The 122,460-nt window shown below is 33.4% G+C and overlaps 10 protein-coding genes, 1 long non-coding RNA gene and 2 pseudogenes across 21 annotated transcripts; 10 read left to right on the top strand and 3 right to left on the bottom strand.

Annotated features, from left to right (window-relative positions):
• Positions 1–3,190: 3,190 nt before the first annotated feature.
• LOC126659873 (uncharacterized) lies at positions 3,191–9,881 on the top strand. Its single transcript, XM_050353194.2, has 2 exons — positions 3,191–3,281; positions 3,678–9,881. Exon 2 carries the CDS (start codon positions 4,276–4,278, stop codon positions 9,661–9,663), a length of 5,388 nt encoding a protein of 1,795 aa, XP_050209151.1. The 5' UTR covers positions 3,191–3,281; positions 3,678–4,275; the 3' UTR covers positions 9,664–9,881.
• A 2,465-nt stretch (positions 9,882–12,346) lies between these two features.
• LOC126659874 (disease resistance protein RPV1-like) lies at positions 12,347–17,988 on the top strand. Its single transcript, XM_050353195.2, has 4 exons — positions 12,347–14,995; positions 15,124–15,468; positions 15,552–16,757; positions 16,868–17,988. The coding sequence occupies exons 1-4, from the start codon at positions 13,997–13,999 to the stop codon at positions 17,591–17,593; spliced, it is 3,276 nt and encodes a 1,091-aa protein (XP_050209152.1). The 5' UTR covers positions 12,347–13,996; the 3' UTR covers positions 17,594–17,988.
• A 6,408-nt stretch (positions 17,989–24,396) lies between these two features.
• LOC126660672 (MADS-box protein JOINTLESS-like) lies at positions 24,397–42,324 on the top strand. 9 transcript variants are annotated; one of them, XR_007635408.2, is made up of 10 exons: positions 24,398–24,585; positions 25,222–25,447; positions 38,803–38,881; positions 39,113–39,174; positions 39,268–39,403; positions 39,776–39,817; positions 40,749–40,790; positions 41,188–41,315; positions 41,411–41,482; positions 42,127–42,324. XR_007635408.2 is itself a non-coding variant. In XM_050354273.2 (10 exons), the coding sequence occupies exons 2-9, from the start codon at positions 25,266–25,268 to the stop codon at positions 41,427–41,429; spliced, it is 690 nt and encodes a 229-aa protein (XP_050210230.1). In that variant the 5' UTR covers positions 24,398–24,585; positions 25,222–25,265; the 3' UTR covers positions 41,430–41,466; positions 42,127–42,324. The 9 variants fall into 9 exon arrangements, 5 of the variants coding, with proteins under 5 accessions (XP_050210230.1, XP_050210232.1, XP_050210233.1 ...); XR_007635409.2 differs by having other exon boundaries at positions 41,981–42,324; XM_050354273.2 differs by having other exon boundaries at positions 41,411–41,466.
• Positions 29,143–30,841, bottom strand: LOC126660673 (uncharacterized). The gene is made up of 2 exons (XR_007635410.2): positions 30,585–30,841; positions 29,143–29,427 (listed from the first exon to the last, which is right to left on the bottom strand). It is a non-coding gene; the product is annotated as an uncharacterized LOC126660673 (long non-coding RNA).
• A 2,006-nt stretch (positions 42,325–44,330) lies between the features above and the next one.
• On the top strand, positions 44,331–48,688 carry LOC126660671 (guanosine nucleotide diphosphate dissociation inhibitor At5g09550). Its single transcript, XM_050354272.2, has 13 exons — positions 44,331–44,541; positions 45,145–45,207; positions 45,422–45,505; positions 45,698–45,805; positions 46,074–46,246; positions 46,339–46,450; positions 46,620–46,700; positions 46,803–46,865; positions 46,976–47,077; positions 47,166–47,290; positions 47,855–48,065; positions 48,147–48,221; positions 48,450–48,688. Exons 1-13 carry the CDS (start codon positions 44,455–44,457, stop codon positions 48,504–48,506), a joined length of 1,341 nt encoding a protein of 446 aa, XP_050210229.1. The 5' UTR covers positions 44,331–44,454; the 3' UTR covers positions 48,507–48,688.
• A 749-nt stretch (positions 48,689–49,437) lies between these two features.
• Positions 49,438–60,004, top strand: LOC126660723 (probable ubiquitin-like-specific protease 2A). Of its 2 annotated transcripts, none has more exons than XM_050354372.2 (17): positions 49,438–49,758; positions 50,328–50,414; positions 50,522–50,697; positions 50,913–51,003; positions 51,106–51,155; positions 51,719–51,916; positions 51,997–52,045; positions 52,436–52,544; positions 52,835–52,909; positions 53,216–53,347; positions 53,836–54,036; positions 54,137–54,192; positions 54,281–54,374; positions 55,436–55,526; positions 56,676–56,795; positions 58,379–58,798; positions 59,276–60,004. In XM_050354372.2, the coding sequence occupies exons 1-17, from the start codon at positions 49,560–49,562 to the stop codon at positions 59,756–59,758; spliced, it is 2,631 nt and encodes an 876-aa protein (XP_050210329.1). In that variant the 5' UTR covers positions 49,438–49,559; the 3' UTR covers positions 59,759–60,004. The 2 variants fall into 2 exon arrangements, with proteins under 2 accessions (XP_050210329.1, XP_050210330.1); XM_050354373.2 differs by having other exon boundaries at positions 49,669–49,758; positions 50,334–50,414.
• Positions 60,005–63,812: 3,808 nt separating this feature from the next.
• On the top strand, positions 63,813–66,479 carry LOC126659744 (uncharacterized). The gene is made up of 4 exons (XM_050353080.2): positions 63,813–63,971; positions 64,968–65,139; positions 65,637–65,753; positions 66,009–66,479. Exons 1-4 carry the CDS (start codon positions 63,862–63,864, stop codon positions 66,180–66,182), a joined length of 573 nt encoding a protein of 190 aa, XP_050209037.1. The 5' UTR covers positions 63,813–63,861; the 3' UTR covers positions 66,183–66,479.
• A 75-nt stretch (positions 66,480–66,554) lies between these two features.
• On the bottom strand, positions 66,555–69,402 carry LOC126659601 (uncharacterized protein At4g38062-like; annotated as a pseudogene).
• Positions 69,403–75,648: 6,246 nt separating this feature from the next.
• Positions 75,649–77,307, bottom strand: LOC126659613 (gallate 1-beta-glucosyltransferase 84A24-like). Its single transcript, XM_050352916.2, has one exon. It carries the CDS (start codon positions 77,238–77,240, stop codon positions 75,792–75,794), a length of 1,449 nt encoding a protein of 482 aa, XP_050208873.1. The 5' UTR covers positions 77,241–77,307; the 3' UTR covers positions 75,649–75,791.
• A 3,648-nt stretch (positions 77,308–80,955) lies between these two features.
• Positions 80,956–81,525, top strand: LOC126662329 (auxin-responsive protein SAUR68-like). Its single transcript, XM_050356276.2, has one exon. It carries the CDS (start codon positions 81,040–81,042, stop codon positions 81,466–81,468), a length of 429 nt encoding a protein of 142 aa, XP_050212233.1. The 5' UTR covers positions 80,956–81,039; the 3' UTR covers positions 81,469–81,525.
• A 5,567-nt stretch (positions 81,526–87,092) lies between these two features.
• LOC126661462 (NAC transcription factor 32-like) lies at positions 87,093–88,452 on the top strand. Its single transcript, XM_050355316.2, has 3 exons — positions 87,093–87,320; positions 87,411–87,703; positions 87,851–88,452. Exons 1-3 carry the CDS (start codon positions 87,131–87,133, stop codon positions 88,382–88,384), a joined length of 1,017 nt encoding a protein of 338 aa, XP_050211273.1. The 5' UTR covers positions 87,093–87,130; the 3' UTR covers positions 88,385–88,452.
• Positions 88,453–110,139: 21,687 nt separating this feature from the next.
• LOC126661485 (beta-ureidopropionase-like) lies at positions 110,140–112,405 on the top strand (annotated as a pseudogene).
• A 1,612-nt stretch (positions 112,406–114,017) lies between these two features.
• LOC126660639 (protein EXECUTER 1, chloroplastic) lies at positions 114,018–121,301 on the top strand. 2 transcript variants are annotated; one of them, XM_050354218.2, is made up of 13 exons: positions 114,018–114,541; positions 115,691–115,807; positions 115,907–115,972; positions 116,755–116,861; positions 117,141–117,222; positions 117,663–118,385; positions 118,485–118,608; positions 119,441–119,610; positions 119,964–120,038; positions 120,146–120,238; positions 120,368–120,512; positions 120,767–120,879; positions 121,022–121,301. In XM_050354218.2, the coding sequence occupies exons 1-11, from the start codon at positions 114,173–114,175 to the stop codon at positions 120,458–120,460; spliced, it is 2,019 nt and encodes a 672-aa protein (XP_050210175.1). In that variant the 5' UTR covers positions 114,018–114,172; the 3' UTR covers positions 120,461–120,512; positions 120,767–120,879; positions 121,022–121,301. The 2 variants fall into 2 exon arrangements, with proteins under 2 accessions (XP_050210175.1, XP_050210172.1); XM_050354215.2 differs by having other exon boundaries at positions 120,767–121,301.
• Positions 121,302–122,460: the final 1,159 nt, after the last annotated feature.

The raw sequence follows: 122,460 nt of genomic DNA, 5'->3' as shown, positions 1-122,460 counted from the left end.
GTTTTTACTTCTCTCTTACTGTCATACTATGCGATAAATATAGTACCGCCTAGTTATTGGACTCATTTCAGGCTTCACAATGAATCTGTCAAGCGTTGTGATTAATATGCATTTGTACTTTGGTAAGTTACTGCTTCGTGCGCTGTTGTTGCTACTGCTTTTCTTGATGCTGCATATTTAAGTCTATTTTTATATAGTACAACTGTATATACTAGAAAACACGGATAGTATGATGGAAAGAAATATTTTTCTTTCTATTTCTTTCTACCATACTATCGGATCTCATAGAATACTGCTAGTTATAGTCTGCTCATTTCATCTAAGACTCAAAATAGGAATCCTTTTCATTTGTTTTCTTCAATCATTGATATTGATAAGAACCTACTGTCAAGTTTCCTTCAAATTAATCACTTTGACTGACCGTTTTTACGTAAACTATAAGTAAAAGGGCAGTAGGAACTAGAATGAACAGGGCAGTCGCAATAAACGCAAGAATATGTTGAACACGGTATTTGCATTCTAAAAGCTTAATATCTTCAAGTGTAAAGGCATGTACTTCAAGTTCGGAGTTCCTGTTCCTCAAGGATATTTTATGATATAGGCTCCAGTCACTTTAAAATGTCATAGGAGCTCTTATATGCTATAACATTTGTGTAATGAATCTGAATCCTTAACTGAAGTTGCAAAATTACTTGTATTATTTAGGTATCACTTTTGTCTTTTAGCATGAGATATATATGTCAAGGGAGTGTATAAGTTAAACAACAGACAACATTCTGAGACATGTGCTAGTTAACTTATTTATTCTCACTTTCACTCATTATCTGACTCGTTATTGAGTTTGTGTTGCCAATGTCTTATATGTGTAAGGCTATAATTGAAAAAATAGTCATACTTGATAACATTTAATTCAGTTGACATCCCTTTCTTTGGACCTTCAACATGATCTTAGATGTGTGCTTTTCCTCACGGATTATTTTTACGTTCTAGATGTCTTTCAATATTGTAGGAATTTTTCATTGTTGACAATGACATGTTCATTTCTTTAAATGCATGGTTGAGCCTTTTGTCTTCCTTTGTTATATGGTAATATGTATCTTGGTTGTTGGATGATTATTAATTTTTTACGTCGTTTTGTTATCTCCCCCGTAGACTACATACACTGGCTTTCACGTCAATGTTCACATATTCGTCTTCCTTTGATCTCCTTATCCAATGTCCATGATTTTACTGCTACATGTGACAGAATTATAAAATATCAGGAGCAACCGGTACTGGTATCAGAATGCTTAAACAAGAGCTGGACTTCACGGGTTATTTCTCTTCCCTATCTCAGTTCCTTTTTCTATTACAGTCAAAAGCATCCAGCAAGAACTTGTTTTAATAGGGGTGAAAAAACGAAAGACTGCTATTTCTAGGGTACCGAAGGATGACATAGAAGTGCAACATATTGATCTTTTGTTGCAATCTCTGTGATTAAATATAGGTTCCAAAACTACGTAGTTTTGGACCTTTCTGTACAAAAGAAGAAAACATCATGTTTACCAATGGAAAGGATTGAGAAGTTGATTTTTATTTTAGGAGCAGGTTTTTGATTGTGAAAAATGGAGAAGCAGCATAAGGGTGATTCCGAATCATGTGGTTTCTTGCCAATTTTTATTGGGCAAAACAAAATACATGGGAGTTCCTGCATTAGTATATTTTTTGAATCATTGCACCTTTAATATAAAGTGTTTTCAGTGTCGAAAGTGTTATCACGGTCGAGCCAGATTGAAAAAGTCAGATTGTAAAACTTACTTTCAATGTAATTAAAAGTATAGTGAATCATTCTAAAAAAATTAATGTAAAAATTATGCTATATTTCATCAATGGCGTGTGGAGTATTTTGGTGATGAAGAGACTTAATATATAAAAACTAACATTATGCTATATTGATTTTTTTTTTACTAATTTTAATGGCTTTCCTGTTTCTATACCTAGACAATTACCTACATTGGCTCTCAACAATTCTGAAGTCCATACTTGGCTCTTTTTCTCTCACATTCCGCTCCAATTCTTCCTGTGTAACTAGAAATGGAAGCCTAAATGTACTTCCAACGGTTAAAATCCGTAATTTCAACACGTTAATTTTTCGTGAATCGGGACATAAACTTCAAATGTGTAATTGTCTGATTCAAATTCCATTTTCACATAGTCAAAAAGAAATTCATCATTTGACAAAAAAGAAAGAAAGAATTCATCATCTTTGTACATCCCAACACCTTCCGTTTCACTATTCTTGAATCTGGCATCCGTTGTAAAATGATAGAACCTAAACAGAAATAATCACTCAAGCAAGGGAATTAGGGAATAAAAAATTAAGGAATCAAAAAATAAGGTTGCTTGTATTGAATAGGACTTAAGTAGCAAGTGGGCAAATTAGTCATGAATCTGCATATTATTGGCGATTATCTCTGTTTTGACAATTTGTCCCCTAAACTTGTAAAATATTTGTTCTTCAATTGACAATTTGTCCCATCAAATTTTAAGCTAATTTTTTAAAATGGGGCTAATTGTCCATAATTAGCGAATTCATCAATAATTTATCCACGAAGTTAATTTATACTGTCATCGAGGCAAATTACCGAACATGTTGCAAACAATTAGATTGGATGTTATCTTTTCCTAAAAAAAAAAAAAAAAATAGAAACAAAATCTAATTTTTTTCTTTTCAATTTCTTGATATAGTTGATCCAACAGCTAAATATTCTTCTAATTTTGCATTAGTTTGCTGAAATTGATCTCATAAGCTGCTTTGATTTTACATATACTATGGCTTCTACTTCCTCTGTAATTATGCATCAATGGAAATATGACGTTTTCATCAGTTTTCGAGGCGCAGATATTCGCGATGGTTTTTTCAGTCATCTCTTCGATGCTTTATGCAGAAATCAAATTATTACCTTCAAAGATGAAAATCTTGACAGAGGAGAAAATATCTCAGATAATCTGTTGCAAATAATTGAAGAATCGTATGTTTCGGTTGTTATTTTTTCAGAAAATTATGCATATTCGCCATGGTGTTTGGATGAATTAGTGAAGATAATGGAATGCAATAAAGTGATATTGCCGGTGTTCTACCGAATAGATCCTACCAATGTGCAAGAGTTGAGCGGAAGGTATGGCGACGCGCTTATCAAGCATAGAGAAGAGTTCAAGGAGGAGTTGGATAAAGTGGAGAGCTGGAGCCATGCTTTGAAGGAAACTGCAGGAATGGCAGGATTGGTTTCAAACAACATTAAGTAAGTTCTTCTTTTTTCGTCTCTTAATTCGATTTATCACTTCCTTGCCTAAAATTTATGAAACCAAGCCTTCAATTTGTTATGATTTGCAGTTCATTCTTATTTCGGAACTTTATTTCTTTAATATGTTAAGGTGGAGGTTCATCAATGAATGCAATGCAATTTATTTCTGTATTATAGACTATAATTCATTTCTCAGTTATGCAAGGGTATATTGCATTTGGATCAATTTATATAAAATTAGTGAATTTATCTCTTCAACTTATCTCTAATCCACATCTTAAGAGATATTATTACGAAAGAAAAAGAAAATGATATCACAAATTTTTGATATATTAGCTTAGTTTTTCTAAGCAAGTTCTTAATTGCTAGTATTTGCTTTTTCTTTGTTATTAGGCCTGAGTCAAAACTAATTGAAGAAATTGTCAATCATGTTTTCGAGACGTTAAGTCGGGTATTTTCTGATACCGACCTAATAATATTCGAACTCCAAGCATCGCCTAACGAATGCTATGCTCGCCCAACGGGTCTCCAAATCTCCCATCGCCCATGTCTGTCTCGGGCGGACTCATCCAGGTCTGCCATCTAGGCGACCTCATCCACTCTGTTCCCTGACACCCACTACCCGGGATAATCGGGAACGTGCCTTCACCATTATCAATAATCGTGGGGCAAACCCACGATTTACCAGATAACCACCGCCTTAAACTCATTATAAAAGGAAGCCACCGAATGCTGAGAAGGGTAAGCAAAATCAGACTCAAATACTCTTACATTCACTTACCTACCAAAAAACCCTCTCTGACTTAAGCATCGGAGTGGCTTTCAGGCTGAGCAAGCCTGAAGTCCTTTGAGCTTATATTTGTTACTTGTGCAGGAAAAACAGTACGGGCGACCCTTTAAAGATCGACCTGTATCATTTGGTGCGGTGAGGGTGGAACTTATTAGTTTCGTCGTTCCTTTTAGATACTTTTCAGAATTTGCTTTTTCAAGAATGGATCCCCCACGAGATAATACTCTACCAGCTACCAACCGAGAAGACAGGGAAACAGAACCACCGGCCCTAAATCTGTTTCCCCCAACCAGCGAAGAAGGAGAAACCAGCGACCCCCTGGCGATAAGACAGACGATACCTCCGATAGCCGTAGCACCTGATGAAGAGCCAATCAACAACCAAGCAATGTTCAAGGCTTTCCTAGAAATCACCAGTCTACTCAAAGACATCAAACAGAGTATCTCGTTAAAATCGCCAGAGCAGGGATCAGCGAAATCACCAGTACAGAAGTCAACGTCAACCATGGACAAGGGAAAAGAACCGATGCGAGAGGAAGATGCCCCTGAAAATTCCGCAAGGAAACAAAATGCCCCCATCGTAATTCCAGACGAAGAACGTTGGATGGATGAACAACACACCCTCAAAGGCGGAGAAGAGCATCTGGAGGAAAAAGTTCGCCAAGTCATGAGCAGGCTTGGAATAAGATGTGAAGACGTGGACATCTCTCTTCGAAGTGACTCACCACTCGCAGATTTCATCATCTCTCACGAATTCCCTACAAAGTTCAGATACCCCCCAAATTTGGAGTCATACGATGGAACAGGCTGTCCCAAGAGCCATATTCACAAATTCCAAGCGGTGATCAATGTTCAGACAAACTTGGATCACGTACTATGCAAACTTTTTCCTACTACCTTAAAAGGTCTGGCGCAGGAATGGTACCAGAGTTTAAAGCCAGGATCAGTGCTGACATTCAAACAATTCTCAGGACTTTTCCAGGCTAGATTCGTAGCATGCATCCCTCAAAAGAAACTGTCCACAGATCTGCTGGCCATCATGCAATGGGAAGGAGAGACACTCAGGAAGTATGTAGAAAGATTCAATAAGGAGGCGATGCAGATAGAAGACCTGAGCCAGGAGATCGCCTACACAGCATTACTCAATGGAACTACCAACTCCGACCTACGAAAGGAATTGTTGGCTAAATCACCAAAATCATTTACCACACTGATGACCATCGCACATACACAGATCAGAGTGGATGATGGCCAAAGAGAGATAGAGAATCGCCTCGGACGGGTAGAAGAACGAACGTTTGCAGGAAGAAGAAATGGGGACAGATCGCCCATAGGAAAGAGGTTCGGAGAAAAAGGCAACGACCATTTCAGAAATAAAAGGAAAAAAGACGAAGATAGGCGATATACGCCCCTGAACACAACCAGAACCAACGTACTGTTTTGGGTAAAAGACAGCCGAGAGAAGGTCAGATGGCCAAGGAAGATGAACGCTGCATCAGCCAGCAAAAGAGACAATAGCAAATACTGTGAATTTCACAGAGACAACGGCCACACCACAGATGAATGCTGGCACCTGAAGGAGGAGATAGAGAAGCTGATAGAAAGGGGATCCCTTTCCCAGTTCGTAAAAAGGGACACCGAAGCCAGAGAGACGGAATCAGAAAGAAAGAAAGAGCGGAAAGAAGAAATCGCCAGAAGACCCAGACCAGAGCCAGCAGGCGTGGTTAACGTAATAATGGGCGGATCGACCGGAGGAGACAGCAATACTACAAGGAAGAAAGCTGCAAGAACAGTCTACTCGGTTAGCCCAGGTGCACCGAATGCTAAGAAATTCAGAAGCGTATCTTTTTCGGAGGTCGATAGTCGTGGCTTATCAGTCCCCCATGAGGACGCCCTAGTTGTCAAGGGGCGACTCAACAATTTCGAGGTATCTCGAATGCTCGTAGACACGGGAAGTTCGGTAAACATGATCACGATGGAGGTGTTCGGCAGAATTGGACTCAAGAAAGAAAATTTGACACATGTCTCTACTCCACTAGTGGGACTAGGAGGCAAATCTGTACAGGTGGAAGGATCACTGGAGATAAACATCCAACTGGGGGATGGAGAGATCTACAAAGAGATCCGAGCAGAATTCATCGTGGTCAATATGGATTTCGCATACAACGCAATTCTCGGAAGGCCACTCTTGCACGATACGTGCGCATCCATTTGCATGAGGTACCTACTGATGAAAATCCCAACCAGAGAAGGCGATGCCGAAGTCAGAGGATGCCAAAAGTCAGCCAGAGAAGCATACTTTACAGCTCTCAGGAAAGTACATATAACCTTGCCAGTACTAACAATGGAACCTCCAGAGAAGAAGGAAAGGGCGGAGCATTATGGGCGAACTGAGAAAATCGAATTATCCCCAGGAAAGGAGATAGAAGTGGGAGATGAGCTAGAAAAAGAAATCAAACGATCTCTGACCGAAAACCTCAGATCGCTTGGAGACTCCTTTGCCTGGACAACAGACGAATTGATCGGAGTAGACCCGGACGTCATATGTCATCGGTTAAACATAGCGACCGACGCGAAGGCAGTGATACAAAAGAAGAGAAGGCACTCGCCCGAAAAACAACTCGCCATCGCAGAAGAGGTCGCCCGGTTAAAAGCAGCAAACGTGATCAAAGACGCCTATTACCCCAAGTGGGTAGCAAATGTGGTGATGGTAAAAAAGTCCAATGGCACTTACCGAATGTGCGTGGACTTCACAGATCTGAATAAAGCATGTCCCAAAGATAGTTTCCCACTCCCACACATTGATCAGTTAGTAGACTCCACAGCAGGTCACGCCCTCTATACATTCCTAGATGCCAAGGCGGGATATCACCAGATACCCATGGCACCTGAAGATCAGGAGAAAACGGCCTTCATAACGGACCAGGGATTATTTTGTTACAAGATGATGCCCTTCGGTCTGAAGAACGCAGGAGCCACATATCAGCGGCTGGTGAACTCAATATTCAGAGATCAGATAGGAAAACACATGGAAGTTTATGTGGATGACATGATTATCAAGAGCATCCGAGCTGAAGACCACCCAACAGATGTGAAGATAGTCCTGGAGACGCTAAAGAGATACCAGCTAAAACTCAATCCGGAAAAGTGCGTATTCGGAGTACCGGCAGGCAAGTTCCTGGGATACATGGTCTCTCAGAGGGGTATCGAGGCCAACCCAGATAAAATCGAAGCGGTCTTAAAAATGACACCGCCACGGAGCATACATGAAGTCCAGAAGCTCAACGGCCGGATCACGGCTCTAGGTCGGTTCATGTCCTGCTCGGCAAAACGATGCCTGCCTTTCTTCAAAACCCTGAAACAGATCAAGAACTTCACATGGACCGCAGAATGCCAGCAGGCGTTTGAAGAGTTGAAAAGCTTCCTATCCTCGCCCCCACTGTTGGCGAGACCGGATCCGGGCGACGTGTTATATTTATACATCTCTTGCTCTGACGAAACAATAGCAGGAGTATTGGTGTCGGAAAAAGGAGGCGAACAATACCCGATCTACTACATTAGCAAAGTACTCAGAGATGCGGAGCTGAGATACCCGAAGTTGGAGAAGCTGGCGCTGTGCGTATACACCGCCACCATCAAGCTCCGACATTACTTCGAAGGGCACCAAATCATTGTACGGACCGACCAACCATTACGAAAAATCCTCCAGAAGGCAGAGACAAGTGGACGCATAGCAGAATGGGCCGTCAAAATAGGAAGTCTGGGCGTTATCTATGAAGCTCGGAAAGCACTGAAAGCTCAAGCACTAGCCGACTTCTTCGCTGAATTAACATTCAAAGAACCCATGGAGGACAAAACGACTCCCTGGGAGATGCACGTCGATGGAGCAGTTTGCGGAGAAGGAGCAGGCATCGGAGTCGTGCTCAAAGGACCAGGAAGAATCCAAATGGAATACTCAGCAAGACTCGAATTTCCAGCTTCCAACAATGTTGCGGAATATGAGGCGCTGATAACAGGGTTGCAATTATGCGAAGAGCTTAACATCTCCGAAGTCCAGATCTACAGTGATTCACAACTGGTTGTGAACCAAGTCTCGGGGAACTTCGAAGTAAAAGAAGCTACGTTGAAGAAGTACGCCAAGCAGGCCAAAACCTTCTTTGCCGATAATGGGCGATCCTGGTCGCTACAGCAAATACCCAGAGCAATGAATGGAAGATCAGACGAATTGGCAAAGTGGGCAGCAACAAAGAATTACGACTCAATGAGAAACATTCCTCATGAAATCAAACGACAGCCTAACTTTCAAGAAGAAATTGAGGAAGGCGAAGTACTGATGGTAGAAGGGGAAGAAAACTGGATGTCCCCCCTCACAGCATACCTGGCTAATGGAATACTCCCCGAGGATAAGAAGGAAGCCAAAAGGATAGTGATACTCTCATCAAAGTTCGGAATATACAACGGCCAGCTGTACAAACGGTCATTCACCCATCCCTGGCTAAGATGTGTGAACAAAGAAGAAGGAGAGTACATCATGAAAGAATTACATGAGGGGACCTGCGGAGCACATGACGGAGCATCAACACTGGTCAGGAAAGCACTGCTACAAGGCTATTATTGGCCCACGATGAAAGAACAAGCTACAACCCTAGTAAGGGGATGCTGGCCGTGCCAGCAACATGCCTTGGTACCAAGAAAGCAAGCTTCAGAAATGAAACCCATCGGCAGTGCATGGCCGTTCGCCCAGTGGGGTATGGACATCCTGGGACCTCTCCCTTTGGCCACAGGACAACGGAAGTTCCTGGTAGTGGCAATCGACCACTTCACCAAGTGGATAGAGGCAGAACCACTGGCAAAAATCACCCAACAACGCATAACTAACTTTTTCTTTAGATCTATCTTGTGCAGGTTTGGAATACCGAAGGTGCTGATCACAGACAACGGAAAGCAGTTCGACTCAGCAAAGTTTAGAAAGTTTTGTGCCGAGTATCAGATCGACCTAAGGTTCACTTCGGTTTACCATCCACAATCGAATGGGCAAACCGAAGTGGCCAACAGAATCCTACTGGCCGGACTAAAAAGAAGACTAGACGAGTGCAAAGGAAGATGGGTAGAAGAACTCTACAGCGTCCTATGGAACTACCGTACCACCCCTAGAGAATCAACGGGCGAAACTCCATTCGCCCTAGCCTATGGAACGGAGGCTGTAATTCCTGTAGAGATCGGCGCACCCACGCCAAGGACAGAAGACAACCAGCTAAACCTAGAAGAAAACGAAGAAGAGCTCAGGAACAATCTGGATCTCCTGGTTGAAAAAATCAACAGATCAGACATCAGGATGGAAGCCTACAGACAAAAGATGGCCAAACATTTCAACAGCCATGTAAAGAAAAGAAAATTCAAACTAGGCGACCTAGTCATGCGAAAAACCGAAGTCAAAAAAGGAGAAGCAGGAAGTGGAAAACTGCAGCCAAACTGGGAAGGACCTTACACCATCAGCGAGGTCATTAAAGAAGGAACATTTAAACTCACCAACTCCATGGGAAGAATCATACCAAGGACATGGAACGCCAACAACTTGAGAAAAATTTAGTCACAATGGGTCGCCATCAGACATGATTAGTTATTCCTTAAGAAGTAGCATAATTAGTCAAGCGGTGTTTAGTTTCAATATTGTATTTCAATTCCTCCAAGTGATGTTTAATCACAGCATTGTGCTTCAATTTCTACAAGTGATATTTCATCACATTATTGTATTTGAATTTATGCAAGTATTTTAATTTACCCTTGCTCGGACAAGGAATTTCCACAGATATCGTCTCTTTACCATAGTTACTGATTACTTAAAATATTTCCAAAGAGGAGAACTGACGAGTTCATTCCCAAAAAAGGAAAATACACAGTCAAAATATATATATCGCTTAAAATAAAGAGAACATAGAAGCTAACTGTCTCAAAAATAAAGAAGGCAAAAAAGATATATATTAAAAAGAGGGCAAATGCCCCACAAAAATTACAAAGGAAAGTAAAGTTCCTAACAAAAGAAAAGATACAAATGTACAAAGTACATAACAAAAAAAAAAAAGGGAAAATTCTTCCTATACAAAAACTAAAAAGAGGAATCTAAAGCTTGATGATCTCTGGCTCAACCTTCTCCGGGGCAGCCTCTTTGTTCCCCTCCAAAATATTTGGGACAGATAGCCCCTCCTGCGAATCCCGCCTGGCTGAAGAAGAAGCATCGACACGAATGTTGCCAGAACGGGTGGGAGAAGGGACATCGGCAAGACTAAGAGGATCGGACCCTGGAAGGATAGACTCCAGATCAGAAGGCCGATCCAATAAGTCCAGAGCAGCAAAAGGCCGCTCCGAAGATATAAGCAAGCCGAAGTCCTTCTCCTCAGGACTACCTCCCAAACCAGGAACAAGAGGCTTCTCGCCAGCCTTGGCAGGTTCCTGGACCCCTTGGGCAGACTGTTCGGCAACCTCAGCAGCACCTCCACCATTTTCAGACTTGATGGAGACGAACAAGTCTTGGGGAGAATCTGGCTCACTCTCACTGTTAACCCCCTCGGGAAAGCCATATAAAAATTCAACGTCCCCATCAGGATGACGCTCCAAGTAGGTACCCACGATGGCTTCAGTGAAGTCAGTCAGATCATTGGCTAGCTGGGCGGTGTTACGGCGACGCCTCTCCTTCTCACGAATCAGCCTGCCCCGCTTCAAATAAAGCCTCTTCTCAGCAACTGAGACTTTATCGTTAAGGGCCGTGACGGTGGTGTCGAACTCCTTCTTGAGATCGTCATAATCAGTACTTTTCAACACCACCTCTGCCGCCAGATTTTTATTTTCCTTCTTAAGGCGGGCGACCTCCTCAGACAGCACACGCTGCTGCTTCACAGCACTCTCCCTCTCTCTGGATAATCTATCCACATCAGCACGAAGAGAGTCCAGCTTCTGAGTGCACCCGCCATGTTCGCTGCGAAGGGAGTCATACTTTCCCTTCAGCAGCTTGTACTCCGTCTTTAACTTCACCTGCATCTCATCGTCGTTAAGACGGTTGGAGCGGTATTGACGGATGGCATAGGCAACCTAAACATAAAATAAAACTGAGTTAGAAAATAACCATAACAGGAAGAAAAAGGCAAAATGATAAAGTTAGAAAATAATCACCTTTGCCAGGTTGGAAAAACAATCGTCCATCAGTACGTTGTCCGGCCTTTTCAAATAATAGTCAACGTCCGAAGGGCAGCAGGAACCCCGGAAGATGTCGTGGGCAACAGCGGGACAACGCACAGTAGCATCGGCCCCATACTTTTGAAGGAGCAGGTCGACCTGAGTCACCATCACATCCCTCTTAGGCCTTTTCATAGAGGGTCCCTCCCCCTCAGTATCTTCGCCCCCTGAAGAAGGAGCTCGCCTTTTGCTGCCGGTCGAAGCAGCCGGGGCAGTTTGGGGAGCAGAAGGAAGGGATCTGGCATGCTTCTCCTTCGCAGGAACCTCCATCTTATCCTTCCCCTTACCGGTGTAAGAGGGAACAGCAGGAGGAGGAGGGCTGGTGACAGGTTCCTTTATCTGGAAGCCTGGCAGCACCACCCTAGGAGTAGGGGCAGACTCATCACCCTTCTGAGAAGAAGGGGGTTTGCTTCCGGTCGTAGAAGGAACATCGCCCCCTTTCTTGGCAGGCGCCTTCTTAGCCTCAGAAGTCGGCTTGGGAATAGCTTGGGGAAGGGCCTCCCTCTCTCGAGCCTCCCGGCGAGCTTTCCTGTCCTCCATGACCTTCTGCTGAAGCTCCTTGAAGTTCGGCACTGAAAAATCAAAGTAAACAAGATTCAGAAAACGCTTCACAAAAATTAAAGGAAATAAAAGCTTCATGGTACAAACAAGGTACCAGAAGGACTAAGAGGCATAGAAGAAATATTAAGAGGGGAAGAAAGAAGTGGTTCGCCCATGTCAGGGAACTCGTCTCCATTATCAGGCGATGTATCCCTCCTATCCTCACTCTTCTTCCTCTTCCCCCTTTTTCCACCCTGCACTCTCTTATTTCTCTTGGAGGCAACACTTTGGTCCCAGCCAAAGTAGGAATCTATCAGATTCACTACGTGCACCTTAGCGCCACCTCGAAGCAGACGCAACGTCTCTTTATCAACCTCGCTCAGGTTCGCCTTTTCCAGCTTTAGGGGCCCTTCCACAAAAACATTCGGAATGGAACCCCAACCCCCTTCCTTCTTGGCGATGACAAAGGAACCCTTCCACCGCTTCAAAGAATTGGGAAGGCCAGTGAAGGGAGATCTTCCGGTTTGCAAGTAGAAGAACTCATCGCTTTTCTTCCTCCCCAAAGAATAGATCGCCCTAACGATCTCGTAGCCCACCTGTCTCTTCAGTTGGAGCCCACGAATAAAAACTCCTGTCAAGTGACGGTGGGCGTTAGGATGGAGTTGACCTAGGGGGATCTTAAAATTATCGAACACTTCTTGGGTGAAGAGATCGAGTGGTAGCCTTAAACCCGCCTCCAAATCTTCAACAAAGAGCAACTGTTCATCATCCTTCAAGACCTGGCTAACAGCCGAACCCTCAGATGGAATCCGAAGGCCAATGAAGGGAGGAATTTCGTACCTCGACCTAATCCATACAAGGGCCTCTTGACCCAGATCGATGGTCCACTCAGACAAGGGTTTTTTATTACTAGAAGATGTCCCAGAGGAGATTTTACGTCTTTTAAAAACAAAATCCTCCTCGTCTCCTTCGTCATCACCCAGTTCACCATCTCCGCCCTCATCTCCACCAACGTCCTCAAGGGGAGCCTCGCCCTCTGGCCCTCTGTCATCAACACCCTCCTCACTATCAGGGATCACCTTCTGAGACAACCCTTCCTCGTCAGATGACAACTCAACGAGGGTGGCAAGAGGAGCAGGGTAAGTAGGGTCACTGGCAGAACTCTCAGAAGAAGAGGAAGAAGAAGGGGAAGACACTGAAATCCTTAATGTAGACATCCTAAAAATATACTATCTGAAGGCAAACAAGAAGAAGGAAGCAAGAAGACAAACAAAAATAGCTAAGCCACTTACTGATTAAAAGAGAAAGTCTGGTGCTATGTAACTCGAAGAAAACCTGGCTGGAGAAATACGTCAACAGAAATACAGAATCAGAGAGAAAAATTAACAGAGAATCAGAGAGAAAAATTAAGAGTAAAAAACTTTTAATTAAAGAATATGTACCTCTTTTATACACTCGAATGCCTGACAGCAGGAAACTCCTCGAAATAATCAATGGAAAACCAAAAGTCGCGTTCTTTTATAGTCAAAAAACGCTTCAGATTCGTAACCGTTGAAGGAAACGTTTGAAATTCAAATTGTTTCGAAAATTTCGGAAATTCGAATTTTGAAAATTGGCGCTTCAAGTCTTTGACTTAGCAAGATTATAAGGGGGGGACATCTGATACCGACCTAATAATATTCGAACTCCAAGCATCGCCTAACGAATGCTATGCTCGCCCAACGGGTCTCCAAATCTCCCATCGCCCATGTCTGTCTCGGGCGGACTCATCCAGGTCTGCCATCTAGGCGACCTCATCCACTCTGTTCCCTGACACCCACTACCCGGGATAATCGGGAACGTGCCTTCACCATTATCAATAATCGTGGGGCAAACCCACGATTTACCAGATAACCACCGCCTTAAACTCATTATAAAAGGAAGCCACCGAATGCTGAGAAGGGTAAGCAAAATCAGACTCAAATACTCTTACATTCACTTACCTACCAAAAAACCCTCTCTGACTTAAGCATCGGAGTGGCTTTCAGGCTGAGCAAGCCTGAAGTCCTTTGAGCTTATATTTGTTACTTGTGCAGGAAAAACAGTACGGGCGACCCTTTAAAGATCGACCTGTATCATTTTCTAATGATCCCTATGATGATGGTTTGGTAGGAATGGAGCCACGTATCAAGGATATTGAATCTTTATTGCACTTACAAGCTAGAGATGTGCGCTTCATAGGAATTTGGGGGATGGGCGGTATAGGTAAAACAACTCTTGCTGGCAAAGTATATGATCGATTCTCTTCCCAATTTGAAGGTCAATGCTTTATTTCAAATGTTAGGGAAAAATTAGAGAAGTACACATTAGATGGTTTACAACATGAAATCCTTTTCAAAGTATTTGGGAAGCAAAACTCAAATGTTGGCATGCCAGTCATGTTATCCTCTTCCATTAGGAATTGGTTCATGAGGAAAAAGGTTCTCATTGTTTTGGATGATGTGAGTGATTTGGGTGCATTAGGGTTTTTGATAGGAGATAGTGCCATTTATGCTCCAGGGAGTAGAATTGTTTTGACTAGTAGAGATAAACAAATTCTCAAAAATAGGTGTGCTTACATATACGAAGTTAAGGAGTTAAATAATTATGAGACTCTTCAACTCTTTAGCCTGCATGCCTTTAAACAACAAGCTCCTACTGAAGCACTCATAAATGTGGCAAAAAGGGCAATGAAGTACACACAGGGTGTCCCATTAGCTCTTCAAGTTCTGGGTTCCAGTTTATACAGTAAGAATGTAGTAGAATGGGAAGATCAATTGAAAAAATTAGAGAGTAGCTCTGAAAAGAAAATTCAAGAAATTATGAAAATTAGCTATGACGGATTGGATGAGAACGAAAAGGAAATATTTCTCGACATTGCATGTTTCCTTAAGTCGGAGGATAAAGATCAAGTGGAACGGGTATTGGACAGCTTGGGTCGTTTTGCAAGGATTGGAATCAGTTCTCTTCTTGACAAGTGTCTCATCTACATTTCAGACAATACGTTAGAAATGCATGATTTGATACAGCAAATGGGCACAGATATCATTCGCAAGGAGTGCATTAAAAATCCTGGAAAGCGGAGTAGGTTGTGGGTTCCTAAAGAAATCATCTACGTATTGACAAAAGATTTGGTAAGAATCACCTTTTTTACCATCGTTTTTCTTGTTAAACTTAAACTGCTATAATACTATTCTTGCTTTTACAGGTGCTTCATTTCATAAAGATAATTTTTCATTTATTATTTGGTTTTGTTTATTAGGGGACAATTTCAGTTGAAAGCATAACCCTAGACATGTCAAAAGTTCGAGATATTGAACTAAGTTCCAATGCATTTGAGAGAATGAGCAAACTTAAATTTCTAAAATTCTACAGCCCTGATTATGAACAAGACATTTCTTTTACTCGACCAAACAAAATCTATGATTCGTGTAAAAAAATTAATATATCACTCTCAGAAGAGCTCAATTTTTTACCAGATGATCTAACATACTTGCATTGGCATAAATATCCTTCAAAATCTTTGCCCTTGAACTTTTTCCCAGACAATCTTGTTCACCTTCATTTGATGCATAGCCATATTCGACAACTCTGCAACAAAAATAAGGTACAATTTAATTAGTATATTTTTGTGTAGTTGGTTTTGTCTTGTATTCTTCTTGATCTCCCATTTCTCATATATGCATGCAGTGTCTCGTAAATTTGAGATTTATGAATCTCAGCTATTCCGTGGATCTAGTGAAAATGCCAGACTTGTCTGAATTACCAAAACTTGAAGTTTTACATTTGAGAGGCTGTGCTAGTTTGGTGCAGATTTCCTCATCTATCCAATCTGACATAAAGCTTTCACATATCGATCTTGGATATTGCAAGAGGCTTGGCAGTATCCCAAGCTTCCTTCATTTGAAAAATCTTAATTTTCTTTCTCTTGAAGGTTGCTCAAATATCACCGACTTTCCAAAAGTTTCTAGGAATATAAGACATTTTTTCTTAAACAGAACTTCAATAGAACGAGTTTCCTCCTTAATTGGGCGACACACTTCACTCACTGAATTGTCTCTAAGAAAATGTACAAGGATCAAACTTCTTCCGGATAGTATTAGTGAGTTGAGATGTCTTAAAGATCTTAATCTTAATGGATGCTCAGAACTGGCAAGTCTTCCAGATAACATTGGCAAGTTGAAGCGTCTCGAACGTCTTACGCTTAACGAATGCTCAAAACTTATGTATCTTCCAGATGATATTTGCAATTTAAAGTCTCTTAAACATCTTGTTATAGCAAAGTGTCAACGTCTCAAAGAATTACCAGAGAACTTGGGGGCTTTAGATTCTCTTGAGAGGCTTTTTACAACCAAAAGTGGTGTAAAAAGGATACCATCCTCCATCAATGACTTGAGCAAACTTGGTATATTACATTGCGATGGATGTGAAGGATTGATACTGCCTCCTTTCACAGGTTTGACTTGTCTAAATCTATTATCTCTGGAGGATTGTGGCATGACAGAAATTCCAAACAGTATTTCCTCCTTAGTTTCATTGAGGAAATTGAATTTAGGTGGAAATAATTTGGAGATGCTGCCTGCCGGCTTCAAAGATCTTCTGAAGTTACAGGATCTAAATTTAAGGAACTGTAAGAGGCTCAAACATTTATCTGATCTTCCATCAGCTCTAGAAAAGTTATTTGTAACCAACTGCACATTGTTAGAGTTACTGCTATCACATCTCACAAAAGGACATATGGATTCCTTGTGGTTGATTGATACTCGTAATTGTGCTAATTTGGATCAGAATGTGTGCGGAAAGATTGCGGAAAATATGCTTCTGAGGCTGGAAAGTATCTCGCCACAGCTGAAACTCTATAATTTGTTACAAGAACGCCAAAGCTATACTTTTCAGGTTTCTCTCTCTCTCTCTCTCTCTTATACTCTCTGTCCCTATTGAGTTACAAAGCATGATACTTTTTTTGTTATAGGATATCGTTCAACATGACACATTTCTTGTTACAGGAAATGGTTCCACAGAATCCACACAATGTTAAAGTCTATACATTTAGAACCGGGCTGCGGGTTGTTGGAGGTGAAATTCCACCAAAACTAATGTATCAGAATAACAACGGATCATCTTTGCTATTGTCATTGAGGCCGGGTCCGCATGACTTTATGGTTCTTGCCTTTTGTGCTGTTGTTGCATTCAAAGATACATCGTTCAAAGATTGTGATTCTCTCAATGCAATATTTATCCGATGTAAATGTAGATTCATGGCCGAGTCCGGTCATACCCTCTGTTTTGAAATAACAGAGCAGGATGCTTGTTTTACAACAGACCGGGATGCTTGTTTTTCAACATTTTGTCATGACGAGATGGATGACATTGACGAGGTGTTTGGATTAGAACAACCAGCTACGAGTGACGAGATGTTTGGATCAGAACACACTCGCTTGTTCTATTCAACAGTCCATTTCATCTACTCCAAATACAGTTTCAGTGAGGCCTCTTTTGAATTTGACCCTGTATTCTACCTTGAAGGCCTAGAACAGTTAAGCTCTAGTGTGGTGGTAAACAAGTGTGGAGTTCATATATTATTTGATGACAATAAAATTGTCCCCCTTACAAATGAAGATAGTGATACGCTACCTGAGTTACCTTCCGCATGGAGTGAGTTCTACTGCATGGGACGATATAATATCCAAATCAAAGAGGATGACGAAAAGGAAGGACAAGAAAATTACTGAGTTTTAGAATGGCCATTGCCATCACCTGCGATCTTGCTTACCATTTGGTTCAATTTTTGAAGCTCCTTTCTGCAGTTGCACGCCATGAGTTTGAGAGAAGATAGGGAAACTAATTTCATCGTTTGTGTAGAATGTTGCAATCATAAAGTAATGGCAACAAAAAATTTCATATTGATCTAGATTCAGGATTGCTGGAAATTATTTTTATGTTCTACTAAATAGGACAATCAACATTTAATTTATTCATAATAGGTAGTTGATCAGCCAGGTTAATACTTTAGCTTGTAATTTGTATACATGTTAGTTAGAATATTTGATGAAGTGTTACTATTGTTGCATGTACATTCATTAGTACTAGTGGTTTATTTATTGACCTTCAAATGCTTTTTTTTTTCTGTCTTGTGAATTTTAGTTCTGTTCTTTTAGCTCTTCATGCACCTCCTGAGGTTCATAGGGCTTAAACTTTTATTATGAACATGTTCTTTTAAGGCTTAATTCCTTAAAAAAAACCCACCTTGTATTTTTTTTCGTCTATACCCTGACCTTGTAAAAACACCATTTGTATCCAATTTTGAGTTTTTATGTTTCATCTCTACCCAAAAGCATTAAATTGTATTCTTTTCATTTGAAAAAGAATTTAAAACAATCCTTTATTTTTAACTTATATACTATTTAGATATTAATGTTATTAATAGTACAAAAATACCATTTTCTTCAAAAAATTAAAAATAATTTTAATTTTTTTTATTTTTTTTTTAAATATTTCCGAATTTTTCTTAAATTTTTAATTTTTTTTAATTTTTTTTAAAAATGTTTCCGACAAAAAAATTTAAAATAATAATAATTTTTTTTATTTTATAAAATTAAAAAAATTAATTAATTATTTGGATGTATTTGATTATTTTTTAAGATTAAGGATTTATTTGTATTTTTAAAAATAGAAAAAAGTATGTTTTAAACTCTTTTCCAAATGAAAAGAGTACAATTTAATGCTTTTGGGTAGAGATGAAACATAAAAATTTAAAATTGGGTACAAATGGTGTTTTTACAAGGTCAGGGTATAAACGAAGAAAAAGTGGAAGGTGGAGGTTTTTTTAAGAAATTAAGCCTTCTTTTAATGTCAATACCATGAATATATTTAACAAGTTGTAGAAATAATAGTTTCTTTTATTTTTATTGTTGTATTTGTTTTGCCAATATTTTCTCTCGTTTATTAGGGTAGATTGAAAAAAAAAATGCTGGTTTTTTTATGTGAAAAGTAGAAAATTTGAACTTAAACTTTAGAAAATATTGATAGAGGCGCTTATCTTTATATACTTACTGAAACCATAAGGTTTAATGGTTCAAACATTTTCAACTTAATTTGGCAATTACACATAAATCTATTCAATTTTGCACAATCAATTTGATTATGACAATTTTTAAATTTTTAAATTTCAACTTTTAGTTGAAATTATATATTAATCCTTTAGTTAGCAAAATTAATTTTTTGGAACTGAAGAATATTGCTCCTAGTCCAAACACTATTAGAATAAATAGTACAATTCAATTCTAAAAATTCTAGCTATCAATAGTTGGGGAATGGCTCCCCTCAAGTTCATAATCCCCTCCATTTTTCTCAAGTCCATTTAGATGGATGACACATAAGTAAAATGATAAAAACAATATCAAACTAAATTAAAATTTGCTTATGTGTCATCCATGTAAATGGACTTGAGAAAAATGGAGGGAATTATGAACTTGAGGGGAGCTAGTTTGAATTTCAAAATAAACAGAAAAAACAAATAAATATATATTGAAGTAAAAAATTTGGACGCTTAAATATTTATCCAATTATTGGATGGTTAAATTGTTAAATATATAGCATCTCAAATTTTAAAAATTGTAAATAAATTTGTAAAAAATTAAAAGAAACCAACTTTTTTTTGACCATTGAACCAAAACTCACCGACTTTTATGTCAAACCATTATTGTAAGAGCATTAAGGTCAAGAAAATTATTGGATATAGTTTTAATTTTTATTATTTTGTGTCAATTAATTTTTTTTTTCTTAGAAGTAAATAGTCAATAAAAATAAAAATAAAATACTAATCTAATATTAAATCAAGTAGCATCACTCTTCAGAATTTGTATTTATAATTCTTATAAAAACAAATTCTAGCATTTATGAGACATCAGACTCAAGAGAAGATTGTGCTACTTCTATATTTTGTTTTATAATTTCATAATCTACACAGTTGCACAATTTGTTTCTTCCGTGAAAAGTTATCAATTAATCTTTTCGGTTCGATTAATATAAAACTATTTTCCTATCAATTTACAATCAGGCTATAATCTAATGATAGAATATCGCTGTATTTCCATTAGATCAAAATCATGTCACAATAAAATCATTTTATGAACAATTAAATATGTCACATTTACACTACTTTTTAGCGGAGTTGATAAATTTAGTTCAATTTGATTATAATTTTTTTAGATAGGCTCGATCGTTACGCTAAATTTTGCGAACCAAATATGTTGCTCGAGACCCCTTAGTTGTTACACAGAATTAGATGTATGATTCCTTTTATGATATTTCAAATCAATATGACCCTAAATTAAATATGCTCTTCCAAAAGCAAAGTTACAATTTTTCTAAACAAATATTTACACGTTTCGCATACTAGTCTCGCTTTACGTGCTACGCACGTGGCTCGTAACGTGACTCGTCAAGTCATGTATTATCATTTTAAAACAAAATTAAAATAATCAAATAATTTTTTTATATTTATCTTTATATTTTTTACACATGGCTCGTAATGTGATTAATTAGTTTATATTTTACGGATTTTGTCAAATATCTTAATCATTCAAAATCGGTTAGTTTATCTCATTGACGAATGATAAATTTTTCGGTTTTATTCACGGATGGTCAAAAAATGTTTCAAATATCCTAAAATTGGCTAAAATAGACGATTTTTAAAAGTTTGGTTATAACTGGCCAAATTAATAAAGGTTTGGTATTTTATTGGAATTAACCCTTTATATTTTATAAATTTTATTATAAAAATAAAGAAAAATTAAAAAAGAATCGTAATATGTATTTTTATTGTTTAAAAAGGAAAATATTGTATTAACAATTGAAAAAATGACATTTTGAATTTTCGAATAAAGATAATATTAAAATTAATAGCAAAAACATTAATATAAATATAAAATTTTTATGGTCATTAATTAATTACTAAAGATATACAGTTAGACTCCTAATTATATATATTATATATGAGAGGCATCCTATTTATAATAGTATTGTAGTGTACAAAATTTACCTATTTAATTGGCTTTGCACTCAGATTATTCCGTCAACTTGCTGAACTAAAAGTTTTTTTTTCTTTGGGTTGATCATTGAATGGTAAGACATTTCTAATTTATAGGTAAGACATCAATCCGGTTCAGAGACGTTTTTATATGTTCTATCTTTTCACTTTAATATGCAAACTGTGAGTGTTCATATTAACTATGTTTCTAGTGTAGTTAAACCAAAAGTCTTATATTCTTATTAATTAGAAAAAGATTAGCTATTTTTTCTATACTCAATTAGCATTTCTTTGCCATAATACAATTTTATTTTAACTAAAACTCTAATTATAATAATTTTTCAGTGATTAATTAAATAACTAATTTGTTAATGACTATAAAACCGTTATTTAATATAAATTAAAAAGGGTTATTCCGTAAATTTGCCTGTCCCCCCCTTCCGTACTTTTATATATAGTATAGATAAATTTATGTGATGTTAGCAAACCTACCTAATTTTATAGCCTAAGTTTTGGATACAAATTGTAGTGGGCCAAACCTTCTAACTAGTGTGGCTCTTAAACAAATTCAAATGAACAGGCAGTTCATCCTCTTTAAGGATGAATCCGGATTTTGGGTTCACTGACTGAACAGTTCATTCTCTTTGAGGATGAATATATCGGGTTTTTCCTTTTTAGGGATGAATATTGCTATCGATGGTGGTCGGAGTGCTTAGCGGAGTAGGTGGTGATTAGTCGGAAAGCGAGAGGGAAAAGCGGCTGTGGCTGGAGTATGAGAGGTCGGTGGTGGCGGAACTAAAATTGAAAATTTTAATTAATTAGATTATAATTAGAGGTTAAATTAAATTATAATTAATTAAGATAATTAAACAAAACTAAGAGTACCACTTTCTCAATGGCTTTTTTGATACGAAAACGCAAGTTTTGGATTTGTTTGTATCAAAACCCGCGATAAAGGTGAATGGATATTTTGTTCATTTAATATTAATAAATAAAAGTCAAAGGATCATTTTACCCTCACAAGTCCACAACTTGGCACAAAATATCATAAACGTTCAAAACTGAAAAATCAGATCACTTTTATTCTAAATTTGGCAAAACCGGCTCAAACCCTCCTATGATGACGTGTCACCTTAATTAAAGAGTGAATTTCTAATTAATCATAATTTACTCTAATTAATTACAGAGTTAATTATATATAAAGCCACCATCTTTTACACAAAATCTTAAAAATTCACGATTTTTAAAATGTGTCAGTTCAGAGCACAATTTTTTTTTTTTTTGGAAAACATCAAAAAAAATTAGTGGCTTTTTTGCTGATGTGGCATGACACGTGGCAGATCTATCAAATGTACCACTTTAGTTAAATAGGTAATATGAGCCAAATTAGTCAAACTATGAGTGTTTTTGTTTAAAATTATAAATTTATTTTTAATTAATATTTTATATCAAATTGAGGAGGGAAATAAACGTTTATTATTAAAAGTATAAAAAATTTAATATTGATAAATAAAAATAGAGGATCGGATGTCGAAAATAACAACAAATGAAGGGACCTAAATATGCGTTATGGAAAAACAAATCTGTTATCGTATCAAAAATGGAAAGATTTGATTGGTTTGGTGGTACAAAAATTAATAGGAGAATAGACGTGATGTGTACGAGGGTACATATGTGTCATACTTTTGGCTGCCAAACTAGCATGGCCAATTTGTACGGTAAAGCAAATCTCACCACTGCCTCATCTTTTACTTTATTTCCATATAATATTAAAATAGATACCTAGTTCTATATAAGATTAATTTTATGTTAAATTGAAAATTAAATGAAATTTTAATAGATAATTTGATATTCTCCGATAAAGTGAAATAGCTATGAGATTAAATTGTTTTTTCAATTCTAAACATTTATATTTTTTTATCAATTATGATTAAATTTTTATTTTTTGTAATTACATTTGATTTGAAAAGGTTTTTCTATAATTATGTATAAAATTTTAATTTTTTTAAATCCAAACATTTCGCTTTTTATCGATTTTTTATGATAACTGTTTTCATAAGTAAGATAATATTTTAAAATTAGATCTCAATTGATAAATAATGTAAAAGTTTATATTTATAAAATTAGATTTAAAATTTTAAAAATAATTGTAAAAATATCTTTTAAATTATATGTAATTATAAAAATTTAAATTTTCTAACATAAAATGAAAAAATTTATTTATTTTTTAAAAAGTTAGACCTGACTACAATTATATTTCATCATCGTACTACCTATAAGGTAAGTTGATTTTTTGTTTTTGTTTTTTTTGGGTAAGTTAATGAGGTAGCTACGATTTCATTTATGAAAGTATCACTATTATAATACCTACAAGGTAAGTTGAAATATTTATTACTTTTTTTAAGCTAGCTAGTAACTATTTATCTCAAATTTGAAATTACCAAAAGTTTGTTCAATATTCTTCTATTTTACTTATGAGAATAGGTTAAAAATCTTTAAATGTTTTAAAATGTCCCACTTAAGATTTTTTGTTGTCTCCAAACTAATTGGAAAACAACTATACCTGCCCATAATTAATGTTTTTTTATTAAATATAGTTTTAATGAAGATATAATATTTTTAAAGGTTAAATGCAAATAAAACCGTGTATTATAGCACATTTTATAATTTCAGTATATTACTTATATAATTTGAATAATCAATCAAAAATTTGATCAATCAGTAATGATATGAACGTAATCTTATCATTCTTTTTATTCTTGAATTCCAATATTTCATGTCATGACCAGTTAATCGAATTTTCAATTGATAGTTTAAACTGTAAAAAAAATGAATGTTTGTTCTTTAAAATGCAAAATTGAAATTCTATATTAAAATTATAAAATATATTACAATTTATAATTTAATTACATATCTAAATATATTTTAGGAATATACATACGATCCAACAGAAATATGTTATTTAAATTAAAAATATAGATTTAAATTTCTAGCTGCCTTTTACATTACTATCAATCTGATCCATTCACAAAAACATAATTAATTTTTAATTTAATATTTTCTCTGTTTTATTTTAACAGTCTCATTTGATCCTACATAAAAAAATTAAAAAGTTTTAATTATGATTTTTTGGGGGTGATTTGCATATCAAATCCCAAAATTTCACGTTTGTACCGATTTAACTTTTGGCAACGTATATCTTTTTTCCAGTATTGTGATGTCGTTTTACACAAAACGACGCTGTTTAATACATATTTTTTAATTTTATTTTTAATAAAAAAATAATTATAGACTACACAATATTAAAACGTAAAACATTAAAATATGCGATACGATGTTTTAAAGAATGAGATTAAATCTGCTCGGCTATAAAAAGGAAAAAAAAAAGGGATAAAATCAATTATTTTATTTAATATTGAATCAACCTATCAAGAATGAGAAGAATTCAGAAATATCTACATCTTGTCTGCTTGGCTATAAAAAGAATCTATCTTTTTCCTAATTCAACTCAGCTTAGCTTTAGGTTTATCTCTCTCTCTCTCTTCCTTTAACACCATTGGTGAATGAATCTATAAATGTAACAATTATTCATTCCATCCAACATTCAACAACACACACCCAAATAAAAAAAACTTCACTACATAAAATATTTATCAAATGAGCTTCAACAATTAGTGTTTTTTTCCTTTCTGGGTAAGTTCTTTGAACTGTTCTTCATCAATTTTTCTATTTTTTTTTCTTTTCTTGAATGACCATCTGTTTTTTCTATTAGGGTTTAGTGGGTTTTATCAGATTTTCTTTCATTTCAGATATTTTTTGCTTGATTTAGCAAAAAATATGAGTTTTTAATGATTTTTTTCCCTTATCAGTAACTGTTGTTTACAATCTGCATTTCTAATTACAGAAACATTCTCTTTATGGGGTCTACTGTGAATTTTCTTCCATTTGTTTAATATTTATCTTCATTTTTTTAATGTTTTTTTTTGCCTTTTACTACAGTTTGAAAAAAATGGTTTTCTTGAATTTTCCATTTATAGCATCTTTTATTTCTTTGAGTAGATCTTCTTAAGTTTGCTATAGTATTGGTCTTTTTTATGGGTTTGGTAGCTTTCTTGTTGTCTTGTAAGCAAGATCTACTCTTGATTTAGTTATATTTTGGATTTTCTTTAAGGTTTTTAGATTTTCTTGGAAACTTTTTCAGTTGAGTTAAAATTTTGATATATTTTTTTGTGCTTTTGCATGATAAGGGTATATATATGGAGTTTTCTTGAATCCTATATTAGTTTGAATTGATAAATTCTAATTTTTTGTTTGTGATTTTGCATGAAGGGTGAATAATTATTTGGAGATTTCTTGATTTTATTGGATTGGAAATGACAAGGCAAAAAATAGAAATCAAGAAAATTGATAACAAATCAGCAAGACAAGTGACATTTTCAAAGAGAAGAAGAGGGCTTTTCAAGAAAGCTTATGAACTCTCTACTCTTTGTGATGCTGAAATTGCTCTCATAGTTTTTTCTGCAACTGGAAAGCTTTTTGATTATGCTAGCTCAAGGTAATTCATTTAATTTATTTTCATTTTATTTCATACTTTTGATTTTTGTTCATATAGATATCATATATGTACTATATATAAATAAAGAGAATTAGAGATTACAATTATATGTTTTTCTTTTAGATTTTTGATAAATTAAAATTACAGTTAATCAATGATATTATTATATGCTAATTAATTTTGGTTTACTTTGCTACATATGCCATAAGATTTTCTAGTACTTCTTACTGTTAACTCACTAGATTTTCCGAAGAGATGGTACTACTTTCTCTATATTTAGACAGAATACAAAACTGACATAGATTTGATTTTGCATATATATAATACTCATAAAATATTAGGTATATAAGGCAATTTAGTCATTAAAAAAATGAAATTGAAGTTTATATAATTTTAGCCAACAAATTCTAATTCATTGGAATGGAATATTCAACAAATTCGGACAAAAATTATCAACCAACGGTACAAATGATATTAAGGAATTTTGGTTATAAATCTTTTTACGATTATTAAACTATAAAGTTTTTACACAACGATTAATTACCAACGTTTTATTTTTTACATTTTGATATATAATTCAACTATTATTTTTATAACAATAGGAGGTCACTCGATCATTTTCTAATTTTTACTTATGTGGTTAACAATATTATATAATTTAATATTTTTTTATATCATTATTAGTTGAATAATTATATTATTTTCCATCATCCATATAGATGAAAATTAGTCTAAAATGATGTAGTTTTTTTGTAACAATAATAGTTAGATTACCGAAATATAATAAATAAAATATCGGTAACTATTCTATTATCGTTCAATAATCGCAAAGATATTTAACCCTAAAGAATTGATAATAAAGTGTCTACATCAAATCAGTATTATATTTTTGTTGTCTTTGATAGCCATATATATATATATCTATCATCAAGATTTAAAGGATATCTTGGTTAAGAAAATAATCAATCCATATAAAAGTAGCAAATTATTTCTAAATTAGACTACATTTTTAATCATATTTCGGGTGTTTAATTATGCATAAATAAATTATATAATGGTCTAAATATAACAAATAAATCCCAGATATGAATTTTAAAGTGACAAAATAAAAACTCTTTGGATTTGATTGTTAGTTAATTTCTCTTTCACTTCTTGTTTTGCTCTTAGTTGCCCTAAAGAATAATCTTTTCCCTCTCTCTCTTTCAATGTACTATATATTTGATGTGTTTTAATCATTTGCCCTAAAATACAAACTATAACAAATAAACTACAAAAATTATATAAATCTACATCAAATTGAAAAAAATGACTATAGTAAAAAACCTTGAGTATAGATAAACAACATATAACCAGAATGAAAAGATCTAACCTTCTCTAAGCTAAACAAATCATTTTCAGTTCATGTCTCAGGAATCTCTAAATGTAATTTTATTCTTTGCTTATTAGATCATATACAATATTTTCCTTGTCAATATTCTTCTTTTATTTTTAAAATGCATCCCAACTAGTTGCAACAAAACTTCATTTGTTATAAGTATGTCTCTTTGGGCAAAGCTGAAACTTTGAGATTTATGGAGAACAGTTTAGTTTATAAGCGTTTGGGAAGTTTGGAAAGCTCGAAATAGCTAGGAGATTGTTTAATAACGATGAAGCAGATTATTCAGATTTAGTTTTCACTTATATTAACAAGAGTGTGATTCACTACAAATATCATAACTCTTCTTTTGTTTATGATAGTAACGATGTTTTTTGTAGTTTAAATTTCTTTTTAAGAGTTTGAGACTTTGTTTTTAATTTTTCAATTTGTAGATTTTTTGCTTTTTACTTCTTGTGGTCGTGTTAATATATCTATCATTTAACAAAATAGATGTCTCACTAGCCGAGCCGATCTTGAGTTATACCAAGAACTCGAACTCAAATGTATTATACAAGCTCTACCTTAGGTGAGCTTAATTTTTGAGGAAATTAGACTATACACTTGATTATTGAAAATAATCTCAAAACTACATTAGGATCTTTTTTTCTTGAGTCAACACTTAATAATCTAATATAATTGCTTTAGCACTTGATTGTTTCAAATATTTGCAACAAACACTTACTTTTCATTCAGAGCTGAAATAATTCCCCGTGTTAGCTTTTCTTCCCAAAGACAATTCTCCGCCGTTATTTTCAATCCCTGTCGTTCTCCGATAATTCCCTACCATTAATTCATCACTGTTCTTGCCATTTCTCGCTGTTCTTGCCATATTTGTTTCATGGCATCTTCGTTTTTCCACTTCTGTTCACCGCTCTGCTATTCCATCTCTGTTCCACCTCAATTCTATCTCCATTCCACCTTCGTTGCCACCGCAGCTGCCATCTCTGTTGTTCCACCGCCGTTGCCATCTCTGCTTTAGTGGTCCAATCCATGCAATGTTTAGCTGATCATTCTCCATTTGCTGCCAATCAAATGTTAAAAGTTTTATTTTTAATTATTGTAACAGAATTAAAGTTTTGGAAATGTGTGAGCTTTTCATAACATTTTTTGTATTAATCAAGGGACAAACTTCTTTGTTAATACTAGAAATTATTTATCAATTTGATTAATATGATGTTTACGTGGATAATAGTTTGATTTTGTTTCATGGCTTTTGTAGTGCACTAAAGTTGTTTGGTTAAATGCCTGAGAGACCATAAATGCTTTACTATGGCTTATTTTTTTTATTTGTCTCATATTATGATTGCTTTTAATTTTAAAAGTTATGAAATCAAGTGTTGATTTTAGGATTGATAGAGTTGTAGATTTTTTTACGACTCTTACATGTCATCAGGAAGTGTGTAAAATTTGTTCGATTCAATATTAATCTTTGTATTCTTTTTGGTTTGTGTTATTTGTTAGATTACATTATGTTTGGTTAAATTTTTTAGAATTAGCTATTTGAAATTCAGTTCAAATTATTGTTGTATACTATTTTGTCTGCCTACTTTTGTTATTCTTTTGTTATACTCTGCTAGCTAAGTCTTTTATTGGGCTAAATAAATTATATAAGTTGTTGAAAATGATTTTGTTATATTAGTCGTATACTTTTTGACTTTTTACATGTATCTTTTTTTATATTTTGTTAGATTTTGTATATAGTTTGTTACTTAATGTCTCATTTGGATAAGAATTTGATTAAAATTGTTTAAAGTGAGTTTCTTATATTTATTGTATACTCTATGTCTTTTTTCTGTATTCTTTTTCATGCTTTGTTACATAATGTTTATTAGACTAATAATTTGATGTTTAATGTCTGTCTTCTTTTGTAATTTTTTGTATACCCATCTTTATGTTATGCATTTTTAGATTTGATAGAATATACCAAAAATGAGATTGCTGAATTTGATAGACTTTCTATTGTATTCTTTATGTATATTTTATGTATTCTTTCTTAGGTATTGTAGATTTAGTTTTGAAATTTCATTATCATTCATGTTACAATTTTTTTTATTACTGTATATAAATATACCTGCATGTTACATCCTTTTTAATGTGGTGCATTTGATATGTTTTATAATGCAGCTATATGATCCATATTTCGAGGTTGAACAATATTTTAGTATTTCTAAATTGTTATATAGTGATTTTGGCATGTTAGGTGTTGCTTTTGCTTAAATTTTGATGGCAAGTATGGAAACTTCAACGGTTCCAACTTTATTCATACTGTAACAAAAAATTAGAAAACTAAAAGGCATGTGAATAATATACATAAAGTGTATATAAGGTATAACAAACACTTTGAGCAGTAATGTCAAGCTATTACATGTTTTTCTTTAGCAAATTTCTACAACTCTTATTGTTATGCCCCTGTTTTCTACACCTTGCATATTACTGATGTCTTTTTCTCCCATGATGCCTTGTATCTTCTTTTTTAGGACTTCCTGAAGTAATTTCCCCATAAGGTGGCAAAATAATCTGATTTTTTCATTATAATTGATGATAACCGCTATTGATTCTATTTCTGATCATTAAGAAAAAAAATAAAACACAATAAGTATACAAAAAATATACATAGGTTATAGAAAAATATTGAAAATGGTAATAAAAGAAACACAAAATGTACCAATATACAACAAATATACAAAAAGTATACAACAACACTGTATAAAAGATGAAAGAATACACGAAGTATACATAAAGTATATAATAAAACTGTAAAGAGTAAAAAAAATACAAGATTCTACCTTCTGTTGAAAAAAATACAAGATTCTACCTTCTGTTGTTTGAATGTCAACTATAATCAATCAATCACAGATTATGCAATTTTAGTATACATAAAACATACAGAAAATATACCAAAACACTATAATCATCTAAAATAAAAGAATTAGTTCATATAGTAATTAGTACATATTGCTACTTTCAAGTATACATATAACATGCAAAAAGAATATCAGAATATTATAATCATTATTTTCAAAAAAGAAAAGAAAAAGAATGAGTACATATAAGAAATCAGTACATTTAATAAATATACGTTATACATAAAATATATAGAAGGTAATTATCAAAATGAAATTAGTTTAAAATCAATACAAATAGACATAAAGTATTACAAAATCTAATAAGTATTCTAATAATTTACATAAAGTATTCTAATAATATACATAAAGTATACAAAATTTAATTAGAATAAACATTATAATTATCTAAAAAACAGTACATATAACAAATCAATAAATATAACGAATATACAATATACATAAAACATTCAAAATGTATACCAAACCATTGTAATCATTAAAAATAAAATAATCAGTATATATAATAAACTGAGAAACATACGAATAATATTTTCGATATAATATTAAAAATTTGGAGAGATTTTATCATTTTAATCTTTAAATTACGTTTATATATACAAAAAAGATAATATACTAAAATTATATGAAGTTATACTTAAAATATACAAAAAGTATACAAAAAATATAATACGAAACAACAACAGCAGTTGCAGCAAAAAATAACAGCAACAACAGGGAAAAACAACAACAAAGCATAAAACAACAGCAACAGTGACAGAAATAGGGGATAAACCGATCTAAAGAAGTAAAAACTACAAAATGAGATCATCACTCCCAGATCTGTTAAAATCCTAACAAACCCAACAACCACTACCTCATCTTGACACTTCCTCCACCGTGGTTACTCTTTAAGTCTGTCACCGATTGTAAGGTAGTCGTCCTAGGAGCTGCCAATGGTAGATCTAAGAGCTTGTTCTAGAAATCAAATCGATTTTAGGGAAGCTATTTCAACGAGAATTTGAGAAATTATACTGATATAGAAAAAATTGGACAAAAAGAAGAAGAAGAAGATTGCTTGATATGAGAGTTTTGATTTAATATTTGAACTGAGAAAAGTAATTTCAATTTGGGAATATGTGTTTTTGAAAAACACGTGTTGGGTAAGAAAATATGAAGAAATAAGTGCTAAAAAGGTTTTAGCAAGTCAATTAAGTATTGATCCCAATTAAAGTGTGCCATCCGTATTTTTGGGATTATTTTTCCCTTTTTAGATAGTTTTCAATTTTTCCCTTAATTTTTCAAACTCGAGCTCGAATAAAGTCCAAATTACTTGAGGTTAACTCGAGTTTAATAAAAAATAAGAATAATTAACAATTTTTTTTTCATATGTGATATATTTTAGAAAAGTTCTTATAAAATATGAAAGTCATGCAGTTAAGATGATATACATTAGCTAAATTTAATGAATAAGTTATCAAATATTTACTACCTCTATTCCATATTATGCCAAACTAATCAAACCTTTACGTGTTATAAAACTGACATCAAAACAATTTTAACATAAGGTCAATTTTAGCCAGTTTCTTTTTTATTTGAATATAAAAATATTTAATTTTGACTAAACATAGTTAGTAGGATTCGATAGGTTATGCCCTAGATAATTCCTTAAAGATTATAACGTACCTAAAACATATCATGTTTTTTGGTCTGATTTTGAATTAAAATGGGAATTTCTAAAATTGCACCATTTTTACTTTTTAGCATAATAATATAGGTTAAATAATTTTGGAAGTCATTAAACTTTTGGATTAATTTATTTTAGTCATGAAGCCATGATTTTGTTTCATTTGATCATTAAAAATAAAAATGTAGAGTTGATTCTTGGCTGTTTACTTGTACAATAAGGCATAATTTGATAAAAATAATCAAACACCGATTTCCTACATAGGTGTAATTTCGTTTGAAATAAAAAGAGTTAATTGTAAATTAAATCACGAATTTTATCTTAATTTGCAATTACAACACGAATTTTGAAATTTGGCAATGTTAGTAACTAATTTTTATTTTTTGGCAAATTGATACACCGACTAATCACACAACGACACGTGGCGATATATTACAATGTCCACGTCAGTATTTCTTTAGATCGGTGTACCAATTTGCCAAAAAATAAAGTTGGTTACTGACATTGTCAAATTTTAAAGTTCGTGTTATAATTGTAAATTAGGATAAAGTTCATGATGTAATTTGCAATTAACCCAAATAAAAAAAAATCATTTTTGTTTAAAAATTACAACTTTAGTTTTACAAATAGAACTAATCAAAGTTTCATGACTAAAAGAAAATAACTCAAAAATTTGGTGACTCCTAAAATCAATTATCCCAAAACTATATGAATAAAGGGTCAACGCGCCATCTGAACTTCTGACACGAGATTATTTAACCCGATTTGTACTTTTTTAAACATCTAACCCCGAAACTCTTCATTTTTGGTCAGATTACCCGATAATTTATATCTTTATTGCAAAAAAAAAAATTAGGATAATTTTATCTCAACAATTAAGGAATTCACTAATTTGTTTTTTGTATTTCTCACCTCCGATTTGTATTTTACGCGTTGTAAAAATATAATTATGGGATAATTTGACCTAAAAATAAAAAAAATTAGAATTAATTGCTAAAAAAAATATAAATTGAATTTAATGATTTCGTATTATAAGTTTGGGCGTGTTGAACTTTGTTCAAAACTATATGGGACTTAATAAATCACCCTTATAGTCATAGAGTCTCGGGAAAAGCATAAATGCTATTTTTTTGTTACAAGAATAAGAGGCAGAAGCCTAAAAAGCACTACATATGAACATTTTTACTATATAAAATGCCTTATAAATCATGCACAAGCCACTCCATAAAAATAGGAGAAGGAGATTTATGTTAACTAAATTATCAATTAATCTTCCCCTAATGAAGCAAGATGGTCACTATAAAATTTACTTCTCTGAAAATGTGGCGTACTTCAACATCCCAAGGTTTCTAAAAAAGAGTATGAATCGCCTCTAAAATATATAAAAAATGAGCCGATGTTGATAGATTATTAATTTTATTCGCCATCGTCTTGTTGTCAGTTGAAGTTCATAATAAATTTTTCTGAAATCTGCACCTAAAATTGAATTGTTGCCTATCGTTATGGAAAAGCTACAAAACCAACATCCTAAATCATCTCGAATAATTCCTCTCGCTTTAGCAATTCATTTCATGGGCTTAAATGCCCATCCGTATCAATCCGACTCATTGAGAGGGAGGACTTACTTCCAACTAACTGATATAAGGTGCTTATCAGTCACCTGACCACGTTGTAAAATGTTATTAGCATAAGCTAATCTCATATGCTCCAAAAGATGCTGAATATCGCTAAGAATTTGTCCTACTGACAACTGCTTATCACCCACCCCAGATTGGTTTCTCTATTGCTAAATTCTCCAAGCTGCCACCCCAAAAATCTGCTGTAAATCCTCCGACTTGCTACTAGACCATATGCCCGATGGGTAAGCAAACACCCAATTTCTCTAATCCATAGAAAAAAAAATGAAACCTCTTTTCATGGTCTATCAAACGAATCCACAACTAGTTTGCTTACAAAGAATCCCTAAAAACATGTAGGTTATCTTCCATATCACCATTGCACCTTCGGCATAATCTGTTCGTATGAAGATGCCTTTTAAAGCGTTCTGCATTATTCGGCAACCGGCCATGGACGACGAGCCAAAGGAAGGTTTGAATATGATCAGGGCCCTGTCAATTCCACACAAACTTCCAATCCAGTCGCTCATCTTCCTCATCCCGCCACTTAATATGCTAATAAGCTGATTTAATAGTAAAACTACCTGAAGAAGACATACCCCAAAATACAAAATCATTCCCATTTGCTGAATGAGGGGGAATAAAGCTAACAATATATAACCCAAGCATTAGGTGATGCAAATGTAGATGCAAATGTAGACCTGGACTTCATGGAGCGTTTGGACCGAAAAACAATATTATGGCATATTTGTAATCTTTTCAAAGATAGAATTGTGAGATTTATGGTATAACTTTATTGGATTCGGCCCACTGAGCAATACAAATGAGTTTTGCTCATGAGGTATGTCACTTTTGAGCCAAATTTCATTCTTTTGGACTCTAGAACGACCATTTTTTTTATTATGTTTGATTTTTAATATTTTTGTACTCTATTTCCTATTAGCATAGCATAATATAAATAAATAATAGAAAAAAGAAACGAACAATCACACATGTTTTTACATGATTTGATCAATGTGATCTATATTGACAGGCAAGGAGAGAATGTTATTCTATATGTTTATAATGAGTTTATAATAAGATTATTACTAGTATTCGTACCAAAACCCTTTAAATACAATTTAAGACTAACCCATAAAGAGTTAGTCTCCTAATCCAAATAGGAAATCAAGTGCCAAAAATAGGCTAAATTCTGCACTACGGCCGGACCTTTGGAGCGGGCCACTAGGTAGACTAGGTTGAAGGTCCGGTTTGCTCTCGTGTAAATTTTAAGAGTCAACTAAACCTACCAACCGTATCACTGGGCATACCACGTTGGAAAAACCGGTTAATGCACACAACTTTTGAAGTAGTTTTACTCACGATGAGATACAATGCAACAATGTCCACCTTGGAAAATATATCTAGCAAAATCAACCCTAAAACCTTCTTCAGCAAATCAAAGGACACCAAACTACATCATATAATAAATTCTTGCACCTAAACTTATAATAAATCCAAGTCAAAGTTAACCAAGATCACCTCTCTTTACCATCCATGTCCCCGTAAAGGCCTCATGCAATGCAGACATTAACCAAGTCCAAGTTGAGCTTGGAATTTTCAGTAGGTAACAACTTTGTCAACATATCCGCCGGATTAACTGTAGTGGCTATCTTTTTTATAAGAAACGCCTTGTCTTCCACGACATCCTAAATGAAGTTCATCCTTACATCATTTTGCTTTGATCTCACAGGCTTCGAACTTCTAAGCCTAAGCTATTAATCAGATCTTGTAACCACATACCCTCTTTGACCCCGTCTGCTAATGACATGTATTCCGCTTCAGTTGTAGACAAAGTAATTATCGATTGTAAAGTTTTTTTCAACCTAATAGCACATTCATACATGTGTGGAGATATAATATTTTAGGGACCTCCTTCAAATAACATAACCTCCATTGTCAGAATTTGCGGTCTACAATTCCATCAGAACCACCATTAGAGCCATAAACCAGACATATCCTACTCGTTCCCTTAAAATATCACATTATCCACTTGATCGCCTCTCGGTTAGCCTTTTCCAGATTACTCATAAATCTAATAACAATGCTAACAACAATGTGCCAAATCAGGTCTCATATAAAACCATGACATAAGTTAAATTTTCAACCGCACTCGAATATGGATCATCGCTCATGTATTCCTTCTCAGCATCAGTACCAAGTAGTGCATTATATTAAATTTACAATGCGGTGTCATATGAGGACTTACCAGCTTAGAGTTCTCAATTTGAAAAGATTGCAGCACATGCTTAATATATTTTTGTTGAGAACCATACAACATGTCTTCTTTCCTATCTCTTTAAATCCCCATGTCCAAAATCTTCTTGGGTGCACCCAAATCCTTCATCTCAAACTCACTACTCATCAAGGCTTTCAAATCATCAATTTCAGCTTTAAACTTAGTTGCAATTAACATATTATCCACATAGAGCAACAAACCATTCAAATACCTCGCTACTATGCACTTCCTCTATATATTACTGAGGCTCATCATAATCAATGATCTCACCTATTGCCAAAACATAGGTCTTAGGATCATTATCAACTGTATCAATATAATCCACATACATCATCAGTGTTTTGATTTTCCTTCTCCCTCTCCTTGTTTTTATACTCTCTTCTACCTCTTCTTTATTAGCCTTTAATCCTATTTGGAGCTACAAACTGCACCTTTTGGTTAGCACCCATGTTAGTTTTTCCTGCAAGATTACCGAGTTCTCCTTTCTGGCCAAACATAGTAGATACATCATCAACTTCATCTTTAAACTTAGTTACAATTAACATATCATCCACATATAGCAACAAACCATTGATGGCGATCGATTCACCAGATAGCAAGCAGTGTTTATTGCTTCAGTCTGAAAGCATTTTGGAAGACCCACGTTTAACTGCATGCACCGAGAATGCTTATGCAACCCCATCATGCTGTGGTGTATATTGTACAGTGTGATGCCTCATTATACTTTCCTTTCTGCAGAAGTTATCGAATAGTGCATTACAAAACCCTAACCTGTTGTCCGTCTTGAGTGTCTTGACTTGTGTGTTAGTATGTTTTTCAACTATGGTCTTCTACTCCTTGAACCACCCATACACTTCATCCTTTGATTTTAGAATGTACAACCAAACCTTTCTCGAGTAGTCACCGATAAAGGTCATAAAATACTTGAGTCACTTATATGATTCAACCCAAGTAGGGCCCTATAAATATGAATTTACATAATCAAAGATGCCTTTATAATTGTGCCTGCCAAAGTTGAATTTCACCTTACGTTGTTTGCCAAGAACACTAGTTTCATAGAGTTTCAACGTGTTCATTTCCGCTCCTTCTAACAACCCTTGTTTACTCAATATAGGCAGCCCCCTCTCACTCATATGACCAAACCTCCTATGCCACAACTCGGTTTTACGATCTCTTCAATCAACAATATTTAAAATCTCATATTTGAAATCTAGGCTCTGATACCACTTGCTAGTGTAATAGAAAATAAACAAGAAAAGGGTAATGAACAATCACGAAATTTTTTACGTGATTCGATCAATGTGATCTACATCCACAAGTAAAGAGAGAATTTTATTCATATGTTTGTAATGAGTTTACAATAAAGTTATTAGTAGTATTTATAATTAGGGGTGGGCAAAAAAACCAGTCAAACCGATTAACCGAACCGAAACCGGAAAACCGAACCAGAAAATGTGGTTAACCGGTCCAACGGTTTAGGTTTAGGTTTTGATTTTTAGTTTTCATGGTTAATGGTTTAGGTTTAGGTTTTGGATTTCTAAAAACCGTGGTTAACCGGTTAACCGGTTTATATATATATATTCATATATTTTTAATAATTAATAAGATATATTTTATGATCTATAAAATAATATTGATTTTATAATATACACAATAAAATCTAAATATAAAAATATATTGACATATATTTTATTTAGGAATATTTATATATTTTAGGAGATTTTATATATGAAAATATTGTAAAAGAAATTTGTTTTCCTTATTAAAATATTTTCTTAACAAAAATAGGAATATTTAAGTCTATAAATAGTAGAAAGTGGACGTGAACAACACTACAAACAATTCAAAAAATAAAAACCTAGCTTTAATATTACTCATAAATTATTTGTAAATAATAATAGTTTTAAATATTTGCATTGATTTAACTATTTATAAGATAGTTTAGATTTATATTTTTTTAATATAATTTGAATTTCTATAGTTTTTTTTTGTTTGCTAAAAAATCAAATAGAATTAAAAATATATCTTTTTTTGTCTTTAATTTTTCTAATGGTTATATGGTTAAAAACCGCAAAACCAAAAAACCGAACCGTTTTTTATGGTTAACCAATTTACCGGTTAACCGTTTAAAATTTTAGGTTTAGGTTTTTAATTTTAAAAACCGTATTACAATGGACCGGTTTACAAATTACCCTCATGGACCGGTTAACCGGTCCATGCCCACCCCTATTTATAATAGAATCCTTCATATAAAATTAAAGCCTTAACACATAATGAATTAGTTTTTTTAATCCAAATAGGAAACCAGCCGCGCTATGACCGAACCTATGGACTAGACCACAGGGTAGAAAAGACTGAAAGTCCGGTTTGCTCTCGGATAAATTTTAGGATTCAACTAGACCTACCAACTAGATCATTGAACATACCCGATTGAAAGAACCGGTTGAGGCACAAAACTGCTGGAGAAGTTTTGCTTAGGATGAGCCACAATACAACATTTTCTTTTAAGCCCGAATTAGAATTTTGCTTGTTTTAATATTTAAACATCATTATGAGACATGGAGCTTGATGTATTGAGACCATTTTATATTATCTTTTAAATATGAGTATTAATTGAATCAACGACGTTGTACTTAAACACTACTAGTATTCTTCCTTTTAAATCAATAGGCTTTAGAAACTATTTACTGGAATTATTTATTAACTGACAGCTTATAGATTATTTTTGTTTGCGACTTCCATGCTACATCATTAGGGAAACTCCATTAAAATATAATTTACGAGTGCATAATATATATTTTAGAAATTTAAATTAGAGTTAACTGTTGTAGATCTTTTTTTAACGGTGTAATGATTCAAGTGGTAATTGATTTTTGAAAATAAACACCTAGGATTTACTATTGTAGCGTTTTTTGTCATTTTAGTACATAATAAATTAGAAAAGACTAAATCTATTTTGGAGTTTCTAAATTATACGATTTTGGTTATTAGATCCCTCAACTTCTATTTGGCTTCGTTAGATCTCTAAACTTTTGTTTTTTTGCTCCATTTGAACCCTAAATTTTTATTTTTTGGTTCATTGGGTATCTAAACCTTCATTTTTGATTCATTTGATCCTTAAATGTATATTCGTTTAAGGACTTAAAAGATCTAATGAACCAAAAAATGAAAGTTTAGGGATCTGAGGAAGACAAATAGAAATCGAGAGACCTAATGAACAGAAATATTAGAAATATTATTTTTGATAAATCGGTGGGAGTAATTAATTATAAATTGGTGAGAATGTGACAATCTACCCACATGCTTATGAGAGTGTTTAGGTTCAACCATAACCAAAATAACTAGAACTAGTTAATAGGTGGTTGAACCTTCACACTTATAAACTCATTTATATTTGTTCTCCTAATCAATGTGGGATTATCTTTAACAAGAAACAATATATTTATTAGGGACCCCAAAATGGGTTTAGCCATTAAAAAATGAGTGCCTGATGTTTCTTTGTTTTCTTTGGAAGTATGAATCAAGTTATCGAAAGGTACAATCTGCATCCAAAAAACTTTGGGAAGTTTGATCAACAATCTTTTGGCCTTCAGGTAATAAAACAAACAATGTTGCCTTTTTATGATTACTGAATTGGCAAATGAAATTACAGTTTACTATAGCAATAATTGATAATCTTTTTTTTTTGATTAAGGAATTTTTCATTGTTTGTAATTTTAAAGTTAAGTATCTAAATTGAAATTATAAATTAAATTTCATGACCAAAACAAAATAAAATAAAAGTTTATATTAACCGTAAAAATTTAAAACCCGTCTTCTTTCAGATTGATAATTGTTTGATTACTTCGTTGAGCAAGGAAATAACGGAGAAGACGGAAGAACTAAGGTAAGACTGGTGGTCTATTTGCATGGTAGATGCAAGTTTATGTTAGCTTGCTAATATTAATGCATATATAGAAATAATTTGGCAATGACACAGGCAGATGAGAGGAGAAGAATTACAAGGGTTGAGCCTTGAAGAGTTACAGCAGTTAGAAAATTTACTTGAACGAGGTCTGAAACGAGTTGTTCAAACCAAGGTTTGCTACAACTCAATGTCATGTGTTGATTCCGAGGTAATTGACACTCGGAGTATCCAAATTATAATTTGTTTCAACGAAAGGTTTTTCGAGAAAAATGAATATCATGTGGCGACTCAGATTTCAGATTTTGTTTTGCATAAAAATTTTGACATGTTTGAATAATTTGGCCGAAAAAATAGTTAAAATTATGCACATAAGTTTCAGGAAAATATAAACGTACGTCATTATATAGACCTGATAATCTTTGTTGAAATGAAATTAAAATTTAATAATAAAAAAGAAACAAATCAAAGTTCGGTTACCAAAAGGCAATGGAACGATAATTTGGATACTTTTGGGATCAATTACTCGTTGATTTAGCTTGTTGAGATCTTGTATATACGATGGATTTTGATGTTTCTGCAGGGTGATGCAATTACAAATGAGATCAATATCCTCAAAAGCAAGGTCAGTCATAGCTAAAGCTTTGTTATGACTTTTTGAGAATTTATTAGTATTATATATGGCATTATTGTAGATTAATTTGAGGCCAGTAAATTGAATTAATGGTGTTCTTGATTGCATTTTTTTAATATTTGATAAATTTTAGGACAACTTAATAGATCTAAATGTTTAAATATATAGTATCAACTTGTACCTGAATTTTAATGGATATTCTTTTAATACATTATCTTTTATATTTATCAAAAACATCTCAATTTATTTTCCAAACAAATTAAGTTGACTTTGCAAATTAGCAGAAACATACTATTGTAATATGATATATACTAGCAGAAGCCCTTTAAGAATATAATAACATTGTTGGTTAAATTGGGTTAATGTCAAAAAAATCACGAACTTTACACGTTTTTTTCATTTTAATCACGTAGTTTAAATTTTCTCATTTTTATGCACGAACTACCACTTTTTTTTAAATTCATGTAAAATGACCTCCACCTCAATGAATTACACCAATGGAGCCGTGACACCTCAACACCGTGCATGAATTTGAGAAAAAGTACTAGTTCGTGTATGATTATGAAAATGAGAAAATTTAAACTACGTGATTAAAATGAGAAAACGTGTAAAGTTGGTGAATTTTTATAACATTAACCCGGTTAAATTTGATCTAAAGATATCTTTGTCTAAACTAAAAATTAAAGATATGATATCAAAAATATACATTTTGAAGTTTAGATGTCATTTTAAAACATTTTATGAAATTTATATATCGTCCAGATATTTAACCCACAACTTACCCTAGCTACCTGGAAAAAAGAATTTATCGCTCTAAACCCAAAGAAATCATAGCAGACAAATATCTTTAGTGATAAATTAAATTAGCCTGGAGTTGGTTTACTCAAGTTTTGCTTAAAGTTGATCTGTTGTTAATTTTCAGGGAGCTATATTGATGGAAGAGAACGAGCGACTAAAACAGCAAGTTTGTGAGACTTTTTTTAGGGTTAAAATATTTTGCGGTTCCTTAGCTATAGTTTATTTACAGAACGGTTATAGATTATTAGTAACTAAACTTTAATTTGATCAAAAACGATATCGTTGCTAAATGATTTTTCATGAATTTCTTCTTACGCGGACAACGAATTGTTCGTCATATTTTATTCATTTTCAAATTATTAAATCATATACTTTGTTTTAAAATGGATACCGACTTTTGTAAAGTATCGATAAAATCAACGTTTGATTACCAAAAATAAGAATTTAAAAGTTATGTAAAAACACTATAATTTGGTAACCGCGAAAAAGTTTTTAACTGGGAGTTTTCGTGTTTCCGTTTCTTTCCTATTTTCGACTCTACTGTCTAACATTTTATATTGCAGCAGATGATGAATGCATCAATACAATTTCTTGAACAAGGGCGGTCATTAGATTCTATGATGACTAATAACAGCAGCACAACAGATCCTCCACAAGATTATCAAGGCCCCTACAATTTCCTCCGATTGGGGTCGGTTTGTTACCTTCACGATTTTCTTCAAAATTTAACGTTTTGTTTTGCCACCATTGAAGGCCAATTTGAATTGTTTATGTGTATTGCTGCAGGTTACCGTTACAAGATTAAACCCTAAAGGATGAAATATGACCACAAAGGTTAAAAGGTATAAGACACTTGAGGTAATTGATTCAGTTGCTAAAATGTCGTCTTATTTTATTTTAGTGACCAAGTTTTAATTTATTTTATTTTGATTATTAAAATTTATACCGAAAGGTTTTCAGGTCAAACTATGCATAAAGTGATTATATTTCATTTTAGCGAAAAAAATTTCAAGTCAAATTATGCATAAAGTGACATGTTTCACGTAAAAATTGATTGAAATATGGCAAAAATAAGTAAAAAAACGGTTGCCACATTTGCTTTTTTTTTTCTTTAACTTGAAAACCTCTTCTGAAAATAAAATTAAAATTTAATAATTAAAATGAACAAATTAAAGTTTGGTCACCAAAATCAAATGAGACAAAAAATTAGTAATTTTGAGAATCATTACCCAATACACTTGTGTTAATTTCATGGAGAATAAGATAAAATTTATTCATGTCATCAATTTATATTTAAAACCCAAATAAAAATTTATAAGCTAGCTAGCTTCATGCATGCCTGTTTGCCAATTCCAGGAGAACTAATATCACATGAAGTTTTGGATGCTTGATCATTAGATATGTGTATATGTAAATATGTAGATAAAGCCTTTAGGCAATAAAATTTGCAGCCTTTGAGGATCGCCCGGCTCGGAAGTGGTTTCCTTTTGTTTCAATGACAGTTGGTCCAGTCGTTTTTCGTATTCACCATTGCAGAAAACGCTAGGACGGCGTAGGCTGAAAAACCAGCCGGCCAAAAATAATAAATGTGATGTAGATATTGTAGAGTAGAAGTTGTGGTACGTGTTTAATGTATTTTGATTGTTGAGAATAATACTTCAATGGAGAAGAATAGTGTATGCATGTGAAGAATTTGGTAATTCTCTGCTGTTGATACTTTTTTTTTAGGCCAAACTCATCTCGAGGCTCCTAGAATTTTACTATTTTATTTATTATTTGGTCATTTTTCAAACTTCCGTAGGAGTCAATAGGTCATTGCATTTTCCAGATTTGATTTAATCGATCTATTTTTAAACGGAATTTGTACGCGTGTGTTCAGCTGTCGTTATTATTACCAAATAGAAAATGATAAAGATTGGGTTAATGAGTTAAACTTTTTTTATTCTATAGGTTTTTATACTTTTGAGTTTTTGTTTGTTTGTTCCTTCTACTTCAAAATTTTGTTATTCATGCAGTCATTCTTCAAGTTCAGTTGCTCGCATTTGATAGCAACTGTAGTTCACCCTTTTTTTTCCACCCAATTTTTTTTTAGAAATTTTAAAAAAATTAAGTTTAAATAAAGATAATTTTTTTAAAAATGATCGCCTTCTTTTTACCATCATCTAATTGTTATGTATTAATTTAGATCATCTGCAAAAGATGAGCTAGGCCAAGAGGTTGCACCAAAATCTCAAGTTTAGAGTCAATTGATTATAGCCAGCGACGAAATAAAAATAAAATAAAGAGAGGCTGAGAAAGGATATAAAGTGGAATAAGGAGTGCTATTTATAACACTTAATAAGGAAAATATTCTTCTTTTTATTTGGTTCAAACAATTAATAAAAATACAATCATTTGATCCCTTTAAGATTTTTAAAAGTGAAGCGCCATAAATTTGCTATACAAGCTGAATATACTGATGTATTGCTATCAAACTTATTAACTACTACCAATGAGCTGTAGCTCAAATGGTATAAACGCTAGACAGCAAACTGTTAGGTCGTGGGTTCAATTTTTCCCACAAGCGCTCCCCCTCCCTAATTATCAAAAATAAATAAATTATTAAATACTAACAAAATTAAATTCAAACTTAATAATCCAAAAATATCCTATCATTTTCATTTTTTTTTATATCACTAATGTTATTTTATTTATTTTTTTATTTTATTTTCAGTTTTGATTTTAGATATTTGTTCAAATTAGAGAGAAACAAAATTAAATACATCTTTCATATATTTAGAATTTGCCTTTTGACATTAAAATTTCCAAGAATGAAAGTTACAATTTAAACTGAAAATTGAAACAAAATGAAGTTCAACTATATTTTTTCATGCACTCCATTTTAAAGTACAAATGGCAACGATTGAAATTGCAAACTAAAAAACCAGCTAAATTGATAGTTTTAAAAATATGGCTCACAAACAAAAAAATTCAAAAGATAAAATATTTTTCAAAAATAAATCTAAATTTTATATTCATGTCATTATCATTGTACAATAATTTTTATATTGAAATATGTAGGAGAATTTTTTACCGGCATCTCCTGAACTATCTTCTCTCCTCACTGTCATTAACTTAAAAAAATTGAAATTATTTATAAAATACTCTACTTTTGAAACTTAATTTCACTTGTACTTTATTTTTTGCCCCATTTACATCTGATATTTAAAAAAAAAACAATAAAGCATATCTCAAAGTATATTTTCTATAGTGTATATATGGTGTTATTTATGGGATTTTTTTCCGAAAATAAGGCATGTCTCGATCGAGGCATGCATGTTCTCAATCAGGAAATCCATGTCTCGATCGAGACATGAGTTAAAAAAGAGTTATTTATAAATTTATTTTTCAAAAGTGAGTATCCAGTGAAATTAGCAAAACATGAACTAAACACATGTAATTAATTAAGTTTTTAAATTAGGGTAGTTTTGAAATTATTGCTTAAAAATTACCAACCATATTGTCCTTGAACTTCTACTATCCATACCACTAATTTTTTCAACCTTATATTCTTTATTTCTTTCTCTCCATTAATTTTCCTTAATACTAATAACAAGGTGCATGGCACGCGCTCAAAGTAGAGTGATAAAAAAACAATAATATGGTTATGCACTATTACCGGTCGTTCCCGCTAAAGACTTGCTCAATATCACACATCAAAACTTCAAAAAGAACTCATCTCTAGTGTTATTATTTTTCTGCATCTTAATCATAATTTATTTTTCTAATTTAATGCTCTGAATTAATATAGATTGTTGTGGGATTAACAACAAATTAACAATTAATCGACCATGGATGAAGAATATGATGTTATAGTTCTTGGTACTGGCCTTAAGGAATGCATTCTTAGTGGCCTTCTTTCTGTTGATGGACTCAAGGTAATCTCAATTCAATTTTTGTTTTCTTTATGACTTTGATTCCACCCAATTGTTGAGTTTTATTAATTTTAGATTTTTAATTTGGGTTTTTGATCATTTCTGCATGGAAAATTTGGATTGCATAGTTTTTGATCATTTATGCATGGAAAATTTGGATTGCATAGTTTTTGATCTTTTGTTTTTCGTTTTAATAACATGAACTTTAAAATTTGATAAAATCAGTAATCGATTTCCATTATTTTGGCAAATCAGAGGATCATGCTATTTTTTATAGAAAAAACGCTACGTGGACACATAATATACAACCACATTACCGTGTTTTTAAATTCTATGATTGGTCGGTATTTATCTTTGTCAAAAAAAAAAGTTGATAATTGATTTTGTCAAATTTTAAAATTCGTCTTGTGATTGTAAAATACGCTAAAAGTCGTGATTTTTTTTTTTTAATGGGTGGGCATGATGAATGGCAGATCTGTACGTCTTTGATAAGGTGGGAAAAATTGTATTGAAAATTTATTTCGATTTCAGATTAATATTTTTAAAGGATTCAAAATTATAAAGCGGACAATTATCGCATTTTATGGAATATTAATATGATAACAGGTGTTGCATATGGACCAAAATGATTATTATGGAGGAGCATCATCTTCTCTTAATCTTAATCAGGTAATTACTCTGGTTCAAATGAATTACACCAAAAATATTTTTTGATTTGTAAATGAATATAATTGTATTTAATTTGGTTACTGAAATATAATGTGTCATGTTTATGTTAAATGAATTCTAGGCTAAAATTGAATCAAACAAAGGGTTAAGTAATGTTCCTAATTAAATTTGATTTTGATTTCATTTGTCTAACTAATCTCTTTGCAAATGTAAGCTATGGAAAAGATTCAGGGGAAGTGACCAGCCACCAGAAAGCCTTGGTGCAAGTAAGGAGTATAATGTTGATATGGTACCAAAGGTATATATATGTGATATATTTTAAAACTTTGTAAATGCACTCGGTTTACGTAGGATTATGAACTTTCCATTGATAGTGCAACACCTAACGTAACGAATTAAATTAACCAATTAATAAAGTGCGTTTAATATAATAGTTGATCGGTTATTTACGTTAGGTTTCTTCACCTTTTTTTTGTAATTGCTTTGGTAGTTCATCATTGCTAATGGGAATTTGGTTCAAGTTCTTATCCATACTGATGTTACCAAGTATCTTAACTTCAAGGCAGTTGATGGTAGTTTTGTGTTCAACAAAGGAAAGGTATTATGATTCACTTTTGGATTTGGTTTTGATTTTCAATTTTCTCTTTTTTTGGTGCAATATGGACCGTAAGATTATGAGCTCGAGCTCCGGTTGAAGTGCGGAAAATCAAAAAATACAAAATAGTTTATAAATATAGAGTTTTAGGAGCGTTTTTGGAAATGGAAACGAAATGCTGAAGCGTAACACGAGAAGTTTTCGTGCAACATATAAACTGAAAAAGAACTTGTAACTTATAGTTTTCTACTTACTAATCACAACTTTTCAGATCTACAAAGTGCCTGCAAATGATGTTGAAGCACTGAAATCACCCCTGATGGGACTGTTTGAGAAGCGTCGTGCTCGTAAGTTCTTCATTTATGTTCAAGACTATGAAGATGATGATCCTAAGTCTCATGAAGGGCTTGACTTAAACAAAGTGACTGCAAGGGAGATTATCTCGTATGATTCTTTCGTATGCATATATCTATACATTTGATTGCGTATCGATTTTTTGACAGTAAATTGATATGTGTTATTGTTTTTTAATTTAGAAAATATGGATTAGAAGATGATACAATTGACTTTATTGGTCATGCACTGGCTCTCCATCTTGATGATAGTTATTTAGATCAGCCAGCTCTTGATTTTGTCAAGAGAATGAAGGTAAACTCGTAACCTCTAGCCCTTTTCGTTATCTGGCAATCGGCATTTGCTTTTAAGAATTCTCATCAATTTTTTCTATTTTCTGAAGTTACAACATAACTTTTTCTTGACTGAAATTGTTTGATGTTTATACTTGATTTTTAAATCTTTTTCTGTTTGTTCTGTAAAGCTCTATGCAGAGTCACTAGCTCGTTTTCAAGGAGGATCGCCTTATATCTATCCCCTCTACGGACTGGGGGAACTGCCTCAGGTTTTCTTCTTTCATATCTGCAATTTTAATGCTTTTTTAGTTGATTTGTTTATTTCGTAGATTTCGATGAAAAAACCGTTCTTATTTGATGACAATTGACAGGCATTTGCACGCTTAAGCGCAGTATATGGTGGAACTTACATGCTGAACAAGCCAGAATGCAAGGTAAATCTGCCATTATATGTTGATTTTATGTATATCTGTTGATATTTCTTCAGCTAAATGTTTATATTTATATTCTCCGACTAATTTAAGGTATTTTGTCAAATTTATAGGTGGAGTTTGATGCAAATGGAAAAGCTATCGGTGTGACTTCAGAAGGAGAGACTGCAAAATGCAAGAAAGTTGTTTGTGATCCATCATATTTGCCCAGTAAGGTAAGTCCATACTAATTGATGTGCCGAAATGAAGATAATGAGCTCGGTTATACATAGCGCTCATTGATTCACTCGTTTACTGCAACAGGTTAAGAAGGTCGGAAAAGTTGCTCGTGCTATATGTATAATGAGCCATCCTATTCCAAACACTAATGATTCTCACTCGGTTCAGCTTATCTTGCCCCAAAAGCAACTCGGTCGTAAATGGGATATGTATGTCTGCTACAACTTTGTTTCGGTTTCTTTCCCCTTCTTTTTCAATATCATTTTATTCTGCATTTTCCTGATATGATGGGGGTGTAAGCAAATGATTTCAAGTTGCTAAAATCTGATTAGATATGAAGTACGGAAACATAAATGCAGAAACAGAAAGCGTCGAAACAGGAATCAGAAAACGACATTCCTTATAAAAATATGTCGCTAATATAGCGTTTCTGAGTTATATAAGCATTTCTAACAAAATATAGAGTCATAGGAAATAGAAATAGAGTTCTTTTATAAGAATATGCTATATTTAGAGTTCCCGAGTTGGAAGAGTTTTTGAAAACGGAGTCCAAACTCTAAAATGTAGGACTTGATAAAAACTATGAAATGAGAAACACCGAAACAGGCAACACATATACTATACTTATTATAAAAATAAGTTATAAATATAGAATTTTCGAGTTTAAAGGTTTCTGTTTCTGGAAATGAAACTACAAAACATAGAACTCGAGAAGTTTTCATGCCAGGTATAGTTATGAAATGTATCGTTTTTAACTTTGTACATGCTTGCAGGTACCTCTTCTGCTGTTCTTATTATCATAATGTTGCATCGAAAGGAAAATACATAGCTTTCGTTTCAACTGAAGCAGAGACCGACAATCCTGAAGTGGAATTGAGGCCCGGAATTGAACTTCTTGGTCCTGTAGATGAGATATTCTACGATACTTGTGATAGATACGAACCTGCTAATGATCCTGCCGCCGACAATTGCTTCATATCTACTGTATGTTAATTATAATTTTCTATCTGCAGTTTGTGTTTAAAAAAATTCAGTGATTTATATAATCTTGAAATTTTCTTGCAGAGTTATGATGCAACAACACATTTTGAGACCACAGTAGATGATGTGATTGCAATGTACAGTAAGATCACCGGAAAGGTAACTTCTTACAAATTTATTTGTTAAATTAAATCTACAACTATAAATTTCTAGAGAGTCGGTCTGATTGATATTCTCGTTTTACTAAAAATTCGTTAATATCTTGAGTTCGAGTCTAGAGATGTGCAAAAACTGAACCGAGCCAATAAATTTTGTTCAATTTCATATTAATCTATTGAAATATTCATGCACGCCAATAATAATTTGAGTTGTTATTGTATGTTTCAGAATCTTGATCTTTCTGTGGACTTGAGTGCTGCAAGTGCTTCTGCTGGTGCTGAGTAACAAAATTCATAGAGTACTGCAAGAATACAAGTCATCTTTTTTTTTTTAACTAAGAATATAAATCATCTTATATATAAGTCATTTTTTTTTGTCGTTGATTTAATTTATTTTAAAGATGGAGACTATATGTTATTATTCTTGTACTTGGTTTAAGCAATAATACTAAATTGAATTTTGAAAGACTTCCATTATGCTCTCTCTGTTGCTTCATATATCAAATTGTACTCAATATTTAAACACATATATTAAATTCTAATTATCAAATGAATTATAAACCGGTTCAATGATTATTAATTTCTGTAGTTTTTTCGATTCAAAAGAACAAACCATATTTTCAATTTTTAAAATTTAACCAAACTTCAGTCGGTTCAACTGGTTGGTCCGGTTCTTAAAACACTGCTTCAAATACAGTACTAGCACACACATAATGAAGAGCAAATGAGCTCTATCTATAAATAACTAACTAATTAGTATTGAAACTAAACCTTTTTTTTTCATATCAAGTTAGCTCATATTCTTTAATCATCATTTTCTTCTATCTAATATCATTTTAAAATATAAAATATAAAATATAAATATAAAGAAATTATTTCTTTATTTTTAATTTTTTTTCCTCTATTTTTCTATTCATGTGAAACTTTAACAAAAACAAATTTATAATTTTGTTGTCCTTTTGTGTTCCACTACACTGTCATACTTTCACAATGAATAATTTAGCACTCTTAGTTTTTACATTTCAAAAGTTGACTAGTAATTTCCTACTTTATCATAAAAAAATTGATTACAAAATAAAATTCCCAAATTTAAACAAAAAGTTTCTATAAAAAAAATCATTTCCTTAATTATTTTACAATATAACAAAACAAAACGAACAAGGCCCAAACCAGGCCCATTAATTTTAAAAAATCAAAAACACAGAGCGTCATCTTCCCGATCATAATTTTTCTCCGTTACGATCATAAAAAGCGTCTCATAGAAGCAAACTCACTGACACACTCCCTTAATGCAATTCAATATCGTGAACCTTTTCACTAAACGAGTCAGCCAATTACGATGACTCGGTCATCATCAAACGCACCAGGAGTGAGTTCATCTCCAAGTAAACGATTCAGCATGTTTGAGTTTAACGACGACGACGCAAGCGTCGAAAAGGCGTCCAAGAAGCTCCTCCGTAGATTTGCCAACCCTACTAAGAAAACTCATCAGTCCTCGCACTCTTCTCCGGTCAGCAAATACAACTTTCTCGAGTGCTGTAAGTATTATAATTTCCGCTCCCAATTTTAGACCCTAATTTGTCTGTTTTATTAGTTAATTTTAATTTTTATGTGCTTAGTGTGCAAATAGAATTTTCTTGGAGGAATTTTATTTGATAATGTAGTTTTTTTAGGTTGAATTTTTGTTAGTAAGTTAGTTATGGATTATGTAACTGAGTCTATTTCTTCCATTGAAAAGAAAAGAACAAAGGTCAGAGCGGTCCTTAAACTTGTATCTTGGGGTTAAATAAACTTTAGGGTCAAATAAATTATTTTCATTCATTTTAAATTTTATCGGTCAATTAGGTTGCCAAGCTCTCTTAATTTAGGCCAAGAAACGCCAAAAATGTATACCTCAAACGCATATTTATTGGACCCCAAGACACAAATTTGGAGTCCTAATTGACTAAAGTGATCAATTTGACCCCGAAAACACAAGTTGAGGATCTACAGATTTTTTTTTGGGGGGGACAATTACGTCTGTTTTTTGCTTGCATTTTGTTTTTATTTATTTATAATAATGACTCTAAATTCTGTGTTGCTTGCTGTCTTTATGTTTACCATGTAGTTGCAGGATCAACTAAGGTTCAAGAAATGGATAGTAGGAATGAACCAATTGTTCTTGATGATGGACCGGATGATGTTGATTCTGAAAGTGAGTAATTGTTTTTTTGGATGTTTTTTTTTTTGAAAATAGTTGTTTCTTTTTTAATTGTATACTTTGTTACAATTTCGAAATTTTTGTGGTTGTCTTTCTTGTAGAATGGACTAAGGCGGAATGCAATGAAATTAGAGAGGAAGTAGTAGATGTTGATGGTAATGCTGCAGGTTGTCCTGACACTGTTTCTTCACCTATGTGTGAGCCACTAAAAGATAGTGCTGTCAAGGAGATGTGTAATTGGGATGTTCCCGGGATGTCTTGTTCTTCAAATTATGAGGTTTGCTTCTGCTTTGCTCTAGTGTATCTTGATGTAAATATCTTTTCTCAATTTTGGTTGCTTTTTATTGCTATTCCATACTGGTGAGGCAGGTTTATAAAAAAGCAGAATGCTTAAGTGGCATTATGATTTCTGATTGAAATTTTCCTTTGATATCCTTAACTCCTTTTCTTAATAACTAGAGACGGCCTGATATTTTGGCAACACCATTGCAGAATGATTCAAGGGGTATGGTTTTAGATGATAATGATGAAAGTGGATCGAGCTCTCCGTCAACATCCAATTTTACACTTGAAGAGAATGAAGGTTTCCCCATTATTTTATTTATTTCATTATTTTCTTTTCTCTTTACTGTTGCAAATTGCTGCATGATGTTACTGGAAAGTAAAAGCCTCTGCCTTGTTTCAGTTGCATCAACAGATCCAGAACCAGAGTGCTGCTCTGTTGGACATAAAATTGTAAGTTCTTTCGAGAAGTTTAAATAGGTAAATCGTCTTCGTTATTTTTTTATTATCTTGTTATAATTTATTAACCATTATATCATTGGGGTGGCAATAATTATTTCATAGTAATTTTTGTTAGTTGATGTGCATGAATGGAATATATGAAGTTACTGTAGTTAATATTCTTTTCTGTAGGACATTTTTAAATACTTTATTGTTCTGCCTATGGCTGCTTTTATTCCGGTCCAAACTTCGATATTGGGTACTAGGTTTTCAATTAAGAGGGGAATATGCATAAGGGTTAGTATATTAAAAAAAACTATTGGTCTAATAGGTGAGTTTTTTCTACGATAAATTCATTCTTCAAATATTTTTTCCTTCTAAATTCTTAGGAAATGCCGTTTATAACCCAAATGTATTTCGTTGGGTTGTTGAAGCCTTTCTTGAAAACTACATTTCTGTATGTCTTACATTTCACCCGATGATCTTTCACTATAAATGTCCATTTGTTAAGTTTGAATTATTAACTGGAATTTTTTTCGTAAACCTCGTGTCTTGTTACATTTTTATTAATACAGGACAGCTCAAATAATACAGTTGCTGTTTACCCTGATTTTATCCAATATGGGGATATATACTGCACCGAACCTTGCCTAACTTTCTCAACCAGCTGTATCAGTGTTGAAAGTTCAACTGTAAATGGGTCCAAGGGGAAAATTAATGCTGAATGGGCCCTTGGTGATATTGTTAGTATTGAGTCCGAATGGTGGGGAAAGGTGAGTTTTCCTGGCTTGTACTCTATGCTTTGCTTACTTGATGATATCTGTGAGTTGAATTTTTTTATCATTTGTTGTAGGTTGACACTGCTACAGTTAAACTTCATCTCAAGTCAAATGCAACTTCAGGTTTGTGTATTTCTGCTAATTAATAATACCAGAGTTGTGGATTGTTTATCTGCTCTCTTACACATGCACATGAAAATTTGCTCGACTCCAGGGCTATTAAGTGCTGCAATTTGTAGATCTCCTACGACTGATTATTGTTTGGTTGATTTATTTAACCTTTTTAGATGTACATTCAGATGTATGTTGGACAGAATCATCTGCATTGCTTAAATATAACACCTATGACTTATTGATTTGGGCATGGGTACCTCTTTGCACATGGATGATCATTCACCTGCTTTTATCAACAAGGAATCATATTGCTGTTTTACATGTGTTCAATCATCGATGTCATTCTATTTTATATAAAAGTAAAATAATTATGTTTATGTCTCTTTCAAATATGAACAGGCATTGACGAGTTGAAGTTTTCAGTTTATGATCCTTACTGGTCTAAAGGAGAAAATGCAATTAAATTATTGGATGTCAAATATAGAGATATCTGGAATGCTATTTTAGAGTGAGTTAATGATTTAGTCTTTAATTTATATGTTCATGTGTGCATTAAGGATTTAATTTTTTAAGCAATTTGTTTACTACTTTTCTGCCATATGATTCTCAAATCGCATTTCTTACAATTTCATTGATCTTCATATATTTTAGCTTTCTCTCTTTATGTAATTATGTGAACTGATTTACAGTTTCACAGCTTCTTAATGACGGCGTTCTTTTTCCTCTGAAGTGAACCTTGACAAGTTTTTGCTTCTTGTGGGTATTATTTTTTTAATATCTATCTTGTTTCTTTTACAGCACTGATAAGGAAAAGGATGGAAAGGCTTGTACAGGATGCAACAATGTGGCCATCCCAAAGCCTTGTCTTCATATGTAAGTCGAAATGAAGACATTCCTATTCTTTTTTCTTTATGTACTTTATATTGTTCTTTGCAGTGTTTTTTGTTCTGATGGTTGTTTATTTTATTTTCTTTTAAAAAAAGTAATCTCTTAGTGGTTTACAGTTTTGTACAGCTCTTATTTTGCGAAAAAAAAAAGTTCTGCATTGTTGGTTCACTGTATTCATTTATATCACACATCTACAAGCTTGCTGATTCTATCCTTTTATTCCTTTTCAGACTGAATTTCTCTTGGTTTTCTTTTGATGATTTCCTTGATTTAAGGGTTTTATTTTTCCAGTCTTGATGAAACCTTTGAAGAGGTTATTTATCCAGAAGGGGATACGGATCCTGTTACAATTACTAAGAGGGATGTTGAGCTTCTGCGACCAGAGACATTTATAAACGATACCATCATTGACTTCTATATAAAGTAAGTTCTTCAAACACATAGTATGTTCTCTTGGGTGGATCTTGATTCTAATACCTAAAATTTGGCTTTACCTAGGGATGTCTTAAAATTTCTTTATCCAGATGCTTTTAGTGATTTCATCCATGAATCACTCTGGATAAATTCTAATACCTAAAATTTGGCTTTACCTAGAACATTTATGCAAAGATACTGAAAATTAAGTTCACATTATCTCTCGTTTATTATTTTTTCAAATTTTAATCTAAGTTATCTATTTGTGGCGAAGTTTATGAGAGGAGAAAGGATTATTTTTTATTAACTTTCATTACTGTGAAGCAGTTTTTGTACCGGAAACTGGAGCACTGGTTTTAGCTCATACTGTTTCCTCGTTTGTATGAAGCATGATTACGAGTTTATGGAAGCGTGATTTAGAATTTTTCTTTTTCAGTTTAAGTTCATCTTCTATAAAAGAACTGATATTTATTGATCTTTTGAATTTATCCTGTCAGATATTTAAGGAATAAAATTAAACCAGAGGACCAGCATAGGTTTCACTTTTTCAACAGTTTTTTCTTTCGGAAGCTTGCTGATCTAGACAAGGATCCATCTAGTGTCCACGAGGGCAGGGCTGCATTTCAACGTGTTCGCAAATGGACTAAAAAATTAAATCTGTTTGAGAAGGACTTCATTTTCATTCCTGTAAATTATAGGTGTGGATTTCATTATGCATTTCTCTTTACAGTGGAACATGCAAAATTCCCGTGTTTTCTGCTTTGGTAATTTGAAACATGAAGCTGATATCTATTGCAGCCTCCACTGGAGTTTAATAGTAATTTGCCATCTGGGTGAAATGGGTTATTCCAGAGGTAACATCGTATCTTTGTATTTTTAGTTAGGGTAATTGATGTGTTATCGTTGCTCAATTTTTTGCGCTTTTATCTGATAATCTTGCAGATGAAGTAAGTGAAAGTGCACTCAAAGTACCATGCATCTTGCACATGGATTCTATTAGAGGTAGCCACAGGGGCCTAAAGAATCTAATTCAGAGGTAACCTTTTTTTTCCACCTTATCAGAAACTTCTTGGATATATAAGGCTGTTGCAGACCTATTAATATTATTCCAAGAGGCCATATTTGTTTATTTTCCACCTCATTTTTTTTCTTTTCTATATGGTGCGTTTGTGTTTTTAAAGGTATTTATAGTATGCCTCTCTTGTTGACAGAAGAAGAAACTTTACCATAGAAAAAAAGTCAATATTTGGGATAAGTTATCCTCTTATAATTTTGAATCTCAACACATAATTGCATGCAGAAGTATAAATACAAAGACTGCATACTTTCCATGAAGCAAAATAGGATGGCCACATTCCCCAAAAGCTGCATTGTTCCACAGCAGATTAATGGGAGAATTCTGGTTTTGATAATAAACGTTTTTTTTTTTGTACTAAACAGTCTTCAACAAAATCTTTTTAACATTTAAAAGGTCACATTCCCCGAAAGCTGCATTGCTCCACATCTGATGAATGGGAAAATTCTGGTCTTGATAATGAACGTTTTTTTCTTGTACCAAACAGTCTTCAACAAAAGCTTTTAAACATTCAAGACGTTAATATCTCATCACCTCGATATACCAAAATTATATTTGTTATTACTCTGTGTTGATGCACATAGCATAATTGCTTGGTACCTTATTCAAAACCAAATTTTGCAAGGCTTTAAGAAAAATTCTCTACCGACGGCATAAAAGAGGTTGAGTGGAATGTGAACTCTGTTGATGCAGAATTGAGTAAGGTTTTAATTTTTATATGTGCAAGAATTCTACAACCTGTCTGTTACCGTCTGAAATTCATTCTATTAGCTATTGACTACACAAGTTTATAGGCTTATAACATTTGAGATGGTGCCATTGCAACCTCAGAATGTCATGATATATGTAAATAGTGAGATGGTTAAGTAGGACGGTATTTCATTTTCACTTAAATTATTTTGGAGGCTCTTAGTTTTTTTGGTTAAATAAGACTGGTTGCTTTTTGAACTTAAGAAACTGGTTGCATATAGTTTAAGTTAGCACTTTAAAAATGCTCTGATTTTATTTTTTTGTCATAACAGTTATCTGTGTGAAGAGTGGAAAGCGAGACATAGTGAGATTTTGGAGGATGTTTCTTCAAAGTTCTCGAGTTTACGGTTTGTTCCACTTGAGGTAATGTTATAGCTCCTAAAGTAACTTTTAATTAGTGCCCTGATTGATTCCATTCATTTTCGGTTTCTTTTCTGGACACGTACTTATTTTCTAGAAAAGAATGGTCTACTTTACAAAATGTGGCATTGGAAATTGGAGTCAGATGAGAGCTGGTTTCAGCTGACTTATGAAACCTAAAGGAATGTAGGATAAGTTATGCATGTATTCAGTTCTGTTTCTCAATACTCAGCGAATATAAGCTTATTCATCAAATTAATTTTAAAAAGTTCTTTCTGGTTATGGAAGCTATCTGAAAGGAAAGCAACTTGCATTTCCAAAACAGGGATTTTCTCATGACTACTACCAACTTATGGAAAGAAGAAGTAATTTATAAAAACGCCATATTGACATATAATATTTCTATTAGTGGGTATATAATTAATTGGCACTACTGAAACACTAGAATGAAATTATTTGTCTGCAGAAAAACATGTATGGTAGAGATTCTTTAGTTCAATGAGTTTGGTACAGTGACAAAAGGCATGAACCAGTTTTAACAGGACAATTACGCTATAACATGATGCAATGTTGGGGTATTTGGATATATCTATTGGAGATTCCCCTGCTATTCCTTTTTCTTTTTAGTTAGGTAATACTTTGAAACAGCAGTATTAAATTGCAGATAAGATAAGGTTCTCAATTTTTGTCTAATAGAACCAAGTATCTTGTTCTAACCTAGTGCTGTAATGCATTTGAATATAAGGCAGTATGATTTGTACAACAGTATACAAGCTAGTGATCCATGCTTACTATGCGACTCACAGGAAAAGAAACAGAATTGTGTAGGGGAAGATGTTTGATCTTTGCAATTTTGTCAATGGATTAGAGAAGTGTTCAGGAGTACTAACCCAGTTGAATAAAATGGGATAAATTTTCTTCTATTCACAGTTAACAAAAGAAAATTTATCTTTAACTTGTATAATACATTTTTTTTTCTCTAATGCATATGTAAGTAATATATTCTCTTGAATTTAACATTTGTATGTTTTTGTGATTTGAATTTTTTATACTGTTTGGAAATTATTTGTTATAACTTTATGCAGTTAAGAAATTATCTTAAATGCACTGGATAAATTATCTTAAACTGATTTTTTGACTATTTTGTTTCAGTTACCACAGCAGGAAAATTGGTTCGACTGTGGTCTTTTCTTGCTCCATTATGTGGAACTATTTCTCGAGGATGGTCCTATAAACATCAGCCCTTTTAAGATAACGGAATCCTCAAATTTTGTGAGTGATCTCATTTCTTGATCCACTATCCAGTTTAGTACTTGCGTTTTCTTCTTTGTTGCTGTTGCCTTTATTAGATATTGCTTACTGATTTCACTTTCTAGTGAGCAATTGTACATTACACCGCTTAATTAACTTCGCCCTTGAGAAAAGTAATATTAAATTATTGATTTGATTAATTTATTGTAACATGTTCCACACAAGTTGGAAATTCATTAAATTGTGACCATTGGATTCACCATTGTGATCCTGGCTTTCTGTAAATAGAAAATGTCCGTTAAATGGATCTTAAAAAAAAGAAGAACAAGAACAAAAAATAATTAAAGTAGTATCTCCAAGTAACAAATTGTCTGCTAATTGGATTTAAAATCTGTGAAGTGAAAACAACAATAAGCATTAGGGGGCAGTTCCCTATGACAGCACTGATATACTTCCTCATCTTTACTGTGTATCCTAGTTCTCTTTAATTTCATATTTTAGTATCTCCTTCACAATCTGGGGTATGCATATGGCAGTTGTGGTTTGCTGCATGCTGCCTGGATTACAGCAGTACATAATCTGGAACTCCTAAAACTGCGATCTCGTCAATGTTTCATTCTGAATGGCAAGTATCTATCCAATTACAAGCCTAGTAAAACAGAAAATTGTAATAAAATTTTAATGAAGAGTTTCCTAAACATAGTTATAGGTAGGAATAACTAGAAGCAACTTCCAAAAGAAAAAAACAACATGAAAGAAAAAGAAGGGTAGGATGAATTGACGACTCTGTTTTTTTACCATTTCAGTTAGAGTAATAATTTAGTATTATTGGGGATAGGTAAATTTACAGCTAGCTGATATGTTAGCTTTTTGTCTAGCGGTGCTAATTATGTCTAATTTATAGGTGGCCAATTGGTTTTCCGTAACATGAACCTTGTTCCTTTAAATTGAACTGTATTTTCTTAGGGAATTTAAGTTACAATAATATTGTTATAGTTGCTTGATGGGATATATACATTGACTGCTATAGTTACAAGTTTCTTTCCTACTACTATTTATGTCTACTTGAAATTCATACTAAACAGTTAAATTAAGTTTTTTCTAGGTTTAGAAGTTAGTAACAGGATTGAATAACCAGAATAAATGATATAGACATGCATTATGTTATTCCAAATTTCCAATGCCCAACTAAACTTACCTTCACATATTTTATTTTAATCCCTGTTTTATTGGGATTGGAATTAGAACCCTGCTTTAAAATCTGGGGTTTGGTTCACGTTTCCGCTAATTAAGATCCATTGTGAGCTTTTTCCTGACCTGCTCCTATACCAAACCCAGAGCATACCACATATTAGGGAAGATGTGGAATAGAAGTGTAAAGGCCTCATCCTGCTAGACTGGATCAGGAAAGAGGAGACAGTATGGTTTGTTGACTTTGATTTCAGACACTTTTAATGAAAATTCTTTTATTGCTGAAAGTTATTTGCTTCTACTATTAAACAAATTGTCAATCTGTTAAGTTTGTATCGGCACTGCTTTCTCATTCGTTATTTGCACTTGTTAGGAATACATTAAGTTATGGATGAGTTTTAATCTGTGCACAGCTTAATAGGAATTGGTTTATACCTCATGAGGCTTCTCTGAAACGAAAACACATCCAGAAGTTGATTAGCGAAATTCTTGAAGATCGAGCTAAGAAAGTTCCTCGAGTGGAATGTTCTGTTGAACATCCTTGTTCTCAACTTTTCGAGAAAGTTGGAATGGAAACTGGAATGCAATTTCTTGAGGAGACCTGCAGTTCAGTGAAAATGTATGGACGCAATTCTTTTAGTTCATATACTGAACTGGGACTGGAGATTTCACCTCCACTGGTATCGTCTCAGAGACTGGTGCAGCAAGAAATTGAAAATTCGGGATTGGATTCCCCGGAGATGTTCAATCCAGGGTCTAGTAAGAAATCTTTCTCCCGTGGAAATTACTCACTCATGGATGCTCGTCGATTAAGTTATATGTCGCCAATAGAGGTAATACTTGTGTCTTATCATAATAAACAACTCCTTCTTGAAAACCCCTTGCTTAATTGGTTTAATTCAACTCTTATTTTTTAGTTGATTTAGAATATTTAATTTAGTCTTCAACACTTTTACATAGATTTTTGCATCTAAGTTGATTATATCGAAGCACTGAAGTGAAGCTTTGTTCACTTAATGATGGTTTATTGCTGAATTAATGCTGAACTTGCTTACAATGCTGAGACTTGCAGGATATTTATACTCATGTTTTACTCTATTTTTTTTTCCTTAATTTGATTGTTTATTTGCGTTGCGTAAATATAAAGAACAGATGTGATGGTTAAGCATGGGGTCAGAATCTTCCACTTTTTGCTATAACTTTTGGCATAGTTAAAGAAACTGTAATTTGCCTTTTGCTTGACTTGTATCTCGGTCCTATTTGAAAATTATATAAGACTAGTTGAACTTTTACATCATGTCCGATAACAGGAGGCAGAGGATATAGTTGAAGAAATCTTGGATTCATCTTCAGACTCTGATTATTATCGTCAGAATGCAGAGACAAAAACAGAATATACAACAAAATGTTTTGGTAGAGATTTCAGGTCTTCTCCACAGTCTGAGGAAATGTACGATGATGACGTCTCCGATGATGACTCATCCTGGGTAAGATCTAGCTGCGAGTCTCAGAAATCATCGGAAATAGGATTAGATGACGGATTTCATGAACTTGGTCATCCAAAAGAAGAAAGCAGACATGATGAGCTTTCAGCTCCATTTGACGACCTTGAAACTCTCATTGTTGACGACTCTCAAGAAGCTGACCATGTGCAAAACGGAAATGACGAAGAGTTTAGCCCGATGGATGAGATAGTCAGAAAAGATACTGTTCCGATGATCAATGAGAATTTGATGTCGGAATCAGGTGAACCGGATGCAGAAAGGGTTGAAGAGTGCACGGTAAGCCTGTAAGTAGCAATTCTATGCCAAATATATATATTTTGAGAAGGCATTTGTAGTTAGGAAAGAAAAAGAAAAATATAACTTGCAACTTACTGGGGAAAACAGAATAGAAATCATGATAGTTAGAGAAAATGGAAAAAGTAATACGTTGGTGCTTTTAATTTTCGATGTGATGGGGATATACCCTAGATAGGTCTTCTTTTTGCGAAAGTAACTGAAGAAACACTTTGTTAATGAAAAATGTTTTTCAGGTTCCTTTTGTTGTTATGTAGATAGGTTTCAGTTTCGATGTTGATTGTGATAACTCTGCTGAAATTCGGTTTATCAAAACTAGGCTGCTCTCTTGTTCAATGATATACATATATGATAAATTCTGAACATTTTTTTTTTATTATTTCTATAACATCAATTAAATGTTTTATACGATTGTTAGGTTGCTTTTGTAAAATGGTCAGCGAATGTAATTTCTCGTGGTCTAGCTAATGTAGTTATTTTATTGTTTGTTCGCGGAGAGTGGCATGTCGACCTCCTTTCCGTATTGATTACATTTAATTCTGATATGTGGATGAACAAAAGGTTTGCTGCTACTACGGGATGAATTGGTTGGAAAGTTCACTCGTTGTCTAGCTAATGTAGGTTACCATTGATTGAAAATTTCTCTATGTAGATGGATTTGTTTTGTATAAAACAAGTTTACATTTAATTGGAAGTAGAGGTGGCCACGGTTCATAACCCAGCGGTTTCGGTTTGGAACCGCCGGGTCACGGTTCAAGAAAAAGTGGAACCGGCCCGACCGCTTAAGAGACGGTTCGGAATTGGACGGTTCCGGTTTAGAAAAAAAATTTAAAAATAAAAATAAAATTTAATTACTAAAAAATGTAATTTAACAATAAATTAACTCACGGAGATAGTATTACAAGAAAATAAAGATTTTCTTTTTAAATTAAAATATTAACTAAAAATATAACTAAAACAAATATAACATATATTTTATTGCAAAAGTAAATATATTATATGAAAGATAAATATGTAATATATAATATATATTTTTTTATCAACGGATTCGACTCTTGAACCGCCGGTTCCGATCCGGAACCGCCGGTTTACGGTTCAACAAATCTAGAACCGGCCCGGAACCTCCCTTTGTACGGTTCCGGGCCGGTTTTAATCCGGTTCTGGCTTTGACCGGTTCCAGGCCAGGTTAAACCCTTTCGGTTCCGGGCTGGTTCACGGGCTGATCCAGCCTATGACCACCTCTAATTGGAAGGAACAGTTTCCTTCTACATGGACTTATGCTGACAAATATTCAGGATATAGAATTCTTAAATTAGATATGATTTCTTTTGATTTAGATAGTAATTTATTCTTGCCCATTGGCTAATTAGTATAAACATTATAAAAAATATCCTCTTAAATTCATTTAAATATGAATTCAAAGATTAATTTTGATAGATAAAATGTAAATTAACTTAACTGGTAGTGTTATTTTCAAATTGGTAGGCGTAAAGTTAAACAGTTTAATATGATAAAATTATTAAATAAAACCATTATCTTTTGGTCATCAAATTATTTATAAAAGTAAGAATATATCTTAAATGTACTTATATAATTTATTTTTTAATTTCAAAAAGAAAAATGCATCATAGCCACATATCAAAAACGTACATTAATCTGACTTTTTCTAATAAAAAATTGAATTAACTGAAGATTTTTCCTTTACATATCAACAAGAAGATTCCCCCTATTGAACAAAAAATAAAATTGACCATTCTATTCCTTACATTAAGAGTTACCAATAAGCTATAACTCAAATGGTATAAGTATTCAGTGGATCCCCTTCCCCGGTTATCAATTGTCAAAAAAAAAGACACTAAGTGTTTTGAACTTTTCTTTATTGTAATAAAAAAAAAGTAAACAAAAGTAATATTCCATACAATTAGTATAGTACGAAACATGGACACTTTAACAAAACTGCGTACCTTTCTGAGAAACTGCAAATTCTTGAAAACTAATACAAAACATTTCAACATAATTATAATAAAGGCAAAAGGTAAAAATAAAAACCCTCGCAACTTTTATAAAAATATATATCAGTTTTTTTATTTTTTTAAATATAATTTAGTTTTCAAATAAAACAAATAACCACTTTTTCATCAAAAATAATAATAACCCCTTTCGTCCTACACAATTAGAAACACTCGTTAATGGTTTATACGTCTCTCATAATCATATAGGAAAAATATTCGAAAATAATTTTAATGTTTACAATATTTATCAAAAAATTGAAGGGGTAAGTGTTTCATAAATAAACTAAAAAGTTTTATTTGTTCAATTTTAAAACAACAAGGTTTAATTGTTCGATTTTAAAAACACGAGAGTTTAATTATGTTCTAAAAAATAAAAGGGCTGATCTGTACTTTTAAAAAAAATCGAGGTTTTTTTTTTGTATCTTCTGCTATAATAAATATAAAAAAACCATAAACTACATGTTTATAATTATAATCAATCATCCATAAATTTTGTTATTTTATCAACAATGTATTAATTTTTTATTATATTAAATTATATTTTACAATATTAATTTCAAGGATTTATGTCCTTTCAATTTATTTGAACAATGATCAATATATACTCTCCGTTATAAAATGAATAGTGTATAAATCAACTTAATATAGTTTACATTTTTTTTATTAGAATTATTTATTTTATAATGAATAATGTAGATTGATTAAATATTATAAGTCATGTCCAATCAATTTGAAAATAATCATAATCCTAACTTTAATTATGAGGCCAAACGATCAAAAAAGGCCAAATGTTTATAAAAAATGTCATTTATGTCTAAATCTTTTAAAAGTGTCTATATTGTCCCAAAAAATATGTTTTTGTTTCAAAAATGCCCATTTGTTCATCTGAGAGACGAACTCCGTTCTTTGTGCCTTTAAGTAGTTGAACATTTTTAAAACAAAAGTTCGTATTTCGAAATGATATGAACACTTTTAAAAGATTTAGATATAAATATAATTTATAAATATTTGGTCTTTTTATTATCATTCAGTCTAATTATAACTGTAAATTTTATAGATATATAATTTATTGATGGTTCGAATTTAAATTATGAGTGTAGCTAAATAATTTATTTTAATATTATCATAAATATATAAATAATTTTTTTAATATATAATAAATTTATTTATATATTTTTTATTATTTACATATTTTCTCCATATTTCATGCCTTCTATTTAAAAAAAAGACTTTTTCCCATTTCGTATTTTTTTCGTTTTCCGTTTAAGAAGTCCCATATTCTATTTTGGAATGTCCCATTTAAAAAGTCCCATTATTATTTTTGGAATGTTTTTCTATTAAATATCATGTTTTACCTTTATTTTAGTCATAATAAAAGAATAATATGAAAAATTTCACTATAATTAATAGAGGCAAAACATGAAAAAACATGAAAAGACAAAAATAATAAATATTTTCTTAATCTGTGTGTAAAAGTAAATAGGACTTCTTAAGTGAGACAGAGGGAGTATATATTTACCGTGAGTTATAGTTCAAATGGTATAAGCGCTGAGCAGCAAACTGTTAGGTCGTGGGTTCGATTCCTCCCACAAACGCTACTCCTCCCTAAATTATATATATAAAAAAAGTTATATATAATTTTATAATTCTTATTTTCTCTCCACCTGAAAACGTGTCTTTGTGGTATCATGGTATGTCATTTTTCAAAAGTTAAAAAAATAAAATAAACAAAAACAAAACCTTTATATCTAATGCATTTGGGAAAAGGGTTATTTATGCCCCTAACGTTTACCTCAAGGATCAAGCAAGCCCTCAACGTTTAAAAAGGTTCACATATGCCCCCAACGTCTTAAAAAGTGAACAACCAAGCCCTCATTTTGACTTATAAATGAAACGTTGGGGGCCTGATTGTTAAAATTGGAAGGCCTTATTGTTCATTTTTCAAGACGTTGAGGGCATATTTGAACCTTTCCGGACGTTGAGGGCTTGCTTGATCCTGGAGGCAAACCTTAAGGGCATAAATGACCCTTTTCCCAATGCATTTCCTTAAACTGCAACCAATCAAAGAATCAGAAAAAAGTAGCCATGGCAGACTTGAAAGTGAAAGAAGAAGCTTTACAAATAATTGGAATGTTCCAATTGCTACCCAAATTAGTTGTCTTTGATCTTGATTACACTCTCTGGCCCTTCTACTGGTATTTTTTTATCCCTCTATAATCCCCAAAAAGTTGCCTTTTTTCTTTCTCCATTTTAATTTTAATTGAGGTTTAATTTTTATGTTTTGTCAATTTGATTGGTTCTTAAGGACTCATGGGTATCATTATTTTAAAATTTTGTTTAGTGGGTTCTTATTTTTGCTGTTTAGTTGAATGTGTGATGATTCTCGATTTTGGGTTATTAGTAAATTTAATGTTCAATACTAGTTTCAAGTGCACACAGTCACGGATAAATTATGGTATTTTTTTGACTAATGTTGCGAAACTTTTCGATTTTTGGGAATTTATCTAGAGCTTTTTAGTGTCCTTAAGTTATCGAAATTTGACGAATTTGCTGGAAATTTATTCAATTTTTCAAAATTTATTTAAATGTGCTACGTGGCAATTGAATCTATAATTTTTAAAATATAGTTTGGAAAGAAGAAAGATTGCCGATTGGAATATCACATGATTCACATAAACTAATTTTTGAAAATTGGATAGATTTCGAACGAATTGACCAAACTGATAAATTTAATTTACAATGAAAGGTCTGGATAATTTTTCAAAAAGTCAAAAAGGTTTGGATTTTAGGCACCATTAGACCTATTTATAAATTAGCTTATTTACTTGAATAAGTTAAATTTCTTAACACGCGTCTTTGTTCTAAACTGTCTGATCAATTTGGAATGCAAGAGTATAAGTTTGAAGATTATATTTAAACTTATCTTTGCTAGTTATTACCATTGCAATGCTTTATATTGTAGTTTTAGTTAGTATGACCAGAAGATGGACGAATGCTGCCTCAAAACTTTTTTTTGAGGATGTATATGAATTCAGTTGACTGCTTGATTTGTGTAGTTTTGTAGATGAGATGAGCATGTGTTGTTTATTTCTATGTCGAAGCTTCGATTTTGTTACCCCATTGGTATTCCTTCCTAACAAGCCTATATTTCTTGAGATCTAAAGTAAGTTTTGTATTCGGTTTTTTCGCAGTGAATGCCGTTCAAAACATGAAATGCCATCTTTGTATCCCCATGCCAAAGGCATACTATATGCACTCAAAGACAAGGGAATTGACATGGCTATTGCTTCTCGATCACCAACCATGGATATTGCAAAAACATTTCTTGGGAAGTTGAGCATAGATTCAATGTTTGTAACCCAGGTAACTCGACAACCATGTTTTCTTTTTCCTTGTTTTGTTTGTTCTGTGAACTATGTTGTACGGAAATGGAAATGCTGAAATAAAAAATGTTAAAATGAAATACGGGAAAATTATATATTTTACAAGAATAGGTTATAAATGTAACTTCGGAGTTTCAAAAATGAAAATGAATTGCAATTCAATAAATTTTCACGAAGGGCTATTACAACTTGTATTCAAGGGATGCTACAGAAACAGCAAAAGATAAAGTAACACTAGAATTAATATCAAGTTCGTTTAAGATCATATTAAGAGATGAACATCTTCTTGTTCAAAGTCACGGTTATTGGTTTCCGGATGTCATCAAATTAAATCTATGAGAAACTTTTCACGCTATTGCATTTATGTTGACTCATCTTTTGATCAGAACATTCCTGGTTAGTTTAATAAGACAACAGATTCGGAATTTATATTTCCGTGGATCTCACAGTGACTGATTGTCATTGTAATTTTTTCAGGAGATATTTTCAAGCTGGACTCATAAGACTGAGCATTTCCAGAAGATTCATACAAGGACCAGCGTGCCCTTTAACTCCATGCTCTTTTTTGATGATGAAGATAGGAACATCCAAACGGTAACTTTTTGACATCTCTTTTCATTCACCTATGCTGCACTGAAACGGGAAACGCTGATATAAAAAAACAACGAATTCACTGTTTTTCCAAGAATATGTTACAAAAAAGGTTTTGTTTCAGTTTCAGTTTCAGAAGTGTTTCCGTTTCCTCGGAAACAGAAACGAAAAGCTGAAATGCCGCACTCAACAAGTTTTCGTGCAACATAGTCTGAAATATCACTTGACGAAATGAAATATTGTCTATTTGAACTTCAGGTTTCAAAAATGGGAGTAACGAGCATCCGAGTAGGTAATGGGGTTAATCTGGGAGCATTGAGACAGGGGCTCACCAAATTCTCTCAAAATGTCGAAGCAGTTGAGAAGAACAAGCAAAGATGGTGGAAATTTTCACAAACCTCAAAATCGTCCGAGAAGAAAGAACAAGATTGAGTTTTAGATGAATGCTTAAATTTTGGTTTAAAGATTTAATGAATTGGAAGTTAAAACTAATCATGGTCTCCTTTTGACCATTACATATATCAAAATTTATTACTGCATCAATTAAACCAAGATAATACCCTTTGTAATGTTTTGATCTGGTATATGCTTATAGAATTCAATATATGATTTGATTGCTAAATCTGCATCTTGTATTGTAACAGCAGCAGATGCAGCTATCTACACTATTACTACTGATAAATTATTTTTATCTTTTTTTATTATAAATATGTTATTAAATTTTAAATTTGTTTTACTATACTCTTTTGAATTTGTACATCCGTCACCGAGTACAAGCATACACAACTGCATTCAACAGAAAAATTATGCAAACATAGAAGAAATGCATCTGTAAGCATTAACTTTGATTCTTATATTAACACTTTTACATTCATAGAAATTTAAAAAATGGGTTTGTATAAAACAACATATATGTGTATTACTTTCATATACATTTTATAGAGAACACCAACAAACACAAAACATAAGACACACGACTAAGACCTAATTTTGTGGAACCAGGATGACATTGTGGTTCACTGGAGTCCAGAGTGTAAACCAAATCTTTTTATAATTTCAAACCAGGTCGAATCAAAGTTTCCCGGTTCCTTTCGATTATTATGTTTGCTTCCGTATTTGCATACGCCGGTTGGCTGCTGTATCTTAAGTTTAATTATAGAGCTCATCACTTGATTTCAAACCCATTTCAGGTCTAAACTCCTCTACAAACTGCAATATCTTCTCCAGAAAATCCACCAGTTTAACATCTTCATTACAGAACACATCCATCCGATCACATACTTGCTCAACAAGAGCTAACATATCCACCTCATCTTCATATTGGTTCTCAGGGTTTTTAACCTGACTCTCAATGCTTTTCTGCTCATTCTGGAATTGTCTTATCACTTCAGTTCCCAACAATTTAACTTCTGCTATTTCATGAAGCTGTAACGCTTCTTTCGACTGCAATTCCGCATGATCCAATGACTCTATCTTCTCCAGAAAGGATGATATTTCTGCCGTATAAACCTCCAGATAGTCATAAGTTCTCATAAGAGCACAGTTTGACACCTCCAATTGCGAAACGAGAAGATCAATCTTATCTTGGTTCTCTTTGTCGAGCAGCTCCAATCGATTTTTTTCGTTCAGTAAAGTTGCATAAGCCTCTGAGAATTCTGACTGTAAAATCAGAATTATCAAGCAATTTTCCTGCATATGTAAATACTGAACCTCCTGCATTTGTTGTTGTTTCCTCTCAATTTCACATTCACAGTTCTTTAACTCCCATTTCAACTGTTCAATTTGAGTACTCCATCTAGATTCTCTTGCATTGATGTTTCTGAAACAGTCAGAATGCCCATGCTGTAAATCTTGAATCTTCTTGCGAAAAGATGCCAGTAACATAACACCAGGCTTCCAAATTATAGCTTCTTGAGAATCTTGAAGACAAGCCTCGTCCTTTACCTCTATATCCAATGACGTCTGTTCATCTGTCTCGCGGTTCGAGTTTTCTAAGATTGACTTATTTCCAAGATATTGCGAAAGTACATCTTCAAATTCGTATTCCAGTTCTGACACTTGAACTTCCAAGAGTTTTCTCTTACTCTTTTCGAAACCTAAATCTTGGTTACACATGTCTAGTCGAGTTTCAAGATCATCCACTGTTCTGATTTGAGGATTTAAACTAGTTTTCTGAAGTGATAAAATTTCTTCAAGTAGGACTTCTTTCTCCTTTTCCCACTCCTCCTTCTGCAACTTAAATTCGTCTTGGAGCTCTACATGAGCGTCTTCGAGATGGTTAAACTGTTCCTGCTTCCATTTTAGCTGCTCCTTTACATTTCTGTTACCTTCCTCCAATTTCAGGATTACGTCATCAATTTTTCCAAATTCGTTAGATTCTTCGAACTTTTTCTTCGTCTCAGTTTCCAGTAAACGCATTTTCAGACCCGTGATCTCTTCATTGCTTGCAGAAAGCATTTGCTTGAGTTCTTTGTTTTCTGAGGATGCTTCATCTAATGCCAATAACAGTTCTTTATTTTCACCTTCCAGTTTATGCAACTCCTCTCGACAATCTTCCAGGAGTTTTTCCTTTTCATAAATCAAATGGTTCAGAGTCATATCCTTTTCATTCAAACCAGATGTATGGGTTTTAATGATTAGCCTTGCTTCAGATATCTCGTCAGACTGGGAATCGAGTAAACAAGCCTCTTCTCAATCTGTTGCTTAGCTTCTTCGAATTTAACGAGTAGCACATCATGAGCCTTCTTTAAACACTCTAATGATTCAGTTTTAGTTTGGTATTCACCCTGAAGCTTCTCCATCTCTGCTCTGACATTATCCATATATTTAAAAACTTCCTCCATTTTCCCCTTGTCTCCTACAAATTTCCCAGTTCAAATTAGTAATTCAAAAATGTTACTCTAAAAAAAGAAAGTACTAAAACAGCAAAATCAAATCATTTGAATTATGAATGTAAGCAAATCAAAGATTGAAACAAACATACACATATACACACACGGGAAATAAGACACTTGGACACAGTGAAACAGCGTTATTTTAAGGTTTCTTACGTTAGGTTTCCTGTCCGAAACACCAAGTTTTCGACACAGTTTCCGAAACACGGAAAATGATGATCAAATGAAGTATCTGTGGTACTATAAAGCTACGTTCGAGACTGAAAATGTAGATGATCTAATTCCAAAATTTAGTACAGATGCTTCTTTAGATTTTTTACATAAATTTCGACCAATCTATCATTAATTTGTTACAGTACTTTAAATAAAATGCGTAAACTGGATCTTGACTCGGCTAATTACTGATCTTTCTTCTCAATTATAATAATATAGCATATAAATTAAACAACAAATTACATAAAAATTACCATTCACAAGCAAATTACAGAACAGGGATTCTCTTTATCTAACAGTAAAAACCTAAATTTCCGACAATTTTCAGTTAATAAACAGAAATCGGAAGAACCCAGTTCAAATTATAAGATTTTTGGGCAGATATTTACCTGAGAGTGAAGCAGAACTAGAATAGAACCATTGATGTCGGAGGAAAAAAGCTATTAAGGTATTTATGTTTGAATTTTTCAATCTGGCGCCATCGCCAGATTTTTGTGTCTTTTTTTATAGAGTTGCTCTGTTATTTACTCCATTATTTATTCTATAAATTGATCATAAAATCATGGCAAAAGGCTCACTTTAGTCTATGGAGTCAAACCAAAAGAATACGTAAGATTATGAGGTCGAGGTTAGGCTAATAATCACCCATGGCCCCTGAATTTTAAAGGTACGAGCACTAAATCTCATGATGTCTAAAAACGGACGCTAAACCCCCTGATTTTTGTGGCGGCGCTTACAAAACCCCCTAATCTCCAAATATGACCAGAATACCCCTAGCGCCGTCTTTTCTGGTCAACCGACATTTTTTTAAAAAAAAATCTGAAACTGGCACATCATCTACCACGTCAACAAAGTGCCTTAAAAATTTCAAACACCCAAAATACCCCTAATTTAAATTAGAAAAAAACAATGACCCGACCATTACCCCTACCCGACTCACCCGACCACCGCCGGAAAATTTTCCGGTCATCTTCGAATCAGAGAAGATGACCGGAAAATTTTCCGGCGGCGGTGGTGGTGGCTGTGGTCGGGTCAGTGGTGGAGGGTTGACCAAATGTTTTGAATTAGATTGAGTTAGGTTGGATTTTTTTGGGTTGAATTTTAGGGGTATTTTAATTTAATCGGGTATTATATTTAGGGGTTTTTTTGGGTATTTTTATTTTTTTTGTCTTTTGATGACATGTCATCTGACACTTGGTTCTGTCAATTTTTTTTTGTTTTAAAAGACAGCCGCCAAATAAAAGACGTCGCCAGGGGTATTTTCGTCCAAAAGGGCCATGGTGAGCGCCGCACAAAGATCAGGGAGTTTAGCGCCTGTTTTTAGACATAAGGAGATTTAGCGCTCGTACCCCTAAAATTCAGGGGCCATGGGTGATTATTAGCCTCGAGGTTAACTCAATTATCATCCTAAGGTTGTTCAAAATGGTTCACATAATACCGAATGTTTATTCGGTTAATTTTTTTTCCATCCATATCATATAGGAAAAAAGTTTTAAAACATCCTTAGTTTTTAAAATACTTACTAATTTTATATTTATGAATTGTTTTAACTATTTTTATCATCTTCTTTTATATATATATATAATTAAATAATACATAAAATTAAAATATTTATTAAAACAATCGAAACTTAATGAAACACTTCGAAATTCAATTAAATAAACTGAATTTCAATTAAATCAATCGAAATTCAATTTAAACCTAATTCAATCAACTAAAATAATTAAAATATTCTTAAATCACCATCAATTTTCACCCAAATCTATTATGAAACGACCCCATTTCTTCTGGCCACTCGTTTTAGAATAAATTCGGGAGAAAAATCGGCGTTTTAATCGAATTTTGATTGGTTCGAAGTGCTTAATTGAGTTTCGATTGTTTTAATAAATATTTTAATTTTAAATATTATTTAATTATTAATATTTAAATGAAGAAGAACATTAAGGATGTTTTTAAACTTTTTTCCTATATTCCATGGAACAAAAAAATTAACAGAGAGTTAGCATTCGGTGTTATATCAACCATTTTTGACAACTTTAAGATGATAATTGAGCCAACCTCAATCTCAGAATATTATTTATTCTTTTGGTTTGACTTTAAGGGTTAAAGTGAGACTCTTTACATATGTCATTATTTAACTTATTATTTATTTAAGTTAAATTTATTAAATGGTCAATAAACTTAATAAAACTAAGTTAAAGTGAGACCCTTTAATAAAACTAAGTTAAACTAATTAATCAAAATTATATTTTACGGATTATCCGATATCATAAAAATATAAAAAACCAAATTAACTGAGTTAGTCTGTCGATTGAGATAAACCAATACAAATATTAATAGTAATTATTGAAAATATGTAAAAATTATTTGGTTGATGGTTAACTAAATTTTTAAAAAATTTAAGTATAACTGAAAATATTTTTTTATTAACCGAACCGACAAAACCGATCGAATCACCTAATTAACCAAAAAATCAGTTTATTCGGTTTAACTGAATTTTCAAAGATAAAAGCATATATTACCTCAAATAAAACATTTAGGAATAAATAAATATGAAAATTCAATCATATATATGTTGTTTTATTAAATTAACCTTACCGAGTTGAATTCTTCATACATAGATAGTTATATTGTTGAATTATTATATGATTATCATGCAATTGAAATGCCATAAAAATATTAAAATGATCTTCAAATGAGATTGTGCTGCATTCAAAGCACATGACAACATGTATTTTGATGAGCGTAAAATTAATTAAACATTATACAATATGATTTTAGGATAAACTTGCTTAGAAGTAGTTGATTGATAATAAATTTTGATGATGACTATTATAAAATTTGATTTAAACAAAATAATTATGAAATATTGGAGAAAACTAACTATATAATATAACATTATTTAGGTATTATAGGAAGATTATAGATGAAAGAAACTTATATTGGAACTCTAATGAGTAAGTTAGTTTTCTATTAAACTTAGTGAACTTCCTTCAGAACTTTACACCATATTGAAAAACTGGTAGTTTAGATGTATCTATTAAATCAGGTTCTTTACTAGTATGATTATTTTGATGATGATTATTATCAAGATTAGAATATTATCTCTGCAGCTTCGGTATTAATGGCACGAAAAAAATTAGAAAGCGATTATCATTATTACTGTTTATCATATATGTATCAGTAGTTGTAGTGTTATCCGCAGGCAGTGATCAAATTGACAGGATTTAGTTAACATGTAACTAGAATAATAGAAATCTTATATTTTTGGTTGGTGCACTTCAATTAGGGTTACTAATTAAGGTGGTGTTTAATTCCAAAAAATCTCATGTGAATCAAGCAAGGAAATCATCTTATGAATAAAGATAAACAGTTGGGTACTTTGATTATCAACATGTTAAGTATCAACATAAGTATTGGCGATACAGTTTAATGTTCCTACAACATATTTATCTTCATCTTTATCTTTATTTTTATCTTTAGGCTTAATCACCAAAAAATACCAAACCTATACGTTTTGTGTCAATTATAGCCAACCTTTTAAAATCACCAGATTTAGCCAAACCTTATATGTTCTGTTTCTTTTTTAGCCATTTTTTAATCGAACCGGTTTTTTTGACACCGCGTCGTCCACGTCACCGTCAACTAAGCAATTGGCTGGCATGCCAGCTGAAATATTTAAATAAGGTTTGGCTATAACTGACACAAAATGCATAGGTTTGGTATTTTTTGGTGAATAAAACTAATTTTAAAATTAAATAATTAAATGATTAATTATATTATAATAAAATTTATATATATTTAAAAAATAATATTTTTATTTAACGCTAATTAAAATTAATTTTTTTTACTAAATTTAAATAATTCTAATAATTGTTTTTTACATATTTGATGGATATATAATTAATTTAAATTATATTAAAAACAAAAAATGTCATATTCATCTGAATTTTTTTAAAAAAAAATTCCAGTCGTCGGTTCTTTGACACCGCCGCCGTTTGAGACCCAATTGTTCGTCTTTCGACGAACAATCTGAGAGTAATATACACAACAAACATACGACATTGTTAATAATTCAACCATACATACATAAACATAAAAATAATCACTGAATAGACTGCTTATTTAAAGGATGAGTGTAATTATTTTCTCATTTTTTTTCTTTAAAAAATGAAACTCATTGTGCTGTAATCAATATATAACATGATGTTTATAAGCATAAATGCATATTTCATTTTACTCGGTATAGCCAAAAATTTATCTTAATTTACACATAACTATTTTATTTATTACCTAAACCTAGTCATAATAAGATCTTAACAACATTAAAAATAAAAAATCAAGTTCAAAATCATCATGAACATTAAACCCTTTCACCAAATTTAATTCAACATTAATTCTTAAGTAATACATTGATTCATTTTTGTAATTACATATTCATTAAAATATATTATAATATAAATTTAATAAATTTAATTAGGTCTACTAAAAAATTTAAATTAATTTTAATTAGTATTAAATAGGAAATATTAATTATTTTTAAATATATATAAATTTCATAAATGATGTAATTAATTTACTAATTAGTAAATTTAAAAATTGGCTTGAACTTAAAATTAGGTTTATTCACCTAAAAAATACCAAACCTATGCATTTTGTGTCAGCTATAGCCAAATCTTATTTAAATATTTCAGCTGACATGCCAGCCAATTGCTTAGTTGGCGGTGACGTGGATGACACGATGTCAGAAAAACCAGTTCGATTCAAAAATGGCTAAAAAAGAAACAGAACATATAAGATTTGGCTAAATCTGGTGATTTTTAAAGGTTTGTCTATAATTGACACAAAATGTATAGATTTGGCATTTTTTAGTGATTAAGCCTTATCTTTATCATCCTTGTTTCTCTTAGTATTGTATATCATGCAAAATACTAATTCTTCCAACTAATTAGATAAAAAAAAAGTTTAAAACCAAAACTGGATATATACATGTGTACGTCCGAATTTCAACACAATCACCCAATTTAAGTTACTCTCGATAAAACTATTAAATTAATATTTTTTAAATATATCATTTTTTTTTTATCAAAAGTAAAATTGTAATAGATTAAATATTAAGTGTTAGTGTTAACTTTTAAGAGTGTGACTATCCGGACCAACACTCACTTGCAATGTATCATCTCATATTAGATTTGATTTTTAACTTACATCTCAATTTTTTTTAAATGGTTCTTAACATTATTAAAAACTAATAAAATACCCCTTCTTTAATATATTTTTATTTTTCCATGTCATAATTTATATTTTAGAATTTGCCATTCTTATTTAACAATAAAATGGTCTTCCATTTTCATTTCCATCAACCATTTAATGTTAAGTCAAGTAAGTTAACAGACTAAATTTAACTTATTATTTATTTACATTAAATTTATTATGTCTTCCACTAATTAGTTTTATAACAACTAAAAATACATAACATATTTTTTTTGAGTTTTTTAAGTTTCACCTCTACCTCAAAATATTAAATTAACTTCTTTTTATCTGATAAAAAAATTAAAATAATCTTTCATTTTTAGTATATATTCTAATTAAATGTTAATGTTATTAATAGTATAAAAATACTTTCTTTTCAAAAAAATTCAAAAAGTAATAAATTGTTTTTATTTGAATTTACATTAATAGTTAATCTTTTTTTAAAATCAAAAGTCGTAAACCAAATATATTTTTTTTTGTAAAAACTTAGACTCGTAATCCAACCGGCAGCTCTTTCTCTGAAAAGGAGCTACCGCTGCACCTTCTTTGAGAAGCAGCAACGACAACTTTTCCAGTAGCCGGGGGGGTTGGTCGGATTTTTTAGAATTTATTTGTATATTTTTAAGGCTGGAGGATTTTTTTTTTTGTGTTTTTTCAAATAGAAAAAAATATAATATAATACTTATATTTAGTTGTTTTTAATGTTTTCAACTCATTTTTAAATTAAAAATGACTTATTTTTTTTTTCATTCCTCTAAATCCAATCCTTTAATAAAATTCCTCAAAAAAAATCCTGTAATAATATATTTCCCTTAGAATTCCGTCCCTTTGTTTCCATACTGTATGGTCACGGAGCTGAGGAATAGGCATGCTCAGGGGGAGATCAATGCTGGCATCAATGTCAGGAAGGGACAGATTACAAATATCTTGGAGGAGAATGATTCTGAAGAATTGTGACATTGTTACTGTCAGGTAAATTCGGTTTGATCCACCTGTTGCTGAACAATATAGAATTGTGATGATGGGGCTGTTGAGAGATCATGAAATGCAGGAAAAGAAACAAACAATTTATGGCAATTAAGATGTAATTGCTAATAATGTTGCTTTAGTTTGTAATTAAGTGAAGCTGAATTTGCTATTAGTGTTAGCTTTAGTTTCTTAGTGTGATAACCATAACCTATATTACTTGTTGCTTTAGTTTGTAAGTGTGACTTCTTAATATCAATGAACCTTTCTGGTTTAATATTTTGAATTCTTTTATGCAAATTAACTAAATTAAAAACTGAGTTAAAACTGAAAACTAAGTTAACATTCAAAACTCAACTTAACATTGACAATTATATTAAATAAGTTAAGTCTGTAAGCCATGAACATTCGATGTAATTCTTTACAATGTTTAAATAAACTGGCTTCAAAATAGCAAACATCCTGTACTCAAAAACAAGAACCAAATTATAGCTCGACCAACACATGACTTGAAAAAAGTATCAATAAGCCATATCAAAAAAAAAAAAAAACAAGCTCAGAAACAAGTCTGATAACACAACAGCTTGTCAAACACCAACTTAATGTCCTGAAATTTATATCTCAACTTAAAATAAATTTAAAACATAATGAACCAACCATGCATTTAACCACCTTAACTAATAAAATCTATTTCATTTTTTCATTTACTTAAGGCCTAGTTGCCGACTAGTGAACGCTTCCCCATACCCTTAATTTCATCCACAAACTCTTGTATATTCCGTTCGGATGAACCACCTTCGGCCACCCCTGCCTCCGCCGCTTCCTTCCATTTCAAGGCGTTCCGCCTCATCTCCTCCGCCTGTGGCCCCACCGTCGCCTCGAGCAAGCATTTCTTCACTTCATCACGCGTAATCATCTTATTTTCAGCCAGTCCACGGCACATTCTAACACCAACCTTAAACACATCAACCAAGTACTTAGCATCAGTTACTTGATCACCCCATTGAGGGTAACAAACCACGGGCACGCCGGATGATAACGCTTCAATCGTCGAGTTCCATCCACAATGCGTCACGAAACAAGCAATCGATTCATGAGCTAGTACTTTTTCTTGTGGACTCCATTGCACAATTTTCCCTCTATCTCCTGCTTTCTCCAAGAACTCTTCAGGCAAAAGAGCCACGTTCGAACCGGATTCACCAGGGGGCGGCGGTTTGATAGCCCACAAGAAAGAAACATGAGAATCTAAAATCCCATATGCAATCTCATTGAACTGTTCTTGATTTATCAAAACAACAGTACCAAAAGAAATATAAACAACAGAAGATGATTCCTTGGTGTCTAGCCATTGAATACAATCATCAGCTTTCAAGATATCACCATTGATGGCTGTATTATTCAGATTAGGGTTAGGGTGTTTACACAAAGGACCAACAGGCTTGATAGAACAAAACTTGGACATGAAGTCAATTAAGTCATGCTCCAATTCTTGAAAAGTTTCCATTAAAACACAGAAGGATTTTTCAAGATTCTTGAATTGACCTAAAGATGCATTCCTCAAAAAAAGAACAGGAGTAAGAGGATGCAAGAAACTTGGAATTTCATCATGTTTTAGAACAGGCATACAAGGCAAAACGACGTTGTTTTGAGGATTTTCCTGAGTAGGAAAAAGAGCAGGACTATGAAAATAATGATAATAAGATGCAAAAGAAGCACAAGATTGAATCCAGAGAAGTGCACAAGGTATACCAAAATTTTCAGCCACATCAGAAACCCAAGGAATAAACGGGTTATTTATCAAGCAAGAAACCGGCCTTCCTTCTTCTTTGTTTCTCATCACCATTTCAGAAATTTCTTTTGTCCCGACAAGCTCGAGCTGAGCCATGTAATCAAGAACGCTGCGTCTAGGATCATCTTCTTCTAATCTTTCTTTGAAGAATTCGAACCGAATAAAACCATCACCGACTGGTATGACCGGTATGGATTCATTATCGACGACGTTGTTCGCATTTCGCATCTGTTTTTCGACTCTTTCGGTTGCAGCAAAGGTGACGAGCAAGCCCTTTGAAGCGAGTAGCTTGCCGAGTCTGAGTAAAGGGTTGATATGGCCTTGACCATGGAACGAAACAAGAAGCACATGAACAAGAGATTCTGATGCTACCATTTTTTTTTATCAGTTTAATTTGACAAGTGTGTTCCTGCAAATAAATAAGCGTGAGATTTGAGCTTTTGTTAGAATCAAAAGAATAGGTCTAAAGACCCTTCTTATAGGAGGCGCAAGATTCACATGTCTAATATATGGTTAATTAGTTCTTTTTACTTGCTTTAATCATGGTTAGTTTTATTTACTTCAATTATGAAAACTGTAATTTTATGTTACAAATTACAATGAATCTTTTGATATTTTCAATAGTTTCAAATATACATTTAAATCTGATCATCTTTTTACATATCCCTTTAGTTTTTCTATTTTAATTATAATCTAGGACTGACAATCACGTAATAACTTCCAAAAAATGGGAGAAATTATAGAAAATTTGTCAAGTCGACTTAGAGCAACTCACGAATAATACCACTCGATTATATCTCTACACATGTATAACCATCGGCCGGTTAAAGTTATGCGATTATTAATCGAAGTATACATGTTTTATAAAACGGTGACCCCATTTATTATATGTTGGTAACTAAATTTTTATTCCTTCATATGTGAGATTATTATAAACTTTTACAGTAACAAACACGTAGGGTTAGCACACAAATTTCTGTTGCTACCTAAGAAATTTTTGGTTGAAATATAATATAAATAAAAGAACGGTTCCATAAAAAATTAAAAATTTAGAATCTAGTAAGTGAATTTTTTTCAGTTCAGTCTCTAACTAAATATTATGCGGTTATGCAGGTTAACATCCTTCCAATTTTTTTTGTCGTTTTAAAAAAAATCCTGCCGACATAGTATAAACAGTCACTCTTTTCTTTTTATTTATCATCTCAATTATATTTGTTTTACATCATTATTAGTCATTGCAGAGCAGTGTACGGAACCTGGGACTCAAACAATTAATAGACGTGAATGAAAGCAACATGGTCCACAGTTGTTCATTAAAAATCATGGTACAAATAATGAATGATGTGTTTGATTTAAATAAATTTTAATATCAGATACGCAACTGATTTTGACTATATCAATGAACGAATTTATTTAAAATATATAATAACATAATTGTCATTTATAATTTATTCTTTTTATCGTTTTTACTAAAAATAGACCTGCTTTAATTATGAGTGGAAATTGGGAAGAGTTAATTATTAATGTTATTGTTTTATAGAGACGATAGAGAAGGATTTGGTGAATGATTTTGATATTTGTTCACTTTTCTAAATTATATTTAAATAAATTAATTTATATCATTACCCATTCTACCATTTATTTTAGTCCACGTACCACTGGGACTGTAACCAGGCTATCAATATTTCCATTCAATTTGAACAGAATATCCATGTGATTTCTGCCATCAAGAACCTGTCTTATAAGCTCAATATAGATAATATTGTATTTTCAAAATATAATGAAAATAGTAAAATGCAATAGTATTTGTAAAAGTAATATTCAATTTAACTATATTTTAGAGATGATAGAAGTTATAATTACATATAAAAAAAGATGATAGAAGTTATATTAAAAATAAAATCATATTTATGAGATATAATTATTAAAATATACTATAATTTTATTATTTAATCTTTACTAGTTTTAATTGATTAGTTATTATATATGTGTGTATTTCTTAAAGAAGAAAACATTTTATCCTCAAAATGATCATAATAGTTTTTTAAAAAGAAAAAATTATGATCATAGAATACCTAGGAAACGTCATTTTACCAAATAGTATTTATAAAAATACTCTCTTAGAAGTTCAGTTCGCAAACATACTTGTTTTATTTTATTTTTTCATTTTTACATTCTTCCCAATTTTCGCCAGCAATTTTTTTCTCTTTTTTCTATAATTATCTTCAAAAAAAAAAACATCAGCCTCTATTTAAAAGGATAACAATTTAAGTTTTTACTCATCTTTTAATAATTAAGATTTACATTTTTTTTCTGAAAGATCTAATTTTTCATGTATTGGTTGTTTTTATTTTCAGAAAAATGTGTTAGATAACATAATAATAAATTTTAGATTTAGTAATTAGAATCGATTTATCACTTATTCCGGAGAGAAGACTCGCAAACCATTTTAGAAGTTTTCTTTTAATGTTTAAATAAATAGTTCTTTGTTTTTTGAGTTTTACTCCTGATGAAATCCGGAGCCTGGGCGTAAGCAAATTCCTAAAAAAAAAGAAAAAAACTCTCCCTTCTCTTTAATTTTTTTTTTTCATTTGATCTTTTGGAGGGTGGGAGAAGGTGATTTCCGATCTTAATCGGAAAATCATCTTCTCTCCGCCCAAATTATTACTATCTCTACTGCTTTCTTTATATTTATGTCTTTTTAGATTTATAAATTTTTCTAGTTCTAGAATTTTATTAAGACTTGTTGAAGTTTTTGTTGAATGTTCTTGATGATTGAAGGTGTTGTGAGGTAAAAGTTTATCTTTTTAGAATTTCTTTGCAGACGAAGATCGGAAAACATGAATTTTCAACGGATCTAGCTTTCAAGAATCAAGCGGTTTTAAGATCGTATTCTCAATATTTATATATTTGGATAACTTTTTGATTACTGTATCAAACAACTCTCATCATTATTCTAGATTAGTTCTTTCAATTTGTTGAAGAACTATTTCTTTATGTAATTTTTATTTTATCAATGAAAGTTTTTAGCCTTTGAGAAAAAAAAATCCGGAGCCTTTAATTAAGACTATAAATACTTTAAGGCATTCACAAGAAAGGCAAAATTCAATGCCTGGTGGTTTCACCATAGAAACATTGTAAATTGCTCAAGTTTCCTCCAATTGAACTAATTTATCATGGTCAAACCCATCTAGAGGCCCCTGTACTTTACACTTTTTTTCCGTAAGTCCTTATACTTCATTTTTGTATTATTTGGTCCCTCTATTTACCTATTTTTTATTTTCAGGTCCTTTTTGAGTTTTTTCCAGTCCTTTTGTGTGACTGGAGGAAAAAAAGATTATAAGTAGAGGGACTGGAGGAAAAAAGAATTGTAAGTAGAGGGACTGGAAAAAACTCAAAAAGGACCTGAAAATCGGAAAAAGGTAAGTAGAAGGATCAGATGATACAAAAATGAAGTATAAGGACCTACGGAAAAAAAATGTAAAATACAGGGGCCTCTAGATGGGTTAAGCCATTTATCATTAAATTACATTAACGGATAAAAATATATTTTATATTTAATTCCTTATTTTTTAAATGTCTAAATATAATTTATACAAATTATATTTTTTTTGAACCAAACGGGCATAAATTTTTGTTTGGTGTAAATTTATCAATTTTGTAAATGTTTTTTCTATTTTATATCACCTAACGGAAATCTTTATTTTATATTCAATTCCTCATTATCTATCTAAATGGTTTATTTTATTCAAAAATTGGAGTAGAAAAATCGGAAAATGTATCTGAACATCTCAATTAGGTCGACACACTCATATAGTATATACATTATTTTTCTCGCAACCATATTTGCGTCACTGTTGTGACTAACACAAAAGATAATACGCGATTAAAACTTTGGATAAGATTAGTGGTCATTAATTTGAGACTCACAAGGATATGGATACGGCATTCCTATGCTCCACAAGTTCTACTCGGTTGCTTAATTGTCTAATGTAACTAAACATGTCATCACATGGCTTTGCTTCAATTTCCAGCTCTACAATTTAATCTCAATTTACCCACTATATAATCAATTCACTTACATTCCTTAATTCTACCATCACAAACTAATCATTTACATCTCAAATTCTTTCTTTTATTCAAATCTTTTTTTATTAGTTTATTAATTAACAAGATGGTAAGTGCCAAGAATCTCCTTAAATTGGCAAAGAGATGGCGGAAACTCGCCGCTATTAGCCGAAAACGCATCACATCAACTCAAACCATTGCTACTACGGATTCAACTAGTTCATCAAAAGTCGAAAAAGGTCATTTTGTAGTTTACTCCGCTGATCAGAAGCGTTTCTTGTTGCCGTTAGAGTATCTTAACAACGAACTAGTTCGAGAGCTATTCGATATGGCGGAAGACGAGTTTGGATTGCCTAGCAATGGACCTCTTACATTACCGTGTGACGCAGAGCTAATGGAATATGCAATTTGTTTGATAAAAAAGAAGGCTGCAAGAGACGTAGAACAAGCCTTGCTGACTTCTATAGCTTGCAGCTGCTTCTCATCGTCATTGCATCAAACGACAATCCACCAGTTATCGATTTCTAGCTTTTGAATATGTAGAGTTACATTTGTAGACATAGTTCACCATGCAGACTACTATTATAAATCATTATACATTTTTTTACCAGAAAAGCTAAGCCTAATTACTTAAAAAAAAAACCACGTTTTAATTTATTTTTTTCAATTGCACCCTAACATCGAAAAAACCTCCAATTTTATCCTAATTTGCCTTTTTATATTTCAATTGTATCTAAAAGGTTTAATCACTAAAAAACCCTCCACCTTTCAACCTCGTTTCAATTGCACCCCGACATTATAATCTTGTCCAACTCACCCAAATTCACACATTTGGTTTCCAATTCTACCCTCAAAATCAAATTGAATTCTTTTCCGCTCTGAAAAAATTCATAAAAATTCTTATAAAGTACTAACTCTTTTCCCCAAAAAAAAATAAAAAATGAATGATTTATTTAAACTTTCTCTGAATGGAGAAGAGATCAATTAAGTATTTGAGGGTGCAATAGAACTCCAAAGGTGCAAATATGGATTGCCTAGCAATGGATCTCTTACGTTACCATGTGATGCCGAGTTTATAAATTATTCAACTTCTTTGATCAAGAAGAAGGCTGCCTGCAAGAGATATAGAAGAAGCATTGTTAGTAACGAAATCAGGATTTTAACATTAAAAGGGCCAAATTATAATATGTATCATATAAAGAGACAATTTTTAAGGCCAAATTATAAAATGTAAGACTTTAGATGTTTTAAAATTTTCAAAAAATTGGAGGGGGGGCATGGTCATTATGCAACCCCTCCGTCATTGAGCATTGTTGGCTTCCATAGCTAGGAGTTGCTCTACGTCATCATTATATCAATCAACAATCCACTTGGATTCGACCTAGGCCTCAGCAGTCAGTAGATTGATTTAAAAAAGGAATATATATATATATATATATATATATATATATATATATATATATATATATATATATATATATATATATATATATATATATAAACACAACTAACTCCCGCTAACCCCGTTAACAAGTAAAGTAGGTCTATTTTTGGCAAAAAAAAATAGATTTGTAGACATACATGTAATGTACGGTCAGTGGCGGGTCTAGAATCCAATTTCAGCCCGGGCTAAACAACATGTTAATAATAAATATTTAAATATCGTCTATATAAAATTTATATTAACAAATATTATGATAAATTTAAATATAACACGAGTCAATTACATTACTCGTGTACGCAATTTTTAAAAGTGTTGTAAGATAAATTTTATCTATTTTCAAAAAAAAAAATCTCACATTGTAACATACTAAACCATCGCCTATTTTATTACACAAATAAGTCATATTTGACAAGGATTTAAAGATAGATATGCACATCTCATTTTATTTATAATATTGGTCTCATATTCATTATTTAAATTCGTAGGCCATGATCTGCAATTATATCCATAAAGTCAAACTCAATATGTTCTCTTCATTACCCCGAAGTTGTGACTGATATAATGTGCTTTGAATGCAGCACAATCTCATTTGAAGATCATTTTAAAAAAAATGATCAAAAAAAAAAATATAGCTATCTATGTATGAAGAATTCAACTCGGTACTTACTAACTAAAAGGTAAATTTAATAAAACAATATATACATGATTGAACTTTCATATTTACTTATTACCAAATGTTTTATTTGAGGTAATACATGCTTTTGTCGTTGGAAATTTGGTTAAACCGAATAAACCGATTTTTTGGTTAATTAGGTAACTCGGTCGATTTTGTCAGTTTGGTTAATAAAATATTATTTTCAGTTATAGTTAAATCTTTTAAAAATTTAGCTAACTATTAACCCAATATTGTTCATTATTATTACAGCAATCAACAATTCACCAATTACCGATTTGTAGTTTTTTGAAAAGTTGATTTATTTCTTTAACTACATTGTTGATCAACGATTACTACTTTAATAAAATATAACAAAAGAAGTGATGTGGGATCGCAATCCAAACCACATCACCTTTTAATAAATAAAATGTCCACTTTACGCCACTAATTTTATTCCACAAATCTTAAAGTACGAATTGGTGATTAGCAAATGAAAATTCTTTTCTTTTAAAATTTGGCTAAAGTTTAGTAATCCCTAACAGTTTTTTAAAACATGAATAAAGCTTACTCATTATTCTTTAAAAAATATTATTAGTCATTAAATTCGGACAACAAAAATATTTTTTTTTATATAATACTTTTTGAGGTTCAAAAGCATAAAATGATATATGGCTTTGACTTTGTATTTCTATGCATGGCTTTGCTTCCATTACCAGCATGGGATCTCAATGCACTATATAATCAACTCATTTACATTGTCCTAATTCTACCATCACAACCTTACCATTCAGATTTGCAGTTTTTCCTTTTCTTCAAACTTTTTCTGACTCATTTTACTGTCTAATTACGAGATAATAAGTTCCCAGAAACTCCTGAAATTGGCAAAGAAATGGCAGAAACTTGCTTTTATTAGCCGAAAACGCATCACATCACCTCGAACCAGTGCTACTTGCTACTAGTACAGATTCAACGTTTTTTGTTGCCTTTGGAGTATCAAAACAATGGAATAATTCGAGAGCTATTGGCAAAAGATGAGTTTGGATTGCCTAGCAATGAACATCTTACGTTACCATGTGAGACAGAGCTTATAGAATATGCAATTTATTTGATCAAACATATATGCTTCAAGAGACATAAAACAAGCCTTGTTGACTTCCATAGCTAGCAGTTATTGTCTAGGATGCACGGAAACCTTTTGTAGGGTGAGTTTCCCCGTTTCGGAAACGTTTCCGTTTCGGAAACTCTCAAAAACTCTTCGGAAACGTTTCGGGCCCGTTTCTATAAATACTAAAAGTTGGAAACTTGTTTCCTAAAAAGAAACCCGTTTCCTATATATAAAAAAAAAATTCTTAAATAGTTAAAAGACCCTAAAAAATTACCTATAAATGGAAAACCAAATCAATTACCCATATACTTTATATTTATGGAATTTATTATATATTCAAATTACAGACTTTATAAATATGGAAATTATTGATATGTTATATTTGTTATATATTCAAATAATTTATCTTATTAATTGTTATAATAGTTTATTTATATGAAAATAATTTTTTATAAGTAAAATTTAATATATATATATATATTGTATAAATGTGTAACTTTTAATATTTATAAATATACCCCTATATTTTTACTATTTACACGTTTCCCCCACGTTTCCGTTTCCTATATATATCTTGGAAAAATCCGTTTCGCCGTTTCCGTATCAGTTTCCGTTTCCGTTTCCGTGCAACTTAGGTTATTGTTCATCATCATTACATCAATCAACAATTCACCAATATTACCGATATATAGCTTTTGAAAAGTTGATTTTGAAACGGAGCATAGTCAGGATTCGGAAATCCACTAAGTTGGGCGTTCTATAGTTAGATTTGCAGACATACTGTTACTGGCGTTTTGCGTTTGTAACAAGAAGCGTGTGAAATGCGGGCGTGCCAGGAAGCGGATTCCAAAATGTAACTTAACTTCTTAAACGAGCGATTGGGGTTTAGTTAACCTTATAACAAGTACTCCAATCAAGTAATGCTAAAACAAAGAATCCAATTGTAAATGTGTTTACTAATTGAATGAAATGAAAATACAAGTGTTTGAGTAGAAATTGCAAAGTTCAATCGTAAAGTTCTTTACTGATTGAAGAAAACTGAGAATGCTAAGTGTTGAGTGTTTTTGCCTTTAGGCTGTTTTTTGTTGGATTTGATCGGGGGTTTTCTCTTCCTGCTCTTGTCCTATTTATAGACTTTATCACTTGAAAACTGCTGTTTCATCTTTCAACTGCACACGTTCTTTCCCACCTTCAAAAACTGCCAATCGTGTCTTGTTGCTTTTGCTCGTGCTTTTTGACTTCTAATCTTCTGAAAATAACCTTCTTGGGCTTATGGGCCATTTAAAATATAATTTAATGGCCATTTAAAACATGGGCTTAACCTTCTGAAAATGGACTTAGGCCTTTTGAAACTCCTAGGAATAACTCGTCAACTTCTGGAATCAACCTCTGAAACCAATCATCTAAAATCAACCTCTGAAATAGATTGAGTCAACCTTTGGAATTAACTTCTGGAAATTAACTTCTGAAATTAAACTTCTGGAGTAGTCAACTTTTAGAAATTAACTCCTGGAGCCGACCTCTGAAAATCAACCTCTGGAAATTAACCTCTAGAAATTAACCTATGGAAATCAACTTCTGGAGTCAAACTAATCAACCTCTGAAAATAAACCTCTGAAATTATCTTTAGTCAAATCTTAGCCAATTATTCACGGTAGCTTTTTCATATCTTTTAAAAGAATATGGGCTTTTATGGCCTTTTGGCCATATTTTTAATTTTGGTGCAAACACATACGTATTCAACAAGTGTACATTTTCAAATATAATCTTAATTTCTTTTATCTCCATGGAACATTTATTCTCTTTATCTTACATATGCTGAAGTTTTCAATTCTTGAAAAAACATGCATACTCTCAAGGATTTTGATACATAATAATATCTATTTTTATTTTATTTTTGGCAAGCTAATTCATAGCAACATTACTGACTGCATGGACATCATGAATGAGCCAAGTAACGCGACTAACAGGTGGATTAGCATGAAAAATAATTCCAACCGTCCAATTTTGACGGTTTCGATTAATGTGTTGATCGAAACCGTCCAATTTTGAAAAGTGACCAGCCATATTATTTACGAGAATTTTATCAATGATCTGTTCTATTATTCACCTCCAAACATTATTTGCGTTGTTGTTAATTCTATCGATATTCTTCAATTAAAATTCAGATGAATTAATTATAGCTTCTACCAAGTTTCAGCTGAATTAATTCTACCCGGTTTCTAAAATGTGAAACACATGGTTTTACATTAAAAAGATAAAAAGGTCATTTATAGCCCTAAAGTTTAACTTTATGATCAAGTAAACTCTCAACGTCCAAAACGATCCAAATATACCTCTCACGTCTTAAAAAATGAACAACCAAACTCCCGATTTGGACAATCAAGCCCCTAAAACCACTTAGCTCAACTACAGCTTATTTTCGAGCAACTTCTTCTTAAACAACTGATTCTACAATAGCGTCTCATTAATTTATGCGTCAAAATCGAGAGACTAGTTGTTCATTTTTTTAAGACATTAGGGACATATTTGGATCTTTCCGGACTTTGACGGCTTATTTGATCTTTTAGTCAAACATTAAGGGCATAAATGACCATATTCCCCATTAAAAATAACATAGTACTATATGTTAAGATGGAACTCTATATAAGTGAGCTGTATATATCTGATGTACTTTTCTTAAGAGGATATAAATCTGATGTACTGATACCAAGATTAGTTTGAGGTAACCGGAAACGTTTGTTTAATAAAATCTAATGTCCAAATGACATTAGGATTTAGGATTATAAGTTGATAAAATAAGCAAATACATTAGGATTTAGGATTACAAGATGATAAAATAAACAAATCATGATATTGCTAGGATTAAGATATCTTAACCCTAGTTCCTTATTATAAATATCATTCACAGTCATCTATTTCGTTTTTTTTTATATAAGACTAACAAATCTTGAAGTTGAAAACCTTTGATCTTCATTGATCAACAATTAATAATGGATTCTAATGTAGGGTACGATCAAAATAAATTTGAAGAACAATACTTTGTTCCTCCTTGTTATCGGTTCGACCCGACCGACAAGGATTTAATTGATTTTTTAAATTTAAAAGTCAAATGTCTTCCCTTACCTCCCAATCCTATTCACGTAGAAGACATTTACCAATACCATCCTCAAAATCTCATCGGTTAGTATGGTTTTATATTTATTTTTTCATTTATTTGCATGGTTCTACTATACATCTATTCATTAATTTCGTTTTTCTTTTGATCGATAGAGAGGTATACGATGATTAGAGAAAAAGAGTGGTACTTCTTTTCACCAAGAACTAAGAAGTATCCTAACGGAGAGAGGCCCGATCGATCGGCTGGCAACGGATTCTGGAAAGCGAGCGGAGCTCAAAAGCCTATTTCAAACTCCTTAGGATTCAAGATGAAACTTGATTATTATGAGAACAAAAATCAAATTCTCACAAAAAAGAGGAAGGATACTGTGGATTACAGGAAAACAACTTGGAAAATGCATGAGTATACTTTCAAACACCCGCACCAAGACAGAACCAATATGCAGGTAAGTCGTATTAATTTTTGAACTAATTCGTATACATTTTAATAATTTTATTTAGTTCATGTGAATGTGGCTATCAGACATGTTATATTAAATGTTATATCCGTCGATATATATATTAAATTCGCTCGTCTTTATTTTGTTTATCAGTTGGACGAATACGTGCTATGCAAGATATATAATTCTAAGAAAGCAAAGAAGCAAGATGATAAAGATGGAGCAGAGGCAGAGAATACAAATTCCATGCCACAAAACAATGAAATAGTTGCATGCACTTCAAATTCAGCTGCAACAAATTATTTTGCACCAGTTGATCATCAAATTACGCCACGGATAAATCCGTATTTACATGATATTTCGGTTCCACAATACGTCCAACATTCAGCTGATAATTACGGGTGGCTACCTTCTCCTTCACATGATAATTATTTCATGGACTTCAATAATTGTAGCTACAATGCACCAGCTCAGATACAAGATTCTTGTTTCTATAATAGCAATGAATTAATTCAACCCGTCAAATTAGAAGATGAGGCTTGGTTTGATAGCTGCATGGAGATGGATCCAGGATGCATTGACACAAACGATGATGAAGCTTCTTCAATGCCACCATTTGTGGAGCATAATCAGAAGAATGAAGCTACATCTGACACTGATCTACATTTCAAAAAAGATCCTAAATAAATTCAAAATATAATGCAGCCTCATTGTTGTTTTAATTTTTTCTGTAATAAAATTTTTGGTCATTCTTATATTGTTGTAATAATATCTATTTTTATTTTTATGTTTTGTTTGTGATGTCCTACTCTATATTATTCTTATAATTTATTAGAACAGAAAACATATGTTTATAATATATGTATGTTTTAAGACAAATTGGTTCTGATTATAAGCTCATTATTTCATACTGTAATTTTAGTTTTAGCCCAATTTTAAAAACAATCAATGATTTTAGCCAATTTGCCTCTAATCGATTTGATAGAAGACATTTTGTCACATATGTCATCTATCTGCCAAAAAAACCATGTTAACGTAGAATCTAATAACTTGAAAATTTAGCTAAAATTACAAACATTTTAAAGTTTTGATTAGAATTAGCGAGAAAAAGTTGAAAAACTTTGAATTTTTTTATCGATTAGGTCTTGCCGCATCGGCAAGGTTTTTTGACATGGAAAAATGAGTTTGGATTGCCAAGCAAAGGGCCTCTCTTGTTAACCTGTCAAGTAAAGCTAATGATAAGTAGAATTTTCCATGAAATAGAAAATCTAAAACCCAGAAACAAATAATCAATTAAACCATACAATTGAAATTCTTTATATTAACTTATGATTAATAATTTACAGAGTACACGAACAAAAAGTAACCTAATTACCAACTGCATGTGTTCTTTAGTAATACTAAACATCAGTGGGTTATTGATTTTGGAAATCATTGTACTTTTCCAAAGTTTCAAAATGGTCACCGAACAATTTTTTGTTCCAAAATGGTCACTGTACTTTGTGATTAGTAACTTCCGGCGATCACCAAATGAAATCCGGTGACTTTTGTCCTACGTGGCTTGCCGGAAGCTTACTCACACCTTTCTCTTTGCCATGTCATTGTCGATATCACTCTTATTTTTCTACATCATCATCTTCTTCCCTAATTTTTTAAACATTTTCCGGTAAAAAGAAAGGTGTGAGTCAGCTTCCGGCAAGCCACATAGGACAACAGTCACCGGATTTCATTTAGTGATCGCCGGAAGTTACTAATCACAAAGTACAGTGACCATTTTGGAACAAAAAATTGTTCGGTGACCATTTCGCAACTTTGGAAAAGTACAGTGACTTCCAGAATCAATAACCCAAACATCAGTAAATAAAAGTAAATTGTGAGTATCCCCTTTCAAAATCTTCCCAGCTTCCTCAAGCTTCTTTGCATTTTCATCAAGATTTTTATCAATCTCATAAGGATCATTAGAAACTTGTTCACCCAGCAAAACAAGCCGGAGACTCTTATCAATCTTTCGAGTTTCGTCGAACTTCTTATCAATCTCATGAGGAGCACTTAGAACTTGTTCGGCAAGAATTTCTTGGAGCATAGCAATCTCTATTAATTTATATGTTCAATTATTTTAAATGTGAATTTAAATATACCTCCTTTTTATTAATTTATAATATCTATTTTATCCGAATAATTCAACACGCGTCCGATTTCTCCACGTTATTTTATTTAACTGAAATTTATTATTTTGAAGTTCACTTTTTAGTAATCGGTAGCTATTCAAGCGATAGAAAGGGAATAGAAGTATATTTTCGAAAACCAACCTGAGTATTTTTATAATAACTCGCTTTTCCGACGTTGATTTAACTAATCCAGACGTCCATGGAAAGCTAACTCGACTACTTACAACTTTCATTAAAACTTCCAGTCCGGATTTAACCTGGAAAAGTGACGAAAGTGCCCTTGAAGATGCTGCATGTGTGCAGTTTTATGAAATTCGCATGTACCCAGTCCGAGTATTTAATTCGTAACTACGTTGGATTTCATCGATTCAAATAACCTGGAAAGGTAACTCGAATACCTACGACTTTCATGAAGACATCCAATCCGGATTCGACCTGGAACATGAACGAAAGGTACCTTGAAGCTGTTGTATGTGTATATCAATGTGAAATCTATATATATTCAGATTCACAACTTAAAGAATGCGCTTTAAAGAGCGCATTTTTCCAACTCAAACAAAGTTTCACAACTTAAAGAATAATAGAGATATGAAAAATTGAAGTATTTTTAGAGTAGGACATTGCAGCAACCACCAATAGATAGAGTTATGATAAATATTGGGCTATAACTTATCACTTATAGAATTATGCCAAATAAGGCAATTCATGTGATACATTTGATAAGGAAAATCTACAGAATGCAGCAATTAAAAAAGCAAATAATATTACCTTGTTTTTGTTGAAATAAGTGTGTGTGAACACACTTTAGTGTGAAAAATCCAAAATAAGGAAAGTGCATTAATTCCCACATTGGTAAGGAGTGTGACTTATCATGGGTTTATATGGAGTGGTTTACTCACTTGGGTTTGGGCCCCAAGGGGTACCCAGTTTTGTGAGTGGGTTAGGAGTTAAATCCTTACCGATTTACCACGCGCGCCGTCCGTCCGGTCGGCCGGCCTGGCCTGGTTTGGTTGGTTCGGTTCGAGCACTAATTTTTTGTAACGTTTTTATTTGAATTTTTTGCAACTAAACATTATCCCTGAATCAGCTCCCTCACATTTAATTTTATTTGACTGATTTTATTTTAATTAAAACAAATTTCAGTTTTAATGGCTTTTAATGTTTTGTCCCCCTCAACTTTCCTATAAATAGAGGCAGGGGTTTATATGGAGTGGTTTACTCACTTGGGTTTGGGCCCCAAGGGGTACCCAGTTTTGTGAGTGGGTTAGGAGTTAAATCCTTACCGATTTACCACGCGCGCCGTCCGTCCGGTCGGCCGGCCCGGCCTGGTTTGGTTTGGTTCGAGCACTAATTTTTTGTAACGTTTTTATTTGAATTTTTTGCAACTAAACATTATCCCTGAATCAGCTCCCTCACATTTAATTTTATTTGACTGATTTTATTTTAATTAAAACAGATTTCAGTTTTAATGGCTTTTAATGTTTTGTCCCCCTCAACTTTCCTATAAATAGAGGCAGGGGTTTATATGGAGTGGTTTACTCACTTGGGTTTGGGCCCCAAGGGGTACCCAGTTTTGTGAGTGGGTTAGGAGTTAAATCCTTACCGATTTACCACGCGCGCCGTCCGTCCGGTCGGCCGGCCCGGCCTGGTTTGGTTTGGTTCGAGCACTAATTTTTTGTAACGTTTTTATTTGAATTTTTTGCAACTAAACATTATCCCTGAATCAGCTCCCTCACATTTAATTTTATTTGACTGATTTTATTTTAATTAAAACAGATTTCAGTTTTAATGGCTTTTAATGTTTTGTCCCCCTCAACTTTCCTATAAATAGAGGCAGGGGTTTATATGGAGTGGTTTACTCACTTGGGTTTGGGCCCCAAGGGGTACCCAGTTTTGTGAGTGGGTTAGGAGTTAAATCCTTACCGATTTACCACGCGCGCCGTCCGTCCGGTCGGCCGGCCCGGCCTGGTTTGGTTTGGTTCGAGCACTAATTTTTTGTAACGTTTTTATTTGAATTTTTTGCAACTAAACATTATCCCTGAATCAGCTCCCTCACATTTAATTTTATTTGACTGATTTTATTTTAATTAAAACAGATTTCAGTTTTAATGGCTTTTAATGTTTTGTCCCCCTCAACTTTCCTATAAATAGAGGCAGGGGTTTATATGGAGTGGTTTACTCACTTGGGTTTGGGCCCCAAGGGGTACCCAGTTTTGTGAGTGGGTTAGGAGTTAAATCCTTACCGATTTACCACGCGCGCCGTCCGTCCGGTCGGCCGGCCCGGCCTGGTTTGGTTTGGTTCGAGCACTAATTTTTTGTAACGTTTTTATTTGAATTTTTTGCAACTAAACATTATCCCTGAATCAGCTCCCTCACATTTAATTTTATTTGACTGATTTTATTTTAATTAAAACAGATTTCAGTTTTAATGGCTTTTAATGTTTTGTCCCCCTCAACTTTCCTATAAATAGAGGCAGGGGTTTATATGGAGTGGTTTACTCACTTGGGTTTGGGCCCCAAGGGGTACCCAGTTTTGTGAGTGGGTTAGGAGTTAAATCCTTACCGATTTACCACGCGCGCCGTCCGTCCGGTCGGCCGGCCCGGCCTGGTTTGGTTTGGTTCGAGCACTAATTTTTTGTAACGTTTTTATTTGAATTTTTTGCAACTAAACATTATCCCTGAATCAGCTCCCTCACATTTAATTTTATTTGACTGATTTTATTTTAATTAAAACAGATTTCAGTTTTAATGGCTTTTAATGTTTTGTCCCCCTCAACTTTCCTATAAATAGAGGCAGGGGTTTATATGGAGTGGTTTACTCACTTGGGTTTGGGCCCCAAGGGGTACCCAGTTTTGTGAGTGGGTTAGGAGTTAAATCCTTACCGATTTACCACGCGCGCCGTCCGTCCGGTCGGCCGGCCCGGCCTGGTTTGGTTTGGTTCGAGCACTAATTTTTTGTAACGTTTTTATTTGAATTTTTTGCAACTAAACATTATCCCTGAATCAGCTCCCTCACATTTAATTTTATTTGACTGATTTTATTTTAATTAAAACAGATTTCAGTTTTAATGGCTTTTAATGTTTTGTCCCCCTCAACTTTCCTATAAATAGAGGCAGGGGTTTATATGGAGTGGTTTACTCACTTGGGTTTGGGCCCCAAGGGGTACCCAGTTTTGTGAGTGGGTTAGGAGTTAAATCCTTACCGATTTACCACGCGCGCCGTCCGTCCGGTCGGCCGGCCCGGCCTGGTTTGGTTTGGTTCGAGCACTAATTTTTTGTAACGTTTTTATTTGAATTTTTTGCAACTAAACATTATCCCTGAATCAGCTCCCTCACATTTAATTTTATTTGACTGATTTTATTTTAATTAAAACAGATTTCAGTTTTAATGGCTTTTAATGTTTTGTCCCCCTCAACTTTCCTATAAATAGAGGCAGGGGTTTATATGGAGTGGTTTACTCACTTGGGTTTGGGCCCCAAGGGGTACCCAGTTTTGTGAGTGGGTTAGGAGTTAAATCCTTACCGATTTACCACGCGCGCCGTCCGTCCGGTCGGCCGGCCCGGCCTGGTTTGGTTTGGTTCGAGCACTAATTTTTTGTAACGTTTTTATTTGAATTTTTTGCAACTAAACATTATCCCTGAATCAGCTCCCTCACATTTAATTTTATTTGACTGATTTTATTTTAATTAAAACAGATTTCAGTTTTAATGGCTTTTAATGTTTTGTCCCCCTCAACTTTCCTATAAATAGAGGCAGGGGTTTATATGGAGTGGTTTACTCACTTGGGTTTGGGCCCCAAGGGGTACCCAGTTTTGTGAGTGGGTTAGGAGTTAAATCCTTACCGATTTACCACGCGCGCCGTCCGTCCGGTCGGCCGGCCCGGCCTGGTTTGGTTTGGTTCGAGCACTAATTTTTTGTAACGTTTTTATTTGAATTTTTTGCAACTAAACATTATCCCTGAATCAGCTCCCTCACATTTAATTTTATTTGACTGATTTTATTTTAATTAAAACAGATTTCAGTTTTAATGGCTTTTAATGTTTTGTCCCCCTCAACTTTCCTATAAATAGAGGCAGGGGTTTATATGGAGTGGTTTACTCACTTGGGTTTGGGCCCCAAGGGGTACCCAGTTTTGTGAGTGGGTTAGGAGTTAAATCCTTACCGATTTACCACGCGCGCCGTCCGTCCGGTCGGCCGGCCCGGCCTGGTTTGGTTTGGTTCGAGCACTAATTTTTTGTAACGTTTTTATTTGAATTTTTTGCAACTAAACATTATCCCTGAATCAGCTCCCTCACATTTAATTTTATTTGACTGATTTTATTTTAATTAAAACAGATTTCAGTTTTAATGGCTTTTAATGTTTTGTCCCCCTCAACTTTCCTATAAATAGAGGCAGGGGTTTATATGGAGTGGTTTACTCACTTGGGTTTGGGCCCCAAGGGGTACCCAGTTTTGTGAGTGGGTTAGGAGTTAAATCCTTACCGATTTACCACGCGCGCCGTCCGTCCGGTCGGCCGGCCCGGCCTGGTTTGGTTTGGTTCGAGCACTAATTTTTTGTAACGTTTTTATTTGAATTTTTTGCAACTAAACATTATCCCTGAATCAGCTCCCTCACATTTAATTTTATTTGACTGATTTTATTTTAATTAAAACAGATTTCAGTTTTAATGGCTTTTAATGTTTTGTCCCCCTCAACTTTCCTATAAATAGAGGCAGGGGTTTATATGGAGTGGTTTACTCACTTGGGTTTGGGCCCCAAGGGGTACCCAGTTTTGTGAGTGGGTTAGGAGTTAAATCCTTACCGATTTACCACGCGCGCCGTCCGTCCGGTCGGCCGGCCCGGCCTGGTTTGGTTTGGTTCGAGCACTAATTTTTTGTAACGTTTTTATTTGAATTTTTTGCAACTAAACATTATCCCTGAATCAGCTCCCTCACATTTAATTTTATTTGACTGATTTTATTTTAATTAAAACAGATTTCAGTTTTAATGGCTTTTAATGTTTTGTCCCCCTCAACTTTCCTATAAATAGAGGCAGGGGTTTATATGGAGTGGTTTACTCACTTGGGTTTGGGCCCCAAGGGGTACCCAGTTTTGTGAGTGGGTTAGGAGTTAAATCCTTACCGATTTACCACGCGCGCCGTCCGTCCGGTCGGCCGGCCCGGCCTGGTTTGGTTTGGTTCGAGCACTAATTTTTTGTAACGTTTTTATTTGAATTTTTTGCAACTAAACATTATCCCTGAATCAGCTCCCTCACATTTAATTTTATTTGACTGATTTTATTTTAATTAAAACAGATTTCAGTTTTAATGGCTTTTAATGTTTTGTCCCCCTCAACTTTCCTATAAATAGAGGCAGGGGTTTATATGGAGTGGTTTACTCACTTGGGTTTGGGCCCCAAGGGGTACCCAGTTTTGTGAGTGGGTTAGGAGTTAAATCCTTACCGATTTACCACGCGCGCCGTCCGTCCGGTCGGCCGGCCCGGCCTGGTTTGGTTTGGTTCGAGCACTAATTTTTTGTAACGTTTTTATTTGAATTTTTTGCAACTAAACATTATCCCTGAATCAGCTCCCTCACATTTAATTTTATTTGACTGATTTTATTTTAATTAAAACAGATTTCAGTTTTAATGGCTTTTAATGTTTTGTCCCCCTCAACTTTCCTATAAATAGAGGCAGGGGTTTATATGGAGTGGTTTACTCACTTGGGTTTGGGCCCCAAGGGGTACCCAGTTTTGTGAGTGGGTTAGGAGTTAAATCCTTACCGATTTACCACGCGCGCCGTCCGTCCGGTCGGCCGGCCCGGCCTGGTTTGGTTTGGTTCGAGCACTAATTTTTTGTAACGTTTTTATTTGAATTTTTTGCAACTAAACATTATCCCTGAATCAGCTCCCTCACATTTAATTTTATTTGACTGATTTTATTTTAATTAAAACAGATTTCAGTTTTAATGGCTTTTAATGTTTTGTCCCCCTCAACTTTCCTATAAATAGAGGCAGGGGTTTATATGGAGTGGTTTACTCACTTGGGTTTGGGCCCCAAGGGGTACCCAGTTTTGTGAGTGGGTTAGGAGTTAAATCCTTACCGATTTACCACGCGCGCCGTCCGTCCGGTCGGCCGGCCCGGCCTGGTTTGGTTTGGTTCGAGCACTAATTTTTTGTAACGTTTTTATTTGAATTTTTTGCAACTAAACATTATCCCTGAATCAGCTCCCTCACATTTAATTTTATTTGACTGATTTTATTTTAATTAAAACAGATTTCAGTTTTAATGGCTTTTAATGTTTTGTCCCCCTCAACTTTCCTATAAATAGAGGCAGGGGTTTATATGGAGTGGTTTACTCACTTGGGTTTGGGCCCCAAGGGGTACCCAGTTTTGTGAGTGGGTTAGGAGTTAAATCCTTACCGATTTACCACGCGCGCCGTCCGTCCGGTCGGCCGGCCCGGCCTGGTTTGGTTTGGTTCGAGCACTAATTTTTTGTAACGTTTTTATTTGAATTTTTTGCAACTAAACATTATCCCTGAATCAGCTCCCTCACATTTAATTTTATTTGACTGATTTTATTTTAATTAAAACAGATTTCAGTTTTAATGGCTTTTAATGTTTTGTCCCCCTCAACTTTCCTATAAATAGAGGCAGGGGTTTATATGGAGTGGTTTACTCACTTGGGTTTGGGCCCCAAGGGGTACCCAGTTTTGTGAGTGGGTTAGGAGTTAAATCCTTACCGATTTACCACGCGCGCCGTCCGTCCGGTCGGCCGGCCCGGCCTGGTTTGGTTTGGTTCGAGCACTAATTTTTTGTAACGTTTTTATTTGAATTTTTTGCAACTAAACATTATCCCTGAATCAGCTCCCTCACATTTAATTTTATTTGACTGATTTTATTTTAATTAAAACAGATTTCAGTTTTAATGGCTTTTAATGTTTTGTCCCACTCAACTTTCCTATAAATAGAGGCAGTCCTCTCATTTGTGAAGAACACCAGAAACCAGAGCTCAGTCTTGAGTAAAGAAAAACACATCAGTGTTTATAATTCCGATCTTGAGCAATCAGAATAAGTGTTTTTGAGCTGTCATCACAGTGCAGTGGTGACAGTAGTTCGGCTGTTTTATCCTGGGGACGACGTGGTTGATCGTCAGCTTTGCACCTTCGAGCTGAGCCGCGAAACGTCTAAAAGAGAGCGACCTAGTCCGCGACTCAGCCTTTTCAGAATTATAAGTTTCAACAGCAATTGTTCCAACAATTTTTAGACGTGTCCCTTAAACAATTGCTACTATGAATTCTGAAGAGGTCACTGCCTTCGGTTCCTCCGGCGTTGATACCAACAAACCATTCCGGTTTGAAGGTCTGCATTTCAAACGGTGGAGACAAAAAACTGAGTTCTTCTTAACAATGAAGAAAGTTGCTGCTGTGCTTACCACTGATATGCCAGTGGTTGATGAGGATGCTGCGGATGAAGAAAAAGAAAAACAAAATGCAGAAATTCAAAACTGGATGAACATGGATTACATGTGCAAAAATTTCATACTCAATGCTCTATGTGATGATCTATACGATTATTACAATAATGGAAAATCTGCAACGTGAAAACGTTGATTTCTTTGATACCTATTCACCAGTTACTAGAATAACATCCATTAGAGTGTTGATTTCGATCGCTGCACTTTATGATTTGGTAGTACACCAAATGGATGTTAAGACTGCTTTTCTGAATGGTGAATTGGAGGAAGAAATTTACATGGACCAACCTGAAGGCTTTGTGATACATGGACAGGAACAGAAAGTGTGCAAGTTAGACAAATCCTTGTATGGTCTAAAACAGGCACCTAAGCAATGGCATGAGAAATTTGATAATCTTGTCATCTCAAATGGCTTTAAAGTGAATGAAAGTGACAAATGTATATATTATAAATATGAGAATGAGCTTTGTACTTTCATATGTTTATATGTTGATGACTTGTTGATTTTTGGATCAAATATTCATGTTGTGAATGCTGTGAAATCAATGTTGGGTGCCAACTTTGATATGAAAGATCTAGGTGAAGCGAATGTCATTCTTGGCATAAAGATAACTAGATCTGAAAAAGGAATTTCTTTAGATCAATCTCACTATGTTGAGAAGATTCTAAAGAAATATAACTACTTCGACTGTAAACCTGCGTGTACACCTTATGATCCAAGTGTAAAACTTTTTAAGAACACTGGTGATAGTGTACGACAGTCTGATTATGCGAGCATCATTGGCAGCCTTCGGTATGCCACTGATTGTACTAGACCCGACATAGCATATGTCGTTGGATTACTGTGCAGGTTTACTAGTAGACCAAGTATTGAGCATTGGAATGCTATCGAAAGGGTTATGAGATACCTTAAGAGAACTATGAATCTTGGAATACATTATCAGAAGCATCCTGCTGTACTTGAAGGGTACAGTGATGCAGATTGGAATACATTGTCAGATGATTCCAAAGCTACGAGCGGCTATATCTTTAGTATAGCTGGTGGAGCTGTTTCTTGGAAATCAAAGAAACAGACGATTTTGGCTCAATCTACGATGGAGTCAGAAATGATAGCACTAGCTGCTGCTAGTGAAGAAGCAGGATGGCTAAGAAGCCTGCTAGCTGAGATTCCTTTATGGGAAAGACCGATACCAGCTGTGTTGATCCATTGCGATAGTACCGCGGCTATTGCAAAAATTGAGAACCGTTACTATAACGGTAAGAAACGACAGATACGTCGTAAGCACAGCACTGTTAGAGAATTTATCTCAACAGGAGCTGTTAGAGTGGATCATGTACGCACTGATGATAACTTAGCAGATCCTTTGACGAAAGGATTAGCTAGAGAGAAAGTCCATAAAACTTCCAAGGGAATGGGACTATTGCCTATAGAATGAGTCATTCATAATGGTAACCCGACCTAACTGACTGGAGATCCCAAGAAATAGGTTCAATGGGTAATAACAAGTTATGATTGATATGAGCCAGAACATGCAATATCGAAGCTTGATTCCTGAAGCGATTAGAGGATGAGTTAATAGAATCTATTAATGAAGTCTATACTCCATATGGAGTGGAGTACCTAGCTACAGGAGTACTCTTGATAGCTTCACCTTTGTGAATGTGGAAGTGGGGCCGCTTTCCATGAAGTTTTTTAGGCAAAAATTTCTAGAGCATTCACTAAACTGGGATAGACGTGCAGGGCCATAAATGCACGGGCATTTGAGTACACTTAATGAAAAGGTTGTGTGTGGTATGATGTCCGAGATAGAGTTCAAGACTACGAGTCACTCTTGTTGAATCAGAATCCTACTCACTACGCAAAAGTTCAAATCGAAAGATACTTTTGCTTATGCACAATCTTATTGATACAGAAATTGCTCGAGATATTTTAAAATTTTTCAAGTGGGGGATTGTTGAAATAAGTGTGTGTGAACACACTTTAGTGTGAAAAATCCAAAATAAGGAAAGTGCATTAATTCCCACATTGGTAAGGAGTGTGACTTATCATGGGTTTATATGGAGTGGTTTACTCACTTGGGTTTGGGCCCCAAGGGGTACCCAGTTTTGTGAGTGGGTTAGGAGTTAAATCCTTACCGATTTACCACACGCGCGCGCGCGCGCCGTCCTTCCGGTCGGCCGGCCTGGCCTGGTTTGGTTTGGTTGGTTGGTTCGGTTCGAGCACTAATTTTTTGTAACGTTTTTATTTGAATTTTTTGCAACTAAACATTATCCCTGAATCAGCTCCCTCACATTTAATTTTATTTGACTGATTTTATTTTAATTAAAACAGATTTCAGTTTTAATGGCTTTTAATGTTTTGTCCCCCTCAACTTTCCTATAAATAGAGGCAGTCCTCTCATTTGTGAAGAACACCAGAAACCAGAGCTCAGTCTTGAGTAAAGAAAAACACATCAGTGTTTATAATTCCGATCTTGAGCAATCAGAATAAGTGTTTTTGAGCTGTCATCACAGTGCAGTGGTGACAGTAGTTCGGCTGTTTTATCCTGGGGACGACGTGGTTGATCGTCAGCTTTGCACCTTCGAGCTGAGCCGCGAAACGTCTAAAAGAGAGCGACCTAGTCCGCGACTCAGCCTTTTCAGAATTATAAGTTTCAACAGCAATTGTTCCAACAATTTTTAGACGTGTCCCTTAAACAATTGCTACTATGAATTCTGAAGAGGTCACTGCCTTCGGTTCCTCCGGCGTTGATACCAACAAACCATTCCGGTTTGAAGGTCTGCATTTCAAACGGTGGAGACAAAAAACTGAGTTCTTCTTAACAATGAAGAAAGTTGCTGCTGTGCTTACCACTGATATGCCAGTGGTTGATGAGGATGCTGCGGATGAAGAAAAAGAAAAACAAAATGCAGAAATTCAAAACTGGATGAACATGGATTACATGTGCAAAAATTTCATACTCAATGCTCTATGTGATGATCTATACGATTATTACAATAATGGAAAATCTGCAACGTGAAAACGTTGATTTCTTTGATACCTATTCACCAGTTACTAGAATAACATCCATTAGAGTGTTGATTTCGATCGCTGCACTTTATGATTTGGTAGTACACCAAATGGATGTTAAGACTGCTTTTCTGAATGGTGAATTGGAGGAAGAAATTTACATGGACCAACCTGAAGGCTTTGTGATACATGGACAGGAACAGAAAGTGTGCAAGTTAGACAAATCCTTGTATGGTCTAAAACAGGCACCTAAGCAATGGCATGAGAAATTTGATAATCTTGTCATCTCAAATGGCTTTAAAGTGAATGAAAGTGACAAATGTATATATTATAAATATGAGAATGAGCTTTGTACTTTCATATGTTTATATGTTGATGACTTGTTGATTTTTGGATCAAATATTCATGTTGTGAATGCTGTGAAATCAATGTTGGGTGCCAACTTTGATATGAAAGATCTAGGTGAAGCGAATGTCATTCTTGGCATAAAGATAACTAGATCTGAAAAAGGAATTTCTTTAGATCAATCTCACTATGTTGAGAAGATTCTAAAGAAATATAACTACTTCGACTGTAAACCTGCGTGTACACCTTATGATCCAAGTGTAAAACTTTTTAAGAACACTGGTGATAGTGTACGACAGTCTGATTATGCGAGCATCATTGGCAGCCTTCGGTATGCCACTGATTGTACTAGACCCGACATAGCATATGTCGTTGGATTACTGTGCAGGTTTACTAGTAGACCAAGTATTGAGCATTGGAATGCTATCGAAAGGGTTATGAGATACCTTAAGAGAACTATGAATCTTGGAATACATTATCAGAAGCATCCTGCTGTACTTGAAGGGTACAGTGATGCAGATTGGAATACATTGTCAGATGATTCCAAAGCTACGAGCGGCTATATCTTTAGTATAGCTGGTGGAGCTGTTTCTTGGAAATCAAAGAAACAGACGATTTTGGCTCAATCTACGATGGAGTCAGAAATGATAGCACTAGCTGCTGCTAGTGAAGAAGCAGGATGGCTAAGAAGCCTGCTAGCTGAGATTCCTTTATGGGAAAGACCGATACCAGCTGTGTTGATCCATTGCGATAGTACCGCGGCTATTGCAAAAATTGAGAACCGTTACTATAACGGTAAGAAACGACAGATACGTCGTAAGCACAGCACTGTTAGAGAATTTATCTCAACAGGAGCTGTTAGAGTGGATCATGTACGCACTGATGATAACTTAGCAGATCCTTTGACGAAAGGATTAGCTAGAGAGAAAGTCCATAAAACTTCCAAGGGAATGGGACTATTGCCTATAGAATGAGTCATTCATAATGGTAACCCGACCTAACTGACTGGAGATCCCAAGAAATAGGTTCAATGGGTAATAACAAGTTATGATTGATATGAGCCAGAACATGCAATATCAAAGCTTGATTCCTGAAGCGATTAGAGGATGAGTTAATAGAATCTCTTAATGAAGTCTATACTCCATATGGAGTGGAGTACCTAGCTACAGGAGTACTCTTGATAGCTTCACCTTTGTGAATGTGGAAGTGGGGCCGCTTTCCATGAAGTTTTTTAGGCAAAAATTTCTAGAGCATTCACTAAACTGGGATAGACGTGCAGGGCCATAAATGCACGGGCATTTGAGTACACTTAATGAAAAGGTTGTGTGTGGTATGATGTCCGAGATAGAGTTCAAGACTACGAGTCACTCTTGTTGAATCAGAATCCTACTCACTGCGTAAAAGTTCAAATCGAAAGATACTTTTGCTTATGCACAATCTTATTGATACAGAAATTGCTCGAGATATTTTAAAATTTTTCAAGTGGGGGATTGTTAAAATAAGTGTGTGTGAACACACTTTAGTGTGAAAAATCCAAAATAAGGAAAGTGCATTAATTCCCACATTGGTAAGGAGTGTGACTTATCATGGGTTTATATGGAGTGGTTTACTCACTTGGGTTTGGGCCCCAAGGGGTACCCAGTTTTGTGAGTGGGTTAGGAGTTAAATCCTTACCGATTTACCACACGCGCGCGCCGTCCGTCCGGTCGGCCGGCCTGGCCTGGTTTGGTTTGGTTGGTTGGTTCGGTTCGAGCACTAATTTTTTGTAACGTTTTTATTTGAATTTTTTGCAACTAAACATTATCCCTGAATTTAATGGCTTTTAATGTTTTGTCCCCCTCAACTTTCCTATAAATAGAGGCAGTCCTCTCATTTGTGAAGAACACCAGAAACCAGAGCTCAGTCTTGAGTAAAGAAAAACACATCAGTGTTTATAATTCCGATCTTGAGCAATCAGAATAAGTGTTTTTGAGCTGTCATCACAGTGCAGTGGTGACAGTAGTTCGGCTGTTTTATCCTGGGGACGACGTGGTTGATCGTCAGCTTTGCACCTTCGAGCTGAGCCGCGAAACGTCTAAAAGAGAGCGACCTAGTCCGCGACTCAGCCTTTTCAGAATTATAAGTTTCAACAGCAATTGTTCCAACAATTTTTAGACGTGTCCCTTAAACAATTGCTACTATGAATTCTGAAGAGGTCACTGCCTTCGGTTCCTCCGGCGTTGATACCAACAAACCATTCCGGTTTGAAGGTCTGCATTTCAAACGGTGGAGACAAAAAACTGAGTTCTTCTTAACAATGAAGAAAGTTGCTGCTGTGCTTACCACTGATATGCCAGTGGTTGATGAGGATGCTGCGGATGAAGAAAAAGAAAAACAAAATGCAGAAATTCAAAACTGGATGAACATGGATTACATGTGCAAAAATTTCATACTCAATGCTCTATGTGATGATCTATACGATTATTACAATAATGGAAAATCTGCAACGTGAAAACGTTGATTTCTTTGATACCTATTCACCAGTTACTAGAATAACATCCATTAGAGTGTTGATTTCGATCGCTGCACTTTATGATTTGGTAGTACACCAAATGGATGTTAAGACTGCTTTTCTGAATGGTGAATTGGAGGAAGAAATTTACATGGACCAACCTGAAGGCTTTGTGATACATGGACAGGAACAGAAAGTGTGCAAGTTAGACAAATCCTTGTATGGTCTAAAACAGGCACCTAAGCAATGGCATGAGAAATTTGATAATCTTGTCATCTCAAATGGCTTTAAAGTGAATGAAAGTGACAAATGTATATATTATAAATATGAGAATGAGCTTTGTACTTTCATATGTTTATATGTTGATGACTTGTTGATTTTTGGATCAAATATTCATGTTGTGAATGCTGTGAAATCAATGTTGGGTGCCAACTTTGATATGAAAGATCTAGGTGAAGCGAATGTCATTCTTGGCATAAAGATAACTAGATCTGAAAAAGGAATTTCTTTAGATCAATCTCACTATGTTGAGAAGATTCTAAAGAAATATAACTACTTCGACTGTAAACCTGCGTGTACACCTTATGATCCAAGTGTAAAACTTTTTAAGAACACTGGTGATAGTGTACGACAGTCTGATTATGCGAGCATCATTGGCAGCCTTCGGTATGCCACTGATTGTACTAGACCCGACATAGCATATGTCGTTGGATTACTGTGCAGGTTTACTAGTAGACCAAGTATTGAGCATTGGAATGCTATCGAAAGGGTTATGAGATACCTTAAGAGAACTATGAATCTTGGAATACATTATCAGAAGCATCCTGCTGTACTTGAAGGGTACAGTGATGCAGATTGGAATACATTGTCAGATGATTCCAAAGCTACGAGCGGCTATATCTTTAGTATAGCTGGTGGAGCTGTTTCTTGGAAATCAAAGAAACAGACGATTTTGGCTCAATCTACGATGGAGTCAGAAATGATAGCACTAGCTGCTGCTAGTGAAGAAGCAGGATGGCTAAGAAGCCTGCTAGCTGAGATTCCTTTATGGGAAAGACCGATACCAGCTGTGTTGATCCATTGCGATAGTACCGCGGCTATTGCAAAAATTGAGAACCGTTACTATAACGGTAAGAAACGACAGATACGTCGTAAGCACAGCACTGTTAGAGAATTTATCTCAACAGGAGCTGTTAGAGTGGATCATGTACGCACTGATGATAACTTAGCAGATCCTTTGACGAAAGGATTAGCTAGAGAGAAAGTCCATAAAACTTCCAAGGGAATGGGACTATTGCCTATAGAATGAGTCATTCATAATGGTAACCCGACCTAACTGACTGGAGATCCCAAGAAATAGGTTCAATGGGTAATAACAAGTTATGATTGATATGAGCCAGAACATGCAATATCAAAGCTTGATTCCTGAAGCGATTAGAGGATGAGTTAATAGAATCTCTTAATGAAGTCTATACTCCATATGGAGTGGAGTACCTAGCTACAGGAGTACTCTTGATAGCTTCACCTTTGTGAATGTGGAAGTGGGGCCGCTTTCCATGAAGTTTTTTAGGCAAAAATTTCTAGAGCATTCACTAAACTGGGATAGACGTGCAGGGCCATAAATGCACGGGCATTTGAGTACACTTAATGAAAAGGTTGTGTGTGGTATGATGTCCGAGATAGAGTTCAAGACTACGAGTCACTCTTGTTGAATCAGAATCCTACTCACTGCGCAAAAGTTCAAATCGAAAGATACTTTTGCTTATGCACAATCTTATTGATACAGAAATTGCTCGAGATATTTTAAATTTTTTCAAGTGGGGGATTGTTGAAATAAGTGTGTGTGAACACACTTTAGTGTGAAAAATCCAAAATAAGGAAAGTGCATTAATTCCCACATTGGTAAGGAGTGTGACTTATCATGGGTTTATATGGAGTGGTTTACTCACTTGGGTTTGGGCCCCAAGGGGTACCCAGTTTTGTGAGTGGGTTAGGAGTTAAATCCTTACCGATTTACCACACACGCGCGCGCGCGCCGTCCGTCCGGTCGGCCGGCCCGGCCTGGTTTGGTTTGGTTGGTTGGTTCGGTTCGAGCACTAATTTTTTGTAACGTTTTTATTTGAATTTTTTGCAACTAAACATTATCCCTGAATCAGCTCCCTCACATTTAATTTTATTTGACTGATTTTATTTTAATTAAAACAGATTTCAGTTTTAATGGCTTTTAATGTTTTGTCCCCCTCAACTTTCCTATAAATAGAGGCAGTCCTCTCATTTGTGAAGAACACCAGAAACCAGAGCTCAGTCTTGAGTAAAGAAAAACACATCAGTGTTTATAATTCCGATCTTGAGCAATCAGAATAAGTGTTTTTGAGCTGTCATCACAGTGCAGTGGTGACAGTAGTTCGGCTGTTTTATCCTGGGGACGACGTGGTTGATCGTCAGCTTTGCACCTTCGAGCTGAGCCGCGAAACGTCTAAAAGAGAGCGACCTAGTCCGCGACTCAGCCTTTTCAGAATTATAAGTTTCAACAGCAATTGTTCCAACAGTTTTTGTTATGAAGATCAATGGCCAAATCAAGGGCTTTGGTGCAGATGACTGGGTTACGTCGAATAACGGTTCATCGCCGCATCCGAAACCCATCGTAAATCTAAACAAACCCTAAAGTTTAAGCAACCCTAGAAAAAACCATCAATTATCTACCATAAATAAAAGGGTAAAAGTATTTTTTTATTTTGGTTTTCAATTCCACCCCGATGTCGTAATGTTTTCAATTTTACCCTATTTCGCAATATTAGTTTTCAATTGCACGCTGAATTAAAAAATTAAATAATTTTATTATTATAAGGATCAAAATATGTAAAACAATTATATTTAAAGACCATTTTTTACTTTTTTCCATATGGACAAATTTAAACAAATACTTAAACGTAAAAAAATTTCAAATAAATCCATAATAAAATCTTAATTAAAATTAATTATTAATTTTCAATACATCTCATTCCGCCATCACCGGACCAATCAAACTCCGCTCATCACCCAAATCAAAAAATACCGGAAAAAAATTATTTTTTATTTTATTTTCGGCTGGAGCTCCTCCTCTAACGAGGAACAACTATATAATAGGAATACATTTTTTATAGTTATTAAATTTTAATACAATTATATATTTTATTTAAATATAATGTTTTCAAAATTAATTATCCCATACCTTCCTTTTTTTTTTAAAATATTATTCTTTATTTAGATATCTTATTTTAAATGTCACATTTCTACTTTCAATCATATTTTATATTAATTATTTTTTCTTTTTTATTATTTTATACATAATTTATTAATAAATACAAAATGCATATAAACTAATATACAAAAATATTTCTAAAATGGAAATGATGGAAGAGTATTTTATAAGATATATTTAATTAATATAAGCAATAATTATTGTTAAAATTATTTTTTCTTTGAAAATATAAAAATTACATTATTTTGTTATTTTTCTCCATTAAAAAATTCAACATTTAACTGATAAAAATAATTTTAAAATTTTAATAGTATAATAATTTTTTGTTTATTTTAAATATAAAATAACTTTTTATTCTAAGTTATCGAATATAATAATGAAAATTAATAGAAAAGTTCTAAATATTTTCCTTAAATGTTAATTTTAAAATAAGTATATACTTGATACTTGTACACATTAGTTTTTAAGGAGTAATAGTAAATGAAATTAGTAAATTATTTATTTCTAGATGTTAATTCAATTAATAAATACTAGATAGTAATTGATATAAGAAATCAGAGACGAATATCATTCAGCCTTAAAAAAAATAAAGCAGAAGACAAAAGGCTTTATATTTTTCAGAAGTTGAAACCATGAATGTTGAAGAAGATGTTGAGAAACTCAAAGTAGAGGTTCAAAGACTTGGAAATGTCCAAGCTGATGGCTCCCGATTCGATCAGCTTCTCTATCTCTTTTTTTAGATCATAGCACTCTTCTGTGTCATGCTTGTAATCCTTATGGAACTTACCGTATCGGTTTCCATCTCTTGTCATGGTTCTATAGATCATCTTTTTGGGCCATGTCACAAGTGTCCGGCTTTCTTTGACCGAGATTAGGACATTTGCCCTTGTGGTGTTAAGTGGTGTGAATGTCTCAGCTCTATCGTCATACCTTGATCGATAATCGTTGATATACGTGTTGTCGTTCCTCTAGTGGTTATTCTCTTCATATGGGGTGTACCTGCATATGTTGTGATGGCTCGTACCGTACTCTTTTCGTGAGTGTGATGATTATTTTTAAGAGGCACTCCCCTTGCTTTCCTTCTTTTTTTAGCGCATCGCTAGTCTTCTCCCTCCTTCCGTCGTCCACAGTGATACATTTTTTACCTACCGCCATTACCTCATGGTAGGTCTTTGCTTCTTTCAACTTAACTTATCCCCTAGCACTCCCATCTGTGTACCCTTCTACAGGGCCTGTACCACCGTGTCATTGTTCATGTCTTCAATCTTCATGATTTTGTTGTTCAATCTTTCAATGTATGCTCTGAGCGTTTCTCCCTTGCCCTGTTTGCACCTGTAGATTTGTTCTGAGCTTCTTTTAGGGGGGATGTTTGTAAAGAATCTTCTCACAAACTCCTTGTTCAACTGTCTCTATGTAGCTATTGACCCGATTTTCAAACCGTTATACCATCGTTGTGCTATTTCGCTAAGTGTGGTCAGAAATGTTTTGCAGATTATTGCATCTGGGACGTCTAATAGAAAAATCTTGTGGCAAAACTTGGTGACGTGGCTTTTTGGACAACCGATTCCGTCGAAGTTGTCAAAGTTGGGTATCTTGAGTCTCTTTAGCCATTTCTCGAATAACACGCTTATTGCTAAGGGTGACTTTCCTTCCGTTATACTACTGGCTTGGACATGCCCTCTTTACTTTTTTCGGCTGCTTTCTGCATTGCTTCCGAAATGAGGCTTTGTACTTCCTTCAGATCCACGCTGTCTATCCATATCTCTAATCGTTTGGGGGTGGGCAAGTCTGTTTCTTCCTTCTTACCGTCTTCTATTGTGAGTACTTTTGGATCATCGACCGTGTGGGGTGTTTTGTCTCCTTCGCCCGCCGTTTCTTGATTGTATTTCGATTCTTGCCGTTGTGTGTTTGGGACCTGATTGACTAAGTTGCTTCTTCGACCATAGTGACCACTTCTTCTTTGAAACGCCTCATTGCCCCGTCCATCGTGCAGCCCATGGCTTCTTGGAAGTCCTGGTTAGACCTGTTTTCGGGGTTGGGTGTCGGACTCCCGAAGCCCTGAAAAAAGATTTTGGATCTTTCGGTTGCCCCTATCCGCCATCCTCGAATCTGATCAATGAAATTTGTAATAGGAGTTCACACAGACGGCATCAAATGATAGATCCTAATATCGGATGTGTGGTTCAGGGTTTGAGATACAGACTATAAGAAGAGGACTTAGGATATTGAGTATCAGCTCGAGTATCTGACCTTGGAGCTATTTCCAGAGTTTTTAATAGGATGATGGTTTAGTGTATTGGACGTTTTTTTTTGCCAGAGTGTATTGGACGTTAGTTCATTCGGATAGCGTCCCTTGAACCCATGGGTTTATGTCTCTTTTATAGTATTTGTGGCACATTTTGTCTTTTCCTTCATTTTTAGCCGATGTGAAATTTGTGACTCCACTGTTTTCTCTTTGTTTATTTGCTTATTACATGCTTTTTTCCAAAGTATAAAATATAATTTTTACTCATTATCTTATTTTAGAATTTATTTAAATAAGTAAAATTAATTTTTATAAATGTAGTTAGTTATATAAATATTAAAAAAAATTAGATAGTAATAATTAAATAAGTATGGTTAATTATAGTTAGTTAGACTTAATTAAAATTAATTAGGTGTTCCTTTCTCTCTCTCTCTCTCGCATAGGGATGAAAATGATACAAAGATGCAAAATTTCAGGTTTCCTATACCAATTTCGCTAACACTATTTGTTTGGTATTTTTTGCTAAGTTGAAGGGGTGAATTAATCCTTTTTCCAATATATTTTAGTGAGATGTAGACAGTACAGGTTGAAACACTTGTTGAGTCAGTTGTTCCATGATAATCAAAAATATTAAGTGGGTGTTTGGTTCAGCTTTTTGATGGATTTTTTAGCTTTTATTTTTCAAAAAGCTCCACTAAAGTGTGGTGAGAATTTTTTAAAAGTTTTTTGGAGCTTTTTGAACCTCCAACAGCTGCTTTTTGAAAAGCTCCATATTGAAGATTTTTCAATATTTTTAATTATTTAGACAAAACTACCCCTATTAGGATATATAGTTTTTTAATATATATATATATATATATATATATATATATATATATATAGTAATTTAAATTATTTTTAAATGCTCTAATTATTTTTTAAATTATCTAATATTATTTATTTATATTAAGAAAACTATGACTTAATTATTTTTTAAAATAAATTATAAATTTATCAAAAAAAATATCTTAATATATTTAAACTAAACGTTCCTTCTTATAAAAAAGATAATTTTTAATATTTTTATTGAATATTATATAATATAATATCTTCATAAATTAATAAATAAAAATAAAAAATTATGCCCTTTATGGTCATTTTATATATAAACAGTAACAGCTAATCAAATCTCACCAAACATGTATTAACTAACAGCTAATCAAATTTTTATTGATTTATTATATGTAATAGGTTTTTAAAAAAAAAATATAATCTGCCCCAATGATTGGGGAGAGAGTAAATTACTCTCTCCCCAATCATTGGGGAGGGACCAGCCCGCTATATGAGATAGCGGGCTGGTGCTAATTTGGGTGATTAGGTTTAATCACCCAAATTAGCACCAGCCCGCCATCTCATATGGCGGACTGGTGTGCAGCCCGCTATCTGAGATAGCGGGCTGGGGTGGGAGGCACAAAACCGGAATTTTTGTGTCTATGAGACACAAATATGTCAAAAACCCCATTTGCCTTCAGCAATAGGGAGAAGAGGTGGTGCGAATTCGCCGAACCTGTAGATGGCGAATCCACGAATTTTCTTCAGGAGTATGCACAGAAGTACAACATGGTCATTATAAGTCCAATTCTTGATAGAGATATTAATCACGGTCTATTATAATCGGAAATCATGGCAACATAATTGGCAAGCATCGGAAGGTAAATGGACTTTTTCTTTCTCTCTATTGCTTATAAAATTTAGACTAGTTTGTTGAACCTTTTGTGGAATTTTTGATGCCAGAATCATATACCTAGAGACTTAGAGTCGGGGACTTCAATGAAAGCGCATAGGCCAAACACATATTTGGGGCCCTGCACTATCATTTTTTTCCAACTTAAGTCCCTGAACTATAAAACATTTAAAATAAGTCCCTGCACTATTAAAAGTCTCTGATTTAAGTCCCTCCATGTCATTCCGTTAGAAAATGAGATACAAACGCTTGACTCTGAGATAGGTTGTAGTTAAAATTTATGAAATTAAAATTTTGAGTCCCTAAACTATAATTGTTTTGCCATTTGAGTCCTTGCACTATAAATCTAACTTAAATTTTTAATTACTCAAAATTAATTATTTCAAAATAAATTAATTTATTTAAATTAAAATAAATATTTTTAAAAATATGATATTTCAAAGATTGCGAGGTAGACAAACAGTTTTTTAATATATTTAATTTTTTATAAAAATAAAAAACTAATTGTATAAAATAAAAAATTATTTTTATTTAATTAAATTAATAAATTTTAAATAATTAAAATTTTAAATTAAAATGAAAAAAATTTATTAATGGTCGGAGATGATTCTATCTTTGGAAATGCTAAAAAAATTTAATAACATTAAAAAATAAAATAAAATAAAATAAAAAATTTATTAATATTATTTAAATTATATGATAGAAACACTTAAAAATGATGTTTCTAATAGTGTAAGGACTCAATTTGGAAAAAAATGATAGTGCAGAGACTGAAATAGCATTTTTGATATGTAATTGTTAACGTCATCCACATTCCGTTAACTTGCGCAATAATAGGGACTTAAAATAGATGTTTTTGATAGTGTAGGGGTTTATTTTAGACGTTTTATAGTTCAGGGACTTAAGTTGGAAAAGAGTAATAGTGCAGGGACCTAAATATGTGTTTGGCCAAGCGCATATTACATGGTAGGAAATACACGACATCCTGTGTTTGAGACGGCATATGGAAAGATTGCTATTAATACATGCTACGGAAGGCACCACCCGTTGAATTGGTTAGCATTTGGCTTGAATGATGCTGAGATTGTATTTAATCCATCAGCCACTGTTGGCGAACTCAGTGAACCAATGTGGCCGATTGAGGTTATTTTCTATTCCTTCTCTATATTTCTTATTCGATGCTTTTTCTTTTGCTTTTCAATTTGCAGCTATGGAGCAACAATGGGTAATAATGAGTAATTCAGTAAAACTGAAAATTTACCTCTATCTGTTATCTTTGACAACTCTCATTCAGTAGATTGCATGATTGCTTTGATGCTGCATTTCGTTCTTCCTATTTTAATGTTGCTCTAATAGATAGCATCCATTTAATTGCTTGTCATGCAAAGTTGTTAGGTCAATGTTAGCTTTCAATAAGCTGACCAACATGAAATGAATAATTTTACGGGCACGTAATGCTGCAATAGCAAATAATTACTTTGTTGGGCCTATCAATCGTGTTGGGACAGAAACATTTCCTAATCCATTTACTTCCGGTGATGGGAAGTCACAACATGCAGATTTTGGACATTTCTATGGGTCTAGTCATTTTCCGGCACCAGATGCTTCTTGCGCACCCTCTCTCTCTCGTTGCAAAGATGGCATACATATTGATCTCGGACATGGACCTAAACCTATGCAGACAGATTAAAGACAAGTGGGGACTTCGTATGACTGCTCGTTATGAGTTATATGCTGAGATGTTTGATCGTTATTTGAAGGCAGACTTTGAGCCCCAAATTATATCTGATCCCTTGTTGCACAAAAAGTCTTCGTAGCGGAAGGTACTGCTCAAACCTGTGATAATAAATAAGTTGGTACGTCGATATCTGTAAATATCGAACATTATGCATCTGTTATTGGATTAGGACAAGGATGAATAAGGGCAAAAGAACTGAATAAAAACATTGGAGAATGATATGAAAGTTCTCTAGTGTTATTTGCTACATCTTAAATATCCTTCTAATCGCCATTGTTATCCTTTTGCAAGTCTCTTTCTTTTACGTTCGTTGTTTATTCGACTCTTCGAACTATATTGCACGCAAATGAAAACCTTGAAGTGAAAATGCTAACAGAAAATTATGAAATACTAATATTTTTCACAATAGTAAGTTATAAAAATAAAGAAAATCGAGTTTCAGAAGCTTTTTCGAAAATCAGAACAAATCGCTGAAATTTACGACTAGATGAGTTATCATGCAACATAATACAAGTGTTTGATTACTTGTTATGCTTGTTGGAGCATAAACCAAGAAACTCTATGTGAGCTGATACAATGAAAGTAACCATTAGCTAAAGCGACTAATTAGAAGGAATTGGATCACTAGTTAAACAATAAAATGGACTATCAAATTTATAATCTTTAAAATATGATCATAAAGTTTTCTCATTCTTAAAATACTAACTGATTTTATCAATAAGTTATAGTTTAAATGATATAATGTGTTGCGTAACATTCTACTAAGATATTGAATTTAGTTTTTTTTCATAAACATTCTCTTTTTCAATAATAAAAAAGATACCGACTATTTTAACAATATAAAAATAAACAATTTTTTTAACAATAATTAGGTGAGACATTATGAAATCAAATGATGAATGATGACTATTTGTCTATAATAACAACGGCATTGCATGGCTCATCCAATTATTATTCTAGTATATTTTTAATATCACTAACTATACAAAAATTTGTACATTATGAAAATATGATAATTCCTCATCATTAACAAATTCAATGATAGATATATCTGAATAATAAACATTGCACGGATGTTTGAAGTTTTTGTGCCTGTACTGCGATTGAAAACGTCTTTCGATAAACATTACAAATGTAGGTGAGTTTCACATTTAATCTTTTCAATTTTGGACGAAATTTTATTGTTAAATTAAATTTGTGATAAAAAAAATACAAGTAATTTTAGTTAGGCCTATTAAACCTTTAGCATTTCTTATCAATAACGACTAAACTTTTTAATATTTATAATTATATCTAATTTGAAAGTTTCATTTCAATTAGGACTAAAGTTTTAAATTTCATTTTTATCAATTGTGATCAAACATTCATATTAACTCTTTTTAGAAGTTAAAAAAAATTGAAATTTGGTCGCAATTGGTAAAACAAAATGTAAAGATTTGAATTTTAAAAATAAAACTCAATTTTTTGGTCACAATTGCAAAAAAAAAAATTCAAATTAAACATAATTTAAAAAATCAAAAAATTGCGAAAGATGCGAAAATTCAGATTTAAAATTGATTTGGTCTTTTAATTATTATACTAAAAATAAACTCACTTACACTACAGAAAGTGTTATTTCAAGTAGAAAAACTAAATTTGTACATTCTCAATTGAAATTTATATTCTATTTATAATAATTAATAAAAACAAAACTTAAATATAATTGATATTGTGGTTAAAATATCTTTAGAATAAAATAAACGAAATAAAAGATAAAGAAAACCAATCCACTATCTCTAGCCACATCCAGAATCAAACAAAAGAAAAACATTTTTTTCTTTTCTCAAAAAAAAAAAAAAATAGAAAAAAGAACAAAGAACAAAATTTTCTTTTCTTTTTCTTTTTGGTATTATAAAAAAAAACCAATCTTTATCACCTGAAATATTCTTTTCCTTCTCATTTCTGTTCCATTTTAGCCACAATCACACACACAAAACACTCATAAATCAGTCAAAATCATCACTTCAATTTAACTTATTTTTTTCTTTCTTCTTCCAAGAAAATTTTTTTAGCCATCCATGGCTTCAATTTCACCTCCAACACCTCACAAACTTTCCTTCACAACCCACAAATTCCTCCCCACTAGAAAAAGACCATTCTACCCTCCTCCTCCTTTCCGATCATCTCTCTGCCGCTGCTGCTCTAGCTCCTCCGAGCAGTGGCCATGGCAGGGTGTAATTGGAAGTGCAATGAAAAAGATTGAATCTTTCTTCAATAATTCAGATGATTATAAGAGTAAGAACAAAAATAAAGATGAGGGTAGGATTGGAAATGATGGGAATGTTAGGAATGGGAAAAGTGAAGAAGAAGAAGATTGGGATTGGGATAGATGGAAAAGACATTTTGATGAAATGGATGAGCAAGAACGTATCTTAACTGTTTTGAAGGTAGTTTTTATGGTTACCCTTTTTATTTCCTTATTTATTTTTGTTGAAATTAGAGTTTATTCAGTACAATCGTTGCGCCATGTCATATTTACAGCAATCTGCGATAGATTTTTTTTTAATTATTTGTTTTTTAGCATTTGATATTCCACATTGCTAAAGCATTATCCGGGTTTGCGTCATGGATGACATGGCACAACTGTTGTTTTGTATAATTTTCTTAGAATTTTAGAGTGTGAAAAGTAGAGAATTGTAGAGTTTGTGAGTGAGGAAAGGGCTATGTAGTACAAAGACGGATATGGAAAACGAGACATATGTTGAGGGTACAACAATGTTATTTTGAGGTTTGCTATGTTAAAATGAAGTTTTTTGTCTCAAATGTGAAATGCCAAGTTTCTTGATATATTTTTGAAGCGGAAAATGGTGATTGAATAAAGTGTTTGTCTGTTTTGTAAATTTAGGTTGTCATGTCTGGAAACTTTATTGTTAGTAAGCTAATGGAATTTAATTATTCTAATACATTGCATAGGAACTTGCTAATGGTTTACTGCAAAAATCTTGATTTCAACGGAAGTTCTGCGAGTGGGCATTTTAATGATGCCTGCTTTTGTGCAAATTGGCCTTAGAAGGGCATGCTTTTATTTATTGTTTCTGGAAGTCACATCTTAAAATGTTAAAAAAAATTACAATATTAAATTTTTTGAGTATCAATCCATGTGGCTCTTAAGCTATTATGTTTAAGTCATTTGGTCTGATCATTTTATTGCAAACAGAATGTTATTGCTTTAAATTATTGTGTTGCTTACACGTTTGTTTGTGTTCAAGGAAAAAAACAACTGGCTACATCTGTTGTTAAGGTTTAAAACTTTTGGACTTCTCTTCCTGAGATCTTTCATCATTTAAGAGATTTTCTCATTTATCATTTTCCAACCTCAATTAACTTAGGATTAACGCTTAATTAAATTGAATTTGTCATTTGTAGTTTCTGTTTTTGGGTGCATCAAAAAGGATCATTCTGCTGAGAGTTTAGATTTTAGAAGTATTAACGGTTAGAACCTCTTTATTTGTATCTAGAAGTACAGACAACCATGTAGCTGTAGAAGTTCCTGGTAACACATTCTTCTTTGCATGCTGAATTTTCTCTCTTTGCAGTCACAATTGAGTCGTGCTGTGAATAGAGAGGATTATGGGGATGCTGCTACTCTCAAGGTGGCAATTGCAGCTGCTGCTACAAATGATGCAGTTGGCAGAGTGATGTCACAGCTGAATGTATGTAATTTGGCTTGTTGCTCTCCTAATGGAAAAGGAAGGAGGCACATGTGAGTGATATTGTGGAGCTAATCCTTTTTTCTTTTGTAAATGCTTCAGGGAGCAGTAGCAGAAGAGCGCTACCAGGATGCAGCTTTGTTGCGAGATACTGCCGGTGCTGGACTGGTGAGCAATTTGTGTTTCTCACCTCTTTAAAGATGCACATATGCGATGTTTAATTTCTTTTTTTAATTTACAATGTAATGTTATAATAATCTGTCAATGCTCCGGGCCAAATTTTTTGGTTTAGTAAATGATGTGCTTTCCCATGTTGCCTTAGCTTCCTTGCCTGTCATCATATTGAAAACCTCATAAGGATTGCAACTGTCTTTTCTTCTATTAGTATTTTAGTTGGATCAGACGATCAGTTGCTACATCTGTTACTTTGGGAATTATGGGTGTTTGCTCTTATGACTGGTTTGCTGCCATTACCAATTGTCGGTGCTGTGAATGTTTTCTTGACTGAAGCATTCTTTGCTTGCTTTGTTTTTTTTCCTGCTTTTTTTTCCTTTCAATTTTTGTAGGCTTTCATATCAATCAGACAGAAGAAATGTTGATTACTGATGGTGATAGACAATGATGTTACTCAGTTTGTTTAATAAAAAAAATTCGTTGCATATGGATGTAATTCTTGATATTAAGTTACATCTGGCATTGTGAAAGTAGTAAGATATTTTGAAAGACCAGTAGAGCAACAGAACGCTGTAGCAATTCCTAGCTTTCATCATTAAATTTGCAGGTGTCATTTGTTTTCAAGGCATGTCATCCATCTTTATGTACATGTCTTTCTTAATCTGAAACTATGTGAAGCAGTAGAGTTAGTTTCCCAGTTATCATGACAAAAGTTGTGCTGTTGCCTCAAAAGTTTACTTCATGGTTCTTTTTTTTATCCCGATGTTGGTGTTCAGGTGGGATGGTGGTCTGGCATATCAGAAGATGTACATGATCCTTATGGTTTGATAATACGTATAACTGCAGAGCATGGAAGATATGTGGCAAGGAGTTATAGTCCTAGGTAATTATAACATGCCTGTACATATGTTTTATTTACCTTTTGTTATATTATGTGTCTCGTTCTAGCAGCTATTTACATTTATATGGAAAAGATTAGATATTTTCATATTATTGTGATAAAATATGTTTGTTTATACTTATATATTTTGTTTTTTGTGTAGATTTTGCATTCGGTCCTGCTTTTTTATATGCTCAATTCTTACTGCCAAATGTTCGGTTTGCTATTTATGAAGAGTTATTATTCAGCTGTAGTCTTTTGTTTATTTGTTTATCTTTTCAGACAGCTTTCTACAGCTGCAGTTGGTGTTCCTGTGTTTGAGATCTTTCTTACCAAGAACAAGAAAGGGGACTTCAAGCAGCAGGTATCCTCATTGTACTCATTATATATTGCTGTACATGTGTCATCAGAATTGTCAACGAGTAGCATACAAGGCAGTGAATAGCTTTCACACATAGTGCAAACAAATATCAATAGGAAAATGTTGAAGAAACTGGATAATGTTTTTTCTACTGTGAAGTAAAATTCCTTTTCATATTGCTTTACTTTTAAATCTACTTAGCTCACAATGCACATCAATCATTAGATGCAAGCTGGTCTAATTTACATAAGTGCTAGTACATGCTTGCTAGGAGAATGCATAGATGCATGAATATACATAGTTGTATGCTCATCTTCATCTGGCAAAACATTTACTTCTTCACGGACTTATCCTTTCTAGTTGCTGCTTTGTTTTGATGACAATTCTTTCTCCGAAGAATATAAGTTATTGGATTAACTGATGCGATTTGTGCGCTTTTGTAGGCTGTGTATTTGAAAAGAAAAGGACTGTTTCAAGACCCTTCAACAGTATCGTCTAAAACATTGGGTGCAAGCAACCGCATTAATCCATCCGGGACAACTGAAGAAAAAAAAGATCTATTTGTGGTTAGTACTGAAGAAACTGAAGAAGACGATGATGATACAGAAGATGGTTCTGATTTTGCTGAGGGGGTGCCTGGGTTTCAAAATATTTTGCAGGATATGATTCCTGGTGTAAAGGTCAAGGTTTTGAAAGTTACAACTTCTGCAAAGGTAGACAAGGATTTTTTATCTAAGGTTATAGAACAGATAATGGATGAAGAAGATGAAGAGGAGGATGCTGAATTAGAAAGTGTAGACGCAGAAGATGAAAGTAGTGGTGAAAGTGACCAAGAAAGAGATGAGATCGAAATGGATGCTGTTCATGGAATCATAGAGGATGATAAGCCAAGTGAAATTTCAGTTAAAGTTGTTGTTGGAGGTCTTCCTCAGAAATTTTCAGGAAATGTCCTTTCAAAGAAGTCACTTAGAGTACCTGCTAAGCTAGAGAAAAAGGGACGGAGTTCATTTTTGTTTTCCATTGAGAAAGATGTCAATAAACAGGATTCTGATGCCAAGGAAGCAGCCTCGGCGGGTAGACAAGCCAAGTTGCAAGGTCTGCGTAGTGCAGACAGCATTATGGTAGATCTTGCTAAGTTCATTGGCCAGGAGAAGATACCCATGAAAGTTCGTTCAATTTGTCTATAGTTTGTTTTTTTGTGTAGCTCTTGTCAGACGATGTATGTTGATGATGTATGATGATGTATATCGATGTATGCTGTGCAGGTACTCAAAGATGTTGGCAACTTGATAAATTTTACCCTCAGTCAGGCTCAAAACCGGCAACCACTTTCTGGATCAACAACTTTCCATCGGATTGAAACATCAGCGTCGCCAGATCCTCTGAATGGTAAGTTATTACATTATCTTTTGGTTGTAATTTGTAAAGTATTTGGGATGAGTTAAAATTATCTTGAAGCTTGAAAAATATTCACAGGTTTGCAATATGGTTCCTAGATGCAAAAAAGTACTTGAGCAATAATTAAGTAAATTTACCCCTTGACACAGGGGAAGTGCTAGGTCAAGGCTGAAGTTGAGTAGGTCCACCACTATTTATTGGCTTAAGAGGAATCTTTTGCTTAACACACGTCCCCTCCAACTGGCTTAAAACTAAGGCTTTGTCTATTTGATTTGAGATGTATAAGACTTTCGGAACTTTGTTTGGGCGACCACTATACTTGTAGATCTTCTTGTTGGTTTATACTTTTATTGACTTTTAACTAAGTGGGAGGCGCTCTTTCGATAGGGTATGATGCATCAACACTGCTTTTGTATCTTGACACTAAAGTAAATAATTGGTTTCTCCTCAATTTTCATAAACCATAGAATGATAGCTCAGGTGGCTTTCAACTTAGTGGGATGTGCTCTTTCGAGAGATGTCATACATAAACACGACTTTTCTTTGACACTTTTGCAAATGATTGGTTTGCCCTCAATTTTATTACATCATAGGATGATAGCTCAGACTTGAAGTTATATTTCTCAAAAATAAAGAAATATACAGTATTCAAGTACTTAGTTGTATCTAAACATTTTCTAGAAACCTCATTGCAAAAGATCTTAAAAGCATAGGTAACAGTTATGAGCTTATTATGAGTTGCTGTGCAATTTCTCTTATAGTATTCTGATCATTGATACCTGGTCTCCTGTACTCAACTTAAAGTGCTGTATAATTTTGTCAGGACTGTATATTGGAGCACATGGGTTGTACTCCTCAGAAGTTATACACCTGCAACGTAAATTTGGTCAGTGGCAAGATAATCGTGGGACCAAGGAACCATCTAATCTAGAATTTTACGAATATGTTGAAGCTGTCAAATTAACTGGAGATCCATATGTACCTGCTGGACAGGTAAATTTACGCATTTGATACTTGTTTTATAAAAGCTGTTCTAAGATCTGCATGGTATTATCTTTGTGATTGAATCAAGTTTTGCTTATGTGCACCATTTTCAGTTCAAAATTTAGGCGCTTGGCATTGCTCAGTAGACGCATGTCTCTTTCTCTTGAAGTTTTTCTTAATTGATTATTGTTGGGATGAAAAGCAATTTCTTAGGGCCAGTTAATTAGCATTGCTTTTTGCTTTTCTGAATAACAATCTTAGGCTTGCATGAGCAATTCTATATGCATACCATTCTGATTTTGATATATCTTTTGCTTCTCTGTTTTGATAGACCTTAATAGGTTGCTTTACCATTCCTGTAGGTGGCCTTTCGTGCTAAGGTTGGAAAAAGATATCAGCTACCTCATAAAGGCATCATTCCTGAAGAATTTGGAGTGGTATGTTGTACACTTGTGATGTTGAATTTTGCATGGCTGTATTTTCCCTTTTCTCCTCGCTTTTGCATTGCTAAAGAGCTTGCTGTGGTCTTTTATTTCCAAATTAGATTGCTCGGTACAGAGGACAAGGAAGGCTGGCTGAGCCTGGCTATCAAAATCCTCGATGGGTTGATGGGGAACTTGTTGTTCTTGATGGAAAGGTTTGTATACATATATTATGTATAGTATTCTTCACAATTGTTGCAGGCATTACTCAAACTATTCATCATTTGTACATATTCTTTGAATGATAAATATAGCATAACTTTTTTTCATTATCTTCCGTGCAGTACATCAAAGGGGGCCCTGTTGTCGGGTTTGTGTATTGGGCTCCTGAATATCACTTTTTGGTATTCTTCAATCGTCTAAGGCTGCAAAAATAGATAGCTATGTACATATGTTCAGATTGGTTATTCTCTCTTTGTATTTGGTGAGGTATGCACTTGTCCCCTAAAAATCAGCAAATTATTGGTAAATTTATCAAGTTTTATGATTTTCTATGTTTGAATCGTATTAGACAGATGCTAAGTTGCTTAAATTGTTGATGCCTTTGTCATATGCACATAGTATAATTGCATTCAGTATTTAGTGTAGAAAATTCATCACATGTTAATTTGCCGCAAGTTGTTAATTGTGGACATTTTGATGAAAATTTTCCTAATTACATTTTCTGTAATTCTGCTTTGCAGTGTGAAACACAAAGACTATTTCTTTCCAGCCTGCTCTTTAACTTCTCCGGCAATGTACTTCTTGTAGTACGCCGGCAAGTCTAATCCAATCCGACTACCTAACTGTTGAATATGTAAGCTTATTAACATAATGAAGTTAACCAAAGAAGCTTGGAGATGCAGTATGTACTCGGTCGTCGCTGCATATCTTTTAGCAGTCTTTCCCTGCGACGTGCTAAATTTTGCAATCTCGTCTTTTGATTTTTGAAAATGCAGCCATGATACAGCAGAAGGTTCGTTCGTAGCTTCAATAATAATTGTTTTTCAGAATCAGAAGTAATATGCTTGCCCTATAGGCTATAATAATCGACATATGTGGCTAGGCAAGTGCAATCTATCTGATGTAAAGGCTAGTGTAGTTTATTAGTATGATCAAACTGTTTTCTGAGAGCAGTAATAGAATGAGCTTGGTTACTGTCAGATGTTGTACTTTGTAATTATTTGATTTGTTTCATTACAAGAATTAAATGCAGCTTTATCTATGTTATTTTGCAAATGTTGTATTAGTGGTGCTTTGGTTTGTTTGCTTTTTGCTATTTTATAGCTATTTTACAGCCATTGATGGTTCCTCTTTTGTTCTGCCAAAATGTGGTGCTTAAGCTCCTGTCATAAACAGATGTTCATCTATCTCTCATGAATATCGAAACTGCAGCGATCAATATGAGGGGGCAAAAACCGAACAAAATATTCAAATGGAATCGAATTTTTTTACTTTGATTCGGTTTGAAATTATAAAAAAATTAGGCTTTTCAGCTTGATTCAGTCTGGTTTTGGTGCAAATCAAATTGATTTTGTTTGGTTTGGTCTGTAATGGAACTTAAACTGAATTTATTTATGTAAAAAAGGACCAAATTGAGATTTTTTTTATATATCAAACCAAATTGGAATTGATCTGCCGGGAAAAAGTACAAAAACTTTGACAAAGTTAAGTGTCCTGTTTTGAAAACGTTTCAGAAATCGAAAATTTATAAGGAAATGTTTCGGACTATTTTGATAAATAAAAAATTAGTCACTTGTAAAAAAGATCTAAAAAATTCGTAACAAATAATATTTTTTTAATTAATTATCCATAATTTTTATTATTCACATTATCCATAATAAATTTTATGTTCTTATTTTTGTTGGATTTGACTATATTTGGTTTATTTTATTAATTTGCATAATTGTATAAGTAAAATCTAATATATATAGAATTTTACAAATCATAATATTATAAATATAACCCTGTATTTTTATTATTTACACGTTTCGTGTTCTTTATTTTAGAAAAATATATTTATTTATCGTTTCTGTTTCCGTTTCCGTGCTACTTAGGGGGTTTTTGACATATTTGTGTCTGAAAGACACAAATATTCCGGATTTGTGCCTCCCACCCCCAGCCCGCTATCTGAGATAGCGGGCTGCTCGTTTTTAGCACCAGCCCGCCATATGAGATGGCGGGCTGGTAGCTAATTAGGGTGATTAGCTTAATCACCCTAATTAGCACCAGCCCGCCATCTCATATGGCGGGCTGGTTCCTGATCCCCAATCATTGGGGATCAGCTCAATGATTGGGGAGAGAGTAATTAACTCTCTCCCCAATCATTTAAAGCAAATAATGATTGGGCAATAACTGCCCAATCAGTTTTTTTTTAAAAAAAAAATCTGATTTAACC

The sequence above is a fragment of the Mercurialis annua genome, linkage group LG8 (genome assembly GCF_937616625.2).
Source record: "Mercurialis annua linkage group LG8, ddMerAnnu1.2, whole genome shotgun sequence".
Classification (NCBI taxonomy): Eukaryota; Viridiplantae; Streptophyta; class Magnoliopsida; order Malpighiales; family Euphorbiaceae; genus Mercurialis; species Mercurialis annua.
Note: the sequence above shows the minus strand (reverse complement) of the source record. Positions and strands in the feature narration are given on the sequence as shown.

Coding starts and splice junctions, on each gene's coding strand:
- LOC126661462 (XM_050355316.2), top strand. CDS start 87,131: ATGGATTCTAATGTAGGGTACGATCAAAATAAATTTGAAGAACAATAC. Junction 87,321..87,410: donor CCATCCTCAAAATCTCATCG/GTTAGTATGGTT, acceptor TTTGATCGATAG/AGAGGTATACGATGATTAGA. Junction 87,704..87,850: donor AAGACAGAACCAATATGCAG/GTAAGTCGTATT, acceptor TTTGTTTATCAG/TTGGACGAATACGTGCTATG.
- LOC126660672 (XM_050354273.2), top strand. CDS start 25,266: ATGACAAGGCAAAAAATAGAAATCAAGAAAATTGATAACAAATCAGCA. Junction 25,448..38,802: donor TTTGATTATGCTAGCTCAAG/GTAATTCATTTA, acceptor TTTCTTTGGAAG/TATGAATCAAGTTATCGAAA. Junction 39,175..39,267: donor GAGAAGACGGAAGAACTAAG/GTAAGACTGGTG, acceptor GCAATGACACAG/GCAGATGAGAGGAGAAGAAT.
- LOC126660671 (XM_050354272.2), top strand. CDS start 44,455: ATGGATGAAGAATATGATGTTATAGTTCTTGGTACTGGCCTTAAGGAA. Junction 46,701..46,802: donor GACTGGGGGAACTGCCTCAG/GTTTTCTTCTTT, acceptor GACAATTGACAG/GCATTTGCACGCTTAAGCGC. Junction 47,078..47,165: donor CATCATATTTGCCCAGTAAG/GTAAGTCCATAC, acceptor TTACTGCAACAG/GTTAAGAAGGTCGGAAAAGT.
- LOC126662329 (XM_050356276.2), top strand. CDS start 81,040: ATGGTAAGTGCCAAGAATCTCCTTAAATTGGCAAAGAGATGGCGGAAA.
- LOC126660639 (XM_050354218.2), top strand. CDS start 114,173: ATGGCTTCAATTTCACCTCCAACACCTCACAAACTTTCCTTCACAACC. Junction 116,862..117,140: donor GCAAGGAGTTATAGTCCTAG/GTAATTATAACA, acceptor TTATCTTTTCAG/ACAGCTTTCTACAGCTGCAG. Junction 117,223..117,662: donor AAGGGGACTTCAAGCAGCAG/GTATCCTCATTG, acceptor GCGCTTTTGTAG/GCTGTGTATTTGAAAAGAAA.
- LOC126660723 (XM_050354372.2), top strand. CDS start 49,560: ATGACTCGGTCATCATCAAACGCACCAGGAGTGAGTTCATCTCCAAGT. Junction 54,037..54,136: donor TTCATTCCTGTAAATTATAG/GTGTGGATTTCA, acceptor TATCTATTGCAG/CCTCCACTGGAGTTTAATAG. Junction 55,527..56,675: donor TACGGTTTGTTCCACTTGAG/GTAATGTTATAG, acceptor ATTTTGTTTCAG/TTACCACAGCAGGAAAATTG.
- LOC126659613 (XM_050352916.2), bottom strand. CDS start 77,240: ATGGTAGCATCAGAATCTCTTGTTCATGTGCTTCTTGTTTCGTTCCAT.
- LOC126659873 (XM_050353194.2), top strand. CDS start 4,276: ATGGATCCCCCACGAGATAATACTCTACCAGCTACCAACCGAGAAGAC.
- LOC126659744 (XM_050353080.2), top strand. CDS start 63,862: ATGGCAGACTTGAAAGTGAAAGAAGAAGCTTTACAAATAATTGGAATG. Junction 63,972..64,967: donor ACTCTCTGGCCCTTCTACTG/GTATTTTTTTAT, acceptor GTTTTTTCGCAG/TGAATGCCGTTCAAAACATG. Junction 65,140..65,636: donor ATTCAATGTTTGTAACCCAG/GTAACTCGACAA, acceptor TAATTTTTTCAG/GAGATATTTTCAAGCTGGAC.
- LOC126659874 (XM_050353195.2), top strand. CDS start 13,997: ATGGAGCCACGTATCAAGGATATTGAATCTTTATTGCACTTACAAGCT. Junction 14,996..15,123: donor ACGTATTGACAAAAGATTTG/GTAAGAATCACC, acceptor TTTGTTTATTAG/GGGACAATTTCAGTTGAAAG. Junction 16,758..16,867: donor GCCAAAGCTATACTTTTCAG/GTTTCTCTCTCT, acceptor TTCTTGTTACAG/GAAATGGTTCCACAGAATCC.